The 129,155-nt window shown below is 42.3% G+C and overlaps 4 protein-coding genes across 5 annotated transcripts; 1 reads left to right on the forward strand and 3 right to left on the reverse strand.

Annotated features, from left to right (window-relative positions):
- Window positions 1-1,510: 1,510 nt before the first annotated feature.
- LOC134012432 (lysyl oxidase homolog 2A-like) lies at window positions 1,511-35,415 on the forward strand. Of its 2 annotated transcripts, none has more exons than XM_062452159.1 (14): window positions 1,511-1,666; window positions 4,056-4,395; window positions 7,524-7,693; window positions 14,500-14,708; window positions 15,689-15,905; window positions 19,530-19,713; window positions 22,589-22,740; window positions 23,028-23,195; window positions 26,856-27,021; window positions 27,259-27,499; window positions 27,867-27,982; window positions 28,200-28,336; window positions 33,168-33,294; window positions 34,870-35,415. In XM_062452159.1, the coding sequence occupies exons 2-14, from the start codon at window positions 4,056-4,058 to the stop codon at window positions 34,932-34,934; spliced, it is 2,292 nt and encodes a 763-aa protein (XP_062308143.1). In that variant the 5' UTR covers window positions 1,511-1,666; the 3' UTR covers window positions 34,935-35,415. The 2 variants fall into 2 exon arrangements, with proteins under 2 accessions (XP_062308143.1, XP_062308152.1); XM_062452168.1 differs by having other exon boundaries at window positions 33,168-33,279.
- On the reverse strand, window positions 34,091-49,373 carry r3hcc1 (R3H domain and coiled-coil containing 1; the record flags this gene model as incomplete). Its single annotated transcript, XM_062468624.1, has 8 exons — window positions 34,091-34,654; window positions 46,598-46,710; window positions 46,816-46,911; window positions 47,021-47,091; window positions 47,905-48,077; window positions 48,155-48,785; window positions 48,953-49,090; window positions 49,210-49,373. Coding segments are annotated over 7 exons (1,386 nt in total), but the record flags the coding sequence as incomplete, so codon positions are not given.
- A 1,324-nt stretch (window positions 49,374-50,697) lies between these two features.
- Window positions 50,698-54,298, reverse strand: rplp0 (ribosomal protein, large, P0). The gene is made up of 8 exons (XM_062452238.1): window positions 54,147-54,298; window positions 53,531-53,641; window positions 53,190-53,365; window positions 52,622-52,709; window positions 52,154-52,300; window positions 51,530-51,715; window positions 51,007-51,147; window positions 50,698-50,890 (listed from the first exon to the last, which is right to left on the reverse strand). Exons 2-8 carry the CDS (start codon window positions 53,582-53,584, stop codon window positions 50,738-50,740), a joined length of 945 nt encoding a protein of 314 aa, XP_062308222.1. The 5' UTR covers window positions 53,585-53,641; window positions 54,147-54,298; the 3' UTR covers window positions 50,698-50,737.
- Window positions 54,299-104,156: 49,858 nt separating this feature from the next.
- LOC134026525 (putative nuclease HARBI1) lies at window positions 104,157-106,355 on the reverse strand. Its single transcript, XM_062469762.1, has 4 exons — window positions 105,932-106,355; window positions 105,722-105,840; window positions 104,606-104,717; window positions 104,157-104,530 (listed from the first exon to the last, which is right to left on the reverse strand). Exons 1-4 carry the CDS (start codon window positions 106,353-106,355, stop codon window positions 104,157-104,159), a joined length of 1,029 nt encoding a protein of 342 aa, XP_062325746.1.
- Window positions 106,356-129,155: the final 22,800 nt, after the last annotated feature.

Below are 129,155 nucleotides of genomic sequence, written 5' to 3' on the forward strand. Positions count from 1 at the left end.
GCAGTCCTTTGATCAAATCAAATACAAATTTAAAAAGTGTATGGCCCCTATAACAGAGGGCTTCACAGATGCCCACAGCACCTATAACCAAGCTAAACTCTCAAAAAAAAACAAGTAAAAGCTCCCAAACAGGAAATATGTATTGGTGCTCTATCAGCAGTCAACGACACTGGTTTTGTAACGGTGACCCCTCTCAGGTGGAAGCTTGGCCTGGGCACACACACCATAGTAGGAAAAGAATGAGGCCTGCTGCAGAGACACTTAATTTCTCTCCCCTGTGATCAGGAGCAGGCCTCATTCTTTTCCTACTATGGTGTGTGTGCCCAGTTCAAGCTGCAAGGGTTACAATTAAATTATTTACTGGCTCATCCAGACTCAGAGCTCTCAATGAAATCTAACCCTGCATTGATACTGTTGAGTCAGGACCAAAGTTAGAAGACATTGGGCTCAAGCCAGCAGTAGCTCTCACTGTATTCTTCCCAATCAATCAAATCAAATGAATTGTTTGCCAATACTGATTATATACTGATAGATTTCAATCAACAGAACCAATTACTTTGAAAGGCAAAGCAAGCTTCTGCCTGGGATTGGAGATATTACAGCTCTTGCTGAAAGAGCAGAAGGGCTTTATTCACCATATTTTAACACCAGCACCTATAGTGCCCATTTCAGATCCCTGGTAAGGGCAGACCTGGTGAGGGAAGACCTGGAGGAGTGGATGACTCCATCATCTTACCTTATACACAGAACACACTCCCTCCTGGACAAAGCTGGTAGCACAGTGAGGATCATGATCTTTTTGATTTCTCCAGTGCATTCAACACCATCTACCCCCAGGGTTTGGGAAACGAGCTATGGAAGATGCGAGTAGATGGGTGTCCCTTAGTTTCCTGGAAGACAGACTACCTGACTGGAAGATCACGGCTTGTAAGGATTCAGCACTGTGTGTCAGAGACACAAAACATCAGGGAGTGGGTGGTTGCCATCAGGACAAGAAACAGTGTCCACAGTCCACAGTTCTCTGTCTATCTTTGTATCTAGCCACCAGTACAGCTCATACTTGCTCACCCTCTACTTACCACTAGGCTGTGCCATTGACAATATTGGAACACAAACAGAAATGCAACAAACACACATTTTTAGGTTTGTTGGCATTGTTTTGAAAATAACAGGGCTTACTTTACAGTGATAGGAGTTTGAGGATCTACATTTTGTTTCAGGTAACTAGATCATTCTTCATTCAATGTTACTGTGGTTAGTTGAATTAAAATTAAAACGTGCAAAGTTCACCCACACAAAGTTTTAAATAACAGTTTGGCAATTTCCTAACAAGAAGGAAATACGGTTAATGGTCAAGAAATGGTTAATGGTCTTGCTTTTGAGCAAGCCAAGTTATTCTCAAGCTGTTGTATAGTTTCGTATTTTCATAACCCACAGGGCATTTTGCAGGAGTACCAGGGATGACGTCACTGATTGATCCACTTCCACCAGTGTAACAGGAGGTGGAGAAAGTTTGAGGAAACATTGGACTGAGAGCGGTACATGACTGGAGCAGAGGTGGGAGTCTTGAAAACATCAACATTTAAGGGATGTTACTGCATTTGGAATCAGTCAGAATCTATTCTATTCTCTGAGGCGTTGTGTTCCAGACTACAATGTTCAAAAAGTGAGTGTATTTTACTATTTTTTGCTCTTTTAAAGATCCCTGTGTTAATATGGTGTACATTTTAAGTAGGAATACATGGCAACTTCCATATTCCATCACAAATGATCAACTATCAACTGATCTATGTTGAAATTGTGTTCTTTTGAGAGGCATAAGATGTTCTTCTTCATAGAGGCTGAAAATAATAGCCTAAAATTGATGGTTTTGTGGCTTGGTATAAGGCCAAATTACAATGTGAAAAAATACTTTTAATTTCCATGTTATGTTTTTGGAAATGTTCGAGGAACAATAGGAACAGTATATCGTAGAGTAGTATACGTATCAGAACAGTTGAAAGACTGCATGGGCCAATATATCGTCCTGATATAATTGTAATGACTGCAATCCTGTAACACTCGTCAGTTCACAGAGCTTAAATTCTCTTGGAAAGTCTCCAATTGTGGTACATACACAGTGTGTCTCTCTATGGCCTCCAAACGCAAACAAAAATCCTAGTGTTGGCAATTTACTTAGTAGCACATTAATTCACAAAGGACTGCAAAAGACTACTTGCATGAGAATTGTCCTGAAGGAATGGCGTCAGTGGGCTATACATATTTCTCAAATTGTTTTTTTATAAAAAAAATGTACTTTAACTTGGCAGTCTCTTGTAAGGAAAATGTTACGTTGTTTTTAAGTAGCTTCTCCTTCCCTTAAAAATTCCTTGCGTTAACCATAACTCCCCCCATATATTGAATGATTGAGTGATTAGGCCTGTCCCTAATTTGCAGAGTAGGAGCATAAAGAGACAGGATTTACCAACAAATAATAACAATTTACAATGTTATGGCAGAAGGTCATCAGTGTTTCCCTTCGCATTGTTTTGGAAGGGTGGCCTGCCCCCCCCCCCCCCCCCCCCCGATAAAACTGCCCGCCCACCTAAAGGAATAACAAAATATTTATAATCAGGCGATATATAAAAATATATATATAATACAGAAAAGCCATCACCGATGAACACAACAAGGAACACAAGCAGGAGTCTCTAGCAAAGTTGTGTTGAATGTTGAATTGAAGTCCATAAACAGCATTGTCACACCCCACATCCTCTGTGAGTACCTGACTCAGTAGTTCTGTCCTGCCGGTGCTGGAAAACCCACATGGGGTGACAGCAGAGTCAGGAACCATAAGCCCAAACCAGGTCTCAGTGAACGCAAGCAAGCAGCAGTTTGCAATGTCCTGCTTAGCGGTTCAGGCGCGAGGCTGGACTCGGAAACGCTGCCCCCCCCCCCCCCCCCCCCAGTTACTGCACACTAAATTATAACAAATATATTTTTTGACCGCTACACATGCCATATATCATTGGAAAGCTACAAGACTTGTGATTCTATTGACGTAAACCATTTCAAGATCGAGTTCAACAGCAGGTACAATCAAAGTCTTTGTCCGACCACGAACTTGTCAGCAACGTGAAAAGTCCAAACACACATGAAATGTCGTTTCGGGGGGGGGGGGGGGGGGGGGGGGGGTTGTAGCTAATGCAATTCTGCAGGCACCAATAGCCATTTTTATGGGTATCTTTGGAACCTTCAAAATAAAAATCCAGGCGCAAAATGGCTGACAGAAGCAGAGTTCTTTATGCGTCAATCCTGGTGAATCAGATTAAGCACTCCAATGTGTTCAGCAATACTAATGTGGGATTTAGCTATAATATATGATAGTTCTAAGTACCACCTTTCATTAGAGATAACAATTATTAAAATAATACCCTTTTATCCTAAGTATTTGACCTTGGTTACCTTTTGGATGTACTCTTAGAAAAACATGTGTAAAATATGAATATATTGTGGTATTATATTTGACTTTTGACTTGAATTAGGTAAGGCTTCATGCTGTGGTCCAATTGTGTCTTCCAGCTAATACCTACCACCTCTAGGCCTCCTCAGGCATGTGTTTTCAAAACAAAATCCAGGCGGAAATAAAAACGTTCAATTTCATTGTGTTCAAGCTTCTATTACTCAAAACCAGTAGGACTTACAGGGGTCCTGACAACAGGGGAAAGAACTTCAGTGTCACATTTCAAAATAGACCACAATCTTGCATGTACTCCAAATGGTTCAAGAACAGCTTTAAATTTACTTTGGGTATGCCATTTTTAGTTTTTTTTTGACAGGATCTGTGCAAGTAGTCAATTACAAAAAACAAATACAGGGTACAGTATTATATGCGTGTTCTTTACTATAGTCTATCAAATAGCTCAACTAAACTGTCTACATTAACACAAAACACAATCCATCATATTATTTCATCCAATATTTTATTGAATGAAATATTACTTCATTCAATGACATGTACCATAAACCATGCTAGGTGATCTATCCAATTTCATTGGTTTCATTGATTCCTCCAGATGACCTGCCATCTGCTTTGTTTGGTTTCCTGTCTGTCTCGAGCCATGATGTCTCCCAGTTCCCTCCACTGTCATCTGGCCTCTCTGCTGTGTTTGTGGGCACTGTGCCATGCCCAGCTGGGCCATCATCTGCCCCGTGACTCCACACTCATCCAGCTTCGTCTGGCAGGAGACAAGAGAAAGCACTATGAGGGCAGAGTGGAGGTATATTACAATGGAGTCTGGGGCACAGTCTGCGATGACGACTTCTCCATCTACGCAGCACGTGTGGTGTGCAAGGAGCTAGGGTATCTGGATGCTGTGTCCTGGTCACCTTCTTCCAAGTATGGACAAGGAGAAGGTAAGGAGGCAGGGGTCATATTTTATAGGTACTTTTGTTTCAAAAGTATATTTAAACATTTCCAGTAGTTACATTTCTCGGGCTAAGAAACGTAACTGCGACATTTGTGACCTTCACCTAAGGTCTTTCAGAGGTACTGAATGGCACCTTTTCAGGACATCATAGGTACATTCATAATGTGTGAACGGGAACGTTATGAATGTACCTATAACGTCTCAAACAGGCTGTGACAATCAGTACCTCTGAAAGACGTTAGGTGAACATTACAAATGTTTCCGGTACGTTTATTGTACATCATGAACATTTTCTTTGAGGTCATCCTCATAACGTTACTTAAAGTACCAATAGAAGATGTCATTGTGTGTGTGTTGAGGCAACTTTTATAATGTTACTACAGTTAGGTCCATAAATATTTGGACATTGACACAATTTTCATCATTTTGGCTCTGTATACCACCACAATGGATTTGAAATGAAACAATCAAGATGTGCTTTAAGTGCAGACTTTCAGCTTTAATTTCAGGGTACTTACATCCAAATCAGGTGAACGGTGTAGGAATTACAATACATTTTATATGTGGCCCCCCCCTTTTTAAGGGGGGGGCCACATATAAAGTTGATTGATCTCCAGTTGATTGTTTCATTTCAAATCCATTGTGGTGGTATACAGAGCCAAAATGATGAAAATTGTGTCAATGTCCAAATATTTATGGACCTAACTGTATATAATGTCATTAAGATATACGAAGGGCCCCCACATTTCTACGTCCTTTTGTTAGCTGGTATGTTATTTGAAATAGAGTAAGTTAATCTTCATAATTATCTATGTAGTACTAAGTCTGTGTTTTACCAAACAGCAATTGATATAATCCTTAGCATAGTAAATGGTCTATGGAACACCAAAGATTATAGACGTAAAAATCGCTTTTGTGTTTTTTTACTGACTGCGGTGCATTTCAGTGCAGTTCATTACACACCGTACATTTTTTGCGGACCTTGTGTAAGACCAATCAGAATACAAATGTTTCAAAACTTCTGCACCGTAGCCTATCAGTATGTGGCACTACAATGTTGTCTTAAATACCCTCCCCAAAGATGTGCTAGCAGGTAACTTCCCTAGGCTAATCTATAATTACAGGTGATTTTGTGGGAGTTCAGAAGAGCGTTAGTGTAGTAATCAGTTACTTAGCTATTTTTGTAGTCCACACAAACATTAGTATTTTCAAAACAATCCTGAACTGATTTTATTTTTAAATACAAAAAAGCTATGTTGAAGCATTAAATGTTTTATTCCCGATTACGGTAGGATAACAACAATGGTGTATTGAGGATGGGGGGAATCCAAGCCCCCACTCCCAGCTCCTCGGGTTGAAGCAAAGGCCCTGATGGATCTTCTGTTTCCCGTTTTGGCAACCGACTTGATACAGTGATTTTATTATTTTAACCCTTATGAAGTCACAATATCCCAAACTATCTTCCCAATAATTTTCTTCCATTCTCGAACCTGGCTCAAAATACAAGCTTTTTCATAGCTGAATTTTTTTCAGCTATGTTTTTGAATCAAACTCGAAATGGTGAAACTAACACCCCATTTTTTGCTTACATCAAAGGCAGCATATACCGATGATGAAGCCAGGAGCACGGCAAGACACTACTGTGCAGGAGCACGGCAAGCTGCTTTTCTGTGCAGGAAGTTGAAAGTGACCGTGTTCCGTTTTCTTTTGCCTTAATGCACCACTAAGCACCTTCCGTAAAAACTAATATAGCTTTTGAAAGTTTTGATAGCTTTGATGCTTGGAGTACTTAATAATAGATCTATGGGGGAATCATATGTGTGGACTGATGGTGAAGCGTAGTTATCTCCCAGAATTACACTAGAATATAAAGTTTGCAAAACGCTAATGCACTCTGGCGCCTCTTTTCCTCAGTATAGTAGGATAGTAACTGTACATTTATGTGTAAACATGTAAAAAGTCCTTTTAGCAGGGTTAAAGTTAGCACTATTTTGTCAGACATAGCACAAAATTGCCACACATAAACAAAGATAACAATGCACACACACACTAACATAACAAGCCAAAAGCTCCGTTTTTTTTTCTACACATCAACACAGAAAACTGATCATCTTCATCCCGGAAGGAGTTCTGCAAAAGGTCGGTTTTCAGTGATCTAAAACGCTTTGCTTTTGGACGAAAGGCCAAAAGGCATAGAAAATGCTTCATCACAAAATACCCATGTACGTGTGGACTAGGCCTCAGATGATTAAATTACATTTATTTAGAATGGTTTGCAACACATTGAATGTAATAACATAGTAAAATGTCAATGTCAACATTGATCTAGTTCTGGTAACAACCATCTTTACTCTTTGTAATAACCTATAACATTAACACAAACTACCATTAATTCCCTAGCAATTCCTGTATTGTAATGTATCTACACCGTTTTTACTGAAGGTACTGCCATGTAGTTACATGGTAGTTAATGTAACGTTAGTGTAAAGTGTTGCTAAATGGCTAATGGTAAATGTGAGGCTCAATATTGCAAAGGCAGTTGCGGACTACATAGGTTCTCGCAGAATCGCGCTATGACATAGCAATGGCTACATTGTTCTGAAATAGATTTGGCTGCCAAAAAAGAGGGCATGTCAAAGTGTCACTTGGAGCATTGAATCTACCGGATAAATGAATATTCAGGAGAAAATCCCCAGACCAAAAATGTCACCGGAAATCCCTTTTTGAAGTGGCGGGCTTAGCCTGAATGTGTTCAGTTACACTTTAATGTACATTTTTTTATATAACTGATCATTTGTGAGCCGAGCATCCCTTAAAAGTCATACCTCAGTCTACATTAAAAACAAACGTTTTATGCAGTATGGTTTGTAAAAAACCTCAAGAGAAAGGAAATTCTAATGATCACCATAACCTTAACTCTATCAATTCACAAACAATATGTTTTATGATTTATGGCGATTGCAGTACAGTTGACACACAGTGCAAGAACAAGTCTAATAGTGTACTGGAATTAACCTTGTTTGTGCATCGGCAGAGTAAGGGTTTATTCACAAAGTCAGTCATTCATCTCCCAGTCATCATCTCAAATGAGTTTGCTGTGCTTCCTCATTCCAGGTCAAATCTGGCTGGACAATGTCCACTGTACCGGGAGAGAGGAAAGTCTGGTTCAATGCGAGTCCAATGGCTTTGGAGTGTCAGACTGTAAACACACAGAGGATGTCGGGGTGGTCTGCAGCCAGAAACGCATTCCAGGCTTCAAGTTTATCAGCGTCAATAATGTGGAGGTACATAAAAAAGCACACATACGTCTTTTAGACAGTAATGTATATTGTCCATGAACATTGCTTTGGGTTTGTGTACTGTATGTCTGTTAAGAACACAATACATAATGAAACTGATTTGGTGGAAGTGCAGTAAATGCTCAAATGCTAAGCACAATGTGAAGGTAAATGTGGTTAAAAAACTATTTCCACACTCCTGAAGGCATTGAGGGAGATGGTGTGTGCCTGTATGTGTGAGAGGAGGGGTTGGATTCCAGACACTTCCAGGTCTTCCCTCCTTTTTGTCTGTGCCTTCCTGAAAGAGACTCCACATTAGTCATATGAAACCTCTCTTCTTTGGTGATACAGAAGTGGTTTGCTATATTTTTTATATTAATCTAGACATCCTACACAACTTCCAAGTAATAAACATTTCTATGTAATTTTTACATACAATTACATATATATTTTTAATGCAAACAGAAATAACTTGGATAAGTATCCACTCCCTTTCTAATACCACAACCCTTTGTATTACCCTTTTATAATACCAATTAGCTTAGGTGTATCAAATCGCCAGAGGTGGAAAAAGTACTAAAATATTGTACTCAAGTAAAAGTACCAATACTTTGATGAAATATTACTCAAGTACAAGTGAAATTACCTATCTGAAAATATACTCAAGTAAAAGTAATAAGTAGTTAATTTAAAATGTACTTTAAGTAAAAGTTACTTACTAAAAAAATGTAAAACGGGGCGGGGGCATCTCTCCCATGTAGTGAAAATAGGACATGGGGTCATAAATCCAAAACTATTTTGTTTTTAATTAAAGAAAAATCTATAACAAATGATAGAAATCTATACAAATGCAATAACAACTTAAAACATGTCACATATGACATGTAAGACCCTTAAATGTATAATGTTCAATTTTAGTACAGAACATCCCATCCACATTTTCAAAGAATCAATTGAAAGTGAAAGTACCATATATTGTTAGTTCTGAGGGCCATCCTTCTTTTCTTCACAAACATAAACAACAGTTAATAAGCACATCAAGGCCAAATCAAGTGTTTGACTCCATAAATGACAAAAATATAACTAAAATCTCAGTGTCAGGGACATTTCAGAAAAAAAGCTAAATACTCTGATGGCAGGCTGGGCGCTTAATGTCTTATGATAAAACACGTAAAATAAACTTCTAACTTGTAAAATTGCTAAAGCCAACAGCTAACACAGCCAGGCAACTACAGCGCTACACTCTGGGGGCATGTTCATGAGCCTCCATCATGTTCAACCCCAGAGTGTAGCGCTGTAGCTGCAAGGTTGTGTTAGCTGCTGGCTGTAGCAACTCGAGCTACGTAAAACCGATCATTCGTCACTGTAGTGGCGAATGATCCTAATGTAGCGAAATACAATACTTCACTCAAAACGTAATCAAGTAGATTTTTAATTACCGATTTTAAAAACTACTTGAAAAATACAAAATACACACAAAACTACTGAATACAGTAACTTGAGTAAATGTATTTGGTTACTTTCCACCTCTGCAAATCGCCTTCACACACCTAGATGATTGATGAAAAGTTGACCTTTATGTGCTAGACTTTACTGACACACACATAATATCAGACTGAATTAGAATGTTATTTTAGCTCTGTAGTGACCGATCGGAGGGGTACTAAAAATTTGAAACGTTTTGAAAACTCTCTTAGCACAGACAAGAAAGTTATGATTTTACGAAGTGGAAGATGTCAGACAAACAGAATCCTGGAAGGTTATCATTGGGAATCCACACTAAACATTTCTGCAGACCATTTATTTTACCACTTCAGATACTGATGAGGTTACACACTAACTGACTCACTCACACACATACACACACATGCACGCACACACTGGAAATACCATCCAGTCGTGATGTTGAGAGTCGCTTTGTACAGAATGGAGAATCTCTTTGGGGTTGAGAGACATAAGGGGAGGAGGACGAACAGGAGGGAATTCCTTCCGAAGCTGGAATGCAACACTAATCTAAAACTCATGCCCACATAGTAGAGGACAGCATGACTAGGAGTTTCCCTTAGTGTAATTTGAAATAACAGTGCAGGAAATCAATATGATTTTAACGCTATTGACTGTCCTGGTAGGTACTCTACTAGGTTTGAAATTCTTCAAGTGACATTTTCTGCCAGTGTTTTAATATGAACACAAATCCTTAGGACAAAAACTCCTAGTGTATCTGTGTGGATGTCGAATTCGATCAAATATAAGAGGAATGGAAGAGGAAGCCTCCAACCAACTTCTTGTCCCTATGTTGTTTTAGAATGTATGGGATTGTTCTCCGCAGATTGGTCTTTCCAAAGTATTTAACAAATGAAGTCATCCAATTGTTATTTAAAAAGTGTAGAAGCTTTGTTTATCATCAGTAAATGCTAAGTTCAACAACGCTCACATGGTGTTTATGTGCACATAGGAATGGCATGCTGAATGAAGTAACAGTCACCACAGGATGAGAGTCTGGTGTTCATGGTCAGATGGAAAGAATGCACATCTTAAAGTTAATATCCCCTAGTTCCATTCATTTCATGGCATATTGAATGCAACCAAATTGTAGATCATTCTGCATTTTAGGTGTAACTGTGGTTTGTCTAAATATCCTCTTACATAAAAGCATAGTAATAAAAAAATATATATATATATAAAGTTTATCCTGCATAATAGTAATAATCAAGTTCTTGGCATTTCACCTTTGTAGAGTCAAATTGAGTGTTGATGAACATCATTGAAACATAATTTAATATCAGAATCAGAAAGGGTTTAATCGCCATGAAAGTTTGCACAGACAAGGAATTTACTTTGGCAGGAGGGTGCATACATTCAACATATAGGAGTAAATCTTAAATAAGTGGTGTAAGTTATCCCAAGAAAGTTCACATTTCATATCAAGGACCTAAATGTCAGGTGGAGTTAGGATTGGTAAAGGCCAGTAGTAAACAAACCAAAAAGAAAGAAAATATCAGATCAACTGAATATATAACCAAATGTCTGGTAAATCAAAACGTTTTATTTACATTCTAGAGATCCTGCATGGTCAGACACCACAGTATTATGATCCTTCTACAGAAAGCCAACAATAGTGTCCATCAGACTCTCCACATTCCTAACTATAACAGCAGGCCAGAAATTCCCACGACATGCCCCCATCCCCCATGCAATGTTTTACTTTACGTTCCTATGTAAGTATAGAGTCAGACCAAGTTTGACCAATGCATGGTCAGGAACATTCAAAGGCACTCTGCCAACTCTTGGGTTGGTGTGTTTCAGTCATTAGATACAGGAAATGGTTTGTCTGCTTGTAGTTCTGATGGAACTTGCTCCTGCTGGGATTGTCCATGTGGGAATCTCGTCTGGCCATGTGACTAGTCTTTACAGTCTTCTTTAACCTTTTGTCCTTTAAGCATATTCATACAAGAACATAAAGACTCCAGATGCCAAACACACACACACACACTGTGCCAGCAGCATGTTTTATTTTGTTCCAGTCAGTTAGAACGACTGGGATAGGGTAAAGTAAAAAAAAATAGAAGTAATTTAAAAAATAAACTTGTCTCTGACTTTTGCATGATTAGGATACATTTCAACTCATCTTTAGTGAGAGGTGGGAAGAATGTGTGACCTTACTGTAACGGTGAGTCAGAAATTCAGAGGTGAATCAGAGGACTGAAATGCGGTTTTAGTCCATCCCTGGAGAGGCCTCACACATCAATCTTGTGATGGGAAACATTTACAAAAGCAGTCTGGTTTATTTCACATGGCCACATGAAAGTTGTTAAGCAATAAGACACTCTGAAAGGGACTTAGGAAAATTAAGATTTGAAGTTTGGCAGAAACAATAGACTACTTTTTATTATAATTTTATAATCAGGGAATAATACAATTGGAGAATATTGATTTCATACATTGAAATAAATATGGATGAATGACTGTTCTATAATATGTCATTTTACCTTAACATTTTACTTATTAACTTAATATGAGAACATTTTGGAGATCAAATCTATATTTCATTTCTATCATTTAAGAAGTTCTGTTTGTTTACTATCAATGCTATGCCTTACAATACCAGTGGTATTGTAGCTACACACTTGTTTTGTTAACCAAAACAAATTGCCAAAAATATATTGTAGTTATCAGTTTTATGCAACAGTTTCATTGCGCACAACATGCAGCTCAGTTTTCTGAACTTGGCATGCCATTTTAGGTTTAATAGGTGGTATAAAGGGGCATTTGTACATCAAAACTGTGCTCTCATTCTGCGCTTATTTTGAAGTTTTGGGAAAGTTTCTTTCAGGCCTTTCAAACATAAAAATAACAAAGTGTACATTTTAGGTAGACCTTACGCAAACTGTGTCATGCTGATGTTATGTCTGGTGGTCTAGCTGAAAGGAAATGGGTGGACTAGTCTCGGCCATGGATCTTGTGGACCCTTTTCAACCTAAAGACTCAGCACTTTGGTTTCCTATTATGGATTTAAGAGTAAAACCCCAAACCGAAACACCAACATTCCAATCCTCTACGTATTTACACGAGAGAGATCACCAACTGAACGTCTCCAAGGTTTATTGATGGCCTTCTGGTCAGGACCACCTTTCTCTTGCTCTGCTGCCCCGACAGTAAAGTAATTCTGGGATCAGCAGGATTTCAATTATGAAATAAAATATTCTTTCCTTTCTCCCCATTGTGGTGAGAGAATTTACAAGAGGAAGGGAAGAACCTTCAGACTTATGTCTTTGCTTAGTTATTTGTTCTTTCTTAATACATTTTGGGGTATTTAACCCTCGTGCTGCCTTCGGGTCACATGACCCAAAGGTTCATAACGAACCATCATTGTGTTTACCCAATTTTACCCAATACAAAAACAAATAAAAATACTTTTCTTTTAACCTTCGCAATGTGGGGGGTCTGAGACAGCCCGACGGTTAAAAGAAAATGCTTCACTTTGTTTTTGTATGCGGTAAAGTTGTCGCAATACGACGGTGGGTCACAATGACTGATGGGTCAGAACGACCCGAGGAGAACACAAGGGTTAAGGACACTATAAACTCTTTCTCCATTTCAGAAAAAACCTTTAAAACAATAATTTAGGGGATTAGAAGTTTTAGCAGTGTGGATATTGACATTCATTGTATTCCTTGTCATAGGTGCTGCTTTAAGTTAGTTTGCTTTGTGTCTGGCTAATCAGACTTGAGGTTAGCAAAGAAAGAAAAAAAAAAGTTTTATTTTTTCTTGGAATAATTCTGTCTCCAACAAAATACCGACTTTCACCAGCTACTTCACTGCACAAACTGTGAATACATCTTCATAGATCCCTACAGTGTGCTATAATTATGAGCAAAGTCACATTGGTATTCAGTGGCTTGCTTATCCATGTTTCTCTCCTTAACTTCTACTTCTGTCAGACCTCCAAGAAAGTAGCTTAGCTGCATTCCATGCATTCCATGAAAATCCTCTGGGGTGGAATCTAGGAAGGCTAAAAACACTAAAGACAACAAAAAGTTATCCGCCTTGTTCCAATCCACAGTGCTCAAAGAACCAGGGAATACCCTGAGGGTGGAGCTTGCAACATGAGAGGGAAATCTTTTTTGTTGGTGGTTGGTTAATGGATATTCCATATGGGGGAGATGTTCCCTCCTAAAGGACACCATGACTCATCGTCTCACCAAGATCTTGAAGGAAAAAATAATTGCCAGGTGGGGTGTTGATAAAATCCACTGATGAAGCATGATTTTCTGCTCCTAGAGAGACAGAGAGATACCTGGGTTTGCTAGTGTTTGTATGATGATTGGACTGAAAATAAAGTAGAACTGTGATACCATTCAATGAAAAAATACATCCAGTAATTTGAGACGGAAAATAAATGTACTAAGTAATGAGTCTACAAATTCAAGCTTTGATAATTTCACTGATTTTCTACAGCAGAAAAAAATTCAGAAAGACCTTTACAGCCAGTAAGACTTTGCATTTTTTAGTTTTGACTTTGGCGTGAGATATTGCTCTGTTCCTTGATAACTACCACTTGATTGATTAAATAATAATAAACATCTAATAGGAGATTGAGGGAGGAGAGAAGGAAACAAGGAATTGTGGAGATCATCAGACCAGAGATCATCCATCTCTGCAGCACATGGTGTCACGGCTGTACTGAGGACCCAAACGCACGACACACAAGGTTTAGGACGTGCGCAGACTTTTATTGAGAGAAGGATGGGGAGGACGGTTGAGGGTAACTGGTGGATGGTGGAGCGGGGTACCGGTAGGACTGGAGGACTGGAAGCGGTGATCTGGTGGTGGAACAAGAACAAAGGTCAGCACAAAAACAGGCATAGACTGGTCCAAAACACGGAAAGCCAGGAATACAGACGTGGGGGTCGGTGATTCAACAAACTGACGAGTAGTGGGTGACAATCCGGGGTTTAAGAGCTGTGGTGGTGATGAGGGAATGAGCCGCAGGTGAGGTGAGTACCGGGAGGGAGTGAAGAAGCGGAATGGATGACTGGACCTGGAAGAAACGGACTAACACCCGGTCTGGCCTAGGCACATTAACATTAATTTCCCAGACACTTTTATTGTGTCCGGTAAATTAATGTAAATGACATCATGCACATTTCCGTAAACTGCACATTTCCATAAACTGAAATATGTTTGCATTAATCTTATTTTTTATCACAAGAAGTGCACTGGACATTGGATTGGGTTATGCATACATTTCTTCTGCTAAGGATATATCAATGTTTGTATTAATATTCATAACAGTCCTGGCCCCTCCACAGAGTTTTAATGTCCAGGTGGAGGATGTGAGAATTCGGGCTACATACTCCCATCGTAAACGCATTCCCATCACCGAAGGCTTCATAGAGGTGAAGGATGGAGGCAAGTGGCGACAGATCTGTGACAACGGATGGAGTGAAATGAACAGCCGAGTCATCTGTGGCATGTATGGCTTCCCTGGAGAGAAAGGCTACAACAGCAGGGCCTACAGGTAAGTAAGCAAAAAAGGGGATTCATTTCAAACAAGAATTCACATCACTTGGGGTTTGTGAAGCATTAAACAAAGCAGATACAACTGATCAACCTGATTAGTAGGCAGTTATCACTCATTAGTAAAGTATTTGTCTGCAACTCAAGAGGTTGCAGGTTCAAATCTCCCTCATGTACACCGGTTGGATGAAAGACAACTGGGTCGGGGAGATGACCGAGTGCCCAACGGCCTAAAACAACAAAACAGAACTTAAGAGTTCCTCTTCAAAGATGGGAGAACCTGCCAGAAACAAATCCATCTCTGCAGCAGTCCATCAATCAGGCTTTAAAGGCTTTTAAGTGGCTTCACGCACCTCCTTAGTAAACATAAACCTAAACATGCCTGGGAGTTGTGTTTTTAAAACACAACAAAGGTGGCAACGGTGAAGGAGTACAGTTCATCTTATGCATACATCATTGCATCATCATAAACTCATGGTGAGGATTGTTGTTGCAGCCAATGGAAAGTAAAAAGTTAAAGTTCAAAGTGAATAGTTTTTTATACATATACATTTTTGTATATATCCTATTCTAAAAGACATATTAAATCTTCCACTTTTTGTCCACATTTACAAATGCTTGTTTCAGATAAAATAGCTGTGTAACAACACTTTACAAGTTTAGTATACCATTCTCTTAACTTCCCTATACATGTTTACTGGTGATAGAGTTTTAAATGGTGGGGATTGAGATAACAAGTTGTACTTGTGTTTTCATAAAAAAAATTGTCAAGTCTGGCTTTAGTCAAAGGTGGAAAATGCCTAACTCTTGATCCAAAATAATGGGTAAATGGATAGACAATTTGTCAAACAAAAACTACATTGTAGTTTATCTGCAGTCAACACACAATCAACGTAGCAAATCTGACTCAGGTCCATACTTGTCAAAGAAAAAATAAGACACCTTGTCACTGGTGTCACACACAGATGTTTCTCCTTGCAGGATGCTTTCGAAACGTCGAAAAAAGAACTACTGGGGTTTCTCAGTCAATTGCACAGGCAATGAGGCTCATCTGTTAGACTGTAAGCTTGGTCATCCGCTGGAGCTGAAGGGCAACAAAACCTGTGAGAAGGGTATGCCTGTGGTGGTGAGCTGTGTCCCTGGACGAGACTTCGCAAATGACATCACCACAGGCTTTATGGAGGCCTACAGGATACAGGTATGTCTGAACAGATGTTAGAAGGCATTGTTGAAAACTTTCTGGTTTGGCCTTATCGGTAGTTCTTATCCCTATAAAGAAAGGAAGCGTTTTGAACACCATGATAATGATAAGATCTACCATCACAGACATTATGAACTTCATGGCCAGATCCACATTTTTACCACACTGAACCTGAATAGGAGCCGGTCGCCATGCATCAGATCAAATGTTTGCCCACAGGTTTGTATTCCTTTAAGTTCATGCCGTTTGGGTTGAACTTACTTCCAAAGGGTAATGGAATTAATGTAGATTCTGGTCTGATTTACCCATAGACCTGTTATTAAGTTAGACCAAGCCTCAAAGGGGATTAAAGATGTTGTCCTTGTTAGTTTATATGGCAAGTGCTCAGTGGCACATTGAAGCTTGCATAAACCGAGATAAGGTGAGCGCCATGTTGAACTTCTGGAACGTCTAGTCTTGCACAGTAGAGTGGTTTGTCGTGCTCTTGGCTTAATGATTGGTCTATGCCGTCTTTGATGTAAAGAAAACTAAGATTTTGGGAGGGGTTAGGTAGTAGAGTTACAGTAATGGAGATACAGAAATAAACAGACCATTAAATACGTTTTAACTGCCGGCGTGTTTTCTCTGAAGTTGGTAGTAATAATAACAATAAGTATCAATACAACAATATAAATAAAAGCACTAAACTAGAGAGGGTACAATTTCTGGGGAAATTGTAGGGTGTGCTTGCTTGCGTCGGTTGCAGGTGGGTCCGTCCCCTTAAGTTATTCCCTTCTAGTGATATTTTCAAGCATTTAGCCTACTCATATTGCATAATTCATTAAGAACCCCCTTTGAAACAAGCAAACCCCCTTTGAAACAAGCGAACCCCCTTTGAAACAAGCTACTGTAACAACGTTGTCACTGGCAGTATTTCAGATGGAATCGCGATTCAAACAGTACCGTCTGCTAACTGAAAATATGCCCCCCAAAACGTAAATAAGTTTGACATTAATTTAGGAGAAAATGGCTAATTCAAAAGAAGTTTGCTAGAGGCAAGCTAGCTGCTGTTGCTAGCCACACTTCACTGATTGTTTGAAAGCGCCGGAAATTAGAATGTTTCTTTTGACATAAAGTTGTCTGAGGCTAACGTCAAAACAAGATGCGGTCTCACTCAAATTCCAAGTTTTACACAAATCACAAATATATGCTGACCCGCTGGCTGTCTTTGCAATTGCCATATCTTTAAAACACTGCCCTCCTTATGATTTTTGGTGAAGAATTGACCCTGGTACGAAATTAAGAAAATATTCATCAGACGCAGATCAACAACAGCTGCCGCAATCGTCAACGGAGGCTGACGGGGCTCTCACGTAGCAAACCAATCAAAGTTTTTACAGCAACCTACATTAAAATCTCACCACCTGGCAGTCTTCACAATAGTCATATCGTCATAACATTGCCATCCTTCTGTTTTTTGGTGTAGAATTGACCGAACTATAAAATTACGAAAATACTACTATGACGCTTTCTAGCATGGCTGCCGCCTAAGACTAGGCCTCTTGGGCGACCCGCACTAGCTCAAATTACAAAGACTTTCGCGACCTAAATCAAAAATCCGAGATTGCAGTTCCACTCAAAATCACTTTCTCAACAAAGCCCAATGGTTGGGAATTTTTTGGGGTGGCATTTTTCACTCAATCCAAGCTCCAGCTCAAACTTGCGTGCTAGAACGTCTCTATCACGTTGTTGCTAACGTGTGCGTCGTTGCTAACGTGTGCTGATGTTGTGACGTAGGCTAGCACTGAGTACCCTTTGTTGACAGAAGGCACTTTTTGCCACAAAAACTTAATTTCAACTTAAACAATGCAACGGAACGTACATAAAAATACAAGCAACTCAATCGCTAGCAAGACGAAACTTTTGACATCAACGTTGTCTATGTAGTCCAAATATTGACAGATCCTTAGGGGTGGGAAAATAAATAATAATAATAATATATGTGTGAGAGAACAATGGTTGTGCTCGCCGAAGGCGTGAGCACACCCAATAAGGATTAACAGTGTTCAGCTGAATGTTATCAAAAGATGTGTATCATTTGAACTTCTTTAATGCTAGTTTCTTTCATTAATCAAATTTCTAGGCCTATTGCAAAGTGAATACTTCTCACTCTCTCCAAATTAATAGGGTCACAAGACCATCATCTACTCGCCCTCTGTCACTCATCATCTCCAAGACATCCAACAGGTGTTGGATAATTTGGAGACTCCAGGCTTGACCATCAACCTACAGTAATGCAACTTCTGCAAGTCTCGATTAGGGTTTAGGTCATGTTTTTGATACCATGGTATCCATGAAAATCTTGCACAAATAGCAGCTGCCAAGGAGTTTCCTGTGCCCACCTCTGTGAATGTGTTAAAGAAGTCTGGAGAGGTCTGAAGTCCTTCACACCTAAGGGTCTGGCACACCTACACTCATTTGATGCTTTAACCCTCGTGCTGCCTTCGGGTCACATGACCCAAAGGTTCACAACGAACCATCGTTGTGTTTACCCAATTTCACCCAATACAAAAACAAATAAAAATAATTTTCTTTTAACCATTGCAATGTGGGGGGTCTGAGACAGCCCGACAGTTAAAAGAAAATGCTTCACTTTGTTTTTGTATGAGGTAAATTTGTCGCAATACGACAGTGGGTCACAATGACTGATGGGTCAGAATGACCCGAAGATAACACAAGGGTTAAAGAGGTATCTGACCTCCCCTCATGTCTTGGCCCAACATGAGCCTCTGTCAAATAAATCCCAGTCTGTGGGCGGTTTGGAACAGGAACATGTATCTGGTAAGGAGAAAGTCAAGTGTTCAGCCCCCTTAAAAATGACAACTCTACCATGGAGTAGGAGTACCTTGCTGTAGTCTGGACTGGGCACTAATAAAAGTGACTTTTGAGGATGGAAAAGTTTACGTTGTCTCCTCCTTGTTTAGTGAACTGTGTCTACACTGTGGTGCATTAGCAAAAAACACTACAGCATAAACCCAGACACAAATGTGACAGAAATGGGTTAACCAGACATCCATTATATAATATACTCCCTTGCTAGTGATCACCAGACATCAAGTGGGTGATCACCACCTTGCAAAATTCAGGTTTGTCATCCAGGAAACCTTTAGGATTATGGTCCTCCGGCACCACTTGTCACCATTTTTCTGACTCCAAAATCCATGTGGGGAAAATAATAGGTAAAGAATGCTAAGTGAAAATGGTACACTATTTACAGAGTGCATAAACACATCCTTTTGTAAATGTCTTAACCCTCGTGCTGCCTTCGGGTCACATGACCCAAAGGTTCATAACGAACCACTGTTGTGTTTACCCAATTTTACCCAATACAAAAACAAATAAAAATAATTTTCTTTTAACCATTGCAATGTGGGGGGTCTGAGACAGCCCAACAGTTAAAAGAAAATGCTTCACTTTGTTTTTGTAGGAGGTAAATTTGTCGCAATAGGACGGTGGGTTACAATGACTGATGGGTCAGAATGACCCGAAGATAACACAAGGGTTAATATGTCAATAATAATGTCTCTGTAATAAGTTTGCCAACACATGTTAAGTGTTTATCCATTAACCTTGGTTCCACAGCAACCACTGGTGCGTCTGAGAGGAGGAGCCATGATAGGAGAGGGAAGAGTAGAGGTGCTAAAGAATGGCGCATGGGGCACCATCTGTGATGACAACTGGAACACCAGGGCTGCCACTGTGGTTTGTCGGGAGCTTGGATTTGGCAGCGCTAAGGAGGCCCTCTCTGGAGGCAGACTTGGACAAGGTTGGACTCCATTGTGTTTCCCTCAGATCTAGTGTCAGTTTATATTCACTTTATCTGCACTCATCACTTCCCTTCTTGATTACATCGACTTTTATATATAGCCTAGGTTTTGTTCCCTTTACATCTACGGACTAAATAGAATAAATAGGCTAAACTCCGGTATTGCATTGTGCACAGGATTTCTTGTTGTTTTAGCTGGTAAACCGTGAAGGCATCTTTCAGGATTTTTGAGGATTTTGGTCTCAGCAGTTCCTTTCAATGTTGTCTATCTAACTCAAATCCAGCTACCCAACATTCCAAGTATTCCATCCTGATAGGCCTACTTACAGCTCAAAAATAAATATCATTAAATGGTTTAGCCTACCATTAGCAAATAGTTGCAAACTATCAAAGTAATGTGATATGATTTATTTTGCTCATGTGTGAAAATGCATTTTACAATTACAATTATTGTTCCCGCAATATGACATAAGACATGACATGACATAAGAATTGCACTTATCAGTCAACCCACAAACGCCCATGTGAAGCAAATGCACTTAATAGAATTCACTTCCATTTTTGTCAACGTTTTGCACATTATTATAGACTATATATAAACTAGATATATTTTGCTGACATACCTTATTTAGGGTATATAACCTTTGTCTGAATGACAGACTTGTGCAAGGGAACCCTTGTGACATCTGCTGATAGAAAGGCAAATGTCAGCCTTGAAAGGCAAGGGCAAAAATTGGAGAATGTGCAATTAAACCAAAACATGAGCATAATAGCCTTAAATTAGCTTTCCCTTGCCTTTGGCAACGCACAACCTTTATTATCTGAGATATATATAGGCCCTATGTTTATTATTTATTATTAATTTCCCGCCGTAAAACCAGTGTTATTTTTGCACTACATAGACAATTTCGGTGTCAAAATGTTTGTCTTGGTCCCGATTCCGTTACTTCTATCTCCACGAATGTTCAGTTTGATGGTTTAGGCATATTGAAAGTTTTCGTGGCTAAAAGTAAAGATAACGGTAGCTAACTAGCTAGCCGCCTTCAGAAACATCAGGACATCACAACATCACAAACCCGTTCGTGATTACCTATAGTAGAACATCACTTTAGTCGCTGGGAGATGGGCTATCTAATCCACAAAGCGAAAGTCTAGTTTACTCACTACACCAATAATATCCAGGAGGATTGTGTTTTACAGATATGACTATGCTGCATCTAGTCACCATCCTGCATTTCTTTCCTGGGGTGTGTAAAAGTTGTATTTTGATTGATATTGTGACCTCCGTTACAGGTATTGCCGTTAGCTTCAGTCAGTATTTGGTTGAGTACTAGTAGTCTCTTTACAATGTAATATTTCACTCGATACTACACCAAAAACATCCAGGATCATTGCCTTTAGTAGATATGAGCATGCTGCATCTAGTTAACATCTCTGATTTCTTGCATGGGGTGTGTTTAAATAGTATTTTGGACTGAAGAGCTCAGTTGGACAGCACTGTATTGCCGTTCGCCTCAGTCAGGATCTTTCACTGGCCGTCTGATTTACTGTCAATGGTAATGGTATTCGTTTGCTAGATGTGTAAATTCAACCATTTGAAGCTATTGCCACTGAATACTTTTGCCAGACACAGGGATCGAACTGGTGATGCTTGTGATCTACAGAGGCATCCATCTGATGATAACACAATTTGATTCATGCTGAACCAGGGGCGTAGCCACGGGTAGGCCTGGGTAGGCACAGGCCTACCCAATTTGTTCTAAGGCCTACCCAAAAACGAAAATATCTCCAAAATATTATGCACCGGGTGCACATTGCAAAGTAAATAAGTAAAAAAAATATGAAAAGATGCCTATCCATATTTTACTAGGCCTACCCAAAAAGATTATTCTGGCTACGCCCCTGTGCTGAACTAGTGCAACTTTACTTCAAAGCTAAAACTATCATTTGTATCACATGCAGATGGAAAAAGCTTGTTTCAAATGGGGTTCTTTATTAATGAATGAATCAAGTGAATTCTTTAAAATATTACTAGAAGGGAAAAACTAAAGGGGACATTTAAGTCATAGGTTAGGACAATTTCTACACAGGATTGCCCAATTTCTTTGTTTTGATGCAACTGTTTCAACTATGTGAGGCTGCCATATAGCGTATCACCATTCCCTCTTGCACTAGGGGAAATGAGAAGAGAATCCTGTTTCATTCTACACTACACTCTTAGTATTTTGAAGTGTAAATGAGCAGCAACAAATGTATTCTATTTAATCTATCTACATAATAAGTATGCATACACCAAATGTTTGTATGTTGGATACTATCTTAAACAATAGGTTTGCAGGTGATATAGTAAAAAAAGATAACAGCCGCAGCTGCAACCGACGAAAGCACACCTCACAATTTCCCCAGAAATTGTGAGGTGTGCTCTCTAGTTCATTGTAACGTGGTGTTTACTATCAGCATATTACAAATTTATGGAATATTAGAGCGGCTCCATGTGGTGATAATGTGCAGTGGATGTATTTCATTGAGTTATTTATGTGTCACAGACTCTGGATGTTATTTCAGATTAAACTTTGAGACACAAAGCAGGAAGGTAGCAAACAAACATTATTCTGGACTGTTTCGACTTTACAAGGGAAAAAGATGGCCTCAGCCAGGGTTTGGAGCATAGTGTGCAGATGGCACAGCAGTAGGAAATTGTACAACTCTCTTGTAGCAAACCAATGCCTTACAGACTACATATACACAAACTAGCAATCCTTATCCTAATCCATTCAATGTTTATTACTGTATTTTGTATTCTGTACATAATGAAAGAATACTCCATCATGAACCTAATTAGTTGTGCTTGCTACTATGTGTTTCTCATCATCAGGGATGGGCCCAGTCCATATGAATGAGGTGGAGTGCTCTGGGTTTGAGAAGTCTCTTACAGACTGCTTCTTTAACAGAGATGAACTGGGCTGCAGCCATGAGGAAGATGCAGCTGTGAGGTGTAACATTCCTGCCATGGGCTTTCATAATAGAGTGAGTCGGTCACCAAACCATTGAGGCATTTTGTCAATGACTACATTTTTACATTCTCACAAACCTACCTGTTGAATATTATTGTGAATGCACAAAGATGGTCTATGGTGGCCCTGAAAAAAATAAAGGCTGAAGGTCATTGATGTTGTCTGAATGTATGTCATTTTGATACTTATCATTGTATTACTTGACAACTTTTATTGTTGCCAACAGTAAAACCCTTCAATGAAATGCAGCCAGCTCATTCTTTAGTGGTGTCCAATTTGTTTTGTATTTGTTTCAAACAGCTGCGTCTTAGTGGCGGACGGAACGCCTTTGAAGGACGCGTGGAGGTGCTGGCAGACCGGAACAACTCCTTGGTGTGGGGCACTGTGTGCAGTGACAGCTGGGGAACCAGGGAGGCTATGGTCGTTTGCAGACAGCTTGGCCTGGGATTTGCCAGCAATGCTTTTCAGGTAAAGAACAGTTTTATTAATTACATCTAAACAAAATCTGAAACTGAATACATGATATTCACTCTTTTCTACTATTCAAACACTGAATTCAAAATGTCAAATAGGCATTCCATGCCTCTCAAAAGAGGGGAATAATGCAAAAACGTTGTTTTCATGATCTTGTTGACAAATGTTGATGCATTTAAATAACTTTGTAATTACCAGTAACTATAGTACACAGAGGGTGTAATGATGAAAGACACAGACCAGAGTAGCATAGCATTCAGGTGGGGGCTTATTTCAGAATAGGCATGTGACACAGGTAGGGATCAATAACTGGGCAGACAAGGGCAATTAAGAAAACTGCAAAACTAGCAATAGCAGAACTTTGCAGAAGGACCAGAATGAAGGTATAAATGTATCTGAATCAACACAGGTGACTATGGCTGCATCCCAATACCCATACTATTTAGTATGCCAGAATACATAGTAGGGGTGGGTATTGGCAAGGACTTCACTATACGATACGCATCATGATACGATTACATCTCGATACGATACATATTGCGATATAATGCGATATTGCACAGTTTACTGGAAATCTTAAAACAGAGCTGGAAAACCAGTTATTGTGTACGATCTGGGTAGTCTTAATACATCACAATGATAAATAAGAAGACAAATTTAGTTAAAACAATATAATTCAACATTTAGTTTCAAACTTATTTTTTAGCTGCCATAACAAAATGTTGTAAACTTGTACTTTAACAGTGCACACACTGATAATGAAAACATGAAAGTAAAGTGCATAAGCTCAGGTACTCTTTATTGTCACTGAACACAAAGAACTGAAATGCATGAGTAAAACTATGCATACATAGGCCTATTAAGTATTATAAACAAAATCCATAAAACTAAAATAGTCAATATGATGTAAATAAACTGTAAACATAATGTAGTACAACTCAAATGTTATTGGCATGTGTCTGCTATAGTCATGTTTGATGCGTTGTCTTTAACTATATCGGGGTCCTTGCTTTTTAGGTCCCATTCCTCTAATGCGCCTTTCAACAGCTCTGCGATTTGTTACTGCCAGTAGGGGCAGACTTAGCTATGGGCGACATGGGCAGCCGCCCATCTGAATGGTGACATTCGTGCGATCAGTCTCTATCGACAATTTGCAGGTCACCTAAATGATAGCCTATACTGTCACCTTGACGGACTGGGTACCCTGATTCTTGTTTGTGAACTAGGCAGACTACTGACTGGGCTGGAAAGGTCTCCCATTCATAAGCATGAGATGGGGGCGGGGGAAAGTTTAACTCAGGTCTCCCAACTGAAAGCCCGAGGGGGGAGCGGGGGAATCTATCAAATAAAAATGTGGGTTTCATTTTTGACATATAATACAGTATGAGTCTGACGTAATGTTACTATTTTACACTCAAATTAAAGGGGGGGCGCTGGGGGGTGGGTTCGCCCAGGGAGCCACACAAGCTAAGGCTGCCACTGACCGTCAGTGTGGCTCTCATGCATTGCCCTCATCAGTACCCAGTCCTCACTGATGTGGTGCGCCGTAATTGTAACATAAGATTCAGTGGCTCTTGATGTCCAGCCATCGCATGTAAGGGCCACTCTTTCTGCTGAGCCAAGATGTTTTTACTTCTTGCTTCACTTCATACATCTTGGGCACAGCTATCTCAGTAATGTGTTTGCAAGTCTGGTACAACAACAGACTGATACAAACCTGTCTGTGCCAGGTCAAGGCGCGGTTAGATGTTATACATATAGTATGTCCCAATTATATGTATACTGCATGCAAATGTATGTACTATGAAAGGGCAGCTGCAGTATCTACTAAAAGTAAAAAGTAAACAATTCAGGTTGCATGATCTCAGGGTGGGAGGTATGATGGTTACAGCAAGAAGCCAATTAAAGTGGAGAACTGGCTAATAACATTGGCAACTCAAAAAGTGTCTGAATTATTTTTATAGATTTTTATACCCAAGAGCATAACTTATTTGCTACTAGGGATGGGGGATGGTTAATTTTGATCGATATCGATACCATTTTCGAGACTGCTTAACGATCCAAGTCTTTATCGATACCACTATCGATACTTTTCTGGGGTGAGCTTGAGCTAACCACCATCTAAATGAATGAATTTGGCAAATGTTAAACATATAGCAGCACCCACACAACCCACGCCACACTTTATGTAAACAAGATTACTGAACAACATTTATAACAATAACTTAAGTAAAACAGATGTCAAATAGAACAATAAGGGGAATGTGTTGCTCTCAGGAGGAGGCTGGATAAAAGGAGCACATATTGGCACAATGGATCCTGGCTCTGGCTAAAACTACAATTGTCCACTACAGATGTACTATCCACAACCTGGATGAGTAACTAGTATGACTGTGATTGGTTGGTTGACAAAAAGTGACAATGACAAGCCGTCATTGTTCAAGACTTTATGAAAAGTTTAACACGTTTCAACAAAATACACCTGATATCTAAATGACCAGACCAAACCTTCCTGATCTCATCCCTATTTTATTCTGTCTCTGTTATTGTTTAACGAGCTGCTTAAGCAGCCCACAGAGCCATGCTCCCGGTGACTATGTTTTGAATGATCAGCAGCGGGGCGGGGGAGGCTAACTTGACTCACACTGACTATGCTCTTTAAAAAGAAAAATCCGGTTCGCGCACGCATCAAATTTCAGGGGCATATGCGAGTGAAATAGTTGCACTGCAGTCTGTAGCCCTGGCTCTTATTATTGAGGCTTATTATTGTCAACTATGGATACGAAGTTGGGGTGCGCTGACTGCGGTCACCATGCATACCTTGGGTGGAGGAGGAGGATTGTCCGGCAGCTGGAGTTGGCACCGTTGCTTCTCGAAGAGTCAAATGCATTTTACCTTTAGCTGATGCACAACGTTGAGGAGTAGTGTTACCCCTCCTTACAAGAAATTATCTTCGAACATATATTACACGTCGCCAAGCCTTTGACCGCTAGTAGGCTACGTTTAGCCATCGTACCTAGCAACAAAATGAGAAATGAAGCGAAGTGCGTGAGCCAATAAAATTCTTCTTCTTTTAGTTTAACGGCGGTTGGCAGGCCATTCAATTGAATTGAGTAATTTTAGACAATCGATGTATGTTTGTGCACCAGTGATTTGATTTAAATGACATGACTTATCTCTCGAGACATAAGTTACATTATATTAGCCTACCAGAAGTCTCGATAGCGGTATCGATAAGCTCGGACCTTATTGATCTTCGGGTTTTGAGAAATTTGGAACCGGGTCCTTACAGAACCGGGTATCGATCCCCATCCCTATTTGCTACAGGTGTTTGGTATTAATGTAAACGTCTGGTATATGGGTATAGGGTACAGCTCAGTGGTAAAGCATTTGAATGCAGATCAAGGTCCTTGTACATCACTTTTAAACAATGTAAACATTCTTTACGTAGAAAATGGTTATTCCTTTATCATAATGTATCATAACTATTCAGGCCTGGGCTAGGGCTGGGTGAACACATTTGGCAGTTATACAGTAGTAATGTTCTTAGCATTAAGGATCAATCTAGCTTGTTGTAAAATTCCAAAAATGTAAACTTGAAAAATGCAAGTGTTGAGTCTAATACTTGTTGAAATGTGTGTTGTGTCCTGAAAGGAGACGTGGTACTGGTCTGGTGATGTGACAGCAGATGATGTGGTTGTCAGTGGGGTCAGGTGCTCGGGCACTGAGATGACTCTTGATCAGTGTCTCCACCATGGAAAACACCTTCACTGTCCCAGAGGAGGGGGGCGCTACGCAGCCGGGGTCTCCTGCACTCAGAGTAATCATAACATCTTGTCTCTTACAGTTACACATATATTTGCCCATTTAAAAATTACCTGTAGCTGATATAAACATTACATTTATAATATAGACTAAAAACACCATCTTCTTTACGTTAATTAATAAGACTAATTAAAAAACACTTTCTTGTACAAGAAAATTGTAATTGTCTGAGAAGCCATGTTTCTGTTGAATTCAAATGTAAATATAATTTTTGTGTTCTGTTTTCCTCCAGCTGCCCCAGACCTGGTTCTGAATGCCCAGGTGGTAGAACACACCATGTACCTAGAGGACCGGCCCATGTATGTGCTGCAGTGTGCCCACGAGGAGCAGTGTCTGTCCTCCAGCGCTGCCGCAGCCACCCCCTCCTCTTACCGCCGACTCCTCCGCTTCTCCTCTCAGATCCACAACAACGGCCAGTCAGACTTCCGCCCCAGGGCTGGCCGCCACTCCTGGATTTGGCATGAGTGTCACAGGTGTTTTCTATAGGCCCGTGTGTTGCTCTATCCAGATGTAATAATACAATTAATACATTGTAGAAACATTTAGATGATGGTTTAGGGTTCCTAAAAAGCCTCAAACAAATGGAAATTCAGATGATATTCTTCTGTTGGTATTCACTTTATTCACAATAGACATAAAACCATTGTCATTTAAATCACTCTTGAAACCCACATAAATTATATTACACTTTGCATTGCTACCAAAAGACAGTTCATGTCAGGAAGGAAAAGGACAGATCAGTAACTCATAATAATTGTGCTTGATGTAAGGCTAGTCATGGATTAATACCTTCTTATCAAATCCATTTCAATTTCGATGTGTGTCCCCTGTCCTGATCAGGCACTACCATAGTATGGAGGTCTTCACACACTATGATCTGTTCACTCTCAACGGCACCAAGGTGGCAGAGGGACATAAGGCCAGCTTCTGTCTAGAGGATACTCAATGTGATGAAGGTAATAGCCGGCCTTACGGTTCTTTTGTAAAGCATTTGTAAGCTTTTGTATACCTTAATACCAAGCTGTTAATATAGGTAGGTATAGATATGTATAGTGGATTTCTTGTAATATTTTAATTGTAATTTGATTCATTTTACATACATAATGTCAGGATTGTATATGATGTCTGTATGTCTGTATGATGGCTGTAGCCTAACTGTTTTGTAATTGACAGGTATTGAAAAGAGATACGCGTGTGCCAATTTTGGTGAACAGGGCATCAGTATTGGCTGCTGGGATACCTACAGACACGACATTGACTGCCAGTGGATTGATGTCACAGATGTTCATCCAGGAGACTACATCTTTCAGGTTAACTGCCCTGTTCTGCTTTATATTTTAAAAGGGGTGAACTATGACTATTCATCAAAGTAAGGGGGCCAGTCATGTTAGTTCCATTTAAATCTCTTTAATATTGCCAGGAATCTGTGTGTGTGTCTGTTTGCATTTTATGAAAGTGAGTTTCCCACGATTATCTCGAGAACTGGGCACTCTGCAAAATTCATATTTTGCAGGTGTCCTTTTTATAATCCAATGGAGTGCAGAGTTTGTTGTTGTTTGGCTTTCAACATTTCCCAAAAATAATTTGTAGGGCTGTCAAACGATAAAAATATTTAATCGCGATTAATGTCATAGTTAACTCGCGATTAATCGCATTTAATCACACATTTTTATCTATTCTAAATGTCCCTTGATTTCTTTTTGTCCCATTATTTTTTCTCATTTTAATGCTCTTATCAACATGGAAAAGTGGATTGGATTGCTTAGTTAGTGCAAATGTTTGTATTTTTTGTTTTTAAACAACATTGCAACATTGCCTGGCTTTGACGAGGGGGCAGAGAATTCGCATCAGCTGTATGCTTGGCCATCAAGTGGTATTTCAGACTGGACGTGCTGCGATGATAGCTCAGTTCACAACGACAAAACACACAGATCAATTTGGTCTTGTCAATGGAACCATTTGGCAACTTTTTAAAAGTAACCTTTCCATTCAGAATCTTATTGGCATCCATTTCGGCATCTCGCGCTCGCTATCCACTCAAAACGTAACGTTAGCCTACTACCAGAGCCTGTTTAAGGAGAGCCTTGCCACTCCCTATTAAGCCCCATTGTACCGAATTTGGTTGCAGTTCCATCAGAGTTCCACTGGGGGTGATCGCAAGCGAGTGCATGTTGAATGGGAGTCTATGGAGGTAAACGGCTGAATTTGTCTCTTTCGTCTGATTGTCGTTGAGAAATCTCCGATTTTATTGTAGTTTTTACATTTAGTCATTTAGCAGACGCTCTTATCCAGAGCAACTTACAGTAAGTACAGGGACATTCTCCCCGAGGCAAGTAGGGTGAAGTGCCTTGCCCAAGGACACAACATCATTTGGCACGGCCGGGAATCAAACCAACAACCTTCTGATTAATAGCCCGACTCCCTAACCGCTCAGCCATCATGCAGCCTAACCTGTCAGCTGTGTTGTCGATGCCTTGAGAGAAAAAAGGAAGTGACCAGAGCTTGCCGTAAAGCAGTTGCTCTGGTCGTACCATGTGTATGACGTCAATGACATTTTCAAAGGCTTTTTAGAATAGAAAGACGACTTTAAAAAAATCGAACAGCCAGCAGTGTTTTTTTGCCTCCTCTTTCGAATTCAGAATTCAAATTACTAAACAAAAAATTATATCCCGAGAAAAGTGGATTTTGAGGGGTATAGCTCCATAGACCTCCATTCATTCTGCACTCGCTCGTTAGCGCCCTCACATGGAACTGCAACCAGTTCTGAACCCGGAAGTTACCCGAGAGTGGCAGTTCTCCCTAGCCTGGTCCTAACCAGACCCTCGTACATTTCATTTGTACAGAGGGTCTGGGATCGCTCCATTGACAAGCTTTAACTTCCTTGAAGGCGGGTACTCTGTTGAAGTTTAAAACTATTGGATCTGGCAGAGCCACTCTGATCTGCCATAACCAATCGCTAGCGTTCGCCTTAGCCAACTCCTTCAACACTGTAATGGAGCTATAGCTGCCGTAGCTGGAAAATCAAACTTTTCCCTAACCCCCGTGGGGAGGAGGGCCACAACATCATGGCCACCAACAAAACTCAGCAAGGATTGTTCTTGCTCCGGCTTTAACTTCTGGATATTCGGCAGCATTGCCACAACCGCAGAATAGCTTCGCTCGCATCTTTTTCGGCCGCCATTACTGAACTACAACTCAAACTAGTGCACAACATCAACGTCATTCTCAGCCACTCCCTCTGTTCGCTGATTGGACAAAAAAATTGTTTCTGAAAACCAACTAATACACTGAAATCCCAGACCTAGTACAGAAGCAAAATTAAAAATGAGCGGAAGTACGTAGGAGGGCAGAGCCAGGCTAAGTTCTCCCTACATTAGACATTCTCTGCTACTACTCTTTAGCCGGCTCGCAAGCCCAAACAAGTGTGTGCGGTGTGCCTGTTGTTTTGTTTCCGGTCTAGCTAGATCCGGTGTGGTGTTGTAGTTTTTCTAACGTCAGTAGTCGTTGCAACAGCACGTGAAAAAAACGACAAAGTTTGCTAGGCCAAAAAGAACGTTAATCTCACGATAAAAAAATTTACGCTGTTAAAATGGGTTTGCGTTAACGCCGTTAATAACGCGTTTAACTGACAGCACTAATAATTTGATGCCAGTTTCGCGATTGATCTTTTTCAGCCATGTGGAGTTCGCACTATACGCTTCACTAAGCACTTGGACACTAATGTGCACCAGAGGTAGGAAGCTGTATGATAACTTCAGTGAATTTTGTTTTGTTAATGAGCTAATGCAATTAACGAAGGCATTCGCAATTAAATGAAACTAAGCGTTTACACACCAGAGCTCTCTCCGCTCTCGACTCACAGCCATGTTGAGTTGACTGAGCTGCACTAAGCTGGCTCTCGCGAGCCGAAAATATATGAATAGAGATAGTTGGAAACAGGACAATTGAAAGGCCTTTCAATTGGCAATTTCACAAATACGTTTTCTGGGTATCCTATAGCCAAATGTTATTTTGAAGCGAATTGGCTTTTACAACCGATATGGCCAGGTTAGCAGTGCTGACTGCTGGCACAGAATCAGCTGCTTTCAAAGGGTTTCCTTTATGGATGAAATGCTGGCTAGCTAAAAATATAAAATTGATACTTTCAGTAGCCTATAGATCAGTTAATTTGCATGAAATGTGCACAAACTCAACACAAAATCAACTACGACATTATAACCACCAGCTGCATCACAGGCATGGGCACTATTCCTACCACTTTTGCCTCCTTGGTCGGTTTCTTGAGGCATGGATATAGCAATCCACAAATGGGCATACAACAGGAACAATGTATTTGGTCAGTTATTGTGACTTTTTTGAATGCGATACAGAAAATAAAAGACAATTTTACAGCATTGCATAGCACAAAGGAAAAAATACAGACGTTAATGTACAGATGGCAAACACCCCTTAGGCAGAACTGTACATGCAAGCACTGTATGGTGAATTAGGCCTAGAATTATGACAACTGGCTTAACCATTGTGCATGTAATGACTTCTGTTATGAACTAATGTAGCAATTTATAACGTAGGAAACAACAGACAAATAAAGGCTACATAATAATTTGCATGAATGTACCACAGTATTGGCAATTTATTTAAAATATTGAGTAATTGCTTATATGATATTGCTTAAGTGACTGGAATGGATGATGTGGAGGTTGAACAAGTACTTTAGAGATGACAGAGAATTTAAATTGTGATCTGAGAAATATAAGTACCAAAATCAATGAGAAGAACTGTCATCACCAGCTCCATCACGGGAACTGCAATTCCAAAAATCAGTGTGTCACCGACATCATCGCTAGAACTGTGCCCTATTTATAACTACAGGAATCTGTGTGTGTGTGCCACCAATTTGATCACGAGCACTGTGCACCATCTATAGTTCAAGTAATCTGTATTTGTGTGTTGGCTGAAAGTGTTGTACTTACATCTTAATCACCAACTGCATCACAGGTAGGGCTGTCCCCACTCAGTCGACTAGTTGATTTTCTGGTCGATATGCTCTTGGTCGACTAAGATTGTTTTAGTCGAGCTGCCATATGGCAGTGTGAGATCTGATTCCCGCTTGTGTCGTCATTGCTGAATTAACGAAATATTCTATAGAAATTGTAGATTACATTATTTAAGACAAATAAAGCAACTCTAAAAATATATAATTTAAAAGAAAAGGTGTTACTGTTTTCCCTTTCGTTAATCTGCGCTTTGTTTTGTTTTGGTATTTTGCACACGGCATGAGCACAATTGGCTGCCGAACTACAAACTCTGCCATAGCCTACTTTGTCGGTGTTATTAGTCAAAATGGCAAAGAAATCTGTGGTATCGCAGCATTTCATTAAAGTACATTTACAAAGTACCGGGCGACTTGAAAAACGTTGAATGCAAACTCTGCCAACAACGGTTTATTTTTCATAGTTCAACGTCGAATATGATGTAGCCTACCACCAGAAAAACACAAGTTGGCCTAGCCCTACTTCGCTCATGCTAACGCGCTGGGTTAAAAAATGAATATGCCTATTATAAGAATCACATCCAAATCGAATGACATTATCTTCTCCGGCAAGACAACAACATCTTTCTCTGTTGCACCGTTCCCCACTCAGCTTCTACGTAAGTTCGCATGCTGCAAGTTCAGGCAGTGATAAGCGCGCTCTAATGATTTGCATGTTAAACAAACAATATTTTTAATTTGTAGTACATTGTAAGAGATACTAAATACCAACGGCATTCGGTTACAACAGTACTGGTGATACGAGTCTTTTAATAGTAGGCTATTAGTGGCTGAATCTGCAATGTCCAGCAGCCATTGAGTCAGATCGTGAAAATGTTTGTACGTTTTTTTTTGTGTGAAAAAAAAGCATTTCAAATTTCGATTAGTCGATTTTCAGTCGTTTTAGCTGAGTCTTGGTCGACCAAAGAAAATCTTAGTCGGGGACAGCCCTAATCACAGGTATTGTGCACTAGTTATGTATAATTTAACTAAATTCTAAAACTATAAGGCAGTAAACATAGCATTATTGGTGGTCCTGGTACTATGATTTACCCAGTTGACATATTGTCAACATTGCATTTAGTGTACTTTCTGTTTTTCTCTTACAGGTTGTGATCAATCCCAACTATGAGGTTGCAGAATCAGATTACACCAACAACATAATGAAGTGCAAATGTCGTTATGATGGGCATCGTATATGGACATACAACTGTCATATAGGTGACTTAAATTATGGTCTGACATTTAATAGTTTGTTGTATTTTTTTACCCAGGCAAATAGGTAAACATTCATGTAAAAGTTACAATTTGTAAACTCTAAACCTGATGTGAAAAGGTAACCAGTTTTACAGAACATCCTGTCCACCTGTACAAATATTTTGAGACTCAGTGTCTTGTACTGCATGTATCAGAGATTGAGGGGATGAAGAACCCAAATCACCTGCACCTGGTTCTGGTTTGGGCACACTCTTAAGGGAGCTCAGTACCGTAGGTGTACATCCCCATCCTTCTTGACAGATTAGCCTTCCATACAAGAATGCAACTTTCCTAATGTCTTAGCGAAATAAACCACATCAATGTTCCCATTTGGGCACCAACGTGTAATGAATAGTTGATGACAAGACTCAAACTGATAGCTGTGGTTGTGATGACTGTGATTATCAATTAAATATGCTTATGTGTGACCTACATAATTTAAAAACAAACATATACGTACACATATTTAGCATATTTTGAAAAACAGTCTTAAAATGTGGCTTCAAACCAACCACCATTAGCATTAATGAAGTAAGATATTCATGAAGAACAGTCAAGACTGCCTATTTAAATGCAAGTGATGATTATCCAACAAAATCCTTTAGGATTATTATAATACTTTTCAAATCAAACTTGTATATATTCACAAAATATTTCCTTTAAACAATTATGCTATGCTTTGGGTTTTCCCCCCCCCAAAAAAATAGTTAGTTACTCAACATCTTGATTACTTCTCCCTCATAAAACAAAATTATACCAATGGTAAACGATTTTTATGAAGATTTTTTTCAAGAACACAAGGAAGGTAAAGATTTACTACTGTAGATGATAGTATTAATTCAACTAGCAATTCAATAAACTGGGGAAAATATAGATGCCGTATGCAGATTTTTTTAATGCTTAAAACGATTCTTAAAATTAATTTGAATTCACAAAACATAACTGTAGCCACTTCCTGGAATTGTTATGAGTCGTTAAAATGTTTTTGTCATTGCTAAAAAGTCCTGTTGATCGATTATGTCTGTGTACATTACATACATACAGCCAATGGACATATTCAATATTAACGGATGGAGCAGTTGACAAAAGTATTAAATTACAACTTCAAAACAGGCATTGTGGACAGTAAAAATGTACCTTATTACAGAAACACAGTTTCCATTTCCTACAAAGCTACAGACAAATTAACCGTTGAAACACTTAAAAACTTGAACAGTCTGAAGAGCAGCAGTCTAATGATCTTGGAACATTTATGGATGAATGAACTGATCATGAATGTTGAACGTCTCGAGGATTTGCAGTTATGACAGGTGGAGTTTTGGTGCTTGGGTTGCTTTCTCTGTTGAACATGAAATAAAGATTCATCAATTTACGTATATATCATATTTGTTTGTAACACTTTTGCCATTGAGAACCCCCAGACAAAATGAAGAATACATGTTTCTCTTAAGTGAAAGTATTGATAGACAATAAGAATAAAAACAAATTTGAATGGTAATTTTCTATTTAAAATTGTAAGGCTAATCACATGCCCTACTTATCTGTCTTTCATAGGGGGTTCATTGAGCTCGGAAACTGAAGTAGGCTTCCCTGGGCTTCAGAACAACCAGCTGAGGTGAAACTAACAACAAACTGTCAAAAGACCTGGAGGAGGACTGGTTGAGAAATACCATCAAGACTGGGGTGAACCCGCTAACCACTGGAAGATGCAACGGGCTCTGTTACCTACCCTTCAGGGCCAGATAATGGCCTGTAACCTCAACAACTGATTAAACAATTTCAACCTGACGCCTGTTTAAGAGGCTTATTTGAATTGTGTAATTTACTGTAAAAAAATATTCTATCAATATTCCAGCCTGTACGTCAAAATCTCAACAAGCAAATGGAACAGCAGAAGCTTTCGTAGTGTCACTTTTACAAAAGGTATTGGTACAAAATGTCACATTGAAAGAGGGATTCCCAAATACAACCTCATTCATAATTACTATTATAAATGTGTTAGCTGGTAAATTGTAAAATAATTTTATGCAAAACGTGTTTATTTTTCTTGTCATATCCATCTGTATATCACTGCATAATAAAAGTTTCATTGACATGAGATGTCAGTTTGTGTGAGTAAAGCCGGCTGCACACCGTACGATTGTGTCATCTGAGACTCATTTTGAGAATGCTAAAAGATTCCTATAATCCAAGGCCAAAATCTGTAGTCTTTGATTACTAGTTTGACGTTGTGTCCTTGGCCAAGGCACTTCACCCTACCTGCCTCAGGGGTAATGTCCTGTACTTACTGTAAGTCGCTCTGGATAAGAGTGTCTGCTAAATGACTAAATGTAGTTTGACATGTTCCTCGACAGCCGATTAATGACCGTTGTGATAAAAAATGTGTTCCAATTAAATTATGTCTGAAGATTTTAGGAACAGTCTTGTAGTGTGGCTTCTCTTACGACCATTGTGTCTTTAATGTCGATTGAGTCTTCTTGCGTGCGTCCGTTTTTTGCGTCTTTACTGTCGTACGGTCTGACATTAATGACAACCGAGATCCTACAAATGTGAATGTTTCCTTAGATCATTATACTGGCATTTGTATATGGCCAATAACAGTCATAACCTGTTACTGTATATTGTTACCATTATTGTGTCTGTTGCTAGTTGGAGACGACGGGGGACGGGGCATTCTTATTTTAGAGTTTCTCTTCCGTGGAACAGATTTTATGTTCCAACCGAGGGGGACTGGCGCTGTCTTAGTGTCTATGCTGGATCAAATACCCTTTTTGGTCTGCTAAATTGCTGCACTAGTCCACACTAGACCGGTGGGGACCTCGTTCTAATATTACTGTAACTGTTAGTGGCCCCTGGCATTCTCTAATTCCTGTTCTCCTCTCTCTGTCCCCCCTCCACACCTCCCCTGTGGTGTGGGGGGTTTGAGCTGTCAGCATCTGCCTGGTCATCGGTCTGCCAACGCTGGACCTGGTCGCAAGTGGACATCGATCTGTGACAGTCTGCCCAAGCTGGATCTAGTCGCCAAGTGGACACCAGTCTCCCTGACGGACAACAGCGAGTTTCCGGTCCCTTGCCTCATCTCCCTGCCTGTGATGCTGCGCTGAGCAGCGTCCCCAGCAGTGTTTCCCACAGATTAGAAAGCCATTTGTGGTGGTGATGGGGGGTGGGGTAATTCCTTGGTTAATAATTTGTTACACAAACTTTATTATTTGGAATAAGCGATATTGCACTATTGTACTACACTTGTCTTAGGTTAGCATAGGTTTTTAAGGTTAGTAAGGTTAGGTTATTTCAGCTACTGGTTGCACTATCAGCAATATTGCACTATTGTACTTCACTTGTCTTAGGTTAGTATAAGTTATTATGTGTATTATGTGTATTTAGAGGTTTAGTATACTGTATTGAATACTGTATATTATTGTATATTAGGAGGTTTGCTATATATTTGCTTATCATAGATGTAATCAATTTCTGTGTACTTACATGTTAGGTTATGCCAGGTTGCTTTGTACTGTCTTGTCCTAATAATTTCAGTGACCAGTCTGACCCTGTGTTGTGTTGTTGTGCATCTGACAATAAAAGACTTGAACTTGAACTAAATATTAATAAAAAATGATTCACACCGTCACAAAATCCCCACGCCCAACCCCAAATCCACACATTTAACACCCTATACAGCAGGGCTCTCAAGTTTTGAAGACAGGCAAGAGTGACATTTCCCCTCCCCCAGTCCCCCCTCAAAATTAATTAATGAATTAATTGCTTTTTACCTGACATTTTTGAAAGGCAGCAATGATTTATGCATCCATGGGCAGGATATAATGATAAAGTATGACATGATTTTAAAAGTGACCTATAACATCGACTATGCAAAACACTTAAATGTATTTAGTGCTTAGGGTTAAATTATTAAGCCTATTTTGAAAAACATGTTTATAATGTGACAATATGTCAGTCATCGTGTGATCACGAAAATATGACTAGGCCTAGACTCAGGGGCGATTCTAGGATCAGACCTTTAGGGGTGCTCAGCCCCCAATGACAATGTGACATGAATACGGTGCCTTGCAAAAGTGCAAAACCCCCTTGCTAATAACAGGCATGCAAACAGGTCAAGGGTGAAAAAGGTGAGAAGGATACGGCAAACCCCTGACCCTCTAGGGGGGTCCGGGGGCATGCTCCCCCGGAAGAAAATGTATTACATTTTAAAGTTAAACGCATGAATCTGGTGCACTTTGAGAGCAAAATTAATAGGCTAGATCTATGTAGAATCTGTGCTCTTGTAAACAATGTCATGTTCTTTTAACCATAAAGACATTTTTTGTATATGATTGGTTCCAGAGCCAGTTGTAAAGTTGGGAAGCACGGGTAAAATACTGTATTGGCCACGGCCACGAACGTAGGTTATTCAAAAAGGTGAGGAGTTTGCACGCCTATAAATCCCTAATTTCACTGGATAACAATTCATACATTTATGTATTATTATGCAAAATATTGAATGAATGAAAAAACTAAAGATGTCCCTTTCTTCATGAACTTTTTAATTATTATTTTTAGGGGTGCTGAGATTAAATTTAGGGCTGCTTGAGCAATAGTGCTATTTTCTGATTAGCTATTGTTTGTATTGTTGTATTGAGACCTTTTCTTTTTTTTGATTGGGTGATAAGTGAGATAAGCTCGACTAAGAACTCCAAGGGAGACGCGCTTGATTCCTGCCGGTTCCATAGTGAGAGAGGCGCGGCCAGAGAAATTGCGGCATATTAAATATATTATAGTTTTTTCGCGTGAGAAATACGATGTGTGGCGGGAGTGCGTGACAAAAGACCGAAATGAGTGACTGTCACACTCACACTGTGACAGTCACAATGCGTGACACTGTCACAATGCGTGACACTTGAGAGCCCTGTATACAAAATTCACACCCCATTCAAGTCCTATCTGCCAGAAACCGAATAATAGAAATGAGTTCCCTTGTCCTGAGACCCAAGGGCGTAGGTTTGCATAGGGACTAGTCACGACCAAAGTTTGGGAAACACAATCGACCCCACCAATATTTTGTTAATTTTCGAAAAAAAATATCTATTTTCAAAACTCATTCGTATTATTATCTATACTATGTTCGTCGCCGAGAAAAGTGAAAAATAAATTTCCAAGTTAACCAATGCGCCCTCGAGCCTGCGAGACAAGATTATATCATTTAACCTTTGTGCTGCCTTCGGGTCACATGACCAAAAGGTTCATAACGAACCCAATTTTACACAATACAAAAGCAAATAAAAATTATTTTCTTTTAACCTTTGCAATGTGGGGGGTCTGAGACAGCCCAACGGTTAAAAGAAAATGCTTCACTTTGTTTTTGCGTATTGCGACAACATTTGTTGTCGCAATACGACGGTGGGTCACAATGACTGATGGGTCAGAATGACCCGAAGATAACACAAGGGTTAAGTTAATTGGCTGAAGTGGCAGAGTCAGAAACACTACGTGAATCGTGACTTGCAGAAAGAGAGCTGGCAGTACGTCAGGAAATCATAAATCCTCATATTAGTATTTCGTTTGGTCTCAGCATTGATATTTTTGACCCTTTTGTGCTTTATAGATAGGAAAATGTCACCCAAAAATAAGAGATATCAGAAGTTTTTTCACCACCCAGAGAATACAGTAAGTAGCTAGTTATAAAGAAAGTCGTTGTTAGTTAGCTAGTAGGAAAACTACACACACAGTGCAAACCTGCTAGCCTTACATCGCCACCCATTGTACAATGGAAACATGTTTAGAAAGTTATTAGTGACTAGAGCATGTAACTTTTGCTTAAAATTAAACTAGGTCGCACCGGTGCACCTAACCTCCTCGCATCCGCTGTCTCTCCACAAACGAAGCGTTTGTTATCCTAAAACGGAACTGACACTCATGGTTGGATCATATCGTGGTCTAAACCAATCAGAGACAGAGATGCGGCGGGTCTTTGCCTCTGATTGGCTGTGGTCCAGATATTCCTGTAGCTCCGTGCTGTGTGATTGAAATTACGACCTGAGCACCAGAGAGTCAGTTTAGCAGACCTGGGCATTGTATGGCCCGCGGGCCATAACCGGCCACAGGCTGTCTCAATCCGGGTGAGGTAAATCAAAAATTTTAAATAAATAAATGTGTTGAGCGGTAGTGAATATGTAGTCCTGAAAGACTACAGTGATCAGGCGATTTACATATGTGCGCTTGCGCAACCTCACCGACAGGAGAGTTAGCTGTTGGTTAGCCCTCGAAAATGAAAAACTTTGCCACTGATTAACTTTTAACAAAACATGGACTTCTAAGTATCTGTTTACTGAGGTCAAAGTGAAAGCTGTGAAGAAAAAAAACGAACGCGGACATAATAAGAACTTGACTGATTCAGTGGGCGCAGGCTGATGGTTTGCTAGTTGAACTGCAGACCCTGATCATTACCTGTCAGCTGTCTTTCGCATATCCACCTCAGACATTCAGACAGATTTCGATGCACTTGTTCAAGCCCACTGGATTTCTCTCACAGAACAAAATGAAGCAGACCTGGGCATTGTATGGCCCGCGGGCCATAACCGGCCACAGGCTGTCTCAATCCGGGTGAGGTAAATCAAAAATTTAAAATAAATAAATGTGTTGAGCGGTAGTGAATATGTAGTCCTGAAAGACTACAGTGATCAGGCGATTTACATATGTGCGCTTGCGCAACCTCACCGACAGGAGAGTTAGCTGTTGGTTAGCCCTCGAAAATGAAAAACTTTGCCACTGATTAACTTTTAACAAAACATGGACTTCTAAGTATCTGTTTACTGAGGTCAAAGGGAAAGCTGTGAAGAAAAAAAACGAACGCGGACATAATAAGAACTTGACTGATTCAGTGGGCGCGGGCTGATGGTTTGCTAGTTGAACTGCAGACCCTGATCATTACCTGTCAGCTGTCTTTCGCATATCCACCTCAGACATTCAGACAGATTTCGATGCACTTGTTCAAGCCCACTGGATTTCTCTCACAGAACAAAATGAACTGGAAAAAACGTATTGCTTTTTGTATAAAGTTGATCAATTCCACATCTTTAACATACTGCAAAACAACTTTTCAGTGTTTGTGAAGATTAACTGGTTACAAATAAAATGAAACACTGTTGTTGTTGTTTATACTGTTTATTGGGTGTGCTCAAGCCTTCGGCGAGAGCACAACCTTTGTTCTCTCACATATATATTTATTATTGTTTATTTTCGCCCCCCTAAAACTCAGTCAATATTTGGCCTACATAGACAATCTAGGTGTCAAAAGTTTCGTCTTGGTAGCGATTGAGTTGCTTCTATTGGGATTTACGTTCCGTTGCATGGTTTAGGCTCAAGTTAAGTTTTTGTGGCGAAAAGTGAAGCTAACGGTGGCTAATTTGCTAGCCACAGTCACTGACGTTACTAACGTCACTACGTCACTAACGTCACGAAAACACGCGTGACTACCTGTAGCAGAACAGTCGTTTCGCATCTGTTAACTTGGGGGATAGCTAGGCTAACTATAGCTTTACTGCAAGGCAGCTGCAGAAACGCCACAGGTAAAGAGGCCAGGGTGATAACTATTTACTCATTTTACTTTGTGATGTGAAACACAATTGTGAAATGTAATGTACAATATTAGCTGATATTATTAAGGAAGTAGGCCCACATCTACTTTCGGAAACGGTAGTCTACTATTTCACTGAAGCATTAGCATCATGACATTAGCCTCTGTTGCCCGGGCAACACATACTACAGTGGTCTATGATGCATCTGTTTTCAATCGTTAAAATAAACATTCCTCACAAATACATTTTCGTTGCAGGATTTATTATGACATTACATTACAAGTAAACGATTTGTTGATGACATTATCATTACCTGTGGTTTCAAACCAGTGTTGCTCACTGCAATGCTGTAGCCTACGCGAGACACACTACAAAAACATCTACTGGTACACAGCTGTTTAGGAAGTCAAACGGCGACAGAACATGTTCGGCACTCCCCTTACTTAAATCAAGTCTTTCAATAGGTGAAACTATCTGACTACTAACCTGAACTTCATTGCCACAGCCTAAACTTTGTCAATCTGTTCAAGAAAATAATTAATAAAAATTAATAATTAATTTCAGCCTAAACCGTACAACGGAACGTTAAATCGAATTCAACCAACGCAATCGCTACCAAGACGAACACAGCAGTAGTCTAGTACTGTACTGTAGTAGAATTTACCGGGGCAGCTTCTCCACACAGGGCTATATCGCATTTTGCGTTGTTACTGACAATGATCGCTACCAGTGACATTTTTTATGAATGAGCGATTTTCCACTAAATAAATGTCAAGCTTATTTACGTTTTTGGGGGCATATTTTCAGTTAGCAGATGGTACTGTTTGAATCGCGATTCCATCTTCTACTGCCGGTAACGTCGTAGAATAATCTTCAAAGGGGGTTCTTTATTCATGAATGAATGCAATATGAGTAGGCTACATGCCTGCAATATCACGAGAAGGGAAAACTTAAAAGGACGTTTAAGTCATAGAGATTAGGTAAATTTTTACACCGGTCTGCCAAATGTTTTCGTTGATTCAGCTATGAGGCTGCCTCTTGCAGGGGAAATGAGAAGACATCATATTTCATTCTACACTTCACTTGTATTTTGAGTTGTAAATAATCAATCAGAAAATAAAAGAATACGCTCACACGTCGACTTGATAGGCTCCCAATTTGATAGGAGCTCTGAAAAAGAGCAGTTCTGAGCATCAAAAAAAGATGCTTTTAAATCTATGTAATCTTTATAAATTATAAGTAGGCCCTATGCATTTTTATATAAAATATACCAAATATCAGTTGTAAAAATGTAATTAAAAAACGGACCCCTGTGCAACTGACGCAAGCAAGCAAGCACACCCTACAATTTCCCCAGAAATTGTACCCTCTCTAGTTACTTCTATAATCTTTCCTATTTGACCTACACCAAAAATATTTATATAAATATTTACAGAATATTCTTATTCTTCTGATAACCAGTAGCAGCTAATCAAAATATATACTTTACTGCTTTTTACAATGGGAGAAAATGAATAGTGAGCAAATTGATGAGGCCCTCCAACACATTTCAGGTTTCTCATGTGGCCCCTTGTAAAAATGAATTGCGGACCCCTGAGTTACGAAGCTGGGCCATGGAGCTAACCCATGGAGCTAGGATTTTGATGCTAGGGAGAGTGTGGCAAGATGATTTAGCCAAGGCCATAGGGCAAGAAGGCCAAATTACAGGTGTTGGCCATCTGAAGGGCATGCGACAGCAAGGTGGGACCCGCTATAAGACTTTGAGCCATGAAATGTTAGGTCTCAGTTCAGGGAAGCACTTTTAAACAGTAGCACTTTCTATTTTGAAATGTTTTATTTTGCTTAAAATGTTTTAGTTTGGTAGCTCAGTGAAGCACTTAAAAGATTATTTTTTTTATATACAGTATGATTGTTTACCTAAACCTTATTCTTGTTTAAGATCATTTACATAATATATATGAATGTATATGGAGCGTGATAAAAAGGTGACCTTGAAATTGTGGCGACGCAAGGAAAAATTTGGGTGCACCTAAATTTTGTGCTGGTGCACCTAAATAAAAAAGTTAGGCGCACCAGTGCAACCAAGGCAACAAGTTAGTCTGGAGCCCTGGTTCTTGTTGAAGCCAGAATGATAAAGCTAACCTACCCACATAATGGGGCCGTGCTAGTTTAGCCTAGTACCAGCAGGCTAGCAACTCAAAAGTGATATTAACTGATAATAAGTAGGCCTATATGATCCCTTGCATAGTAATATAGGGGAGTCAGGTGGCTGAGTGGTGAGGGAATCGGGCTAGTAATCCGAAGGTTGCCAGTTCGATTCCCAGTCATGCCAACTGACGTTGTGTCCTTGGGCAAGGCACTTCACCCTAGTTGCCTCGGGGAGAATGTCTCTGTACTTACTGTAAGTCGCTCTGGATAAGAGTGTCTGCTAAATGTAAATGTAATATGCCTATCCCTGTTATCTCGACCAATGTCAGCAGTCAACTAAGCATGGTTAGTGTCTGTATTAAATTGATGAATTACTGTGCAGGAAAAACAGCACCCTGAAGATACAGATGTAGAGCAGGTTGGTGATGAATCAGCATCAGGGGTTCAGGTGAGAAGTTGAATTGTCCATTTTGGTAAAGATTGCACTAAATTGCAGTTTTTTAAGGGATGTTTAGACAATGTTACCCATGAATGTTATCATTCACACTTATACTTGTAGATAGTAAAAAGGTGCTATAAATTGGGATGCCCAAATGTATGCATCATATATGATTTAATTGCTCAGAAGTCCAGTACAGATGATGTAGGCCTAGTACAGCTCCATAAAACCTGAACCAATTACCTACATATATATTTAAAAAAAATCTGAACAAACAAGTGTCCCTACCAAAGCTAAGACCAAACCTACACCCTTGCTGAGACCTGCTTTCTTACCTGCCTGTTTCTACATCTGTTTGTCCACCTCACCTGTTGCTTCAGCTGGCTCTCTCACAGAAGCATGTTGGATGCTGTCCTCCTCTCCTACTCTTTCTTTAATGCCTAACGAATCTATCTCTTTCTCTCCCTGACCCTGTCTTTCTGCTTGAGTAGCACTGGTTGAAGCCTGAAAATATTGTAAACAATTTCTGCATATACAGTTAGGTCCATAAATATTTGGACATTGACACCATTTTCATCATTTTGGCTCTGTATACCACCACAATGGATTTGAAATGAAACAATCAAGATGTGCTTTAAGTGCAGACTTTCAGCTTTAATTTCAGGGTATTTACATCCAAATCAGCTGAACGGTGTAGGAATTACAACACATTTGATATGTGGCCCCCCCCTTTTTAAGGGACCAAAAGTAATTGGACAATTGGCTGCTCAGCTGTTCCATGGCCAGGTGTATGTTATTCCCTCATAAAGGGAGTTCGTTATTTCATTGACAAGGAGCAGATAAAAGGTCTAGAGTTCATTTCAAGTACGGTATTTGTGTTTGGAATCTGTTGCTGTCAACTCAATATGAAGTCCAAAGAGCTGTCACCATCAGTGAAGCAAGCCATCGTTAGGCTGAAATATCAAAACAAACCTATCAGAGAGATAGCAAAAACATTAGGTGTGGCCAAATCAACTGTTTGGTACATTCTTAAAAAGAAAGAACGCACTGGTGAGCTCAGCAACCAAAAGACCCGGAAGACCACGGAAAACAACTGTGGTGGATGACAGAAGAATTCTTTCCCTGGTGAAGAAAAACCCCTTCACAACAGTTGGCCAGATCAAGAACACTCTCCAGGAGGTAGGCGTATCTGTGTCAAAGTCAACAATTAAGAGAAGGCTTCACCAGAGTAAATACAGAGGGTTCACCACAAGATGTAAATTATTGGTGAGTCTTAAAAACAGGAAGACCAGATTAGAGTTTGCCAAAAAACATCTAAAAGAGCCTGTACAGTTCTGGAACAACATCCTATGGACAGATGAGACCAAGATCAACTTGTACCAGAATGATGGGAAGAGAAGAGTATGGAGAAGGGAAGGAACTGCTCATGATCCAAAGCATACCACGTCTTCAGTGAAGCATGGTGGAGGTAGTGTTATGGCGTGGGCATGTATGGCTGCCAATAGAACTGGTTCCCTTGTATTTATCGATGATGTGACTGCTGACAAAAGCAGTAGGATGAATTCTGAAGTGTTTCGGGCAATATTATCTGCTCAGATTCAGCCAAATGCTTCAGAACTCATAGGACGGCGCTTCACAGTGCAGATGGACAATGACCCGAAGCATACTGTGAAAGCAACCAAAGAGTTTTTTAAGGCAAAGAAGTGGAATGTTCTGCAATGGCCAAGTCAATCACCTGACCTAAATCCAATTGAGCATGCATTTCACTTGCTAAAGACAAAACTGAAGGGAAAATGCCCCAAGAACAAGCAGGAACTGAAGACAGTTGCAGTAGAGGTCTGGCAGAGCATCACCAGGGACGAAACCCAGCGTCTGGTGATGTCTATGGGTTCCAGACTTCAGGCTGTCATTGACTGCAAAGGATTTGCAACCAAGTATTAAAAGTGACAATTAGATTTATGATTATGTTAGTTGGCCAATTATTTTTGGTCCCTTAAAAAGGGGGGGGCCACATATAAAATGTGTTGTAATTCCTACACCGTTCACCTGATTTGGATGTAAATACCCTGAAATTAAAGCTGAAAGTCTGCACTTAAAGCACATCTTGATTGTTTCATTTCAAATCCATTGTGGTGGTATACAGAGCCAAAATGATGAAAATTGTGTCAATGTCCAAATATTTATGGACCTAACTGTATGCAGGTAGCAACGCTAGTGCTAAATAACTATTTATCTGGTCGGCTCCATAACACCGGGTAAGTAGGGCTTGTGAGACTGCTCACCAAAAGAACGAAGGGGAACCCACTTGTTTAGCAGATTAATGCTGTCTGTCTTACTAGAACGGTGTATACGTGTGCTGATGTTGTGACTGTGTGTGTGTATGTGAGAGAGACGCGTAAGTGACAGAGAGACGGAGGGAGTGCAGGGAAAGGAAATGCAGCTGAACGAATATGCTGCGTGTTTTAAATAGCGTAAAAAAAATAACAAAACACAATATGTGGCTGCCGGTGTTGATTCTGTGGCGCACCGCCACGAATTAGTCTGTGTGGGAAACACTGCCCGGCCCTGTGGCTACCTGGCCCAATTTGAATTTGATTTTGGTGTTTCAACAACACCCATTGACACTTCCCTGCTGTATGACTATGTTTAGCCTGTGTTCTGCACCTCTCTTTCACCAACCGTCTCTGTAGGGGATCCCTCCAATTTTTTCCTCCTCTAGTGAGTTTTTCCTTGTCTTCCTTGAGGGTTTAGGTTGGTTGAGGGGCAGTTCTATGGGTGTATGTGAAGCCCCCTGTGACATTGCTTGTAAAAATGGCTATACAAACACATTTTGATTTGATTTGCTTTGAAGGGGGCCGTTTTAAGTAAAGAACTCTTTATTATCTAACCATAAGCATTTGTGTATGTTTAGTGCTATAAATTGCGTGAAGAAATTCAAAATAAAAATACATGTAATCTGTTACTGTACTTCAGAACAGAAAGGACCCTTTCTGAGAGTACAAATCAGGTAGTGACATCCTAATATTGAATCCTTCGATAGGCCAGCAGCACTGGTACCTGAGGGTCCCATCTGTCAGACCTGCAGCCCTGCTGTGCTTGTCCCTGCTGTACTAGTGATGCATACCTAGTAATGCTGTACCCGTGCTTCAGATTTCTGCAGTCCCAGAGCCCTGGTCACCATCCTCCGAGCCACCGCAGAGTCAGTGCGGGGTCGCTCTTTCACTGGCTGAATAAACTCTGGAGATATACAAGGGTAAAGCAACACTGAATCTCTACATTTCTACATCCTAGTCTTGTGAAGTCAACTAACTATACAGAAACAGAAATACTGTTAATAGATACCTGCTTGTCTCACGGCTTTGCATTTGGACTTCCTGCTCCCTTCAGACAGCGTGCGTGTCTTCAGAAGTGGGTGATGCAGAGACAGAGCATGGGATGCTACACAAACAGCCAAATAATGAGACAAAGGAAACAATAACACGTTGTTACATGTTCATTTTTACAATAATATCCTCTGTAGTACATAATCTTTCAAAGTTAATCATACCTGCAGATTGGCTTGAGAACACACCTAGAGCATGAGTGTCGTCCACCCACTTAATCTTCATACCACCAGAGCTGAATTACAAAGAGAGTGTTAGATTATGGTGACTGACATAAGGTCGCCAGCTCAAAAACAAATGTACAATGCGAGTCAAGGAATCTGTATGTGTGTTTAACTGACATCCTAATCACCGACTGTATCCTGGGAACTGTGCACTAGTGTACACAATTCCCCCTGAAAACAAACCTCATGGGGATGTTGACCACTAGGCAACAAGTACAACAAGTGATAATACTCAGACTAACATGAAACACATCCAGGAAAAAGTTGGGCTTGGAAGCTGAGATTACCACTTTGTGTGTCCGACGCAGGTATGAGTAGCGTTCTTCCCAGAAGATTGTTTTGGGGGAAAAAGGGACTTCTGTGTTCTAAGATTAGTATAGATGTGATTGTAATAACATGCCACTACAGGGCACTTGACACTTATTAAACCCATTAACAACTTTCTTCTATGAGGTTTTAGCATTGTATAAATATATCGGGTTAAAGATGAGGCCTCACTTCTTAGGAGAGCTATGAGGCAACGGCAGGATTCTCCTCTCTATGCACATGTGTTTTTGTTAATCACTAAATTTTTGGTACTTGCAATCAGATCAACCTAAATCTAATACACAGCAGCCAGACTTTCCTAGAGCTGTAATCTCTAGATGGCTGTTTCTGTGCCATTTATCCTTTCTCCATCAAGTATGTTACTGAAGGAGGGTGGACTTCATACACATATCATCATAGTGTACTGTATGCATCATGGTGTACTGTATGCATCATGGTGTACTGTATGCATCCGAGTGTCAAGTGGTCTTTGTGAAATGCCTGATTGGAAATCTCACCTGTATTCTGTGAAGGCATCTTGAATGTCTTCTGTTTTGAACATGGGAGGAAAGTTGTAGATCTCAATCACATGGGAAAACTCCTCTTGGTTAATCCAAAGGGCCTCATAGCAGGAGTAGTCATTGTGGGCATGCTGAATTGATACGTTGGTGTCTTTCAAGTGTACCATGATCTGACAAGAAAAATTTAAGCTATGACCAACAGTTGAACAGCAATGTATGTGGAATCTACAGAAGCAAGCAGGTTTACCTCTTCCTCTTCAGAGAAGCTGCTAGCATCCTCTGTGGTTTTTGCTGGTATTTCTGAGATGTTCAGCTCCTGTCTGTCATCTATCAGGTTCTCCTGCCCATGCATGTCCTCTTCCGAGTCCTCCAGGGTCACAGCCATGAAGTAGGACACTACATGGTCCAAAGCAGGAGGCCAATGACTGGAGTTGGCACCATTGAGCTGCACAAACATATCCTTCTGCTTACCCAGAAGCTGATCAGAATTGTGTGCTGTAGATTCTGCCAAGCTGTCAGTTGCGCTGTTCTGGTTGGGAGCACATGATAATGTTCCTTCTGTGGTTTCAGAGCTGGAGCTGGAGCATAGGGAAGAGGCACTGGTGACAGATTGGGTGCTACCTGAAGGACCAAGGTTGGGCAAACCCACGTCTATTGTCGTCAAAGGGGAATCCGGAGGAGAAAGCGGAAGTCTCTCCCTGGCGGCGCGAGGGACATAGATGGCCTTGTCTGGGCGCTTAGCCCCTTGGTTCCTAAGGGAGGTACGGGTAGGTCTGGCCTGCATTGAGAGCTTGTTATCCACCCCTACTCCCCGTCTGTAAGGCTCTTCATACAAACTACTGTTGCTTTCACTGTCACTGTACTCCTCCAGCTCAACCCTACCAAAAAAAGGCACACAAAAAAACAATGATATCACCCATTTAAAGACAAGTTCTGTTTCCCCATAAACATTTAAGTGCGAGAAGAACACCTGCCCTGATTCACTATAATGTATTAACTTTTGCTGGAGCTACCTAACAAAGTAATATCACATGGCATTCTATACCTGAGTTGATGGAAGCAAATCACAACCCTCCTGCACCAGCTCTCCCCTACTGAGAAAGTTGCCAAACTGGGGTAGTTCTCAGTGGTTTTGTGGATCAGGTAGCGCAGTCTGTTTGGTAGAGCGGGGAAGAGTACCACACTGGGGACACAATATTATAGTTTACAACATAGCTGCATCACTGTTACCGGTACAGCACTATATTAAATAGTTTAAACTGACGACAGTTCCCGGTGATGTACAGACCAATAGAGACGCACCTTTTCTGGTTATCTCTCTGTATGAAATTTTCCAGTTCGTCCAAGACTGTGTGCACAAATTCATTTTCTTGCTTTGGAAGATAAACACCACTAAAGCTAGGAAACGCCAGGGTGACCAGAATAAATATTATTGATAGCTGTTGCTGTATGCCAGCGTGGCTAAATTAATGTGTCTACAAGGTATCTCTAATTCTGGCAACGTTTAAAAAGTGAGTCTGGCAAGTGCTAGCTAGACTAATTAAAACTGCCCTATTTTAGCCGAATTGAGAATCTTTTTTGATTTGCTAAGCTACAGGGCAAGCCTCACTAGCTAGCTACCTCGCATGACATCTAAGCTAAATCTCGCGGATGCGTCAACCACAAATCAAACTTAAGACGTTACACTATACTTTTCTCACCGTCTAATCTATGGCTGGCTCTGACTAGCTAACTAGGTAGCGCTAAATTCGTCAGTGAAAATACTTCAGGCAGCGTTGACAAACCAGCGTGCTAATATCATAGCAATATTTCGACGTGTAAGCGTAACAGCGCCCCTAGAGAGTCGGCGGCTGTGATTTAATGATAAACTTGTTAGAAAGGTAAGTAAATATATCCTGTGTGTCAACAGATTAGATGCACAGCGGAACCTGATCATATCTGACATACAGCGTAAACTAAAGCACCAAGGACTCTAGAATCTTTATTTACAATGATGACAAGGGGAAAACGTTGTAACTTATAAATCACTAATGGTAGACGGACTGACATCGCCCCCCCCCCCCCAACCCATATTTCAGATCTCCTCAGTTTAGTTACCCACTACGAATTGAATACGCAGGACATTGTGGTTCAAGTGGTACCCCACTTGAACCACTAAAAAGTTACAGTAATGTGATTAGTCCGTCTTGTAATAATTGGATAATCCACTGCACCATACACCAAATTAGATTTGACATTTTTGCTCAATACAATTCAGTGAAATGGTTGAGTATCTGAGTCAATTCAATCCAATTATAATTAGTAATTTATTTAACCTCAGTGGAATATTTAATGTATACTACAGGTAGTAGTATCCATTTCTGTACCACTACCACCGGTACCAGACATTACATGTCTAAGTCAGTACTGAATTCTTCTGGTCCACAGATCAACACCATTTCATGGGCTGCAGAAAGTAAAAGTGGCATTAACAAATTCTCCCACTGATCCATTACCACAGCTTAACCCGCAAACTGACATGATCCGACACTTACCCGGTATGTAATTGCAGGCTAAATAGGCAGTTACCAAGATTTGCTTGAGATTGAGAGTAGTTTCCCCTTCCCTGACAGTGTCTTTGGACACAGGTCTACATTGATGGCAAGCCCACTCAGACCATTATCCAGACATAACCTGTAGGCTAGTTGTGGGTAAAGTATTCTTTTGTTTATGTTACAACTTCCCAGGATTTGCAGTCATCCATTTTTTTTTAAATTCTGCCTTACAACCAGACAAAAACCAAAAGACAACTCTATTGAATTGTTTATTTTCAACTCTGCAAAAATGCAATCTAGTCAAACAGCCCAAAGCCCATGTCGTCATCAGACTCCTCAGACTCCTCCTTTACTTCTTCCTTGGCAGCAGCTGGAGCAGCGGCCACCTCGGCCGCAGCCACCGGGGCTGCCACAGCGAAGGCAGAAGGGTCAGCCAGGAAGGCCTTCACCTGCAGGGAGAGAGATGGTCATCATCTCAAGAACCCATGAGCTTTTTAGGGAACACAGGATTTGACCAAGCACAGCCTTTTTTGCTACCAAACTGACTCCACCATACGAGTTATACCTTGTCTGCCAGAGGGAAGGAGTAGTCCGTTTCCACAGCAACAGCCAGAACTCTCTTGTAGCCATTGATAATGGAGTGGGGGATGGAAGCCAGGGTGGGGTAGCCAATCTCCAGACACACACTAGCAATGTTCCTCACACCCTAAACAGGTCAAATGTCACATTAGCCTGAGGATATAGTTTCAGTAGAGGTTTCACTACCTCCCCATGACAATTGAGTCCACAAACGGCACACATCGGGCAACGTTAAAAAAATTCACTGCCTGTGAATGAGGCATGAAGTGTACTTGTCTGAGACCAGTGTCCCTGCCAGTCATGGGATGCAGACAGACAGGGATAGCGGGTAACAGGTTACTGTGTGCAGGGGGAACGACAGTACAGCACTACACAAGCTGCTCTGTAACTTATCCTGCAACGTATGTAGGTATTCAATGAAAGAATTATAATTTTGACTCAGTTTAGGGAGTGATTAATATTTACTAGTGACCCCTTGTCAGGGTCTGAGCACAGGGAGGGAAGCTCACCTCCAGGAACCTGGCTTGGAGTGCAGCTTCTGTGATGTCAAGCACCTCAGGGCTGTACACACTGCCATTGTCATACACCTGCTGGATGCCCAGTCCGTACGAGAAGGGGGAGATGTTCAGCATGTTGAGAAGGGTTGCCTCGCTGGCGCCCACTTTGTCGCCAGGCTTGATGAGCTGCACATCGCTCTGGGTGCCAGAAAGAGAAATTTCATGTCATTCATTTAGCGTCACATCATACATCAACACTGCTGGCTTTTCAGCCTTAATTATAACCTTTGAACAACATTATAGGTGGTCTTCTCATAACATGACCATTTCCAATCACAGGTTTTGCTCCTAGAACCAGCAACTGCCATAACTCATACCAGTGCATTTGCTATTTGGTACAAAGTTGATTCTAAAATAGTCACTACCCAGTTATTTTGTTCAGACTTGAGGCAAACAGCTCAGTCTGAATGGAGTTGCCGTACATGACGCTTAAACCCATTTAGTCAAGTCAAATAGCTATAACTGGTAGTTGACTGCCTACGCAATATTTTGCTTATTTCTTACATTTTGTGACCATGCATGTGTTGAAATGGCAATTTCAGTATAAAAAAAGGTGACACTGCTTTAGCAACTTACCAGGATTTCAATAGTTCCTCTGGAGATCTTTGTGGTGATGCCTAAAGCCTGAAAGAAGGAAGTCTTCTCAGGGCCCAGACCTGTGTTTTGAGCTGGCACGGTGACCTCACAGGGGGCTACGGCACCAGCACGGGCTGCAGCTGGCACCTGAAGGCAGAGTTAAGTTAGACTAAAGGGTTTCTAGCTCTTGTTAACAATCATGTAATTCAATAGAACAGATGGGCTGCAAGTGTCTGAAACCAGTGTCCCTGCCAGTCATGGGATGCAGACAGACAGGGATAGCGGGTAACAGGTTACTGTGTGCAGGGGGAACGACAGTACAGCACTACACAAGCTGCTCTGTAACTTATCCTGCGATGCCCAACTAGTTCAGTAAATGGCGAGATTTTAATTTAGCGTTCTGAAGTTAGCCAGATTGATTCTTCTATGGATTCAAAAGGCATGTCCCCATAAAGACTATGAACTCACCTTGTTGGCCAGCAGCAGGTCCCTGATCTCAGCCAGGTCCTCCTTAGTGAAGACAAAGCCCACATTACCCTTAATGTGCGGCAGCAACCTATGGAGATGGACATGCTCAGCCTTTATGCAAAACCATACAACAAATTACTTTGAAACTAACAAGTGTCTGAGACCAGCGTCCCTGCCAGTCGTGGGATGCAGACAGACAGGGATAGTAGGTAACAGGTTACTGTGTGCAGGGGGAACGACAGTACAGCACTACACAAGCTGCTCTGTAACTTATCCTGCAACATTCTCCCACAATGAACCATCAGACCATACTCTAACCACTCTTACTTTGACAACGTTCTCATCTTTGAAACAGACTATAGGAGCAGACCACAAGACGAAGCTAGATTTTAACATTGACACCAATGGTGTTGTGTAGTCACCCATATTCTATGTCCTGCGGCATACACCAGTGCATTGCAGTTCATGGGAGAAAACCTACATTTCGTTCCCTTTTTCCAAGGCCAGTTAGTTTGAAATTGCATGACCTTAAACAGGTCAGCAGTTTATAAACCAGATCAGAACTTACTTCTCAAGGGCTGGGTTGTTTTCCAGGTGGCCACGGATGGCTTTACGCATCATGGTATTTTTACCCATGAGAACCACAGCCTTCCCACGCAGAGACAGACGGATGGTCTGCATCTGCTTGGAGCCCACATTGTCTGCACCCACAATGAAGCATTTTGGATAGTCATCCAACAATTGCTGCAGTCAAACAGGTAAATACATGAGTTACTATTCAGAATTTAAAAAGACATGTTTTTGCTGAAATGAATAACTCCCAAGTTGATTTTAAAGCAAATTACCACTGTCTACACTGGCTACTTTGCTTAAGTTAAGAATGCGATTTTAAAACTAAGCCATACTTACAATAATTTTCAAAAAATAGTTGGACTTCCACGTGGCCCTGTCTTCCCTGGGCATCTTTGCAGTGCTTCCAAGGATCGCTTAACAGCCGGTTTAAAGACAAGGTGGTAGTTTCTAAAATGAAAAAGGTATAACTAGCGGAGGTATAATATCGGTATACACTTGCACATTTCCGCCACCTTAATTGCATTGACATTAACTTGCTAGCCATGGTATCCTGACCCAACACCTAGCTAGCCAACTCACCGAATCTACATTTAACGACGTTAATCGCAATACGGTTAACAAGTTCAATTTTGAATACTTCCACCAGCACGCTATACGTGTTGTCTAATGAGCTTGGTACCGTTTCCATGGTCGTTTCTTTGCTGTTATTACTAGCTCTACATAAATGACAATGTAATGTAGCTCCCCAAAAAAACACGCGGTGCGCAGCCACGGCTAGCCAAATGGCTAACAGGCCTCAACGATAATTTAGACATATTCGGCTAACTTAAGTCAATGTAGCTGAAGTCACATTACACTTAAAATCTTGAGGTAGGTATGCAACGTATTAGCAGTGAACCTGGTTTAAATAAACAGCGTAAAGAAAAGATCCCGCAGTGGAGATATATCTTACCTCACTGTAAGGTCGCGTGAAAGAAAGAGACTTCGAAACTGAACGGAACAGAATATGTAGGAAAACATCCACCAATCGAAACACAGAACGGCTCTGTCAAGTCTCTGTTCATTGGAGAACAGCTCATCAATCATTTTAGTCACAACCCTGTCGAGAGGGGAAATTACGTCGTGATGCACGAATCGCTCAGTTCCGTTCCAATCCCCCCAAATAATCAGTTTGGTTTTTAACATAAGAAGTGGGAAAATGTATTGCCAAAATAAGGTATTACTTTTGATATAAATTGACACCACGGATTGGCATGAAAACGGGATTTCCTTAATACATTGATTTGTACATGTATATTTGTATAAAGACACGAGGCTGAGGAGACTCCAAAGCGCCAGTAAAACACACGCAGCGTAGGACGAGAACAAACCTCTTTCTTAAAGGCGTGACTGCGATTGATGTGTATGGAGGACCAAACCTGCCATATTTACAAATGAATGAATGAATAAATAAATGTCCACATCCATGCATTTAGACAGAAATAAACGAATATATGTATTAATTAATGCACAATTGTCAATCAATAGTTACATATATTTTACTTTTATGTATGTATTTATTTTTGTATTCATTTATTTATTCATTTATTGATTTATTGATTGATTTATTCATTTATTCATTCATTCATTCGTTGTTCCCAATATGATAATGAGAGGAGGCCAGTATAGTAGGCGTGGAAACTGACGTTTAGACATTGCAATCAATCCAGAGCCATAGATTCAATCTAGCAAGCTGGGACACACTGGCTGCGAAGCGCCACAATCTGCTACGAATGACGATGCTGTTCGCACTAGACGCGCATTTCTCCACGCCGGTCACCAAGCCTTTCACCTTCTCTGAGCTTTCCTTTTATACATGTAAAGCTGACATGGTACATAAACATGGCATAGGCTACAGGCTAATTAGGCAACTTGTTGCTCCAACAACAGTCGCAACAGCATCCCATTCCCAACATAACGTGGCAACGTTTGGCTTTTGTTGGTTTGACAATCAACAATCAAGATTTTTTATTTTAAAATGTTTACATTTTGAGAATTGATCGGATATCGCTTTTATGGACAAAATAGCCTACATGGCCCGGCTGGCCGACCTCGTTGAAAACAAAGATTTAACTATATTTGGATAAACAAACATGTTATAAAGATTTGACTACGTTAGTTGTGGGCTATCACTTAACACCCAACTTCACTACGCTGACCGGCCAACCATGTGTTTACCCCGATAAAAACGATATCCGATCAATGTACCATGTCAGCTTTACATGTATAAAAGGAAAGCTCAGAGAAGGTGAAAGGCTTGGTGACCAGCGTGGAGAAATGCGCGTCTAGTGTGAACAGCATCGCGTCATTCGTAGCAGATTGTGGCGCTTCAGGGCGCTTCGCAGCCAGTGTGTCCCAGGCGTTAGCTAGATTGAATCTATGGCTCTGGATTGATTGCAATGTCTGAACGTCAGTTTCCACGCCTACTGGCCTCCTCTCATTATCATATTGGGAACAATGAATGAATAAATGAATGAATAAATAAATGAATGAATAAATACATGAATAAATAAATAAATCAATAAATGAATACAAAAATAAATACATACATAAATGTAAAATATATGTAACTATTGATTGACAATTGTGCATTAATTAATACATATATTCGTTTATTTTTGTCTAAATGCATGGATGTGGACATTTATTTATTCATTCATTCATTTGTAAATATGGCAGGTTTGCCCTATGCATAGGACTATAGGTTACATACGGTGATATTAAATCTGTTTTCTATTTCAATCATGGTCGTGTTGTCTGTTATTAATGATTCAATACAATTTTTACTGTCGTTAACTGTAGGCTACAGTAGTGAAATATTTAATACAGATGCAGAACAAATTACTTGTTTGCTTGTAGTTACATTAAATGACGACACGGTTTCAAGTTTCAAGTCTTTTATTATCTGATGCACAGAACAACACAATGTCAGACTGGGCACTGAAATTCTTGGGACAAGACAACGCAAAGCAACCTGGCACATGAAGGGTATGAAGATAGTCTTAAATTGGAGTACAGCTTTCATACTGGAGATATGAATACATTTGATCCGAAGTGTGGCTATGTGGTTCTGGGCGACCCTGAGCAGAGACTTTATATCAGCATTGATTGTTGCACAGCTAGACTGAAAGGGTCAAATATATCTGTTCAGATCCAGGATATTCCCAAATAAGAGAACAGCTAACAGCTGTCTTGGTCAGAAGAGCACTGACAGACAATACATCTTAGGGCGACCGCGGTATAGGCGACCGCCTATACCGCCTGTAGGAAAGACCGACCCTGCTAATGAGGACCTGTCTGCAACTGTTTTTGTCTAATCTGTTGTCAAATGGGGCTGAAACAAGAATAGTACTTTATCATACTGCATCTCATCTTCTCCTAAATCAGAATCAGAATGGGATTTATTCGCCATGAAAGTTTGCACAGACAAGGAATTTGCTTTGGCAGGAAGGTGCATACAATAAACATATAGGGACCTAAATATGTGGACTATCTATACTAAGGGTACATAAACTAGCAGTACTAAGTGGGATTAGAATCGAATTAAATATACAATAAAATAAAATATAAGTTGCCGTAAATTACAATATAAAAATACAAAAATACAAATATTACAAAAAATACAAATGTACAAGATACAATTTTGTAATGCAGTTCAAAATGCAGTGTGTTTTAAGCAGGAAGTCATTAGAGTCAGTGTGGTCCCTTGGCCTTGTTGAAGAGGCCAACAGCGGAAGGGACGAAACTGTTTTTGTGGCGTGAGGTATTGGTCCTGATGGACCGCAGCCTTCTGCCGGAGGGGAGTGACTGAAACAGGGAGTGACCAGGGTGGGAGGAGTCGGCCACAATCTTCCTCGCTCGCCTCAGGGTCCTCGAGGTGTGCAGGTCCTCGAGGGTAGGCAGATTGCAGCCAATGACCTTCTCAGCAGTGAGGATGATACGCTGCAGCCTGCTCTTGTCCTTGGCAGTGGCAGCAGCATACCAGACGGTGATGGAGGAGGTGAGGATGGACTCAATGATGGCTGAGTAGAAGTGCACCATCATTGTCTTTGGCAGGTTGAACTTCTTCATCTGCCGAAGGAAGTACATCCTCTGTTGTGCTTTCTTGATGAGGGAGCTGATGTTCAGTTCCCACTTGAGGTCCTGGGAGAGGATAGTGCCCAGGAAGCAGAAGGACTTCACAGTGTTGACTGAGTGAGAGAGTCACACAGGGTGATGGGGGTGAGTGGGGCTGTGTTCTTCCTGAAGTCCACAACCATCTCCACTGTCTTAAGAGCATTGAGCTCTAAGTTGTTCTGGCTGCACCAGGTCACCAGGTTGGCCGCTTCCCACCTATAATCAGACTCGTCTCCACCAGAGATGAGCCCAATAAGGGTGGTGTCGTCCGCAAACTTCAGGAGTTTGACGGACGGATGACTGGAGGTGCAGCTGTTGGTGTACAGGGAGAAGAGCAGAGGAGAAAGGACGCAGCCCTGAGGTGATCCGGTGCTGATGGACCGGGAGTCAGAGACTTGTGTTCCCAGCTTAACGCACTGCTTCATGTCAGACAGGAAGTCTGTGATCCACCTGCAGGTGGAATCAGGCACGTTCAGCTGGGAGAGCTTGTCCTGAAGCAGGGCGGGGATGATGGTATTGAAGGCAGAGCTGAAGTCCACAAACAGGATCCTGGCATAGGATGCTGGGGAGTCCAGGTGCTGTAGGGTGAAGTGGAGGGCCATGTTAACTGCATCGTCCACAGACCTGTTGGCTCTGTAGGCAAACTGCAGGGGGTCCAGTAGAGGGTCAGTGATGGATTTAAGGTGTGCCAGCACCAGGCGCTCGAAAGACTTCATTACCACAGAGGTCAGGGCGACGGGTCTGTAGTCATTATGTCCTGTTGGCCTTGGCTTTTTGGGCACAGGGATGATGGTGGAGGACTTGAGACAGGCTGGCACATGGCATGTCTCAAGGGAGGTGTTAAAGATGTAGGTAACTGCTAATAGAAGATATTACTAAGTATGCCCTAAAGTATACAGGTGGTTTACTGTGAGTAACCTACAGCATTGACTACAAACTTGATTATTAAAGGGGTCATTGATTGCAAAACCGATTTTACCTTGTCATAGTTGAATAACGAGAGTTCGGTGGGTAAAATGGACATACAGTGAACCTCAAAGTCCATTGACACCTCTTTCCTATCTAAATCTCACAACTTGAAACTGCAGCTGTAAAATTATTGGTTTTGAAAAAGCTGTATTTGTGACGTCACAAATATAGCATCACCTTTGTCACGCCCCAACATTTACATACAGACCAGCCCTCTGGTGTTTTGGCCCAGGGTCTCAGACACTAGTTTAGCTGCGCGCTGCTCTGTGTACTTCCACGCGAACAACAAAGGAGAAAGTTAGAAAGTTTTAAAAGTATATTGAAAATGGACCATCGTAAATGCAGCGTTCTAGGCTGTACTGCGAATTCTGACACTTTTCATAATCTTCCCAAGTAACCAGACACTCGACGGGCATGGCTGATGTTTTTCTATGAGAAGATCCCTGTGAAGTTCGGTTGTGTATTGCATGCCGCACTATCTGATCAAAATGACAGTTCTCTTTACAGTCAAGAGCTCGCGGAAGAAGGTGGAACGTAAGGGAGATACCCTTTCCAAAACTTGTAAGCAGTGGCACCTTAATGCACGGGCTTACCTGGGCTTAAACCCAGGGCCTCGACCAATCAGGGGCCTCTTAATAATACAAAATAGTAGGTGCGTTCGACATGGACTGCGGCTGCATGAAACGACCGGCGAGAGTAGCCGCTTGCAGTCGGGGAGGAGTTAAAAATGGCTCTGTGAAGTCGGACATTCCAGCTTCTCGTGGTTTGCTGCGTTGACGTCAGTCATGGCCGATCAAGCGCTGTTTGCTTACTTTATAATTAAACTTAGTCTTTCCGTTATTGAAGAGGCGGACTAAAACCCTTTCTTCAACACATTTTTAATTCAATTAAAACAGTTTGGTCGGGCGAAACTGAAGGTGTCAGAATAATTACAAAACACGCGTCAAAGTTGTAGTGTGTGAGTCTGGCCAATCATGAAATAGCTGTGTTGTCATTAGAACCCGTGCAGTTGCTCTTGAGAAAATGCGCTCGGCTACACAGACGGCAGTTCTCGAATCGATCTCACGGTACTTTGATGGCTACGTCACAGTGACCTAGCCTCGGCGCCGTCTCAAGTCGGACAAAAAGTCTAACCAGAATTCACTGTTTCAAGTCAGCCGGCTGCAGCGCTGCATGAAGTCAGTCCATGTCGAACGCACCTATTGATCCGAGGACTCAGTTGGCAGAGGAATGAAACATTGATCTGAGGACTCGGTTGGCAGAGGAACGAAACGTTGATCCGAAGACACGGTCGGGAGGTGAACGATTCGTACATCTGCCGGGTACGAGTCTTTGGATCCTTTTTCACGTGACCTGCATAGGCTCAGAAGAGGAAACAGAAATTGATTTGTTTACCTCGTTCACTTTCGCGTGACTAGGTTTAGTAAGACGTGAATGATATTCGTTCACAAGTAATAATTACATGTTTCGTTATTTTAACTTTTTTTGTACTTTACTTACAGTTCAGTGCAGCGTAATTGTTTGCTGTGATAATTGGTAAATGTTAGTGTGATAATAAATGACATTTCAAATCATACAAACTGTCATGATACATTATTTTAATGCAGGAATTTATTTTAAAATAGTATCTGCTGGTTTACATGCACTAACCTACATGAGAATATGATATACGTGTTTGCCAGGGAATTGGCTATAAAATGTTGAGCAACCCCCCCCCCCCCCCCCCCCGTTGAAATGAACGACTGAACGAGATTCAAAGAACCGAGTCCGTAAAAGGATCCGAAACTTCCCATCATAATGAACGTGCGCGCTTGCAGACACATGGGGGGACACAGGGAGTCAGATGGCTGAGCGGTGAGGGAGTCAGGCTAGTAATCTGAAGGTTGCCAGTTCGATTCCCAGCCGCGCCAAATGATGTTGTGTCCTTGGGCAAGGCACTTCACCCTACTTGCCTCGGGGGGAATGTCCCTGTACTTACTGTAAGTCGCTCTGGATAAGAGCGTCTGCTAAATGACTAAATGTAAATGGGGGAGGGTCTTAGCCTCAAATGTTACATAAAATAAATGTAATTTAAAACGTCTACATTAAAACATAAAATTGTACGTTAATAAACTTTTTATAAATTAACCAATGCTAAATATTAAAATAATAAAATAATGATGTACCATATGTACTGCTCCGACCCGACTACCCACGTGGGCTGATGGAATTTCACACACTTGACTACACCATCACACAAAGTCGAGTTAGTTGGTTTAGGTTAGGCTACATAGCGAACATTTTACGGGCACTGAGCAACGACATGGTGCCAGCATTCAATTTAGACAGTGTCTCTCCTCTGGAGAAGGAAAACATTCCGTAACGTTTTAGCTAGACCTCAGATAATATGAACGTGTTCACCGTTCAAATTCATTATTTGTCATTAAGTTGCGTTCAGTTCATCGTTCTCATAAAAATGTACGTGTTCAATGAACACATGCACAACACTGCCGATTGCAGTGTGTGAATTACGGGGGGGTTTGACCCCTCTAATTAAGACTTGGACTCCCCCAAAAGAGGTAAAAACAACAGGTCGGGGAGGGGGGGGTTCGATACATTAATATATCGTGATTACATGTAATCGTAAATATTACTTTATGTCCTGGAGAAGAAGTTGACCCCCCCAATTGTCATTGTATAATTCGCACTGTCCGATTGTATCCATTTATTAATTCTTAAATATGTTTACATTCAATTATATTACTGAGGTCATGACAACTGCATGTGAAAGATTGGTATTGTTATGGCAATTAACACCCCTATCGCTAACCAGTAGGCTAAATTGGACACACTTTTGCATGCAATGTAATAAATAGCCTATACTAGGCCTTAAAAATAAGTTTTTAAAAAAAGTAAAAAATAAAAAAGTTTTTTAAATAACAGTTAACACAGTAACCAGACTAATTTGCTCCACTATTCATTGTCATATTCTAGGCGTTTAGGCACAATTTTAAGCTTCTATTCCTACTGAATGGGTATTTTGGATGGATCCGTTTAGAAAACACTTTACACTGTACTTTTTTGGACCGTTTGTCGTCGGGTTCGTTTGGAACGGATCTCAATTTTTAGAAGGCTACTGGTGTAGCCATAACATACTGTACCTGTTAAATTTTTGATTTCCATCTATGTGCCAAAGACTGTTGGGGGCTGGAACATTGTACCTCCTCTGCCTGACTGTTTGTAGTGATAGTCTGCATGCTAGGGTTCCCTCTGGATCCACTCTTCGCAAAGATTATTAGACACGGTGTGCTTAATACAATTTAAATAAATATCATTACACAGACACAAAAAAAACCTGTAACAGTTCAAGTCATACATCATTTGGATTACGCATTACTTTGAACACACATTTCTCTATGGGAAATTGTTGATCTTTTTAGAGCTCGTGAAACATGGGGCTGTTCAAAAGTTTGGGGTCACTTGGAAAACATTTTGCCTCGAAAATAAAAAAAACCTTTACTCCATTAAAATAGCATCACATTTTTCGTCAACTCATCCGGTTTATATAGGAATGATAACTTACTTTGCACTAAAACTGCTCTGGTCTTCAAATGACACAGGATCATCTTGTACCCTGCATTGGGATGGTTTCTGTGAATCTACAGGACAAGTTGGTCCAACTGTACATCAGTCATCACAGAGTAAAGATCTGGATAGATCTGAAGATTCTGGAGATAGCAGACGAAATAATCATAACCCCACTCAATCTACCCTTCAACCCTACTCTTGGAATTAAAATCTAAAGGAGTCTGCAGTAACAGGGTCTAAGACTACACACTACACTCCAAAAAGATCACCTTAAGTCAGACTTAAATGCTCTACGCGTTAACAACAGATTAACGGTCACGTCAGCTAACTTTATAGTATCTACAAATCCTAACCTTAAATAATATCCTAACCCAAACAATGTACAGTCCAGATCCTTTACAGACATAAGGACTTTGGCGCATCAAAAGCATTTCCTTCGAAAGTAGATCTTCAGTTGTATCTTAACAGAAATAGGCTACTTAGGTAGGCTACTCTGTAGCCTATAGGGAGGTTGAACGTTACTACAGTAGAGTTAACATTCATCTTACCTTGGACCATGCTCCATTCTTCTCCGTTTGTGTTGACACACCAAGCAGACAAGCCAAATCAGCTGCTTTCACTCCACTTATTGCCTCCAAAGCTTCAATGGGAATATCAATAGAAGGGCGGCCAACATTTCCATGTCTTCCCTTAATTTCTTGACGAACGCAATGAAGAATCGTTTGAAAGTTATTCCACACAACCTCGTCTACATCAGTATCCGTTAGCGCAGAAATTTCGCTCACACTCCACAGATTTTCTTCCACAGCTATTACAATTTGTTCATTAGACACATAACCACCATCAATGTCATCTGCAAGTTGCAAAATATTGTTCCTCAGTTCTACAAACTCTGCCATTTTGCCACCGAACCAAGCTTCTCTAAACTGCCGGCTAAATAGGCCAAGTGTGTCCAATCACCCTTTTTCATATGACGTCAATGTCCGTTCTGACTCGTTTGTATCTATTGTGTTGTCTGTTATGGTTGGTCTGGTTTTTGTTATGTATGGTAATGATTTTGCATTTGAGTTAATAAAGAAATTGTAAAGAAAAACTGTTCTAATTCAAAGCAGGTTATGCCTAGGTCTAGCTCTACTTCCGTTACAGAGTTCACTTTTTACACATCTCATGATCTGCCACAAATACTGTAGTAGAGCTTGAACTTATCAGGCATTGTGGCCTGAACTTGCTGTCTTGTCATCCACAATAGTGGGGAGCCAAGAACCTGGTAAAGGTACAGTGAAGGAAAAAAGTATTTGATCTCTTGCTGATTTTGTATGTTTTCCCACTTACAAAGAAATGATCAGTCTATAATTGTATTGGTAGGTTTATTTGAACTGTGAGAGACAGAATAACAACAACAAAATCTACAAACATGCATTAAAACATTTTTATAAGTTGATTTATGAAGTATTTGATCCCCTCTCAATCAGAAAGATTTTTGTCTCCCAGGTGTCTTTTATACAGGTAACAAACTGAGATTAGGAGCACTCCCTTTAAGAGTGTGCTCCTAATCTCAGCTCGTTACCTGTATAAAAGACACCAGTCCACAGAAGCAATCGATCAATCAGATTCCAAACTCTCCATCATGGCCAAGACCAAAAAGCTGTCCAAAGATGTCAGGGACAAGATTGTAGACTTACACAAGGCTGGAATGGGTTACAAGACCATCGCCAAGCAGCTTGGTGAGAAGGTGACAACAGTTGGTGCGATTCTTCACAAATGGAAGAAACACAAAATAACCCTCAATAATAATAATAATCTCCCTCAATCTGGGGCTCCGTGCAAGATCTCACCTTGTGGAGTTGCAATGATCATGAGAACGGTGAGGAATCAGCCCAGAACTACACTTGGATCTTGTCAATGATCTCAAGGCAGCTGGGACCATGGTCACCAAGAAAACAATTGGTAACACACTACGCCATGAAGGACTGAAATTCTGCAGCGCCTGCAAGGTCCCCCTGCTCAAGAAAGCACATGTACAGGTCCGTCTGAAGCTGATGCTCTTTGGCATCAACTGAACTCGAACTTGGAGGAGGAGGAATGCTGCCTATGACCCCAAGAACACCATCCCCACCGTCAAACATGGAGGTGGAAACATGCTTTGGGGCGTTTTTCTGTTAAGGGGACAGGACAACTTGACCTCATCAAAGGGACGATCGACGGGGCCATGTACCATCAAATCTTGGGTGAGAACCTCCTTCCCTCAGCCAGGGCATTGAAAATAGGTTGTGGATGGGTATTCCAGCATGACAATGACACAAAACACACGACCAAAGGCAACAAAGGAGTGGCTCAAGAAGAAGCACATTAAGGTCCTGGAGTGGCCTAGCCAGTCTCCAGACCTTAATCCCATTGAAAATCTGTGGAGGGAGCTGAAGGTTCAAGTTGCCAAACCTCAGCCTCGAAACCTTAATGACTTGGAGAAGATCTGCAAAGAGGATTGGGACAAAATCCCTCCTGAGATGTGTGCAAACCTGGTGGCCAACTACAACGTCTGACCTCTGTGATTGCCAACAAGGGTTTTGCCACCAAGTACTAAATCATGTTTTACAAAGGGGTCAAATACTTATTTCACTCATTAAAATGCAAATCATTTAATGAAATTGTTGACATGCGTTTTTCTGAATGTTTTTGTTGTTATTCTGTCTTTCACTATTCAAATGAACCTACCATTAAAATTGTAGACTTATCATTTCTTTGTAAGTGGGCAAACGTACAAAATCAGCAGGGGATCAAATACTTTTTTCCCTCACTGTAGCTAGTCCAGTGTATCTGCCGTTTGGTGTGCCTTGGAACTGTGCACACACCTTGAAGCAGAGGGGTAAACGGACTCCCAAAACACAGGGAAGCTGTGCTGCGCGATGCTGCGCGACGCGATGCTGCGCGACGCGATGCTGCGCGACGCGATGCTGCGCGACGCAGCGCAACGTTTTGACAGAACTTTTTGACGGACGCCCTGACATAACTAAAGGCTATTACTTTCACCGTGTACTAACTGGATGAGAGCGTACGACTGTCGCGTAGCATCGGACGCTCTCGTCCAGTTAGGACATTCCAACAGAAAACAAGGCAATCAAAGTGCTTTTAGTCCCGTCGCTCCCGTCCGTCGCTCCCGTCCCGTCGCTCGCGCCCCGTCGCTCGCGTCACGTCGCTCGCTCGAAAGAGAGAGAGCATATGAGAAGTTTGGACCAACATCGAAGTAAAGAGGCGACATCAAGTATTCATTTTTACATGTGGCCCTCCTCTTTTACAGTTTTTCAAAAGAGCAACTTCGATTTTGGTCCCATTTCCAAAACAAACTTCTCATATGTTCTCTCTCTCTATCGCTCCGTGGGGCCGAAAATCAAGCTGTTCCATTTAGCGCTCCCCCTAGAGGCCTGGACAACTTCCGTTGTGAAAACTGGATGCAGCGTTTCTGGTTTGCGTGCTTTCGTTTTTGCAACGCGTTTATGTATTTGCAGCGTTTTTGGTTTGCATGCTTTTGTTTTTGCAACGCGTTTATGTATTTGGTTGTGTTGTGTGTATTTGCAGCGCGTTTGCTGAATGCTGCGCATGTGTTGTCAAATTCATGAAGATGTTTTCTTAATTTGCTTGTGTTTTGTCTATTTGCACGTGTTTTCTTAATTTGCACATGTCGACCACCGACATGTGCAAGACCCAGGAGAAGAGAGATTTCTTGAGGACCACATCATTACCCTGAATTCTATGCTGTCTATGGTTCGCTCTAGGGAAGGACCTGATGGAGAGACAGTTGTTTTTTTGGAGTCAATATGTTTTTGTTTGAATAGGTTTGGTAACTTTAGAACAAGAAGAAGAGTTCTGCCTTCCTCCGGTTCCACCTACAGCCAGAAATGGCCTTCCATGTCGCCCACGATATAATTTAACAATTGAGCAATTTAACCAGTGCATGCGACTCGGTTTTAACTGGCAGGGAATTGCTTCTTTTTTTGGAATTAGCCGTCGGACTGTGTTCAGACATAGGCAACGTCTTGGTGTCGGACCTTTGGAATACACGTCCTTGAGCAATGAAGAACTGACATCAACCATTAGGGAGATTTCCACGAGTACCCCGAATGCTGGTGAGAGATACGTTATTGGAAGTCTACGGGCTCGCGGAATCCGTATCCAGCGCTGGAGGATCCGTCAAATTCTGCAGGAGATTGATCCCGTTGGACGGTCATTGAGACGCAGTCAAGCCATTCGGCGAAGGGTCGACCATGGAAGGGAAAATATAGAGGTTGCCCGATTTATGCTGAACAGTAGAGGGTTGAATAGAAGAAGCATGATCATGGGGCGCAGCGTACACAACCAAAGAATAGAGAGGGTATGGGCAGAACTAAACCGAGTCGTGTCATACTACTTCTCTGACTTATTTACGTTTATGGAAAATTAAGGCATACTTGACTCTCTTTGTGATCTTCATTTATTTATTTTGTTTGCATTACATTTATTTACCTCGGGTTCGAAGGGCAGTCAGAGAATTCAGGAGCCAATGGAATAACGATGGACTCTCTACCCAAGGAAGCCAAACCCCATTGCAATTGTGGCATAGAGGTGTTGTCAGTCATATTGGAAGCAACAACACAGCTATAGGTGGTGTGTTTCAGATTGATGAACATTTAGGCACTGATAATGGTGAACCACTACCTGCAGTAGAGAGCAGGAATAATATTGATGTTCCTGAAAACAGTGTTCATGTAAGCAACAGCAAATTTTTTCCCTTTTCTTAGAACAAGTGCACATGAGTTTCCTGAGTTTTTCTCTCTTATCTCTCTCTCTCTCACACACACACACACACACACACCTTCGACATCTTGTAAATAGTCCCTCCAGAAAGCAACTACTCTTTTCTCCTCTCTTTTCTGGTTGCTCCCCTCCTCTGACCACCGGATGTGGAACAGCCCATCAACCTGGTCAGCGGTGAGCGGCTTTGGATTGTAGCACATCACTGGACTGAACGATTCTGGATGCTTCTGGATCTGCTCCAGGACTCCAAGCGTTTTCAACCCATCTCTGAACCTACAGTAAATGACAGTATGGGAGGAAAGGTGATTCAATGAAGAGTTCACTCTTTTGCATGTGTTGGACTTTTACGACCCAACCGGTTCGTACCATAGTTAACAGAGGACACAGGAGACCAAACAGTTGACGTTACAAACGTAGATTTGTAACGTAGAGAGAAAAACATTGGCCAGACCAAACCAGATTACCCCCGTGAAAGCGCATCGGCTAACACATTGTCCTTCCCACTAATATGACGTATCTCGATATTAAAAGCCTGCAGACGGAGACTCCAATTCATCAAGCGTCTGTTCTTATTACGCATCCGATGTAGGAAAACCAGAGGGTTGTGATCCGTAAAAACAACCACTGGTGCACCGGCAGAGCCAACATAGACCTCAAAATGTACTAACGACCACCAGAGCAAGCGTCTCCTTCTCGATGGTCGAATACCACTTCTGATGGCGGTCCAGCTTCTTAGAAAAGTACGACAGCGGGTGATCCACCCCGTCACCACCCTCCTGCAACAATACCGCGCCCACCCCTGTGTCGCTAGCATCTACAGCGAGATTGAACGGCCTGTCAAAGGAGGGCGCCGCAAGGACAGGAGCGCACAACAACAGACTCTTAGTCTGCTCAAAGGCCATCTGACAAAAATCAGTCCACACAAAAGGCACCTTAGGGCTCAATAGGTCAGTCAAGGGAGAGGCAACAGCCGAGAAATTTCCACAGAACCCCCTGTAATAACCAACCATTGCCAGGTAACACCTAAGTTCTGTGCGAGTAGTCGGAACAGGAAAAGAGACGATACTCTCCACCTTGGCCTGCACAGGGCGCACACACCCCCCCCCCCCCCCAACCACCTTGCCTAAGTACGTCTGTAAATGACTTCACAACCATTTCTTACGGTTGCAAATGTTTTATATTCTTTGTTTCTTGTTTTCCCGTTTTATATGGTATTTGCTTTTATTTTGAAATGATGGCGTAACAAGCTGCTTCTAGGTGCTGTGATCGGACTTACCTGCAGAAGAAGAAGAAGTCGAAGAAGAGTTTGTGAAAGATAGCGCATTCATAGAGTAGAATAATTATTAGTAAGTGTAATAAATACGGAGAAGATCATTAATATTTAGCAACTGGTTGATGAGGGAACAAGGTTTGTTTGATTAATGTGTTTAAGTTGTTAATATTTCATGTTTATAATAATTTGCTATGCGCATATGTTTATTGCTAATGCTATTGATAAAACGTGGCGTTTTGTTGCTAGCTATATTGAAAGGTAATGGAAGCACATCACGTAAGAGTCACTAATTTCAATGTATTTGTATCTTCAGCTCTTACGGTGTGTTCGCAACACAAGGTTTTAATAAAGGATTGTGAACCATCAGTGAAAGAGACCATCTTATTCAACCGGGGATGCTACAGTAAGAGCTTGACCTGAAGCTCAGCTCAGAGCTTCACGCACGAGGTCCCAGTAAGAGCCACTCCAGCAAGGTACCACAGCTCTAATCAAGGTCCACTGGGATTCGATGGTCTACGGCATCGCCTATCCTCAACATGGAAGTATCTAATGAAGGCGCAGAGAACACGGAGGCCGGCCAGATCGAGAAGGAAGAGGAACTTCTACGTTCTGCTCGCCCTAGGAAACCTACAGAAAAGATGCAAATGTATCTGGAGGAAGAAGCATACAGAAAGGAAAAACGGCTATCGCATCTGTATGATCAATGGAAAACCCAGGTACGTACAGCACGTCAGCAATTAAAGGAAGACATATCAAACAGTCAAATCTCCTTACTTATGGACAATATAGAGAAGGAAAGAGACAGTGTCATTAAGTGGTATACAGAAATCAAGGAACACATTACTCCCTCTAGTGACACAATGAGACTGATAGATGCATGTGAGGCTGTCACAAAGGACATTATTAAAGTTGCACATGAAAGACTCTCAAACATAGATGACTATGATAGTGAAGAAGTAAAGGCACGTCTCCGTGAGCTACGTGACCCAGACTATGCTCAGTCCATATACGGTTCTTCAGTCACGCCTTCAGGTAAATACTCCACTTCTAGCCAATCACATTCATCAAGATCAGTGGTACCTGCAAAGAGAACGGAGGCTGCCGCAGAGTTAGCAGCTAAGGAAGCAGAATATGAGGCGTTAATAGAAGAGGAGAAACAAAAAGAAAGGATTCAACTTTTAGAAGAAAGGCAAAGAAAGGAACTTGAATCTCAAAAACGTGAGCTAGAGAGGATAAAGGCAGAAGGGGATGTTAAGGCTGCACGAGCCAGATTAATAACCTATGATCAAGAGATAAGGAATGAGAATAGTATTCACGCAGATGTTAGTAAAGAGACTCAGCAACCCCTTATAATTTCAGCTCCTAGTCAAATGCCCAACAGTCACATAATGTCTACTGCAGAACCAAAGGCAGATGTAGTTTACCTAGCTCAAGCAGTACAAGATAGCATTACAATGAACAGACTGCCAATACCAGAACCCTCATTGTTCACAGGAGACCCAATACAGTTCATTGAGTGGAAAGCTTCATTTACTGCACTCATTGATAAAAAGAACATATCATCCGCTGACAAACTGCATTACTTAAAGAAGTACGTAGGAGGTCCAGCTCGTAAGACACTTGATGGCATCTTCTACAGAAATGACAATGACGCCTACAAGGATGCATGGGAACGTGTCATCCAGAGGTACGGACATTCATTTGTCATTCAACAGGCATTCAGAGAAAAGCTGACAAACTGGCCGAAGATTCAGCCAAAGGACTCTGCAGGATTCAGAACATTTGCAGATTATATTCAAACATGTCAAGAAGCTATGCCACACATTAAAGGATTAACCATCCTCAACGATTGTGAGGAGAACCAAAAACTGGTTCAAAAGCTGCCAGACTGGGAAGCAGCAAGGTGGAATCGACAGGCTACTCAGTCTATGAAAAGAAGTGGTGAATTCCCAAGTTTCAAGGACTTTGCTGAGTTCATGTCATCAGAAGCAGAGATTGTGTGCAACCCAATTACATCATTCCATGCACTCCGCTCATCTGACATCACCACTAGTAAAAGTCACCAAAGGGAAAGAAGGCCTGCATCTAATGTTCTCCACACACAGACAACAACAGAGACTGAAAGTTCAAACCACAGCAAACCAAACGCAAAACCACCATGCATGCTATGTCAAGACAACGGACACAGACTTCACAGTTGCACACAGTTTAAAAGTAAATCACTGGATGAACGAAGGAAATACATAAAGGAAAAAAAACTGTGTTATGGCTGCCTCAAACTTGGACACAGTGCAAAGGACTGTCGCTACAGACTTGTATGTGAAGTGTGTAAGAAAAAACACCCCACATGTCTCCATAACTTTAGCTATAACAATGACAAATCAGCCACAACCACAAATCAAGGCAACATAGAGCAGGCTGCAACTACCCTGTCACTCAACGCAGACACTAACGAACACTGTGCCAGCACTTCAATGATCGTACCAGTATGGCTTTCTTCAGAGCACCACCCAGGTATGGAAAAACTTGTCTATGCACTTTTAGACTCGCAAAGTGACACAGTATTCATTGACCAAGATGTTTCTAACAGTCTCAAGGCTAAGTCTACACCTGTCAGGTTAAAACTCACTACAATGCTTGGAAAGGATGCTATAATGTCAAGCAAACGTGTCTCAGGTCTTAGAGTGAGAGGCTACAACTCCCCAGAAATGATCGAACTCCCTCCTGCTTACACTAAGGACTGTATACCAGTGAACCGCTCACACATCCCTACCTGTGAAACGGCAAGGCCATGGAATCACCTCACGGTAATAGTAAATGAGATTCCCCCACAGTTAGGATGTGAAGTCGGCTTGTTAATAGGCTACAATTGCTCTAAGGCACTGGCTCCAAGGCAGGTAATACTAGGAGGAGAGGAAGAGCCCTATGCAGTTCGCACAGCATTAGGATGGAGTATAGTAGGCCCATCATCATATCACGATGACTCGTTAAACATGAATACTATGTGTCACAGAGTTATAGTGAAGGAGTTCCCCCCAGTGACTCCTGCTGATGCACTCAAGGTTCTCGAGTCTGACTTCAAGGATGACAACAAAGATGACAGGTCAGTCTACCAAGACGACATTCTCTTTTTGAACACACTAAAAGAAAGCATATATAAAAATAAAGAAGGACATTACGAAATGCCGCTCCCCTTTAAAGACAGACCACACTTACCTGACAATAAACGAACAGCCACTGTCAGACTAGAACATCTAAAAAGAAAACTGTCAAAGGACCAAAGGTACAAAGAACAATATATACGGTTCATGAGTGAAGTAATAGAAAAGGGTGACGCAGAGGAAGCGCACAGTGAAGCCAAGGAAGGAGAAAAATTGTATATTCCCCACCATGGGATATATCATCCTCAGAAACCAGACAAACTCCGAGTAGTCTTTGACGGCTCAGCCAAATACAAAGGAACCAGTCTGAATGAGCACTTGTTATCAGGCCCAGATCTGCTGAACAGTCTAAACGGTGTTCTCATCAGATTCAGAAGGCACCAAGTTGCATTACTTTGTGACATTGAAAAAATGTTCCATCGGTTTCATGTGTACGAAGCTGACAGAGACTATTTAAGATTTTTATGGTGGAAAAATGGCAATCTGAATACTGAGCCTCAAGAGTTTAGAATGAAAGTGCACCTTTTCGGCGCCACATCCTCGCCAGGGTGCGCCAACTACGGCTTAAAGCATCTAGCTAAAGAGAACGAGACACGGTTTCCCCGTGGATGAATACTTCTGGACGGACTCTAAGGTCGTTTTAGGCTACATCAATAATGAAGCACGTCGTTTCCACACCTTTGTGTCCAATAGAGTTCAAAAGATAAGGCTTAACAGTTCCCCTCAGCAGTGGAGATATGTCCCCTCAGATCAAAACCCCGCGGATATGGCTTCCCGAGGTTCAAGTGCAAGTGAGCTCATCACATCGGACTGGTTTAAAGGGCCACAGTTTCTCCGGGCCAAAGAAATACCTCCAGCTGCAGAAATCGTCACAGACATACCACTGGGAGATCCAGAGGTCAAAAAGGTACATTCATTGAACACACTCAAAACGGAACACTCAAGTCTATCAGACAAGTTGGTTAAGTTTTCTTCATGGTACAAGGCCACTCAAGCTATAGCTTGTCTCATCCGTCGTGCAAAGAAAGATAAAGCTACAGGCCATAGTACAGTACAAGAAAGACAAAATGCACAATGTGTTATACTAAAGGACTTACAAGCTAATGTCTATGCAGAAGAGATAAGGATGCTTACCAAGGGAAAGTCACTTCCTCACCAAAACCAACTGTTTCAAACAGATGCTTTTCTTGATAACGATGGACTCCTCAAGGTGGGAGGAAGGCTGAAAAATGCATCATTCTCAACTATACTGAAACACCCAGTTATCATTCCAAAGAATCATTATGTAACCAAACTAATAATAGCCCATTTCCACAGTAAAGTGCAACATCAAGGCAAAGGACAGACTATTAATGAGATCAGGTCGAATGGATTTTGGATCCCAGACATAAACAAAGCTGTAGCTAACTTATGTGCATCAATGTGTAAAGTGTCGCAGATTAAGACGACCTACAGAAGAGCAAAGAATGTCAGATCTCCCATCAGAGCGTTTAGATCCATCTCCACCGTTCTTATATTGTGGAATGGACTGTTTTGGTCCCTTTCTGACTAAACAAGCACGCAAAGTTCATAAGCGTTATGGACTACTTTTTACATGCCTTTGCTGCAGAGCAGTTCACATTGAAATGTTGGACGATATGACCACGGACGCCTTTATCAATGCGCTCCGCTGCTTCATAGCCATAAGAGGAGCCGTGAGTGAAATAAGGTGTGATCAAGGAAGTAACTTTGTGGGAGCTAAAAATGAGCTACATGAGGCTTTAAAGGAAGTGGACTCTGAGCGCCTCACCACATTCTTAGCTGAAAAACAGTGTGATTTCATAATGCATACTCCTCATTCAAGCCATACAGGAGGCGTATGGGAAAGGCAAATCAGAACGGTACGAAATGTTCTTCGCTCCACCGTCTCACTTTCATCTGGTAGAATAGATGATGCATCACTAAGGACTTTCTTCTACGAAGCAATGGCTATCGTCAACAGTAGGCCTCTTACAGTGGACAATCTAAGTGACCCTAATAGCCCAGAGCCATTGACCCCTAATCACCTGTTAACAATGAAGTCTAAAGTAGCACTGCCTCCTCCAGGTCAATTCATCAATACTTATCAGAACAGTTTTGGTCCCGTTGGAAAAGAGAATATCTCTCCAATATTGCTACACGACAGAAATGGCATACCCCAAAGAGAAACTTAAAGGTTGGAGATGTTGTCATGGAGAAGGTGGACGATTTACCTCGCAATGATTGGAGATTAGCACGAGTAACAGATACAGTAATAGACAATGATGGACTAGTTAGAAAAGTGAAGATTTGTTTTGGAGAAAGGAAGATAGAAAAGGGACATTCTTCTGGAAAACGGTCTATTGTTGACCGCCCAGTGCAGAAACTAGTTCTGCTCCTAGAGACTGTTTAACCCATTCTACAGATATCCTTTAAAGTTTGAAGTACATTGTTTTGCATATGGATTAAAGTGTTCATTGACTTTAAGAGTTTATGGTCATTACTTCATTAAGAAATCATTATCGTTCTACATTACCGATTCTCCATTAAGCTCTAATGATTTGATGGGAGTGTAAATGACTTCACAACCATTTCTTACGGTTGCAAATGTTTTATATTCTTTGTTTCTTGTTTTCCCGTTTTATATGGTATTTGCTTTTATTTTGAAATGATGGCGTAACAAGCTGCTTCTAGGTGCTGTGATCGGACTTACCTGCAGAAGAAGAAGAAGTCGAAGAAGAGTTTGTGAAAGATAGTGCATTCATAGAGTAGAATAATTATTAGTAAGTGTAATAAATATGGAGAAGATCATTAATATTTAGCAACTGGTTGATGAGGGAACAAGGTTTGTTTGATTAATGTGTTTAAGTTGTTAATATTTCATGTTTATAATAATTTGCTATGCGCATATGTTTATTGCTAATGCTATTGATAAAATGTATAATGTAAAATAAATTTTTTTTTTCCCTTTTCTTAGAACAAGTGCACATGAGTTTCCTGAGTTTTTCTCTCTATCTCTCTCTCTCTCACACACACACACACACACCTTCGACATCTTGTAAATAGTCCCTCCAGAAAGCAACTACTCTTTTCTCCTCTCTTTTCTGGTTGCTCCCCTCCTCTGACCACCGGATGTGGAACAGCCCATCAACCTGGTCAGCGGTGAGCGGCTTTGGATTGTAGCACATCACTGGACTGAACGATTCTGGATGCTTCTGGATCTGCTCCAGGACTCCAAGCGTTTTCAACCCATCTCTGAACCTACAGTAAATGACAGTATGGGAGGAAAGGTGATTCAATGAAGAGTTCACTCTTTTGCATGTGTTGGACTTTTACGACCCAACCGGTTCGTACCATAGTTAACAGAGGACACAGGAGACCAAACAGTTGACGTTACAAACGTAGATTTGTAACGTAGAGAGAAAAACATTGGCCAGACCAAACCAGATTACCCCCGTGAAAGCGCATCGGCTAACACATTGTCCTTCCCACTAATATGACGTATCTCGATATTAAAAGCCTGCAGACGGAGACTCCAATTCATCAAGCGTCTGTTCTTATTACGCATCCGATGTAGGAAAACCAGAGGGTTGTGATCCGTAAAAACAACCACTGGTGCACCGGCAGAGCCAACATAGACCTCAAAATGTACTAACGACCACCAGAGCAAGCGTCTCCTTCTCGATGGTCGAATACCACTTCTGATGGCGGTCCAGCTTCTTAGAAAAGTACGACAGCGGGTGATCCACCCCGTCACCACCCTCCTGCAACAATACCGCGCCCACCCCCGTGTCGCTAGCATCTACAGCGAGATTGAACGGCCTGTCAAAGGAGGGCGCCGCAAGGACAGGAGCGCACAACAACAGACTCTTAGTCTGCTCAAAGGCCATCTGACAAAAATCAGTCCACACAAAAGGCACCTTAGGGCTCAATAGGTCAGTCAAGGGAGAGGCAACAGCCGAGAAATTTCCACAGAACCCCCTGTAATAACCAACCATTGCCAGGTAACACCTAAGTTCTGTGCGAGTAGTCGGAACAGGAAAAGAGACGATACTCTCCACCTTGGCCTGCACAGGGCGCACACACCCCCCCCCCCCCAACCACCTTGCCTAAGTACGTCTGTAAATGACTTCACAACCATTTCTTACGGTTGCAAATGTTTTATATTCTTTGTTTCTTGTTTTCCCGTTTTATATGGTATTTGCTTTTATTTTGAAATGATGGCGTAACAAGCTGCTTCTAGGTGCTGTGATCGGACTTACCTGCAGAAGAAGAAGAAGTCGAAGAAGAGTTTGTGAAAGATAGCGCATTCATAGAGTAGAATAATTATTAGTAAGTGTAATAAATACGGAGAAGATCATTAATATTTAGCAACTGGTTGATGAGGGAACAAGGTTTGTTTGATTAATGTGTTTAAGTTGTTAATATTTCATGTTTATAATAATTTGCTATGCGCATATGTTTATTGCTAATGCTATTGATAAAACGTGGCGTTTTGTTGCTAGCTATATTGAAAGGTAATGGAAGCACATCACGTAAGAGTCACTAATTTCAATGTATTTGTATCTTCAGCTCTTACGGTGTGTTCGCAACACAAGGTTTTAATAAAGGATTGTGAACCATCAGTGAAAGAGACCATCTTATTCAACCGGGGATGCTACAACGTCACCGTCGCCTGAGCAAACTCACACTTCGACAGGTTCACAGTTAAGTTCGCTTCCCAAAGGCGACCAAACAGAACACGAAGATGGTCAACATGCTGCACCCAGGAGTCAGAACACACCACCAAGTCGTCCAAATAAGCCTCACAAAACGACAGACCCACCAGCACAATATTCATTAAACGTTGAAACGTTGCCGGGTCACAGTGCCGGATTCGTACCCGTTGCCCAGACTGGACGACTGCGTTGACACTATCGGTGCTGCTACTCATGTAACCAAATTAGATCTTCTGAAGGGCTACTGGCAGGTGCCGTTAACCCCACGCGCCTCTGACATTTCAGCCTTTGTGATCCTAGACAACTTCTTGCAGTACTCTGTCATGGCTTTTGGGATGCGAAACGCACCAGCCACCTTCCAACGGCTGGTTAACACAGTGTTAGCAGTAGTTCCTAACTGCTGTGCATACCTTGATGACCTGGTGGTCTTTTCAACAGAGTGGACAGACCATGTACAGACACTAGGGTTAGTGTGTGAACGCCTAGCAGCCGCTTCTCTTACTCTGAATCTAGCGAAGTGTGAGTTTGGGAAAGCTACTGTGACATATCTTGGCAAAAAGGTGGGCCAAGGCCATGTGTGCCCTGTTGGAGCCAAGGTCTCAGCTATAACTACCTTCCCTGCACCCACTACCAGACGGGAGATACACCGGTTTTTAGGGATGGTTGGCTACTACCGTAGTTTTTGCAAGAACTTCTCTGCGGTGGTCACGCCGCTCATGGATTTGCTCAGTCCGAAGAGGACATTTGTGTGGTCTACAGTGTCAGGCTGCTTTCAACACGGCAAAAGGGCTACTGTGTAGTACACCAGTACTGGCTGCTCCAGATTTCGAGAAACCTTTTACGCTAGAGATAGATGCCAGTACCAGAGGGGATGGTGCTGTTCTGCTGCAGGCAGACCACAGCGGAGTAGACCATCCAGTCTGCTATTTCTCCCGTAAATTCAGCAAGTGTCAAACTAACTATTCAATCATTGAACAAGAAGCTCTTGCTTTGTTGTTAGCTCTGCAGTACTTTGAGGTCTATGTTGGTTCCAGTGCACTGCCGGTGATCGTGTATATGGATCCTTACCCCTTAGTTTTTCTTGACCGTATGTACAACCAGAACCAACGCCTTATGCGTCGTAACACCCGCAGATCCTCCATAGCTTCACTGGTCCACTGTTTCGATGTCCTCACAGCAGGCTTACAGAGCTTTAGCTTCTGCCTGTATGCAGGAATCAGGTGGACCATGGCGTGGTCAGAGTGACCCAGTGCTGCTCGGGGGACCGCATGGTATGCTTGCTGATTGTAGAGTAGCAGTGATCCAAGGTGTTTCCTTCTCTGGTAGGGCATTTGATGAATTGTCTGTATTTTGGGAGTTCTTGAGTGAGATTGCCTTTGTTAAAGTCGCCTAGCACAATAACCAAGGAATCCTGATTTTCATGCTCCACACTCAGTATCTGGCTGGCGAGCACACGTTGAGCCTCGTTGACGCTAGCCTGTGGAGGCATGTAGACGCCAACCAGAATGAATGGTGTTTACTAGGGATGTGCATCTCCATCACTGAGGACGATGCGATACACATCTCGATGCACTGCCAACGATCCAATACATTAAAGATACATAAAAGCAACTACTAATGCGATACGGTTCACCCCTATTGTGATGCAGTGCGATTCGACACAATGCGATTCAATGTGATGCGATGCAAAATAATATGATGCTATGCAATTTAATATGGTACATAATGATTTATTTCTTTGTCAGACAGAAAATCAATTAACTAAACAAGTGAAAGTTTTACTTCACATATTAAACAAAGTCTCTGACAAAAGATAAAATAACATCAGGCCTGGATCTTGCCTTAAACCACTCCTTCTTGCCTGTTGTATGTGTTCTTTGAATGTAAAAAAGGGTAAACTATTACTGGCAGTCACAAGCTGCTGTAAACACTGTCATAACACCACACACGAAATTGAACTCATACGACCTACTTTAAGGTTGTTCTCAATGACTCAGCTATCTCTCGTCTTACTTTGTCATACACAACAGGGATTTGTTTCTCGGAGAATAGCGTCCTATTTTTGCTAGGGGTACCGGTGGAGCTAGCCACTGACTGTAGCCATCTGAATCTAGCTGAATCCGAGGGGGAGGCAGACGTCTCCACACAAATACCATGTAGCCTCTTCAAGTGACAACCTAAATTGACATATCTTGCCAATTGCATGGGTCTTGTCAAATTTCCCATCTTTCTTGTAAAATCCGAAGTGTTGCCAAACCTTGGATTTATTGCAATTCGTAGGAACGTGTAACTCTTCCTCCGCCATGATAACACTCGCCCGAACACGCCTCCAACTCGCGCGAAACTTGGCCGAGAGACTTGACGAGAATCGGCCACTGACAGCAGTGAGTGGAGATGAGAGTGCGCTTAAGAAACAGAGAGGAGGAATCTATCTAAATATAAAATTATTGGTCACAAATCATTGGTCACATTTCTAAATACTAAAGGTGTTAGCCTACACACGATTCTATATAAATACATCGGATTATACCGACGCAAAAATGTTAGAAACGATGCATCGCGATTTCATCTCACGTTGTATCCGATGCACACTTTTTTGATCCGGGCAATCGCATCGTGAGCTTTTATGCCGATGCACCGATGCGAACCGGTGAATCTTCCCATCCCTAGTGTTTACCTAAATCTTTAACACCTCCCTTGGGACATGCCATGTGCCAGCCTGTCTCAAGTCCTCCACCATCATCCCTGTGCCCAAAAAGCCAAGGCCAACAGGACATAATGACTACAGACCCGTCGCCCTGACCTTTACATTTACATTTAGTCATTTAGCAGACGCTCTTATCCAGAGCGACTTACAGTAAGTACAGGGACATTCCCCCCGAGGCAAGTAGGGTGAAGTGCCTTGCCCAAGGACACAACATCATTTGGCACAGCCGGGAATCAAACTGGCAACCTTCAGATTACAAGCCCGATTGCCTAACCGCTCAGCCACCTGACTCCACCTGACCTCTGTGGTAATGAAGTATTTCGAGCACCTGGTGCTGGCACACCTTAAATCCATCACAGACCCTCTACTGGACCCCCTGCAGTTTGCCTACAGAGCCAACAGGTTTGTGGACGATGCAGTTAACATGGCCCTCCACTTCACCCTACAGCACCTGGACTCCCCAGCATCCTATGCCAGGATCCTGTTTGTGGACTTCAGCTCTGCCTTCAATACCATCATCCCCGCCCTGCTTCAGGACAAGCTCTCCCAGCTGAACGTGCCTGAGTCCACCTGCAGGTGGATCACAGACTTCCTGTCTGACAGGAAGCAGTGCGTTAAGCTGGGAACACAAGTCTCTGACTCCCGGTCCATCAGCACCGGATCACCTCAGGGCTGCGTCCTTTCTCCTCTGCTCTTCTCCCTGTACACCAACAGCTGCACCTCCAGTCATCCGTCCGTCAAACTCCTGAAGTTTGCGGACGACACCACCCTTATTGGGCTCATCTCTGGTGGAGACAAGTCTGATTATAGGTGGGAAGCGGCCAACCTGGTGCAGCCAGAACAACTTAGAGCTCAATGCTCTTAAGACAGTGGAGATGGTTGTGGACTTAAGGAAGAACACAGCCCCACTCACCCCCATCACCCTGTGTGACTCCCCAGTCAACACTGTGGAGTCCTTCCACTTCCTGGGCACTATCCTCTCCCAGGACCTCAAATGGGAACTGAACATCGGCTCCCTCATCAAGAAAGCACAACAGAGGATGTACTTCCTTCGGCAGCTGAAAAAATTCAACCTGCCAAAGACAATGATGGTGCACTTCTACTCAGCCATCATTGAGTCCATCCTCACCTCCTCCATCACCATCTGGTACGCTGCTGCCACAGCCAAGGACAAGAGCAGGCTGCAGCGTATCATCCGCAATGCTGAGAAGGTGATTGGCTGAAATCTGCCTACCCTCGAGGACCTGCACACCTCGAGGACCCTGAGGCGAGCGAGGAAGATTGTGGCCGACTCCTCCCACCCTGGACACTCCCTGTTTCAGTCACTCCCCTCCGGCAGAAGGCTGCGGTCCATCAGGACCAATACCTCACGCCACAAAAACAGTTTCTTCCCTTCCGCTGTTGGCCTCTTCAACAAGGCCAAGGGTCCACACTGACTCTAATGACTTCCTGCTTAAAACACACAGCATTTTGCACTGCATTACAAAATTGTATCTTGTACATTAGTATTTTTTGTAATATTTATAATTCCACTTAGTACTGCTAGTTTATGTACCCTTAGTATAGATAGTCCACATATTTAAATTTTAGGTTCCTATATGTTTATTGTATGCACCTTCCTGCCAAAGCAAATTCCTTGTCTGTGCAAACTTTCATGGCAAATAAATCCCATTCTGATTCTGAGACAGCTGGTCAGCGCAGTGCTTGAGGGTGGCTGGAGAGACAGAGTCCGGCCTAGCTGCTTTGCGGGGATTCTGCCTCTTGAAAATTCTGTTAACTTCACCCTCCTGAATGGAGAGAGTCGTCACTGTAGAGGGGGGGAGGTGGGAGGCCTCCTGGGTGGGAAGGGGTAGTTCAGGACTTTCCAACTGTCTTTCAAATCTGCAGTAGAACTCATTCAGGTCGTTGGCCAGGCGGGAGTCGTTAGTGGAGTGGGGGGCTCTGGGCTTGAAGTTGGTAATCTGCCTGAGCCCTCTCCAGACAGAAGCAGAGTTGTTTGCAGAGAATTGGTGTTTTAGTCTCTCAGAGTACAGTCGTTTAGCCTCCCTCACCGCCTTGCTAAACCTGTTCTTCGACTCCTTGAAACTGTCTCTGTCCCCACTCCTAAACGCGGTCTCTTTCTCTGACCTCAACTTTCTGCTGGTGTAAATCAGATCTTCTGACCGGCGTAGACGACCACCGACCCTGATGAGCTCCAGCGTCGTCCAACTCTGGGGACAGGTTCAGGAGGCAGCTGCTGCGTTGAACGGGTTTCCCTGCCTTAAGGAGACGGAGTTCTTCAGGGAAGCTGTCACGCTGAGCCCTGCTAAGGAGAAGTCTCTCAGCCTGGCGGTAATCCTCTGCATTAGCGCAGCTCTCCTCTGTAGCCGTCCCATGTAGCTCCTGGACAGTGGCTTGTAGCAGTTCCTTCCATGTGCTGTGTTGGTGTAGGTCTGAGTCTGACTGATTTACGGCTACTGATGACACACCACAGAAAGTTGACTTGCGCAACTCAGTAGCGTCTGGAGAATCTCCCAGTGCACTGGTAGGATCGTCAGGCCACTGATTAGGATTCCTAAGCAGAAAGGGGGGCCCTTGACTCCATCTGTTGGGTCTTACCAGGTCCTGAAGAGCTTCGCCACGAGTGATATCGTCGGCTGGGTTCTGTGCCGGGTCGACGTATCGCCATGTGTGCTGGTCAGTCAGTTCTTGAATCTCAGCTACGGGAGTGCCAACGAAGACCTTGAAACGGCAAGATTCCGATCGCAGCCAGGTCAGCACTGTTGTAGAGTCGGTCCACATGACTGTCTTCTTAATCTCCAGAGTGAGTTCATCACTAAGGAGTTTGGAGAGCTGGGCTCCTGCGAGTGCACCACACAGCTCCAGCCGGGGCATTGAGTGCAAACGTCTTGGAGCTACCCTGGATCGGGCCAACACGAAGGCCTGGTGTGCGGTGCCGTCATTGTCCACCATTCTAAGATACGCCACCACACCATAGGCCTGCTCAGATGCGTCACAAAATATGTGCAGCTCTTTTTCTCTCCCTGAGGCAGCGATATCCTTAGGTAGGTATGGACGGGGGAGGGAGGAAGCTAAGCTCTTCTTCCCAGTCTCTCCACTGCTTGACAAGGTCTGGAGGCAGCTGGGTGTCATTCACACGGTAAATGCTAGCATTCCTTTGCCCGTTTAACACTAACGATGAACAATAAACATCTCTAAACATAACACTGCTTAACCCTTGTGCTGCCTTCGGGTCACATACCCAAAGGTTCATAACGAACCATCGTTGTGTTTACCCAATTTTACCCAATACAAAAACAAATAAAAATAATTTTCTTTTAACCGTCGCAATGTGGGGGGTCTGAGACAGCCCAACGGTTAAAAGAAAATGATTCACTTTGTTTTGGTATGCGGTAAAGTTGTCGCAATACGACGGTGGGTCACAATGACTGATGGGTCAGAATGACCCGAAGATAACACAAGGGTTAATATATGGAACTAGCATCACAGTAGAGAACTTACATCTTTCATAGACGCACACATCGAACTAAAGGGGTTTCTTGGTCTCAACAACATGAAAGACATGGAATTGCTGCTTCAGAAGCGCAACAGATTAAAGTAAAACAATGTGTGTTCTCTCTCGCTGGCATGACATATGGTGCTGCTACTAAAAATTAAGAGTTCTTCAGCATGAAAAGGAGAAATCACATATTAAATAGTAAATGAATCCAGAGCCTTTTGTACAGATAAACCTCATAGGCTGCGTCCTGCGATAGCCTACTGAAGGTTAGCCTATAGCTAACCTTCACCCTCAGTGTGAACAATCGAACTATAAGCAAACTAACGTCCAACACCACCTACCAAAATAAACAAGAGTTCAACAATAGAAACTTAAACAATGCTTCCGTCAACAAAATTAACCCCCGAACTGAGTCCCCTTCTGTCTTACCGCAAGCCATGCTGAAAACCAAGAGCGCAGTTGCATCCCTACATGAACACCGGTGCGAATACAACATCAAAACTACATTTCCCCTTAATGAGTAGTTTGAACCCGTCAACCACAGAGGACCTAATTCGGATCAGTACAGAGGCGCCCTTCCTAGAAATGTTTGATGCCTCTAAATGTGCTGAAAACGGGCTGTCAGCTGGAAATAGATCAAGACGCCCATGCTACAAAGCTTGGCCAAGCCAGTCAGTCTGAAACAATGTTACAATGAATACAATAAAGTAATAAATGAATATGTAATGAATAAATATAACAAATACTGTTTCCGGTAAATTTTGTGTAATTAAATCAATAGTCTAATTATGATGCAATGTTTAAAGTTTTTAAAGGGCCGATTGATTGCAAAACCGATTTTACCTTGTCATAGTTGAAAAATGACAGTTTGGTGTGTAAAATAGACATACAGTGAATCTCAAAGTCCATTGAAACCTCTTTCCTATAAAAATTTCACTTTTTGAAACTGCAACCTGAAAACGCTAGCTTTTGAAACAGTGCAAGTTGTGACGTTACAACTTGCAGCATCAACTTTGTCACGCCCCAAAATGTACATTTACCCACCCTCTGGTTTTCTGGTCCAGGAACGGAGGTCGCGTAGATCTCAGACACTTTTTTTAGCTAGCTGTGCGCTGCTCTGTACTTCCACAGGAATTACAAATAAGAAAGTTAATACGTTTTCAAGCTATTGAAAATGGAGCACTGTAAATGCAGTGTTCCAGGCTGTACCGGGAATCCTGACACTTTTCACCATATTCCCAAAGAACAAGACACTTGACAGGCATGGCTGATCTATGGGAATATCCCTATTAAGTACGACGCTAAAGTATTAATTTGAAAAACCTGGGACAATGTAAAGCATGATTTGCTATGAAGCTGTTGCTGAAAAGAGGTGCTGTTCCGACCTTAGGTTTATCACAACCGCAAGCTGTATGATGTTGTCGCTAACAGTTACTAGGAATGCTAACGTATCCTGCCTGTATCTAGCATCGGTAGAATGTGTGATGATTTAGTTTATTGGCAATGGGGCTAACGTTATTTCTTGTTCCTGACTGTGTTTCATTCAAATAAATAACCCGTGTTGTCATGTAAATCTACAATTCAAGATGCATGTTTGTCCAGATCTATTTTTCAGCAAGATAGCTAGAGCTAACTGAAGCTGAGTTGAATCACGATAGTTTGGTAAGCTGTAGCTAGTGCTAACGTTACCCACCTAAGTCGATCCTGTTTGCTTGCACAGGGATCTTCTACGCTAGAGCTACGTTATAGACAAACATCTGCCATGCCCGTCGAGTCAATGTTAGCTAGACTCTAGCTCATCTGCTTTTTATTAACGCTGATTTGCAAGGAATGCAAGAACAGCTAGATAGCGAAAACGCTTAGAGTAGGCATGTAAACTAGTTTAGCTTGCTAACTCAAGAGCATAGGTAATGTGTGATGATTTAGTTTATTGGCAATGGGGCTAACGCGTTATTTCATGTTCCTGACTGTGTTTAATTCGAATAAATAACCTGTACATGTAAATCTACAATTCACGATGCATGTTTGTCCAGATCTTTGGCAGGTTATTTTTTTATCTAGCTAACTGAAGCTGAGTTGAATCACGATATAGTTTGGTTGCTAAGCTGTAACGTTCTACCCACCTAAGTCGATCCAGTTTGCTTCGACAACAGAAGTGGAAACAACTAATGTAATCATTTAAAATGATATCTAGTCAATCTGTTGAAAACAGTGTTGTGTAGACACAATAGATTTATTTGTACGTTTTTATTTCAAGTCTCCACCTTCGTTGTTTCAGTGAGTGTTGGCCGTGATGCGTCTTTGCTCCACAGCTTCACTCGTTGTAAACCAACCAATCAGCGCGCAGCTCATCTATATATTCATGAGCATACCATAAAAGGAGAAAACCTAGCGTTTTTTCCCAATCACCCCTTTAAAAACAGCAACTGACTGTGCCCCTAAAGTTTTTCACTTGGGGGCACAAGTGAAAAAAAAAAAAAAAAAGTGACCGTACAGCCCTGGTGTTCTTAAGAACATTTGGTGAATGAGGCCCAATGTCTGTAGTAAAACAAGGCCAACTTAATATTGCATTGTCTAAAATGTTTGACACTGATTTCCAGCCATTTTCGATCGTGGAGGACAGAGGTTTTAGAAATGATAGCAATAGTCTAAATCCAATGTACACAATTCCAAGCAGGAAAGCAATTTCAAAATCACTTATTCCACAACTGTATGAGAGCTTCAGTGCAGGAAATAGTTAAAAAAGCTACTGAAGCCACTAACCAGGAAGGGACAACAGGAAGTCTCAACCCAGAGTTGAGTGCCGTTTGCCTTACCACTGACTGCTGGACATCAAGGATAACCACTAATTATATGGCAGTTACATGTCACTTCATTGAAGATTTTTCAATGTCTAGCTGTGTTCTAGACTGCTTTGAGTTCAGCGACAGACACACCTCAGAGAACTTGGCAGAGGAACTGTTGAGAGTGGCAAAAGAATGGCAAGTAGATGGAAAAGTTGTCTGTTGTCTTAGTGATAATGCACTGACAATAATTTTTAAGAGCCGTTTTGGAGCCGACTCTTTTCAGTGCGCTGAGTGAAACGAGCCGGAATGTCCATCACTAATCTATGCACGTTGCATCTTTGCTGACGTTGTGACGTTAGACTAGCACTGAGGTCCCTTCTACCACACAAGGCACTTTTTGCCACAAAAACGTTGTAAGCTCCTACACCGTGCAACGGAACATAAATCCCAATAGATGCAACGCAATCGCTAACAACACAAACATAGACATTGTCTATGTAGTCCAAATGTTGAGGGATCCTTAGGGGTGGGAAAAGAAATAATAATAATAATAATAAATATATGAGAGAGAAAAATGGTACAATGGTTGTGCTCGCCGAAGGCTTGAGCACACCCAATAATAATAAAAGGATACTTAAAAGTGTGTGTGTTTTGTTGTTCTAGGCCTTGATGCTGAGGTCATGGCCAGGGTAGCTAACCTCCTTAGCAGCTCCTCTTCTGAAGCCACTAACCAGGAAGGGACAACAGGAAGTCTCAACCCAGAGTTGAGTACAGGTTTCACCAACCAGGAAGTAGGCCAGGCTGATATCATTGAGGACTGACGCACTCCTGCTGTGTCCTATATTAGCGTCCATTTTGAAATAGGTTGTGAGGAGTAGGTAAATGCTAAGCACTCTGCTGGCTTGGAAAAGGCTGGTGGAAGCTCCTGCTCCCTCAGAAGAAATGTGAGGATCGATGACGGATCTGAGATGAAGTCTTCTGGCTTGGAAAAGGCCAGTGAGACCCATATGCAGATTAACGCAGAAAGGAAGGTCAAGAAGAGATGCGACACGTTTGGTGAAGACCAGAAAGCATCCCCTCTCCTTCAGATCAACCAGAGATGCACTGAGGAGCCCCAAGAAGCAGACAGCTGGAGACCCAGGGGCCGGTTGCACAAAGCACCTTAAGTTAAGATTTTCCTTAAAGTCAGAGTTAAGGTTTCCTTAAAATGTAATCGGTTGCACAAGTATAAGTATTTTCCTTAAGGTTTCCTTAAATGTTCCCTTAAGTATTTAAGGTTTTCTCCTTAACTTCGTCTTATACTTAAGGTATCCCTTAAAGTTCGTTAAAGCATTGCACGAAAGACCTTAGCAACCAAACTAAGGAAGAAAACTTAAGGTACCTCTAGTTCATTTTTAATCCGCAACATGGCCGAGTTTATGGATATAAATGAACGTAGGCCTATCCCAAGAAGAGTGTACCGCGACCGCGAAAACCCAATGGATACACTTAATGATGATATCATGATATCATGAATTAGGCATAAACTAATGACTCGGTACCTTTCCAATTGACCACCGCTCTCTCCTCCGCCAGTAATCCCAACCATAGTAGGTGAGTCGCAACCAATGATGTTTGCTACCATCACTGCCTCATCTGAAAGTGGTTTTGGAGGTGGACCACCACCTGAAAATGTATTCCAAACAAAATGTATTTTATGTCAATGTAGTTGTTTTATAGCACTCTGTATAGGCTACTGTGCTGCTGCAGTCTAAACATGAAGGCTATTCACGGGTCGGCTAGTCTACCTCGACTACTGTAGACTCACGGTGTTCCGTACAAACTCGGACGTATAGCGACTTCAAATGAGGCTGCAACGGTAAAAAATAAGGCTACAGCTAATCTGATAGCATCGTAGTTGCCGGAAAACGCTTGGCAACTTTCTGAGCTATGATTGACATGATGTTGAACCAATAATACACGTTAAAATAATAAAAAAACGGCGACATCCGGCGTTGTTCGGAACATCATGAGTAGCTCACGGTGTTCCGTTTTCCGATATTATTTAACTCATGGTGTAACGTTTGCTTCTTTCCACCAGAGGTCCAACAGATGGAAACATGTTTAACTGACAACCACAACGATAAAACATTTAAAGACACTTGTTAGACACATATAAGAAACGTATATGTGTTTATACTCATAATATAATATACATAATATGCACATGTATAATATGTGTAGTGAGGTCCACAAGACCACACGGAGCCAACATCTTGCCACACCTGAAGAGTGATTCAATCACATCAGACAAACCTAATCAGCCCTTGTGACACCCTCAGTATGCTGATTACCCACCAAACGCCGACGCAAAGGAACCATAGAATGGGGGGGGACGACCTCCCCAATCTACCTAATCAGCCCTCCTGCTAGCTTGCAAGCTTCAAAGGGCCTGATTTAGACAACACGTCTCCAGCGACCATTTGCTATCCGTTTCGGCGGCGATTTGAACAAAGAACATACCTTGATCAGAACTTTTGAGGAAAGTCTTGAGACTTCACCTTTACCACATATTGGAGCCCCGTGTGAGGCTAAGATAGATTGAAATGAGCAATCGTAACTTTTGTGAAACGAACTGTTAAAATAGAGCGAGCTCTAACTGTATGTAGCACCATGTATTTAATACTACTGTGCCTAGGCTACAGTGGCTGTGTGCGTATTCAATTGTTTTTCGTGAAATAGCTGCTAGTGTGTGTGTGGGACCAGCTAGCTCAAAAGAAGCAGCTAGGTTTGACCGGAGGTACGCGCGTGCTCAGAAACACCGCTTCCCCGACATTTACGTTGTAATCTGCCTCGGCCAGCTCTTCAAGGAAAGTAGCATAAGAGCCTTTATTATAGCCCCTATTTTAATAGTGTAGCTATTTGGTTAAGTGAATTAACCAACCAACTAATACGTTGGTGCACATGTCTAGTTCAGGGAAACAGACAGTAGTGCTTAGTCCTGAAGGACTTTTTGTTTAGAAGCAACTAAACAACGCAGTTCTGTACACGTAACCTACCGCCACCACGAGTGTGTGTGTGGGACCAGCTAGCTCAAAGGAAGCGGCTAGGTTTGACCGGAGGTACGCGCGTGCTCAGAAACACCGCTGCCCCGACATTTACGTTGTAATCTGCCTCGGCCAGCTCTTCACGGAAAGTAGCATAAGAGCCTTTATTATAGCCTCTATTTTAATAGTGTAGCTATTTGGTTAAGTGAATTAACCAACCAACTAATACGTTGGTGCACATGTCTAGTTCAAGGAAACAGACAGTAGTGATTAGTCCTGAAGGACTTTTGTTTAGAAGCAACTAAACAATGCAGTTTCTACACGTAACCTATTATGCCGCCACATATAGCTTGTCGAAAAAAGCATTGACTATTCCCGCAGCTAACTGTGTTTTAAAATAACAGTGGTTGCCAAACTAAAGTTACATTATTAGATGCAGTTCATCAATGTGGTTTAGTTACGTTGACTTCAAGAAGCTACTTAGTAACTATAATTGTGTAAAGTATGTACTATAATTACCTTGTACCTTTATTTGTTATTTGTATACGTCTTTGGCAGTCAATTGTAACCATAACCTAAATGAGTTTATTGAAACTAGTTTGATTTAAAAAGATTGGAAAGCCGACAACTTTTCCCTCATCTAGACCCCTAGTCACAAAGCTTCAATTGCTACGGCCATTGTAAGCCACTTCAAGTGCCTCTTTTTGTTTCAATAATTTCCTCTCAACCTTTTTCCTATGTCATGTCATAGCTTAATCACTCATAGCCATGCCAATGTCTGGGGAGGGGGGGTGACATGCTGTTACGCTGCTGTGGTCTTTCTTCTCTTGTCTTCATGTCAACAGTTTCATCGACGACGGTCTATGAAAGTTGACATCCGGGGGATGTAGTGAGGTCCACAAGACCACACGGAGCCAACATCTTGCCACACCTGAAGAGTGATTCAATCACATCAGACAAACCTAATCAGCCCTTGTGACACCCTCAGTATGCTGATTACCCACCAAACGCCGACGCAAAGGAACCATAGAATGGGGGGGGACGACCTCCCCAATCTACCTAATCAGCCCTCCTGCTAGCTTGCAAGCTTCAAAGGGCCTGATTTAGACAACACGTCTCCAGCAACCATTTGCTATCCGTTTCGGCGGCGATTTGAACAAAGAACATACCTTGATCAGAACTTTTGAGGAAAGTCTTGAGACTTCACCTTTACCACAAGAGTACAAGGTGGAGAATTATGAGAGGGATATTTGTGTTATGTTTGTTACTTTGTTTTAATGTTGTGTTCACTGAAATCTTGATTCTAGTAACAACTCCTTCTTCCTGAAAGATAACCACGTCATTCTTGGTATCTACACGAAGCTATCATAATAAAACAATCATTCAACTATATTTTGTAACTGTACCAAGATGTCCAGAACAATATTTGAACCATCGAATGATCAGCCAGAGATCAGATCACACCTTTGGTAGGTGTGAAGGAAGGAGGGGGGAGTTGAGAACCCAGCTTCCCCCAATCCACATCTGACCCCAGACGGGTCCTCCCTCGAACTGTATAAAGCCCTAAGATGACCATCGATCTCGGACTCCAGCGAAACCGACCATGGCATGAACGCCATCAGGATTGGCGTTCCAAGGACGTCGCCAAGCTTCTCCTGAGATTCAACTTTATAGTGATCGCGACACTATCTGGACGTTTCAACAGAAGAACCAAAAACGCAATTCCAAATGCGACTTCACTGAGATCCCGCAGACTCAGTCACATGACCCAGCGCAGCCGCGCTGTGACTTCAGATTCTTCAAATGGACCTTTGGCGCAAACCGCCCTCAACATCATTGATCAACCCCTGATCAAACGTAACTATGGCTAACGCTCTTTCCCCCTCGACATGGCATTGGCGTGAGCTCTGTTTATGATTTGTAAGGATGTAATCACTGACTGTACAATTTCTGCCTTTCTTTAAGTTAGACCATTTCATTCTGTTCATTGAAACCAATCTCTCATATCAAACCCATAATCCAACTTTTCATAAGATCTGTTTACCTTACTTGAATAAATTCATTGTAAAGATATTTTGACGTGCGTGTTCACTGATGTTACGATTGGCTCTACTCTTAGAACGAATTCATTCCTAAAGATGAGACTGATTATTACATATTAAACATAGGATTCCCTAATGTCCTAAACCAATATTAGGGTGGTGCCCCAGACTTTATGATAAATTAAGTATTTCTATCTTTAAACGAGCAAACCCCGCTACATATGGATACTATTATATGGATGATAATAATATGTATAATAACCTAATATACATTATTAGTATATACTATCCATATAAATTACCCTAAGTATGTATATTACGGACTATTCTAATTGCCCATTATTTTAATAACCAAATAAGTCACGTAGATTTGCTTTTGCTTGTGAAAGGCAACACATTACACTTTCTTTCATCGCAAGAAAGTTGGAATAGGAGCTTGTATTTGTGTGGTTGTAGGCAGTTATTCGCTAGCACACAGGTTTTCAGGGATACTTTATGGGAACACAGTGGAAGCTCCTGTGATTCTAGAGGTTACCCCTAACCTTGAATATGCGTGTCAAAATGAAAGCTGGTGGAAAGTTGGCGTCCGTCACAGGGTTCTCACAGGGACAAGTTATTCCTTAGGCTAGGCTACTTCTCAGCGTTAGAAATACAAGGTGTTGTGAAATGGACAAATTGTATATGGACAAAGCCAACTTCAATCCATAATTGCATTCACTCTTTATTTCCATAGCTATTGTGGTCTCAAACTAGCATAACTACATATTCTACACATACATATAGAATTGTAAATCAATTGGAGCCCTGTCTTCAACAGAGAACTGTGAGATGTTGTGTTTAGAAATATATTAGGATCATTAGCTTCCCTGCATAAGAACAGGTACTGACAGGAGGCGCGACGAGAACGCTGATCCATATGCCCCCCAAAAAACTATTAACATTAAAGTTGATTTTAAAAGATTAAACTGATTAAAGATTAAACTGTTGAAATGCAGAACATATTTAACAAAGACATTAAACAGAACTGGGTAAAATAGCCAAAGATAGCAAACATATATACAAAGTGCTAGATCTCACTGAGGAAGCACTTGGGGCAGTACCAGTCCCCTGCTGGCACACTTACAATCCCCAAACAAGTGAGGTGGAACCAGAGCTCACAAAGTTCACACTGAACCCACTCGTAGATGGCATCCTCCTCACCTGCCTCCTCACCTGAGGGAGGGGATAGGCTACGGCAGACAGCGCAGTGTCCGCCAAGCTCCTCCACTACTGCCATCTGCCTCTCCTTCTCTGCCCTCTTCCTCTCCTTTTCCTCCCTCTTCCTCTGGGCCTCCTCCTTCTTCCTCTGCGCCATCTCCCTTTTCCTCAGCACTTCTGCCTGTCTCCCAAGCCGAGCTTCCTCCTTCTCCTCTTCCTCCTGTCGGACCAGCAACTATATTCCTGTAGAAGGACAATCTTTTCCTTCTCTGACCAATTCGGTTTTCTTGCCTTTTTTTCTTCCATTTTTAGCTCTACTGTAGCTCTTGTAAGGTGATGTAGGCCTACTAACGATAAAACTGAACAGACGTGGTCACCGTGGAAACGGTCGAATTTTACTGCTGTGAAATCACGTTTAATGTAGTAAATCCCTTAACGTTTCACCTTAGCTAAGGAAACCATTTAAGGGATTCTGTGCAACCCCCTTAAGTAAATCCCTTAGCTAAGGAGAAATTGACCCTTAAGTGTCATACTTAAGGAAAAAACTTAAGGTGCTTTGTGCAACCGGCCCCAGGGTTGTTGAAGGCCTGGGAGAGGATCAGTAGGTCTTCTGAAGAGGACGATAGCTCCTCATCCTCTTCCCCGTTCTGCCACTCCTCCTCTTCGCCCTCCCAAACCTCCAGGAGCTCCTTCTTCTCCAGAGGCTCCATGGCTCTAGACCCCTGCCCAGATGGGGACAATCTGGGCCAGCTTGGAAAGACCAAACCCTCCAGCCTCCAAAGATGGTTCACATTGGTAAGATGAAAACAACTCCACACACACTGGCACTGGATATAACTGACCTGAACTGAGTCAAGGACAAGTAAGGGTTAAAAGTATGCATGTGTAGAAAACATTATTTAGCCGACTTATTTATTCAAAACCACACACACAGAGGATTTGAACCTCTGACATCTTGATCCACACCCATAGACCCGGCAATTCAATCAATTTCCCGGCACATTTGCAATGTAATGCAATGCAGATGTGCACACCGCTCCCTACCGAACAAGATGGGTAGCTCGGTCAGCAGGGAGCTGAAGAAGAGCGGCTACTGACGTCACTCTGCTGCGCCGCTCAGAATGCTTTTTCGTTCATTTTGCATTTCTGCAAATGCATTTGAATTTGAATTGTGGTCACGATTTTACAGCCACGTTCTTAAAATGAAAATGCATTTCTGGAAATGCATTTGAATTTGAATTGTGGTCACGATTTTGCAGCCACGTTCTTGAAAATGAAAATGCATTTCTGGAAATGCATTTGAATTTGAATTGTGGTCACGATTTTGCAGCCACGTTCTTAAAATGAAAATGCATTTCTGGAAATGCATTATAATTTTCAAATTTTACATTTCAAATTGAATTTTGGTATCTATTTGCTGGGGCATGTTTTGAAAATTAAATCTCAAATGTATATTTATTTTTCATTTTAATTAAGTGAAAGATTGAGCATTCTTTTAGGATGATTGATTACTAATTTCATTTATGAGTCAAATAATGCAGCCACATTCTTAAAATGCAAATGCATTTCTGGAATGCATTTGCATTTGAATTTTGGTAACGATTTGCTTCCATAAAAACCGAGTTTACCTTGTTGAATAACGACAGTTCGGTGGGTAAAATGGACATACAGCAGGGGTTAAAGTGAAAAAGAATCCTGAGGCTGAACTTTTTTGGGGGAGGGGGGGGACGCTTTTTTGTCTTCTGCTAGTTTTCTGCACAGGGTGACCAGTGAACAAATTGTGAATGACAAGTCATGTTCCGCATAAATGTGCACAAACGTATTTTTAAGTCGCAGACACGGTCAGTCATAGACAACGGTGTGTCAGCTGCAACAGTTGCTTCCGGCAACGTCGTGGCAAGCACCCAAAAAATTCTCATGACTGCACGCCGGACATCCGACACGGTGCCGGAATAATTAAGCCCTGCATACAGTGAACCTCAAAGTCCATTGACACTTCTTTCCTACGCAAATCTCACAATTTGAAAGTGTTGCTGTAAAATGGTCGGTTTCAAAAAATCCATGAGTTGACGTCAACTGGCTCTGGTCTGTACCTTTGTCACGCCCCAATCTCAGACACTAGTTTACCTGCGCGCTGCTCTGAATAAATAAATTAAAGCAAAGGCAAGGTTTATGAAAATATTTGAATGTTTGAGTTCAGTGAGTGGTGATTCACCGCAGTATTGAGACACCAGATTATTGGCTGTTTCGCGTCATGTCGAGGGCGAGACATCGAGGGCGACACATCACCTAACCTTTTTAGCAAAATACGTGACTCGTTGACCGAGCACGTCGTTGTTTATAATACTCATGGGTAGGAAGATAAATATATTCATGCATACTTTTTGGAGTCAAAGTCTTTGGACAAAGCTTGAACAAATTTTAATACATCTTAAAATCGGGATTAAGAGTTTTTAATACCTTTTAAGGGCCTTCATTTTCCCAAAATGGATTTATCAACTTTTAAAACTTTTTAAGACCCCGCAGATATCCTGTGAAAAGAGGTGCTGTTCCGACTGTATTCACAACCGCAAGCTGTAAGTATGATTTTGTCGCTAACAATTATTAGCAAAGCTAACGTATCCTGTATCTAGCATAAGTAGAATGTGTGATGATTAAATTCATTGGCAACGCTGGGGCTAATGTTATTTCATGTTCCTGACTGTTTCATTCAAATAAATAACCATGTAAATCTGTGTTGTCATGTAAATCTACAATTCACGATGCATGTTTGTCTAGATGTTTGTCAGGTTATTTTAATTTAATTTTGCAGCAAGATAGCTAGAACTAGCTAGTTTGGTTGCTAAGATGTAACATTACCCACCTAAATCGATCCTGTTTGCTTCGACAACAGAAGTGGAAACAACTAACGTTATCATTTCAAATGATATCTAGTCAATCTGTTGAAAACAGTTGTGTAGACAATAGATTTATTTTTACATTTTTATTTCAAGTCTCCACCTTCGATGTTTCAGTGAGTGCTGTTGGCTGTGTTGCGTCTTTTCTCCGTAGCTTCACTCGTTAATCAACCAATCAGCACGCAGCTCATCTATATATTCATGAGTATACCATAAAAGGGAGAAAACATCTCGTTTTATTCCAGGGCTATTTCACAGGGTGTATTAGGGCGCATAGAACAGCACCCGGGCCATTTTCAGCCCAACCACTGTTACATACCCTATTCGGAGACCTTAAGGAACAGTGAAATACCCTTTAAAATCAGTAAATGACCCCTTTAAAGATCCCATGACATGCTGTTTTTGGATGCTTTTATATAGGCCTTAGTGGTCCCCTAATACTGTATCTGAAGTCTCTTTCCCGAAATTCAGCCTTGGTACAGAATTATAGCTAGCCTGGTCTTAACCAGACCCTCGTACATTTCATTTGTACAGAGGGTCTGGCTTGATGTCTCGAGGAAAAACGTAGCGCTCATTTTTTCATTGGTGGGCCAAATTCTCTGTGCGGGGAAAACCGAGCGTTTGAGCTCTCATTTTCTCAAAGGCGGAGAGGAATACCCAGGGCTTGGTTTACACCTATCGAAATTTCTAGCCACTGGGGGACCAAATGCAGGCTAGGGAAACTCATATTGGCCGGGTTTCCCAGATTCGTTAAGAAGCTCTTAGCGTTCTCACATTGAAGGTGGAGGCCATTAATATTAAATCAGCGGTTCTCAACCCTTGGGTCGCGACCCAAATTTGGGTCGCGGGAGTTTCTGAAAGGGTCGCGAGACAAATTCTAAATGTTAACCTTTTTTCCACTAGCCATGCTCCCCCTGTCCATTAGGGAATCCCTGCTCCCAGTTCTGACATTAAATTACATAAGCCGGCACTGGTTCTGTATGTAGGCCTATCTAACAATAACATGTTCGAACATCAGCCAATTAAATTTGAATGCAGATATTTCAAATGTAGCAACATGCAAAACGTCACTGGACTGCGCGATGATTTTGCAGATGACACTGATACGACCGGAGAAAAGTAGAAGTAGAATAGACAAAATAAAATGTAGAAATTTCTAACAGGCAAAACAAAATCAGAGTGTAAACCGAGTACCAGCTCAGATACGTCTTCTTCTGGAGAACCGAAGAAGAAATATATACGGGTGTACGACCCGGTATTTCTTAAATATGGTTTCACATATTGCTTGAAGAATGGTGAGCAAAAGCCGTTGTGTGTGCTCTGCAACGAGCTGCTAGCTAACGAAAGCCTGAAGCCTTCTAAATTACAGAGACATTTGATAACAAAGCACGCCAGTTATAAAGACAAAGATTTGGATTTTTTCAATCGTATTAGCCAAAACCTTGAGGCATCCCAAAAAACATTTGAACGTGCCATCACTGTTCAGGAGCAGGCACTACATGCATCCTATCTGGTCTCCTACCGGCTAGCTAAATGCAAAAAGGCCCATACGGTTGCAGAAGAGATTATCCTCCCCTGTGCCATCGATATGTGCACTGCACTCATAGGTGAAAAAGAAGCAGCAAAATTGAAGAAAATTCCCCTGTCAAATGACACTGTTCATAGGAGGATATGTGACATGTCCAATGATGTTGAGCAGCAGTTCACTGAACGTCTCTGCGCTTGTGACTATTTCGCCTTACAACTGGATGAATCCACAGACGTGGCAAGCCGTGCCATTCTCTTGGTTTAAGTGCGGTATGTGCAGAATGGTGACTTTGAAGAGCAGTTCTTATTTAATGCAGATTTGCCAACATCAACAACTGCAGCAGAGATTTTTTTCTGCAATGGACACAAACCTAAACTCAGTGGGAATCTCCTGGTCAAAGTGTGTTGGTGTGACAACGGATGGGGCAGCCTCGATGACAGGAAAACATTCAGGGGTTGTAAAAGAATGTAGCTGCACCAAACACTACGTGGAATCACCACTTTTTACATAGGGAAGCATTAGCTGCTAAAGACATGGTACCGGAGCTTCACGGAACATTGAAAGAGGTTGTGAGAGTTGTGAATTACATCAAGCATAGCGCAAAGAATGCAAGGTGTTTCCAAGTCTTCTGCAAAGAGATGGGGAGCGATCATGAACAATTGCTGTATCATGCCGAGGTCCGCTGGTTATCCAGGGGCAAAGTGTTATCCAGAGTTTACGAACTCAGAAACGAACTGGCAGTATTTCTAGCTGAGAAAAACGCACAACTGGCGGACTTTTTTAAAGATGACCTGTGGATTGCACGTCTCTCATATCTTGCTGACATTTTTGATCATTTAAACACTTTCAATGTGTCATTACAAGGCAGGGGGCATAACATATTTGAACAGATGGACAAAATCGACTCCTTCAAGAAAAAGTTGAGTCTGTGGACCAAGCATGTTTCCAGCGACAGATTGGACATGTTCACGAACGTGAGTCAAGAGGTAGAAAACCTGACGGATAGGCCTACTGACAGATCGGAGCTGAAAAGGGTCATGCAAGCGCATTTGGAAAAGCTGCATGTGCGCTTTTGTGATTATTTTCCAGAGCAGAAGGTGCCGGACAAATATTGGATAAGGGAACCTTTTGGAATTGACGTGGAGACGGTGACTTTATCATTAGAAGAGGAATCTCAACTGGTGGACCTATCGTGTGATCGTGGCCTGCAAAAGAAGTTCTTAGAGTTGACTCTCCCTCAGTTTTGGTGCAGTGTTGCGCACAAGTATCCTACCCTTGCTCACCATGCAATCAGAGTTCTTTTGCCTTTCAGCACCACTTTTTTATGCGAAGTTGGATTTTCTGCTCTCACACTGCTTAAGAACAAAAGCAGAAACAAACTGAACGTTGAACATGATCTTCGGATTGCACTGTCTTCAATCACCCCAAATGTTGACAGACTTGTAAAAAAGAAACAGCCCCAGATTTCTCATTAAAAAGTCAAGCCTAATATTTATATTTATCTATGAATGTTATGAACTTTATGAAGAAGAGAAGAAACCTGTAAAACCTAATAAACAGATTTAAAAAAGTCAAGCCAACATGTTGTTAATGCTTTCTCAATAAAAAGTTGTACATGTAAGTCTATGATTTCTCATTTACAAGTTGAACATGTAAGTCCATTTCTCATTAAGAAGTTGAGCATGTAAGTAAGGATTTCTCATTTAGAAAATGAACATAAGTCCTGTGATAAGTGGAACATGTAAGTCCATCTCTGACTAAAAATGTGAATTTGTAAATCCATGGATTCTCCTTAAGAAGTTGAACATGTAAATTCATAATTTCCTATTAAGTAAGTTGAAAATGTATGGCTTAAGTCCATGATTTCTCAAAGAAGTTGAGCATATAGGCCTAAGTCCATGATTGCATTACTGATCCTGACTGTTAAACAGTTGCATGTGTTTTCACAGTAAAACAGTGGTATAGTATTAAGCCTAGTAGTAGTGGTAGTAATTATAATACAATTGTTAAATTATTGGCCTGATGATTCATGCTGATTATTATTTGTTGTTGGGTCGCGACTGCGCTGGTATCTTAAAATGTGGGTCATGGAGCAAAAAAGGTTGAGAACCACTGGGTTAAATAACCTTCTAAAGTGAAGTTTTCATGGGACCTTTAAATAAATCATTGTGTTTAATACTTGCGTTATCCCTCATTTTATCTGATCTGCTCTACTTTCATAGAATTCATTACTTAAGATTAGACTGATTATTACGAAGGCTATTATTAAATAAGGTTTCCTCAGTCCCTTCAACAAATTATGAGGTGGTGCCCCCCGAACTAGATACTTTATTATAAATTAAGTATTCCTAATCTCAAACGACCAAACCCCGCTACACAAGCAAACCATGACTTGATCCCGTATTTTGCCGGTTTGCTTGGCATATACTGCTTGAAAGGCCTGCCTCACAGACATCTCCGCCTGGATGACCGAGCACCACCTCCAGCTGAACCTCGCCAAAACAGAACTTCTCATCATCCCGGCTAAACCCTCCATCTCCCACGATCTCTCAATCACCCTGGGATCTGCGACGGTGACCCCTTCATCCTCTGCCAGGAACCTTGGGGTTACCATGGACGACAAGCTCTCCCTCACGGCCCACATTGCTGCGGTCTCCCGGTCGTGTAGATTCACCCTCTACAACATCCGGAAGATCAGGAGATACCTGTCTGAGCACTAAACCCAGCTGCTAGTCCAAGCACTTGTCCTCTCCAAGTTGGACTATTGCAACTCGCTGCTCGCTGGTCTCCCAGCATGTGCAACCCGCCCCCTTCAGAGGATTCAGAAAGCAGCGGCCCGCCTGGTCTACAATCTACCCAGACGCTCCCATGTTACCCCGCTCCTCATCTCTCTCCACTGGCTACCTATCATGGCCCGTATCAGATTCAAGACCCTGGTATTGACCTTCCGAGCAGTGAACGGGACTGCACCCGTCTACATCAAGTCTCTCCTGCAGCCTTACACCCCCACCCGTCACCTACGGTCTTCTTCAGACAACCGCCTGGTGGTCCCACCGCTCAAGACCGCCCGGTCCCAACACAAGCTCTTCTCCTGTCTGGCCCCCCAGTGGTGGAATCAACTCCCCACCTCCATCAGAGACACTGACTGTCTCTCCACCTTCAAGAAAAGGCTCAAGACGCACTTGTTCCGGGAGTACAACGGTACTTAGGAATGGTTCGCTTGACCTGATGTTAGTTTCCTCAAGGATCACAATGACTCTTGCTTAGAGACTTGTTGCTCTTGTGGTTAGTGGTAACTGACTTAAATTTTTGTACTCGCTGTGATATATTGTTTTTATTATTGTTGCTTGCTTTTTTCCAGAGGTACACTTGCACTTATAGCAGTTCATGTTGTTTAATTGTAACTTGTTTAACTACATGCTCTTATGGTTCTTCCCTTTGGCACTTATTTTGGTTGTTCACAATGTGTGCTCCATGTTTTGGCTACTTGCAATGTTTTGTGGCTATCTCGTTGTTATGATCAGTGACCTATGCACTTTGTAAAGCTCTCTCTTGGAAGTCGCTTTGGATAAAAGCGTCTGCTAAATGAATAAATGTAAATGTAAAAGGAACTGTCCTCTGAATGCGACCAGTTGTTCATCCAAGGTCACTTCATGCCCTGGGTTGTAGAGGCGTGGTAATCTCTCTACCCACATATCCCAGACCTATCTTATCGTCTCCAACTTATCCGTTGCGCATCTCGCCCCCCGTGTCCCATGGTCGTCAAATCGTATCGATGTCGAGTAAGTGTATGTTACAACCCCCAGTCTGTTGGTGTTCTGTGTGAGTTTTCTGTGTGTGTTTGCTGCTGTGCTGTCTGTTCCCCACAGGTGGCGCAACTCATCTCAGGCCGTTCAACACCTATGCATGACTCCTCCCCTCCATAATCCGGTTCACCTGGTTCCTGTCGTCAACCATCCTTCCACCTGTCTATAAATGTGCCATTCTGTGTTTGTTTGTGGGGGGAATAAGTCGGTGGCTTTTTGGTAAGCAGTGTGTTGTGTGTGGGTAAGGCCCACTTCTGTGTTTTGGACTGTTTTGTTGGAATTCCCCTCTGTGTTAACCATTGTCCCTGTGACTTTGTTTTGTCTTGTTGTGTTGAGTCGCTTTGTTTGTAGTGTTGAGTGTTGTCCAGGATCGTTCTTTTGTTCAGGGGCTGGGGAGTAGTTTAGAGCTGCCCCAGGGTATACACCACCCGTAGGACTTACACACTGTCTAAATACACCAGCTAGACCTGGGCAGACTCTTGTATTTTTGGTTAGGACACCTCATTCGTGTGTCAGTGCTTACGTGTTTAGCCTTTGGGAACTTGACGTTGATTTCTTTCCTTTGGTCCTGTCCAGCCCTCCCCTTGTCTCTGCTTATTATTATTATTATTATTATTATTATTATTATTACGATTGCTATTATTTACTGTACCGTGGTGGCAGAATAAAGCCCTAAGTTTACCTACGGTACCAATTGTTTCTGCGTCCTCGCTCTCACTCCTTGCTCTACAAGCACCTTTCCCTGGCCTCAGATTCCCTGAGCGGTGCCAGGGGTCAGGTTCCCTCCTTTTATAGGCGTAGACTTATAACAGTGTAGAAGAGTTTGAGAGGCATCTTAGCGTGGAAAAGCGCCCCTCTGCTTTGTGCATCTCATAGATTAGCAGCTGCTTCGCCTCGGGACTTGTACACTCCTGCCAGGATTAGCGGCCGTATGTAGGAACGTAGGAGAGGCTACCCGTGAATAAACTCTAGGTTTATGTAAACATACTGGGCCCTTATCTTGACCTGGGAGAAGGGTGAGCATTTGTTCCAAAGGCTGAATCCCAATACTCTCTTACCCCTAGCCCTTGTGTCTCGAAATTGAGGTGTAAGGGCTACATAGCCCTATGAAATGAGACACCACTTGGTTACGGTTACGTATATCGATGTCTCCAAAGCAAGTAGTGTTATGCACTGATATCAAACTAAATTTGTTTGAAATTCGCTGCTAATGGAGTTTAATTAAAACTGTAGACATGCATGGAGTCCATTCAAGGTTAATCAGAGAAATGCGGGATTGTTGTGCAAATCAGCAATGTAACGTTAGCGTAGCAAACTAGTGATTTAAAAAAACGTTTCAATTAAGAACATGGTTGCAAATACATACGTACAGGACTGTGTAGAGCACAAAACAAGACAAATTTATTAATCAATTATTTAAGACGAAAATATTACATTTATGGGACTCTGGATGATCTGTCCACCATTGTTGCAGGTAGCGCAGTATTCACATACCCCTAGGTTTCAAGTAAGCTCCCGAGCTCACTTGGTTTTATACCCCTTCGTCTTAGCCCTAGCCCTCGATCAAAAAGAGTATTGGGACACCACTTACTCTGACGGGAACGCGCAAAACTAAGGGGTAGGGGTAAGACAGAGTATTGGGATTCGGCCTAAGGCTGAGAGGATGTTTGGGGGGTTGAGCTTTTACGACACCAGAACCAGATATTCAACTAGGGTTGATGACGCACACACGCACGCCAGGTCTATGCAAGGGAGCCAATGGAAGAGCCATGGGACATTTGCATGCCATTGTTTTAGCCAATCGCTGTCAAGAGCGGTTCTGTTTAAATAGGTTGCTAGCACAACATGCTAGCAGACAAACTTTGTAGCACAATGGCGTATGATGTTTTGTCTCCTTGTGGGCCGGCCTCATTGTTGACCTCTCCCTCATCCTCTCAACAGCTGTGATGCAGAACTCCCTGAGCTTTTTGGACATTTCTGTAAGGGTTGTTCAGGTTGCTGCAATGTTGTCATCTATCATGTCGATCTGACGCAGTCGCAGGCCCTGGGAACATCTACAACCCCCAGGTCCCCAAAACTATTTGTCGATCCATTTTCATAGACTATCCTATCAAGAACTTACAAGACAATGGTTCAGGCAGGAGGTATTTACTTGATACTTTATTGCACACGATACAATACATGATTGTAATACTTGATTTGGCATAATGGTTCTGCTTGCATCGGCTCCCTGCCGCACCCAACGGAGACACCGTCTCGACCTCAGAGCAGAGCAGCGACGCATTACCCAACACAAAGCCACATGCCAGACGAGACGATGTATGAGACTACTGTGTGTATGTGGTGCCCCTGTTGTGTTAGAATGTGAATGAGATGAGCATCATATTGCCATACTTACCCTCAGCATTGTATCTCAGCGCAGCCGGTGCCCCTGATGTATCTACAGTGAATGAATTGAATCGATTGAAGTGTTTACCAACTGAGGCACTGCCTCGACATACCAACTGAGGCACGGCCTCGACTTACCAACGTTGTCGGTGACATGTCAACTTCGTTAACGTGCTGCTGTATACCCACAGCCGGTCAGCCACCTGACGAACATTTATTATAATTAGGATGGAACACATACACATGGTATTGAGTGAATACAGAAACATGCAATACACAAACATGAAGAGTGAAAGTTATTGAGAGGTAGGGAGAGTGGAAGCCATTCTCCTCTGGCCTTCCAGAACATCACTGGCATTCAGTCTGATGTAACGTTGAACAGTTGCAGATGACCAACGACCCATCACTTTCAGCGTCGCTGACGTAGCCGCTCCGATTCGGAACGAGTGCGCCGTGTACAGTTTCGGGTCCAGACCACAGCGCCGGCACATGATTCCAATCCTCCTGGTGAACCAGTATCTGCTCATGGCTTCGGCCACGGCATCGGTGATGAACAGGGGCTCGCTCATTGCCGTGGATGAACGCCAGCGGAGGTATTTCACCATGGAAGAAAGGGGACAGAAAGCTGAGTTAATCTGCGATATGACAACAGGAGTACCCACACCAGGGGCCTGTACTACGAATCAAGATCAACATGCTCTGGATCACTTTCAGTTACCCGGCTACGCGAAGCGTAACAATCGCAATCACGATAAGTGGTATCACGACAGCGGTTATCAACTCTCTAACTCAACCCAGATCTTTCCAATCTAGAGACGTGCGCGTTCACATAAAGGGGCGGTGTTTGCACCGTATGTCCAATCGCAAACATGGACAAAACACGAGCCGCATATTTTACGCAGGAGGATCAGACAATAATCATGCAAACTTATGAAACGCATAAACATATTATACAGGCAAAAAGTAACACCGTCGCTGCTGCCAAGTCAAGGAGAGAAAGCTGGCAGAAAATTGCAGATGCTGTTAATGCGTACGTTACATGACTTATTGATATCACTGGCCCAGGTACAAGATGTGACCTAATTACACTTGTGCGTTCCATAACGTTAAACTTTTGTTGCTGTAATATTTTAGTTGCAACCCTGCCAGTGCCAAACGGTCCTGGGAGCAAATTAAAAATAAATACAAGAACATCATTCAAACCGGTAAGTAGCAGTAGTAAGTATAAGGCTGAATTGCCTGAGTCAGTCCCTTTTGTAGGATATTGGTATACAAAGGGCCTATAGAAAAATGAAATCTCTTGCAGCCAACAGGAAGAAAAGTGATGCGAAGAAAACTGGAGGGGGCCCTCCTCCACAGGACTTCACTCCTGCTGAGGAGCTGGCCCTCTCCAGCAATCAGGGTCGCCCAATGATGGAAGGAGTGCAAGGGGGCATGTCTTCAGACCCTGGTGACAGCAGCTCAGACACCCAGCCATATGTACAGGGTATGTTTCAAGTAATCTTTGTGACCATGTTCATTCAAAAATTATTTATGAATATTGTAGGAGTGAAATGTATTACTGTTCTCTGCAGTGACAGGAAATACAGTGGTGTTACTGCCACCACCACCCACTGTCGTCCCACTGTGCCATACAGAGGTAACAGTGAAACTAATAGTCATACGCCAGTATGTATGCCATATGTGGTTGCTGAATATTGATCAAATAGGCCATTTACTTTCTCAGGTGGAGGTCCTAGATGAAAAAACTCTGTCTGCCTGCTCAGAGAACGCTTTGGGGGTGCACTTGAGTCTTTTCACCACTTGCAACACAAATGGAGTGTGTGAACGTGTGGCTGTGATGACTGGCTCATGGTGGTCTGAACATGAGAAAAGTCCTTAAAGTGCTCATTTCAAACGTGACTCAATTGATTAAATTGCTATGGTGTTAAACTCAGCAGGAACGGGGGGGTTTTCAACATTTCTTTCTTTCAATGTTCTATTTATTGTTTTTGAAAATTGAAATAAATGTGAAAACATCCAAATTCAATGAAAGTAGTGAAATTATCATTTATTTAACTTGTGAAGCGCATTGCACGGTACCATACACATTGTTGTGGAAATCAGAACATTGGATAAAGACAGAATGCAAATCTTTGTTTCATTTTGTCAACATATTAAGAGTCCAAAGTTTCTACAGAGAGCACTTTGGATATCTTTCATCACTCCATAATCAGAATATGGTGGCAACAGCCATTAAATACATTTTAGTCATTTAGCAGATGCTCTTATCCAGAGTGACTTAAAGTACAGGGACATTCCCCCAGGGCAAGTAGGGTGAAGTGCCTTGTCCAAGGACACAAATAAAATCTATATAGCTCAAATGCTATGGAACCAAAATGGCCCAACTGAAAAGTAAAAAGGAAAGAATGCCGCTAAATGACTAAATGTAAAGATTAATGGCTTAGCCTGTCTCCCCTTAAACAAAAAACTGCTGCGTTATAGGGTCTCTCACGGCCCTGCCAGTAGGGTAGTCAAGGGTGAAGGGGTCTACCACATCTGGGGGTTGCTGGCTGACAGGTGGTTCTCTCTCCTTTTGTATCGAGGCCACATTGTGGAGCACAACACAGGCTGTTACAATCTGACAAGCCCGGTCTGGGGCCACTCGGAGGCCACGCAGGCAGTTAAAGCGTGCCTTTATGATGCCAAAGGTCATCTCTATCTTGACCCTTGTTCGGTTCAGGGCCACATTAAAAGCAGTCTGTGGCCTTGTGTTTGGGTCAGGATAGGGGGTCATCAAAAAGGGCTGGCAGGCGTACCCTCGGTCCCCTACCAGAAATCCACTGAAGAGCCCTGAAGAAGAACATTAATATTAGCATAATCAGTATAACAAAATGCAATACAAAATTTTACTTACAATTGCCATACCTTGCTCTAGTCTGTGGCACAGTGCAGAGTCCCTAAAGATCCGGGAGTAATGGACTGACCCAGGCCACTTTGCCTCAATGCTGGTCAACAAGTATTGATGGTCACAAGTCATCTGCAAAATAATCTTGTGTTAAAATCCATCCACATTACATTTACATTTACTCATTTAGCAGACGCTTTTATCCAAAGCGACTTCCAAGAGAGAGCTTTACAAAGTGCATAGGTCACTGATCATAACAACAAGCCAAAAAACATCGCGAGTAGCCAAAACATGAAGCACACATTGTGAACAACCAAAGTAAGTGCCAAAGGGAAGAACCATAAGAGCATGTAGTTAAACAAGTTACAATTAAACAACATGAACCGCTATAAGTGCAAGTGTACCTGTGGAAAAAGCAAGCAACAATAATAAAAACAATATATCACAGCGAGTACAAAAATTTAAATCAGTCACCACTAACCACAAGAGCAACAAGTCTCTAAGCAAGAGTCATTGTGATCCTTGAGGAAACTAACATCGGGTCAAGCGAACCATTCCTAAGTACCGTTGTACTCCCGGAACAAGTGCGTCTTGAGCCTTTTCTTGAAGGTGGAGAGACAGTCAGTGTCTCTGATGGAGGTGGGGAGTTGATTCCACCACTGGGGGGCCAGACAGGAGAAGAGCTTGTGTTGGGACCGGGCGGTCTTGAGCGGTGGGACCACCAGGCGGTTGTCTGAAGAAGACCGTAGGTGACGGGTGGGGGTGTAAGGCTGCAGGAGAGACTTGATGTAGACGGGTGCAGTCCCGTTCACTGCTCGGAAGGTCAATACCAGGGTCTTGAATCTGATACGGGCCATGATAGGTAGCCAGTGGAGAGAGATGAGGAGCGGGGTAACATGGGAGCGTCTGGGTAGATTGTAGACCAGGCGGGCCGCTGCGTTCTGAATCCTCTGAAGAGGGCGGGTTGCACATGCTGGGAGACCAGCGAGCAGCGAGTTGCAATAGTCCAACTTGGAGAGGACAAGTGCTTGGATACACATAACTGCATTAATGTGAGGGATACATCAATGTGCATTAGAAGGACTCCTACTTTACCAGTATGACCAAACATGTGTAGCCTGTCCTTTATGCTTTACCTGAACGTTGATGCAATGAATGAATGACCTGCGATTAATGTAATCGCCTTCATTCTCCCCCAGCGATGCAGCAATGGGGATATGGGTGCAATCAATGGCACCAATCACCCTCGGGAAGCCTAAGGAGTATGATGAATTTCATATGCAACAGTGAACATCATGGGGCCTAGATTATTTATAGATGAAGTTTCAATTTAAGTGAATATTTACCTGCTATGTAATAAAATCCCTCTTTAATTGCCTGCATGGGAAGGTGCCCTGGGAACACAACAAATGTGTTCAAGAGCTGTGCTAGAGCAAGCACCACCTTCCGAATTGCGCGGCAGACGGTGTTCTTGCTCAGGTTCTCCGCATCACCCACACTGTACATAAAAACACCCGTAGCGAAGTAACGCAACGCTACGCATACAGTCTGTGGGACTGTGAGCGCACGGCTTCGATGAGTCACATACGGCTCAAGAAGCTTGCAAAGATAGGTCATTCCCTCAGCTGAAAATCGATATCTTTCATAAAGATGGTCATCATGGAATGCCAACGGGTTTTGCCGGTCTCTAAAAGTTCTGGCTCTTCTGAGCGCACCTCTCACTATCCGCGCACCAAGCTCCACGGGGTCTTCTACGAACGGTGACGCCATTATCCTCTCAAGAATGAGTTAGAGTGTGGGGTTTTTATATCGGTTGATCTCTAATCTCAAACTTAACCTGCTCCCGACCAGGTTAGCCGTGTGTTACCATGGCGATCTACCCCGGTAACAAGTGATCCTCCGTCGTAGTACAGAAAACCCTGGGTTGAACCTGAAGTTACCACGCTAACGCCAAATCTTGATTCGTAGTACAGGCCCCAGCTTTCTTGCTCTTGCTGTGTTTCAGCACCTTAAGTCGCCGAGGGTGAGATCGTGCATAGGTTGAAATGTGCTTGACCGACACGTGAATTCGTCACACCGCGGAAACCCATAAAAAGCCATGAGACACGCAGCTTCTAACATGACATCAGTGGGAGCATTAAAGCATCCCGACCACAAAACTGACACCAGGTGATGTAGTATAGGAAGGGTAATGGGAAGTCGCCTGTCATTGCCTTGCGGTCGCTCTTTCCACAGGCCGATGAATAGCAGCCGAACTGATGGGTTCCCCAACAGGCTCTGCGCAGACGGGTCCAGACATTGGGGATGGAACTGAATCCCGGCTACAACAGCCTTGATCGTCGACGGCTGGAGCTTCCGGGAGGTGAAGCAGTGAACGATGTATGCGCATACGATAGGCAAGCTCACTGGATGATGGGGTGTGTTGAGTGCGCGGCAGAAAGAACAGTAATACATCCAAACACAATCATATGATTTTTATGTACCCTTGCTCATGTCTGTTCGCATGTAATGAGCGGCAACCTTCATGTAGCCCTCTAGCGTCTTGTCTAAGCTAACAGAGCCTCCTGAAAGGCTGGGCACACCAAGCCGTCCGGCTGCGCCTCCGGACACAATGCTCGGAATTCCTGAAAGCTAGAACGATGGGATACAGTTCGAACAGTGCTGTGGATTTGCAATCGCACGCCAGAAGCTCCAATTCAACGGGCCACGACTCGCTAAACCCTTCGTTTGCATAAAAAAAAAAAAACCCAATGGACAACGCCGCATCGGTGTACAAAGCCAGGGACCTAGAGGTTTCCACCTCGTCGTTGTAAAAGAACGACAAACCGTTCCAATTCTCGCACAGAGCACGGCCCAAAAACGCAAATCGGACTGGCAACCCTCATCCAAACGCACAACGTCGTGCAGTGCCAGAACCGACTTAGCCACGGCCAGCAGACGGGAAACGAAAGACCGACCGTGGGGAATAATGCGCATAGCAAAATTCAGATGCCCGAGGAACGATAAAAGATCACGTTTATGTAACCCTTATTGATAAGTTACTCAAGTATGTGTGGTGTATTTATTAGGACTAGATTGACAGAAGTCTAAGTTCGGCTATGGAGTCTAGCATAGACAGTAATACCCAGAATCACAACACACCAATAATTTCTTTTTGGGATTCACAGTCCCTTTTATTACTTAGAAGATGGAAATAAAATGAAAAGTCAAAATATACTCAAGTATTGACTATCAGTTCCTTATTAACTGTTTAGTTTTATATAGTAATTATTAAAGATCCTGTAAAGTAAATTCCATGTTTTGCTTCTAAGTACATTATATACGTGTGAAATGAGTTCCTGAAAGCATGTGCAAAGCGCTAAAACTTTGTCGCACTGAAATGTGGAGTTAGACCGAAGAACAGTTTCTCTTCCGTTTTCAGATCAGGTTTTAATGGGCAGAGCCAAAAAATGCCCTATCTACGTCATTTCGCCCCATCTACGTCAGATCACTGAATGGCTCCTCCTGCTGTACTGTTATTGTAGCTTACATCAGCTAGCTAGCTAGCTTCAGGATGTCTCCCACCACCCGCAACTGCATCTTCCCTGGATGCAAGAACTCAAGCTGCGCTGCAATGCCATTTAAGTTCCCTGTTGATAATGAAAGGAAAAATAGGTGGATAGATTTTGTGAAGAGCCACGCTCATGGAAAGCTTCGGATAAACTCTAACAGCCGCCTCTGCGCCACTGACCATTTCACGGCGGACAGTTTTAACATGGACCAGAGACAGACGGGGTTCACCAACACACGGCTTCTCTTGCAGCGCGGAGCCGTACCGAGCATCGCCCACGCGGCCGTTCATCCTCCGGTCGCACCTGGACCATCCACCGCCGCCAGCAGTTCATCACTCAGTTCTGTCTGCTTGTTATAATTGTACTAGATAACTTTTCCAGAGGTATCTCTGCTATAATTAGTGCAAACCGCTAACTTGATATTAGGCTACTCGGTGTAGAATGATGGTATTTTGGTGAAATGGTAGCTAATGTGCTAGAAGTAGTTGGAGAGCTCACTGTCTGCTGTCTCTGCTGTAAATGTTTACTCCTGTGTTACAGCTTAGGGGAATATTTCATTTATATGCATCTGTATGTTTCACTCATTGAACAAATACATTATAAATCTACACTGTTTTGTTCGGCTTGACGTAGCGTCCATTATCTGGGTCATAGGTAGCTTACTTGAGAGAGGCGGCACCTTCCAGCGAGGGGGCCGAGCTTCAGCTCCTTCAGGCGACACGCCCCCCCAGTCTCGAACAGAGAAGACTGATGATTTTCTTACGATTTCAAAGCCTAATTTAACATACTTGTCTGTGTTTTTTTCATTCGAATTTGGATGGGTAGTTAATAACACATTATTCTGTGGTGTGGTGAACTTGAAACTAATTTTTAATTCCACTTTACAGGATCTTTAAGCTATTTATTATTATCCTTTTACTATTTATTAATATTATTATTTGTTACTATTTATTTATCTAACTATTTATTATTATTATTATGTATTAACGACTATTCATTATCTATTACTTTCTTCTTTTATTTGTCTATTGACTCAACTTATTTATTCAGTAATATTACCCTTTTAAATGTTCCCTTTTCAATGTTACCTTTTCAAATGTTACCTTTTCAAATAATCCCCTTTTTAAATGTTACCCGGGTAACCAAAGAAAATAAAATACATAAATGTCAATGATCTAAATAACAATGTAGCTAACACACAAATCTTCTTGACGATCTTTGATACCTAGGACTGGTATATGCACACCCTACTACACTGCAGAGTGGACTGGTGTGTGTAGTACAAAGTCTTTCAATCTTCTGTATGCAATTCTCCGTAGGTCTTCTCCATTGGGTTGTAGCTCGCCATCGAATCCAATCCAGGATCAACTCAAACTCAAACTCCTCAAAAAACCTGACCAATGCGGTACAAAATCTTGACTGCAGAATCTCCACGATACTCTCAATCTTCAATTCGGTAGAAACCAACAATGTGAAACTTATTCTTTAACTGTTGTTTGAATGTTTTTTCTAAATTAACGTTTTATTAGGCACCTGTCTCTGATTGGTTGTTGAATTGGGGGTTTCTGATTAGCTCTACTAACTTAGGTTAACCAATTGGAAAATAATATATAAAATAAGTATTTTTATTTATTTTCTTTTAAAACAAAATCAAACCATCACTCCACTTTAGGCTAACATCAAAAACAAACAGTGTAAAACAAATCCATGAATATTATATTTTAACCTGGGTTACATTTAGTCATGTCAACGCCCGACACAGCCGCCAAAGCCAGGACAACGCGCAACCGCTCGAGCTTCTCTTCTGGGAGAGACGCACGCATCAACAGGCTGTCCAGCTGGATGCCCAAAAACTCGATGGACGTGAGAGGCCCCTGCGTCTTCTCCTCCGATAGTGGTACGCCCAAATGCCCAAAAGTTGCCTTCACTACCGAAATGCACCAAGCCGGTGGCAAGGACTGAAAATCGATCACCAGAAAGTCATCCAGCAGGTGCAGCATGAACGGTAACCTATGCACGTTCAGCAAAACCCAACACAGAGCCTCGGACAGAGTATAAAAAATGTGCGGACTGCTGCTTCAGCCAAAAGCCAGGCGAGCGTAAAAGTACATCCGAGAACGCCATTTAATGCCGAACAGGTGCCACTGCGATGGGTGAAGGGGCATCACTTTAAACGCGTCTGTGATGTTGGCCTTCCCGAGCCAGGCGCTCACGCCTGCCCGTTTGATTAACTGAATTGCGTGATCGATGTTAGCGTAATACAGAGAATAAGGCTCGGGCGGAATCAGGCTGTTAATGCTAGGGACCAGAGTATCGCGTGGGGCGGACAATCAAACGTTTCTTGCCCGAATATTTGTGGGTAGCCACGCCAATGGGACTGACGTGAAACTTGGGAAACGGCGACTTAACGAATACCCCTTGCCGGATTCCTTAGCTAGCAACGCGTCAACCACGTCGGGCTCCTTGAGCGCCGATTGCAAGTTGTTACACACGAGTGACAGTGGGCACACATTCCACCCCAGCCATAAATCCCTCCCGCAACCCAGTGAGGAGATAGTTCACAAAACATCGCGTGGGGTCAGGGCTTCAGACAGACGACCAATGTCAACGGGGGTAGAAGGGTGTTTATTTCATGGCCTTGACGTCACGGAAAACCCCAAAAGCCACAACGAATTCGGACATCGTCAGAGTCTTGGTTAGACGGGGATCGGCGTCTCGGCGAAACACAGCCACGTTCCCACACTCCACCAAGCGGCTTTCGAACGATTCAGGCCCACACAGCAGGATTTTCACTAGATTCACATCTTTACCTGACAATATCTGCTCGCGGAGATTCGCCGGAACAGCAGCCGACGGAGGCAGAAAGGAGGCCCCAGAGGCTACGGCGGGCACCGCGCTGGCCAGGGTGTACGAGGGACAATCCTCCTGCGCAGCAATCACGCCCACAGGCGCGGCCACTGGAGCGGCGACCAAGGCCCCGGCTCCCTCGAGGTGCTGAATGCGGGCATCCATGGCAGCGAGCATGCCCCACATATCGATCAAAGTCGCCAGCATGGGATCAGGCTGTTGTCCGACAGGGCCGGCCGCGGACCCCCGCCTGGGCTTCTTCGCCACGCTAGCAACCGCGGCGGAACCCCGCTTGCTCTTCCCGGAGCTTTGCGGGGGACGGGATCCGCCGGCTCCTCCTCGCAAACGTCCATGAACTGGAGGAATAAATCTTCATGAGACAGCCCGACCGGAGGCATGATTCCCCTGTCATAGAAGCCATCCAGAAGGCGAGGAATAGGCCATTCCTCGATCGGCACCGGCTGCCTCAATGCCAGGCGAGAACTCCGACGGGGTTCAGATCCTCCGGCTGAAGGAATTTCCGCTCCATCGCAAGGTCCACCGCCAACCAACGAATCAACATTGCACTCTTCCAAATCGGAACCGGACTGATCGTACATAGCGACTCCCTCACTCCACATCAGCAGGATGTCTGACGTCTGTGTCGCACTAGCAATGCATATGCAGGGATACCCTGCTATATACCCTGCCCTATTAGGAAGGTGTGCCCTGCAGCGTGATAGCACGCGTTGCTAGTGACGCGCTATGTCTCGCGTCCCCTGCATGAACCAGCTCCGCTTGTTTATGCATGACAGAAAAAAATTACATTATAGTTAACCTATGATAACTATCAATAGCTTTCAATTTATGCAATTATTGTTATTACTAGGTCCTACCTGTAGATGAATCGCATCCAGTCACTGAGAGACACCTTAGAATGATTTGAAGATTGACTTGTGCCTGATAGATATTCTTCACCTTTCTTCCATGAGCACTTGCTCGACATATCCTATTAAAACACATTTCTGGTTTGATAAATGCACATAACATTTTTAATCAAAACTGTGACGTTTGCAGTATCAAGTGTAGTGATCAACACCTTTTCTCATTTTCTTTAGCTTCATGGCACTAATGCAAATTCTGCATTTAACTTTTTTATAGTTTCCTCTTCTGCAGCCACCTGATGAGCTTCCGTGCATTCCTCCCTGAGGATGTCCTATCAATAAGCCACTTGAATGTATTCATGTAGGTTATGTAGTCTACCCTGTGCGGAAATAAATGGTTAGTTAATTACCGACAGACATAATTTATTTGATGCAAATCATTGAAGCTGAAACAAGAACAGATGGAACCTAACAAAGCATCACTTAACATTCGTACGCGGTCCCGAAAGAATCACTGACAGATGGATACCTCTGAAGAAAAGGGCAAACCTGACAGTACAGGTAAATATTTGCTAACATTTTGCTAGCTAGTGCTGTCTGCATAAAAGTTATATGCTGTAAGTTTCAAACATTGCTAGCTAGCACCACATAAACTTGCTGAACTGTGTGATTTCTCGTACAATTCATCAATATATTATGTGGCTAGTTTAGCTATAGTTATTTGGGAAGTTGTCACGTTTCTGATAGACAAGAATATATTACAAGAAGTGATTGTAATTGTGTTGCTGGAAATATGTAAGTTAGCTAATAGAACAAGGTTAACATTTGACAATTTACTATACTGTACTTTCCATAGGTACATCCCAGGCCCCAACTGCTTTGGTTGCTAACCAAAAAATGGTACATGAGATGGAGAAGGCAAAGCTAAAAATAGAATTTCAGCAGGACAAAATCGGTGAGTTGACCAAAGAGAGGGATTACCTAAAGGACTAACTGGCATCTGGTAAATATTTTTTTTAAATACAAACCAAAAAGTTTATACAATTTATAATTACAGTTGTAAATTGTCTCAGAATATACTGTTAGAGGGGTAAAATTAGAGAGCGGTAACATTTCTGGGGAAATTGTATAGTGTGGTTGCAGCCACCCCAACTGCAGTCTCCAGCTGTTTACTAATGTCAACTGACAAATCTTTGGCTGCGCCCCGCCTTCCCAAAAGTTTTGGTTCAGCACCCTTACCTGTCCTTACTAATGCTGAAACTACTCTGCATTGTTACAAAGCCAATATAATAAACATACATTGTGTTTTAACAGCTCTTTAAGAAAACAATAACCCCAAAAAGATGACATCCTGGCACTCCACACATCCGATACCAGTAAAGAGTTAATTTAGTCTTCAAGTGATTCTTCCTCTGACACATCCTCTTTTGAGTCACCTGATGAGCACAAGAAGAACAAGGGGAAGAGGAAAAAGATCCCAAAATCCTAGGAGGCGGCCAAGTCAAAATCACAGACACTAAAGAGAGGTAAAAAATAGATTTGTATTTGCTGTGCTTGTCAATATATGACTGAGAGTGTTGATGCTTACCAAAATTGTGGGGTTCAATACTCATTGTATCTTTGAATTGCAGCCAATACACCAGAACAGGTGGTGACCCGATACTAAAAGGTTCTGATGCTTTTAAATGTGTGGACGTAGATCTAAACACTGTTGTGATGAATGCACCAATTGCGGAGCTGTTTATTGCTTCACGTGACAAATAATGTGAACTGCGCAAAAAGGTCAAGCAAAACTTAGCTCATTTGCCACACAGTGTGCCAATGTTATAATAAAAACACCATCAAAGCCTTTAATTTCTGTAAAAAAATAAAGTCTTCAATGGTCCTCAACTTAATCTTCACAGTAGGAATAAAAAGAGAAAAAAAAAGTACGACGATATTATACCTACAGTCAGTGGCGGATTTAGTGACTTAACTCATATTCTCACTCTTTTCAATCAATATAATAATTATTAATATAATAATAACTAGCGAAGGTACAATTTCTGGGGAAATTGTGAGGTGTGCTTGCGTCGGTTGCAGATGGGTTAGTTATTCCTGTATATAAAAATGCATACTTATTATTTACGAAGATTGCATAGATTTAAAGCATACATTTGTTGCTGCTCATGTACATATATGTTTGGCACCAACATTGTATGTAGTGCATACATTGACAGAGTTTTAAGAGTGGGAAATAGGTAGGCTAAGTACAGCTACCACAGCCTAGTTTTGCATTTCAACCACGTTTCCTACGATAACAGAACAGATGTTGAGGTTAGTAGTCTAATAGTCTCACCAATTGAAAAACGAATCTGGGACTTTTGATTTAGGTAAGGGGAGCGCAAAAAATGTTCTGTCGCTGTTTGGCTTCCTAGGTTAAACCGCGGTGGAAATGTTTCTTACCAGTGTCTCACGTACAGCGTTGAAGTGAGCTACACTGGTTTAAAACTACAGGTAATGATTATTTAACCAAAAAATCGTTAGGCTTACTTGTAACCTAATGTCATAATAAATCTAAAAACAAACATTTATATGTAAGGAATGTTTATTTTAACGATTGAAAACCGAAAATAGTTATCACCCTGGCCTCTTTGCAAGTGGCGTTTCTGCAGCTGTCTTGCCGTTTTTGGTAAAGCCAGTTAGCCTAGCTATCTCCCAGAAGTTAACAAGCTGCTAAACTAATGTTCTGCTACAGGTAGTCACGCGTGTTTTCGTGACATTAGTAACGTCAGTGACTGTGGCTAGCAAGTTAGCCACCGTTAGCTTCACTTTTCGCCACAAAAACTTGATTTCATCTTAAACCATGCAACGGAACATAAATAAAAATAGAAGCGACGCAATCGCTACCAAGACGAACCTTTTGACACCGACGTTGTCTGTGTATTTAAAATATTGAGGGATCCTTAGGGGTGGGAAAAGAAACAATAATAATATATGAGAGGGAACAATGGTTGTGCTCTCGCCATAGGCTTGAGCACATCCAATAACAAGAGAGGGTACAATTTTGGGGGAAATTGTAGGGTGTGCTTGCTAGCGTTGGTTGCAGATGGGTCCGTTTACTAATTGTAATTTTTACAACTGATATTTCTGTGTATTTTATATAAAAATACGTACTATTTATGAAGATATTTATAAGCTATAGCAGCCTCAGTTGAAAAGTTGTATCAAACGAAGATATTAGGCAATCCGGTGTAAAACGGTCCTAACCTCTATGACTCTATGTCCCCAACGTTTTTCCCTTCTCGTGATATTTTCAAGCATTTAGCCTACTCATATTGCATTAATTCATTTTAAGAACCCCTTTGAAACAAGCTATTGTAACAACATTGTCACCGGCAGTATTTCAGATGGAATCGCGATTCAAACAGTAGGCCTACCATCTGCTAACTGAAAATATGCCCCCAAAAACGTAAATAAACTTGACATTTATTTAGGGGGAAATGGCTAATTAAAAAAAAAGTTTGCTGGAAGCGATCATTGACAGTAAAAATGCCAAATTTGGTCTGATCCATTGGGCCACAGAACAGAATCCTAAAACCTCTGTGGCTTGTTTACAGTAAATAAATAAGGTTTTGGGATTCTGTTTTGTGGAGCGATGAAACAGAACTTTTTGGCCCAATGGATCAGCGGTATGTCTGGAGGAAGAAGAATGAAGCATACGCTGAAAAGAACACTTAACTGCCTACAGTTAAGAATGGTGGTGACTCGGTGATGCTCTGGGGCTGCTTTGCATTAACTGGCACTGGAAACCTGCAGTGTGTGGAAGGCAGGATGGATTCATTGAAATATCAGGAAATCCTAGGAGAAAAGTCATGCCGTCTGTGACAAAGCTGAAGATGGGGTGTCATTGGACCTTCCAACAGGACAATGATCCCAAGCATACCTCAAATTCCAAATGATAATCTAGAGGTTACAGACTCCACCTTATGGGAAGCTTTTAAGGCTGTGATTAGAGGACACATTATTTCTTTTGAAAACTCAATGAGAAAAGAAAAGAAGAAGCGCCTTCTAGAAATTTAAAAAGATCTAACGCAACTAGAAACTGCCTATAAATCTTCTGCTAATTCTGTCACCCTACAGAATATTCTTAAACTGAGGTATGAATATAATGATACACTATCTGCCCAGGTTCAGGACCAACTGTTTAAACTAAAGCAAGAACAATTTGAACTTGGCGACAAGCCCCAGAAGCTACTAGCCCGACAGCTGAGAGGTTTCCAGGCTAGCAGCGCTTAACGCTGACATTACTGCTCAAGAGATTCTGGATGCTATAAAATCCTTTCCCAATGGTAAAAGTGCTGGCCCAGATGGGTTTGGAATCAAACTATATAAGAAATTCCCTGAACAGCTGACTCCACTCTTGCTCAGGATGTTTAACCACGCATTTGAAACCCAAAAATTTCCAAACTCCTTGTATGATGCCAACATCTCACTTATTCTAAAAGAAGGGAGAGATGTGACTGAAACCTCATCCTATCGTCCAATTGCATTGCTGAACTCTGATATGAAAATGTTAACAAAATTGATGGCAAATAGGTTAAACAAACACATCGCCTCCATTATTCATGGAGACCAAACTGGTTTCATTCCTGCTAGGTTCTCCCTTTTTAATGTTAGAAGATTAATGAACATAATGTACCATGACTACAGTAAGGATCAGAAGGTGGCAGTCCGCTGCTTAGCTGCGGAGAAAGTGTTTGATCAGATAGAGTGGGCATATATGTGGAGGGTATTGGAGGAATTTGGATTTGGTGACCGTTTTGTCTCATGGATTAAAATGTTATACGCCCACCCTTCCTCTTCCATTCTAACAAATCAAGAAAGGTCACCTCCATTTCCATTACATCGTGGGACGCGCCAGGGCTGCCCCCTTAGCCCGATCCTCTTTGCGATTGGTATTGAACACCTTGCTATTAGTATCAGGCAGCACAGCTCTCTTGAACCCATTCACCTGGGAGATGTGGACCACCATCTATCCTTATATGCAGATGATGTTGCAATCTTCATGTCACAGCCTCAACAGTCTATTCCCATTCTGTTAGACCTCATGAAGTCGTTTGGGGAAGTTTCTGGATACACAATTAATTGGCAAAAAAGTGAATTTATGCCTCTTGGGGATAACCATGAAGCAGAATTTCTGCATAAACTCCCATTTAAAGTTACAGACAAGCTGAAGTACCTAGGGGTTACCCTTACAAAGGATCCTAAATTAATATTTAAACTGAATTTCCATGAAAAGGTGGAAAAACTTAAAGGAGATATTGGCAAGTGGCGCACGCTCCCGCTCTCTATGGTGGGTCGTATAAATGCTATCAAGATGGTTTCACTGGCAAGATTCCTATACCTCTTTCAGAACCTTCCTATTTTCCTCACAAAGTCATTCTTTAAGTAACTAGACTCAATAATCATGCCTTTTATCTGGGGTTTTAAAGCTCATAGAATATCAAAAACTCATTTACAAAAACCCAGAGAGAAAGGTGGATTTGGGCTTCCATGCTTTCAGCATTACTACTGGGCAGCAAATCTTAGAGCTCTTGCCTTCTGGGGTGATGGCTACAACCTGGAGATTTCAACAAACACCCCTGCATGGGTAGCCATTGAAAAGAAAGACGTAAAAGAAAGTTAACTCCCAGCTCTTCTTTTTTCAACACCTGGACTGCCCAACACAAAAGTGAAAAATCGAATAATTATTAATTGTTTGAAAATATGGCAGCAAATTAAGAAGTGCTGCAAGTTACCTGGTACCTCTATCTATGCTCCAGTGTGTCATAATCATGCATTTCCCCCTGCTCTCTCAGATGCAACTTTTTATAGTTGGAGACAAAAAGGCATCGTAGTTTTAAAAGATTTTTACATTGACAAACATTTTGCCTCATTTACTCAACTAAAAGACAAATTTGCCCTTCCACCAACATACTTCTTTAGATACCTTCAGGTTAGAAACTATGTCCGTCAAAACCTGACTAAATTTGAATCTCTCCCTGATGAAAGTAGGATTTATAGTTTCTGGCATGGCCCGCCGGATTCAAAAGGCTTGATTTCAAACTTTGTCAGGGTATTCTCTGAATAAGTGAACTATGCCACCCATTCTTTGAAAAAGGCTTGGGAGGAGGAACTGGGTCTCCAGATTGATGACATTGTTTGGCAGGAGGGTCTCAGCAGAATCCAATATTGTTCTATTAATGCCAGACATCACTTAATCCAGTTTAAGGTTATGCATAGACTCCATTATTCGAAAACCAAACTACATAGAATATATATCCTACTGTCTCCCCATTGTGTGATCGATGTAAAGCTGCTGACGGATCCTTAACCCACCTTTTCTGGACATGTCCAAAGCTGTACGTCTTCTGAAGCTGCTAAAGGTGTCTGACTGTGTTACTACTTCCTGATAAAGAGTTTCTGCTGGAACAATCTCTGTTTCTGGGTGGTGAACCCCAGACACCGTTGGTTCACTGGAGCTTAGTCTGTCCTCTTCAGCCTCCATTTGACTCTCCCCTGTACATTCCTGACTCCGGGTAAGTATTTGATCCACATGTCTCCTGACCACTGCACCATTGCCTACCCTGACCTTAAAGGAGACAGCCTTTTCATTTACCAGCTTAGAGGCAGACCTAAAATGTTTTTCACCATTCCTTTTCTCAATTCTCACTGTCACCAACCACTCTAAAAATGCAACTTGTGCAGCAGCTTCCATTGCTTTGAGAGGGAGAGAAGCACGCCTGTCAGCCTTTGCATACTACCTATGTAGTATACTACATTAGGGTGGGGCGAAAAAAGCAGTGTTTGAAAGGCTGAGCAAAATGGCCATAACAACTCACAAAAATTATGTAGAGAAGCAGAAAGAGTTGGGACTCCTATGTGGGGGTTCCATAAACATGTTAAAGGTCCAGAATGAAGTTTTCCTGAACTCTGAAGCGGAAGGGAACATTGATGTTGGTCAGAGAGTGGACACCAGCGAAGACCAAAGCACAAGTGATCCGAAGGGGCCACTTAACACAGTTCGTGAAAGCATGGAAGAGCTTCACTTGTCAGGTGAGATGACAAATGACTGATATAGAAACACAACAAACACATCACATGCTATGTCATCTTGAATGTTATGTCTCTATCTTTTGATTAATAATAATAACAGAGGTGTCAAGTAAAGAAGTACAAATACTTTGTTACCTTACTTAAGTAGAAATTTGGGGTATCTATACTTTACTGAAGTAATTATTTTTCAGACGACTTTCTACTTCTACTCCTTACATTTTCACGCAATTATCTGTACTTTCTACTCCTTACACATTTTAAAAATAGCCTTGTTACTCTAATTTCAGCTAGTCTTGTTTTCATCCCGGCTTGTCATCGTTCAAAAAAACACTCACCAAAAAATAACCTATCCAGATAAATAGCGCCATCCGGACAGAGTGAATTTGATTGTGGTTGGATGAGAAGTATAAACATATACCATTCCGACACCCTATTGGTTTGTACGTGATCCATCGCACCTGCACATGACGCAAATCATGTCATATTCCAGCGAGGAAATAGCAGACGTATGTAGCCAAAAGTCTGTTACTGTCTGAGCAGTGTGGAGCTGGCATTGGTTTTCAAAGACAGTCACCAACAACTGCCAACTTTAGAATGTTGGGATTTGTTGGAGTTTGTTGGGGCAGTGTGCAAGCTGCTTAAGATGTCCGTGGCAGAGACTCAAGAGAACTCGAGCAAAATGTCCCAACCAAGCACCAGCGAGGAGGTTGGTAGCCAGGAAGACCAGCCAACCCTTCTACATCCATGGCCGTACCTGGAAGAATTTTTCGAAATGGTTGGATGAAAAAACAACGTTCGAATGGGCTGCAAGCTCTGCGCACCCAAGTAGGCTACCACAAGCTAATGGCTTTCAAAAACTTGCCGTCTAATTTGAATAAAGGCTATTGATAACATGCCTCTTAAGTTTGACTTTTTGCACCATTACAATACTTATAGGCCACTAGTCATATCTTCTGCTCCATGAAACACATGTTAATGCTAAGTAGTACACATATATGATTCTTTAATGTATTTGCATTGTACTAAAATGCGGTCATTTTCAATTGGCATAAACAGGTGCAGCCCAAATTTGTCAACATTAACATTTCAATATAACATTATAGTCATTATGGCCTTTAGAAAAATGTTTTTTTGGGGAGGTGGGGTCGTGCATTATAGGCCCCTGTGGTGCGGCCTAAGCTTTTATCCTTAATGGCATTTTTTCCCCCTTACATTACTACTTTTACTTTTATACTTTAAGTAGTTTTGAAACCAGTACTTTTATACTTTTACTTGAGTAAATATAACAATAAAAAAGTAACCAATGGCAACCTCTATTGTGAACAGCACATATTAGCCTATAATAAATGTTCAGTCATCATAGCCCTTAATGTGCAAACAAAATGTAGGCCAGTAGCCTCGCATTCAGCATTCATTAGAATCTCTCACACACAGGAGGCCTACACAAATCCATGCATAAAATGGGTTTCATGATCTGTCCATTTACCAAATACATTACATTCAAATTCAACAAAGAGGTCAAAAGCCCCCCAAAATGAAGTTAAAGACAGTAGCCTATAGTCATCCTATAACAATTCTTTCAGCAACAATTTGGGTCGAACTAAGCTCCCAGGAAAAAAAACGAGGCTATGCAGACATGAAACATAGGTCACAACAAATGTCCTTGCCTATTTAAATCATCATCTGTCTGTTCTTATCTTTAGCAAATCTGGCGATTACTTTGTTAATGTCAATCTCGATGTCCCTCTCGATGCACAGCAGCGCTAAGTTGGACAGCCGCTCCTCTCCCATGCTTGATCGCAAGAAACTCTTGATCAATTTCAGACGGCTGAAAGTCCTCTCTGCCTTAGCACTGCTTATCGGAATTGTCAAGTAAATGCGATAAAGAATGGAAAGGTTGGGGAAAGCACGGTCCATGTCGTTGTCAATGAGAAATGGTAGGATGCTGTGTGTGTTTAGTTCATGTTTTTCCATGCTCAGCTCACGGTACATGTAACTAATTCGTCAACCACATCATCGGCCTTAGACAGATCCTCCGAATAGAACTTCGCAAGCGCTCTAACTTTCCGAGCAGCATCAGGGTGACAAAAATGTTTTGGGTTCATCACAGCTAATTTCTCAGCCATTCTCCTGAAATCAGCAAAGCAATGCTCAAACTGCGAAACGAATACATCAAGTATGTAGCAGAAGACTCTGAAACGGTCTCTACTATCCTCTATAATTTCATCCTCGTTCTCGTCCGGATAGAAATGTTTTTTCTTGCTCACCCTGTCCTGCAGATAGTCAGTCGTTCCCTTACACAGTGTCGCCAAATCTCTGGCCGTGTTCTCCATGGCTACAAACGCGTCCTGTGACCGCAACTCTGTGATCTGTAGCATGCATGCATCAATAAGCTGGATGGCTGTGTTTACATCTAATGCTTCCTGTTGTAGGTAATTAGACAGTGCAAATGTTTTCTTTAGAAGTGTGTTCCAAAACGTGAGCATTAGCTTAAACTCAAACATGCACACTTTTTTCAGAAGACCGTCTGCTTCGGAGGCAGCTTTTGGAGAACTACCTCGATGCACCCTTATACGATCCAAGGCCTCTTCAATGGCAGGCAAGCTTTGTATGACTGCATCGGTCGCATGCTTTTTAGAGGCCGTGTGTCAGACAGTCTCTTTAACCCTCGTGCTGCCTTCGGGTCACATGACCCAAAGGTTCATAACGAACCATCGTTGTGTTTACCCAATTTTACCCAATACAAAAACAAATTAAAATTATTTTCTTTTAACCTTTGCAATGTGGGGGGTCTGAGACAGCCCAACGGTTAAAAGAAAATGCTTCACTTTGTCTTTGTATGCGGTAAATCTGTCGCAATACGACGGTGGGTCACAATGACTGATGGGTCAGAATGACCCGAAGATAACACAAGGGTTAAAGTCAGAACAGTTCCGTCCAGCATTTTCTGCTGTTCCTTCACACTGTTCAACGAGCTCACAGCATCCATAAAGATTCAATTCAATTTGTGCGCACAGGAGTGCACATAAAGCGCTCTCAAAAATTTGAGAGTGTGTTGGTCAGGATGTCAAAAAATTATTCTGCCGAACCGTCAGGAAGCTCCGCGAATTTGATGAAGCGCTCCATAGGTGCACCCGCTTCATCCACATATCTCAAAGACAGAGACATTTGGTCAATGTTTGAAATGTCAATAGTTGAATCAACTATCACCGAAAAATGTCTGGCAGCTTTGACATACTTGGTAATAGTGGATAATAATAGTTTCGCTTGCCAGTCCAGAGATAAACTCATTCTGTGAGTGGTGACTTAAATAAGTGACCCGGCTACCAGGATTTGTCAGGTGCTGCTCCGTAATTGCATCATAGCGCGCTAGATATTTAAGTGTCTCAGGGAAATTTCCCTCATTGGTAGTAGGGGCACCAAGACCAGCGTATTCTCTGTGGCCTCTGAAAGGCAACCCCTGTCTCGCCAATAAATGCGCAGTGTCAATCAATCTGACAAGAATCTTTCGATTCTTATCAATCAGTTCTCGCTCTGCGTTGAGGAGTTCTGCCACAACAGTGCGGTACTGATTTATACGATACATGGTCATGAGGAACTCCTTTTCGGCTTGGCGGTGTGTGGTGCTCTTTTCGTGCATTTCTATTTTTTCAATGCCTTTTCTATAATTTGAAAAGCCACTGCATGGATCTGCCCACTTACCACCCGCTTTGGAGAACAGCCAGCAGCAAAAGCAATGCGCAGTTTACACTTTCGGGGAATACACCAGCCACTGTATGTTGATAGACGAACAAACCACGGTGCGTTTGTACCACGCTGTTTTAAATCGTCTGTTGTCCGAATTAAATGGGAAGTCATTGTATTCGTCATTCAGTCCTGACTGACATGGCCCATGTTTTAGCAAAGCTCTTATTGTGCTGGTGGCAAGAGTCTTATTTCTAAAAAGGTATGGATCTGTTGGGTACGAGTCCGTTAAGTCTAAAGGGGATGAGCAGACACCTGTAGACTGTGCTGAGAGTAGACTGTACAGAGAGAAAGTGGAGTCTTATTACACAGGATCCAACACCAGAGACGTGGAGTGGGTTGAAGACTATCACAGATTATAAAGGAAAGAGCCATCAAGCAGAGGTCTCTGAAGAGCTGAACACCTTTTATGCTCAATTTGAGTCTCACACCAGGTCAGAGGTACTGCTGGAGCAAGACAGCTGCCCTCTCCAGGTATCTGTGACTGATGTGTGCAAGTCATTCAGGAGAGTGAATGTGCATAAAGCTCCAGGACCTAACAACATCCCTGGCCGTGTTCTCAAGGTCTGTGCTCCTGATCTGGCAGAGGTGTTCACTGACATCTTTAACCTCTCCCTGTCCCAGTCTGTCATCCCCAATAGCTTCAAGAGGGCCACCATCATCCCAGTCCCTAAGAAACCATCAGTGAGCTGTCTCAATGATTACCGCCCTGTCGCACTCACCTCTGTTGTGATGAAATGCTTTGAGAGGTTAGTCAAAGACCACATTACATCCTGCCTGTCACCTGCATTAGACCCACTCCAGTTTGCATATAGGCCGAACAGGTCTACAGATGATGCTGGAGCTTTGGCCTTGAACACTGCTCTCTTTCACCTGGATCAGAACAACACGTACGTGCGGATGCTCTTCATCGACTTCAGCTCCGCCTTTAAGTTTGCTGATGACACCACCATTATCGGCTACATCAAGAATGGTGATGAGTCTGCCTACAGAGCAGAGGTGGCAACAATGACATCCTGGTGTCAGGATAACAGCCTGCTGCTTAATGTAGCAAAAACCAAGGAGTTGATAGTGGACTACAGGCGGCTGCAGGGAGAACATGCACCCATTCACATCGGGGGCACAGCTGTGAAGTCAAAAGTTTCAGATTTCTTGGTATCAAAATCAGCGAGGATCTGAGCTGGACACACCATATTGGTGTGGTTACAAGGACAGCGAAACAGAGGCTCTTTTTTCTGCGGCGACTGCGTAAATTTGGCATGGACTGCACTATACTGACCAATTTTTACCGCTGCACCATTGAGAGCATACTGACTGGTGGCATTACAACATGGTTTGGCAAACAGCACTGCCCAGGACAGGAAGACACTACAAAGAGTGGTCAAATCTGCACAGCGTATTACAAGGACTGCATTACCATCCATTCAGGACCTTTATAGCCAGCGCTGCAGGAGAAAGGCCAAGAGGATCATTTCTGACCCTAGTCATCCCTGCCACAGTCTTTTCTCCCTCCTGCCTTCTGGAAGGCGATACAAGAGCATAAGGTCCCGTACCAGCAGACACAGAGATAGTTTTTACCCACATGCCTTCAGGATGCTGAACTGTCCTTGAAATATCTTTTTGCACTATTCACTTTTTGACTTATTCACTTTACTTTATTTCCACCAACATGAACAGGTAGCGTCTGCATCATAGACATAATAAAGAGTAGACGCCGCTTTGGCTGCTGGGCGCGAGAAATGCAGCATATTCCTGCTCAAATCGGCGGACAATCGCAAACAGAGCTCGGGGGATTACTTTTCACAAGTAAGATTTAACATTACCATACTATTGATTGTAATAACTATGTCCTGTATCATAGCTACATGTATGACCTTTGCAGCAAAGCAAACCGCTTGAAAATCAGTTCGGTATTCAGTTCTGTATGATTAATGCAGCTATCAGCGCATTAGCTAATCAGCTAATGCAGCTGTCAGCGCATAATTAATTATGCGCTGACAGCTCATTGCCCCAGCCAAACAGATGACACTGAGGGCCTCATGTACGTACATTCGCAAACGTAGCGTTATTAGCGCCATGGCCAACCCGCAGATTGCGCACGCTGTGATACTTCAGTTTAAGTCGTATTTACGAAACCTGCAGGTCATCGGGTAATCAGCGCCTTTCTCCACCCACTATACCGTACATTGCGAGCATTTAAACGCGCAATTGAATGGGCCTCCTTCTCGCTTTCTGTCATGGATCAGCCAAAGTCCAAACAGCGAAAAGCTGTGGATATTCTTGTTCACGAGGTAACAGAAAACTTAAATGTCATACAAGGCCGGAATTCAACACCAACACAAAAAAATGCCATATGGATAGAAATTACTACAAAAATTAATGCAATATCATCAACACGCAGGCAAGTGGAAGATGTGAAAAAGAGGTAGCAGGATATTAAACGTCGAACTAAAGAAAAAGTAGCTTTCAACAGATCATAGGCAAGGAAAACTGGTGCAGGTCCCCCCGAAGTACAGGAATTGACCACGTTTGAAGAGGTTGTACAGCAAACCCTGGCTGCTGACCAGGTGGAAGGCGTGGAAGGCATTGATACTGCTGAGACCACATTAGAAAATGAAGGTGAGTCTGATTAAGATTAAGATAAGTAGTGGTGATTGTAAATGGACTGTTTTTATATTTTTTATTGATATCTATAGGCAAACATTTCATTGTTCCCCTTTAGCAAGCACATCTTCAAATGTTGGTGCTACTGCGGCATCCTGTGAAACCTCGTCTCCACCCTCTGCACCCGCACACATGGTGGATGACCTGGATAAAATGCTCTTGACTGAGCAAAGGGGCCAAACGAAGGCGCTACAAAATATTTCTTTAGATGTGCAGCAGATGGGCATTCACATCAGGGATATGAGGCGCGACAGTCGGCAAGTTAAAGATCTTGTGATTGCAGTGAATGGGATGACGCGAGCGGTCACAAAGTTATGTCGCCAGCAGCAGGAGACTAACAACTGCCTCAAGGCAATCATAGCTGACATGACCGTAACCTCCAACCCTGCACCACCTTGCCCTGTGCCATCTGAACCTGCACCACCAAGCCCTGTGCCATCTCAACCTGCACCACCAAGCCCTGTGCCATCTCAACCTGCACCACCAAGCTCTGTGCCATCTCAACCTGCACCACCCAGCCCTGTGCCATCAACTGTACCGACGCGTTGTCTGAGAAAAAGAAAAATCAAGTCTGAACAAACACAGTCAATTAAAGCAGCTACTAAAAGGAAATAATAAATACAACATTTTGAAAGACGCAATTGTTTGTCTGGGTTATTTGTAAGATTTTTATCCTCCATTTTAATTTGTACATGGTTCAGTGGGTTATACAACTCATGTCAACAAGGCATTATTTCACATTAGGTGAAATATCTCTGGACAATATCTTCTCGCAGACGTCTGCCTTCAGCCATCTCATGTTGTGGGTGTACCCCACCCAATGCATCCATGTCTTCTGGTGGCTCCTCCATGTCCTCTGGAACGTCCAGGGGCATGCCGTGGCGAATGGCGATATTGTGCACAATGCAACAAGCGACAACGATTTTGCACACTTTTTCTGGTGTGTACAGAAGCGCTCCACCTGTACGGTCCAAGCAGCGCATCGGGTTTTTCAAGAGCCCAAAATGTGCGCTCAATCACCCCCCTCGTCTGAATGTGTGCCCGGTTATAATTTCTCTGAGCTGCTGTTGTTGGGTTGTGTAATGGGGTCATTAGCCATGGTTGTTGGGCATACCCACCATCACCTGCAGCAAAATATAGAACATAATTAAAAGATATTGAAGATAAATTAACGTGTGGTATTAATGCATGAGGTGTTTGATAATGTGTGCAGATACTGCAGATGGCTAGATAAATAGATGTTGAGGTTTACTGCATGTGAAACATCCCCATACCAAACAAAAAAAACAATGCTTACCAAGTAGCCACGTCTCTTCAAAAGCCTGGTTGCACAATCTTTGATAGATGGCACTATTGCGGAATATGAAGCTGTCATGGACAGACCCAGGGAATTTGGCCACAACGTTTGTGATCAGCATGTCTGCGTCACATACAACTTGCACATTCATGGAATATGTATGTTTTCTGTAAACGTGTTCCTGGAGTGACGGGGGGACAGTTGGTATGTGGGTGCAATCAATGGTTCCTATGACGTTCCGAAAGTTGCCGATGTCAAAAAAGTCCTGCTTGATGTGTGTTATTTCGGCATTAGTGGTGGGGAAATGAATGTATTCCCTAGTGCGCTGTAGCAAAGCGTTGAGTACTTGTGCTATGATACGGCTGAGTGCAGACTGCGATATTCCCACTGCTGATGCTATGACTGATTGAAATGATCCTGATGACAAAAATTGTAATGTAGCGAGTTTAACAACTGCTGGAATGGAATGTGAACGCTGAGTCGGAGATTTGATGTAATCTTTGATTTGTTCCAGTAACTGTAATATTGCATGGCTGCTTAATCTGTAACACGTAATGATTTCGTGTTCACTCAACTCAAAAAGTGTGATCCTTGTGCCAAAAATCCTTTCAGCTCGTCTCCTTTGCCTATGTCGCCGTCTGGCTCGGATTACTGCTGCCATTTCACCAGGAAGCATAAGTGAGTAAACCCGCATCCTGGTTTACGCCTGCTTTTAAAAGGTGGATAATTTTCACCGCAAAATGGAAGCACGCTTTCACGGGGCGGTTTCTGTACATACCGCGGAATACATAATTAGGCGCACTTTACGCATCTCCTCCCATCTCTTCATGGGAACTCCCACTTTCCCCTTGACCCTCCTGTGAATGCATATGCATGACTCGGAAAAGCGCAATTTGCGATTTTTAGTTCCCGCAACAGGCAGTCTGCGCTTTTCCCTCAGTGCGGCATGTTTGTACATACCTCGCCATGTTTTTACGCGCAAATTGCGAAACAAATACGCCTGAAGTGGGCGCAAAAGCGTTAGTACATGAGGCCCTGAGTGGAGCAGTTGCCCGTTCCAAGATGGCGGCCCCACAGCTTGTCAGCGCCAGTAGGCAGTAGCGGTCGATTACGGTGGCCCTGAAGTGCAAAACACAACGGCAAATAGGAAAACACAACGGCAAATAGGAAAACACAATGGCGAATAGGAAAACACAACGGTGAATAGGAAAACACAACGGCAAATAGGAAAACACAACGACATTAAATTCTGACGGAAAAGGTAGGGCCTATCTAGCAGAAGACGGACCCTCCTGATTGGACAGACGGACTGTCTGTCTTTTAACAGGAAGGAGCGGTAAAAAACACGAACAGCACCTGTTTGAATGCTTTTCGACGGGACAGACAGCAGCACCTACACACAGGGGCGCCGTATAGGGGAGAAAAGTTAGGACGATTCTAAGGGCCCCTGACTGACAGGGGCCCCAAAAAATAGGCAAAAAGTAATATAAAATTATATAAACCATCATCGAGTATATAATACATTTAAAATATAATAATACAATGAATGATCTCTTTGTTTTTACTTGTGTTTGGCAATAAAGGTTAAATATCCCTATTGACCAAAAAGTAAACATCCATATTGACCGACCATCCCCCTGTATCTGCATGAAATGGTTTGATCCTGCCTTAGCGCACTTATCGGTGACGGTGTTTAGTTGCAGTCAGTAGATGCGCTAGTCGCTAGAATGCCGGGCCGTAAACACAAATCAGGGTTTCAGAAAAGATCAGAGAAAAAAGAAAGAGAGGATAGACAAAAGAGAGGGTTTCAATCAGTAACCCAGTTTTTTACCAAGAAAGGTGGGTAGCCAATCTGTGATTGGTATTAACATGTTGGTTTAATGTCCATATAAGCTATCTAGCTACACACTTACCACATGTAAAGGACGTTCGTTACCAACATTGTGTAATTATAAAGTCTACAACTTTACAAATGTTCACCGTAGTCTACAATTAATTGAGTAAAATCTTAATAACATGTTTTTTTATTCAAATATATCAACTAATATGGTGTATTTCATCATCCTGCAGCCGATTTCGCAAGCGTCTTGCGAAAGAATTCGACCAGCTGCCGAAACGATCGCTGCAGATCGCAGGCAATCGCAGGCAATCGCTGCGCTTCGCAGCCAGTGTGGTCATTCCCATTTGATAACATGGGCGCCAAAAGAAAAAGGAGGCGCTTCCAGGTGCGTCGCAGCAGATCGCAGCCGATCGCAGGCAGTGTGTCCCAGGCGTTATGCCCTCCCGTCTCATGCCCTCCCGTCTCATGCTTCTACTTTTCAAAATAAAAGCTTGTCTGGTCCGCTATTTCTCCTTCCTACTTTGTTGTACGTGTTGTTTTTTTAGCTAGACTACAATCTAAAAATCCATTCTACGGCTGCAGCCTGGGAGGCCCGGTTGAGTTTAGGCGTCACAACGACGGTTGAGGTTAGGATTAGTTTAAGGCCAGGAGTCGTAGCAGAGGAGAGAGGTTAAGGTCAGCAAGCAG

The sequence above is a fragment of the Osmerus eperlanus genome, chromosome 1, assembly GCF_963692335.1.
Source record: "Osmerus eperlanus chromosome 1, fOsmEpe2.1, whole genome shotgun sequence".
NCBI lineage: Eukaryota > Metazoa > Chordata > Actinopteri > Osmeriformes > Osmeridae > Osmerus > Osmerus eperlanus.

Bases quoted from the DNA above. Each gene is read 5' to 3' on its own strand.
- LOC134012432 (XM_062452159.1), top strand. From the start codon at position 4,056: ATGACCTGCCATCTGCTTTGTTTGGTTTCCTGTCTGTCTCGAGCCATG. The intron at 27,022-27,258 runs GTAATCATAACA...GTTTTCCTCCAG, and splicing joins CGGGGTCTCCTGCACTCAGA to CTGCCCCAGACCTGGTTCTG. The intron at 33,295-34,869 runs GTCTGACATTTA...TGTCTTTCATAG, and splicing joins TATAGGTGACTTAAATTATG to GGGGTTCATTGAGCTCGGAA.
- rplp0 (XM_062452238.1), bottom strand. From the start codon at position 53,584: ATGCCCAGGGAAGACAGGGCCACGTGGAAGTCCAACTATTTTTTGAAA. The intron at 51,716-52,153 runs GTAAGTTGCTAA...TCTGGCACCCAG, and splicing joins GAGGAACTATTGAAATCCTG to AGCGATGTGCAGCTCATCAA. The intron at 50,891-51,006 runs GTATAACTCGTA...CTCTCCCTGCAG, and splicing joins CCTTCCCTCTGGCAGACAAG to GTGAAGGCCTTCCTGGCTGA.
- LOC134026525 (XM_062469762.1), bottom strand. From the start codon at position 106,355: ATGGCGTCACCGTTCGTAGAAGACCCCGTGGAGCTTGGTGCGCGGATA. The intron at 105,841-105,931 runs GTAAATATTCAC...CATACTCCTTAG, and splicing joins GGGATTTTATTACATAGCAG to GCTTCCCGAGGGTGATTGGT. The intron at 104,718-105,721 runs GTAAAGCATAAA...ATTATTTTGCAG, and splicing joins TTCATTGCATCAACGTTCAG to ATGACTTGTGACCATCAATA.